A 144179-nucleotide genomic window follows, 5' to 3' on the forward strand; every position below is an offset into this window, starting at 1 on the left:
AAAAGAAGTCATGATGAAGGATGACCTCCTTCCGTCTGCACCTCATTCGCTTTTTCCTGATATATTTTGTGATTCTTCCATTTCTGATTTTTCTTGTGAAATTCATACTCGGATGTTTCCACATCCAATCATTCACAGGACACACGGGATGTCAGTCTATCATTTGATTGTGGAGAGGACAAATCTTTCTTTTTGAATCCACCAAATCTTCATATTTTCTTTTTGGAAATTCAGAGGGTGAAAAATTATGTTTCTCATCAACCCCTTTGTATGATTCGTCAGATCATGAGGATGTCAATGCATATCTTGAACTTTCTGATCGTGGTTGTCATGATCTCTTCACTCACTCATTTGATCATGATGTTGATTCACTTAATGATGATATTTCTAAGCCACGTGTCTTTGATGATATACCTGCTGATGAAGGGGAAACCCCTCAAGTTGTCAAGACACTTCATCCCAAGCTGATGGTTATGTCAGGTTCTCGCAACCTTGAGGACAGTTGAACTTCTAATCAGAAATATGTTCAAACACCTCAGGCTCCTCATCACTCTCTTGTTTGCATTAAAAATCAATCTAGTCTATGGATTTCACATCCGCCACCAGAATCTCATGATCCTATCGCTCATGCATTGGAGGAGTCATACGTAGTAAGTCATGTTGTTAAGTGAAAGTTTTCTTCTTTTTGCATGTTTTCTCATTTTTCAAGATCAAAAGAGTGTGCATGTTTGTCATTTGTGCATAGTGTGATGCAACACCATGGTATGTCTACAGAGTGTTTGTCTTGTGCTTTTACTCTTTTCTTTTATGCGGACACATTTAAACTTCGAGCGTGTTGGTTTTCATTGTTTTATCTTTATTTCTTGCTGGCTTTCCCTAATATCTTTGTTGTCAACCATGCCTTCACTTACATGGCCAACCAATGCATCAAAGGCTGCATTGGAAATATCACTTCAAGTAAGAAGGCCCATGCACTCTTTAAGTTAGGAGTAGGAGTAGTGTTTCCTTTCTTGTTTTAGTTTGCTTTCATTTTTTGCTTCACTTGTTTTTATTTCGTTTTACTTTTGTCCTTTGCTTGCTTGTTTGTTTTCCTGTTATGCACCTGTAGGATTAGTTTCGCATGAAATTTTCTTTGGCTCTTGAGACAAGTAGGGTGAAATACTAGAGGACTTATACAACTATCAAAATTTGGTTATCTGTCTATCCCCTCTCTTTATGAAGATCTTGTGTTATTTCATTTGATGATACCCTGATGGAAAATAAGTTCTGTTCAAAGTCAGTCCTGGTGAAAACACAATGCTTGCACTTTTAACTAGTACTGCCTACTCTAATCAGTTTTCTATATTCAGTTAACCCTTGTCAACTCAGTCAAGTAGAGTAAGGTGAGGGGGAAAACCTTAACAAGTATGTTAGATGTATATATAACATCCTTCTCTGAAGGGACAACCTCTTTTGCTCTCAATAAGTCTGGATCCCTCTTCCGCCTCATGAAATAAATAAGTGCCTATGCACAGTTCTCTAGAAAATGAAAAATGCAAAAATAAAATAAAGGCGAAAGAATAGAAAGGCTTCTTGTATAGAAAGGTGAAGCAAGTAACTCTGTCGGGGTACTATCTGGGCTCGTTAGCAACACAACAATGCTTGTGTTCCTGAAGTGACTCCATCGGGGTACTGTCTAGGCCCGCTGGAAGTGGAGCAACACCAGAGATGAAATTTATACTTTGACAATTTATATTACTTGCGAATTAATATACCCCACATCCTAAATCGAAACAACTCAGTTGGCTTGGCTTGGTATGTGTGCTGACCGATCAAGAGAATGGCAAGGACTATATCTTTAACTCAAGCTAGTGATGGAACCATGATTGTCAAAGAATCAAACAATACTTTCAGAGGAGTTAGACTAGCTTTACCTGAGACAAGGTCCATATAGAATGCTAAAGTTCTACTAGTGTGTCACTAATGTTGTAGCAGCTACAACCACCCTCCAAAATTTTTCCTTGGCTTCGTTTTGGAGCCTCCCTACTAAAATCTCAACAGCTTGTCTTACACTGCCCAAGTACTTATGCTTTCATCAAGTTTATCTTTTTCTTTATAGCTTGTGTTTACCTACTTGCTTTGTTGATTAACCACAAGCTGACCTCCCCGTGACTTGGTTGCAATCTGGTTCTTACACTGCCTTGGCAATCTGCGTAGTCCTAGAGGGAAAGCAACCTTGCTCTCAGGAAATGTGCAGTTCAATTTAGCAGTGAGCTTCGATTCCAGAACTGTGCAGACCTAGCTGGCAGCTTATCTTCAGCCAGGAAACTACGCAGAACATGAGAGGCATCCAAAGCCACTTATCCCAGGAATTGCGTAGAAGCATTCCCTTAGTTGTTGTTCGATGCATGTACCAACAAGTTGCCATGTTCCCCCCAGAACTATACAATTTCTCCATGCATGCATGGCATCCCTTCCTGAAAAGGAAAAAAGAGAAAAGTGAAAAAGAATCCCTAAAAAATAGGGATATAATATTAGTAGTGGGAGTTACACTTGAGTTAATTTTAGAAATTAACGCCACTTGTCAATTTTTCCTAGATTTTTGGCCTTCATTTTATAAACCCTAAATCGATCAAATCAATTTAATGGACACCACCAGAGCTCATTCACACATTTGATCTTGGAGCTCTGGCATTCTCGAGGACATCTAGGAACCTTCGGCATAGTTGGCACAACTTTTGTAGGTAAGTTTTACTTTCCTTGTCTTTTGCAGCTTTTTCTGTCGCTTTAGTTTCCTTGGCTTGTGTGAGTGTTGGTTTGCCCTATTTTATTGAATGACTATTGACGTTTTGGTTTTTTTAGCTTGTAGAAGTGTTTTTTTAAGTTTTGCATTGCCTTTCCTAAGCGTCGAATGCATAACCCAGTTTTTTCACTAACAGTCGTTGTTGCGGCGACTCTCCCCACAAGCTTCATTGTTCTTTTGTTTGGCTGATTCTTGCATTTTTTTTATTGCACGCATCACCATTCATTCATATATACACCATCCTTTTCTCATGCACTCAGATATTCTCATTTTCAAGTTTCCCTTGGGCAGATCTCGACTGCCTTGGCCTGAATCTAGTTCTTCCTGGCATGCACTACGCATTTCTAGATCTCAAGGCTCTGCCTTGGCTCCAAGAATTGCACAGAGGCTGCTAGTGACTGGCTCCAACTACGCACTCCAGTTCTAGGAGACAATCCCAGAATCTTTCCACTAGGATTGTGCAATGTGCAGTCCCAGTCAGCATCAAAGTCAGGCCAAACTATGCATTGTGCAGTTCTAGTCACCAGCAAGTCACACTCGACTATGCATTGAGCATTTCTAGTCATCATCACCTCTCACTAGTAATTGGGACTGCACAATGTGTAGATCCAACTGACAGCCTCTCACCTCTAGAAGTCATACTTGTGCAATCTTGCGCAGAAGTTGCCCAATTTGTTGCATGATTGGTTCTTGAAGTGATTTTTTATTTTAAGTTGACATTTTCATGTCATGAGTGTCCAGACTATCTCCATGTACAATAGTTGTTGAGAAGCTTCTCAGTAGTACAAGTGACATGGTTTCCAAGAGAGCTGGATTAAAGGATACTATAGAGAGAAGCACTAGAGATGTAGTTGAACAGGTGTCAATGAACTTTCCATTCTATGCAGACACATAGTTGTTCATAGAGAATGACATAAAGAATACATGGCATGAAATAAAGGACATATCTACAAGTAGTTGAACATCTAGAAGATCAACAGGTCTATGTCAACATCCACAAGTCAGGCTTGTACAAGGTTTCATGCAGGTACCCCACATTCCCATGTGCGGACATCATTCACTAGATTGTCTCACATGCCGATCTTGAGACGATGACATTGAGTAGTGCCAGTGGAACATAACTTGCTACCTTCAAGATGGAAAACTATCATCAGATGTATCACTTACCATAGTCGATGAACCGCGTGGATTCACTCTTCTATACTCCCAACAGTAATGTGAACACTAGAGACATCATGAAGCATTGGATAAAAGAGTCATCAAAGTTTAGGTCAACACCCAATCAGGTCTACAAGACTAAGTCACTCAGGAAGGCCTACCAACTCTTGATCATCTTTGCATGCCACTTGTATGGTCAAGAGAGCACAGAGACATTTCCATAGAGTTGGGTGGTTATGTTGGATCAGTTAGAAAATGAAGGAAGGCCATTCAACTTGTCAAACATGTTCTCTCTTCAGCTAAAATTGCATGTGTCTAATGCATGGAATCCTCCTAAGGATGATCAAGCGAGATCCTATATGTTTTTGTACCTGCTTGATGCAATCTGTGTCCAACAACAATTTCATGGCATGGGTTGGACACGGACACCATCATATGATGATGTGAACATCTATTGCAAGTTTCTCTCTAAGTGCAGCTATTGATGAGTCATGGTGAGGCTATCTGACCACTTCATCACCCCGGTTCACAAGATGATATTCAAACAGGATTCACCTTGCATGTCCCAAGAAGTTATGCAAGAATTACTTAACAATGCAGATTGGTATGCATCACCCAGTGGCACCTTCATCAAGATGTTTAGCGGAGAGAATCCTATGCATGTGCTACCAAGGTTTGTGACGGATAAGTTGGTCATGCAAGAGGTTATGTATCACATCTCCATAGGGTTATTAGCAAGACTTCACAGGAGGAAGAAGGCACCATGGCCTGCTCTTCCTTTGCGAATTGGATTGTACGAGATACAAAGCTTGAAGGATGCGGATGCCGAAGTCGAGGACTTGAAGAAGTTTGATTTTAGAACTAAAGAGTTTCAATCCATATGATACCCACTACATATGCAAGAACCATTGTGTGAAGGTGTATTATCCATGGAACCACGAGGCATGTAATTGGCTAGAGGAAGACCCTTGGAGGTATTGCTACAACTCCTCTAGGCTTAATGAATTGGTCAACATGGCTATAGAATGGAAAGCATATTTGCAGGCAACAGTACCACAGGAAGCAGCAAAAATTATAGTAGTGAGCAAAAAACCAGTATAGGACAAAGGCAAGAGGAATATTGTTGAGAACCCAGAGGATGAGAAAAGCTACAAGTTCAAAGATGATCATCTTGTTGAAAAAGTAGCTTTTGAAATAGAAGCGAAGAGGTGATAGCACGAAAGGAGAGTAGAATGGAGGAAGAGAGAGAAGCAAAGGTTGGAGGATGCAGAGAGAAATTTGCAGGAAACATAAAAGAATTTGAAAGAAGAGCAAGAGATAAGGAGGAGAGAAAGGGAAGAGAAGCAGGAACAGGAACAAGAGGAAAGGAAAGGTGCAATGACAGAGAAAAATATGCCTATACAGGTTGAGGAGTCATAGTAGCCAGCATATGAAGAAGAGGGTGAGTAGGTGCAGGTTCGAGAACATGCTCAACAGATTGAGCATATGGTTGAAGCAACAAACATGGAGTTGGAACAGGAGCCACAAGACCAAGATATTGACCTCATGCCGAGAACATCTAAAGTTGCACCTCAGTCTCCGCCACCTCTAGAATTAGAACCAATCCCGAGCGAGCAAGGAGATTTTGTTCTCCTGCATGATGATCTGGTGATGGATGTGTACAATCTGTATTTTAATGAGTCACAGCAAAGGATTGTACGGGCATGAAGAAAGAAACTCCTGGATGATCATGCATCACCTACACATATAGAGGAAAGGGTGATTGTGTCAGATGTTAGAAGACATATAACTGCCATGGTCGATGCTTCTAAGGCTTATGCAGAAGCCACGAGTTCAATTGTCAAGTTCTTGTTAGCATAGAATGATCGGATGGCTAAGGACTTACAATAGGCCAGGCAGAGGACAAAACAGTCTGCATGATCATGTATGGCATAAATGAGAAAAGTGATACTTGTTGAAGTATCGACCCTTGAGACCACCATGCGAAATTGTATGACAGATTTGTCACCGTGCACAAGGAAGTTGTCCATCTATATGGTTTTCAACAGTAGTGCATGAATATTATACAAACTTTCAAAGGCATTCACGCTGCTATTACGCATGTATATGAATGGACAATGAGGTACAAGGGAGCCACGCTTTACTTGTAGAAGATAATGAAGCCACAGGCAGAGCTAGACAAAGCACGAATTCAGATGTTGATCTAAAATTATGAGTAGCTCCCTCCGCTCATCACCAGCATTGAGGCTTCTTATGCACGGTTGATCAAGAGTCTGGATGGCATAGTGAGGACACACCGAATCCCTTCTATCATATCCCTCACTCAAGTCATGAAAAAGAACCAAGTCCTGCTGGAGGTCGACAAGTACATAGAGAAGTTGATGTGAGAGGCCACCAGCGATGACTTGCAGCTGAGCACAGAAAACATGCAGAAGTACATCGGTGGTCCAGCCACACTCAGGACAATGTTGTGCATGCTTCAAGATGAGATGGACAGAGGTTCCATAACCATATACCTCAGAGCCATGGAGGCAAGAGTCTATTTCGAGAAAGACATCACCAAATAGTATGGGGACACAATAGCGCAGTACCAAGCTTGGTATCAGTTCATCACCGAAGACCATCAAGAGGATGTTGTCGAGTTGGTCTTTCCCTAAGACCCCAAGTGATGATGTTTGTCTTGTTAGGCTGACTCAATCCTATTTTGTCCCACATTGGTATATGTGGAAATTGTATGATTATTTGTAAATATATTGTAAGTGAAATTCCAAGTGTCATTAATGGAATGTGAACAGTCACTATGTAATGTGAAGTTTCATGAGGGTAGTCAAAGAGTCAAAGGAGAATGTAAAGGGTCACCCCACCCTTTTATATATATATAGCCTCACAATTCATAGTACAGGCTTTTGGGAGCCAAGATTTTGTCTAGGCATTGCTTAGAGAAGGCTTGGAGAGTATTTTGACGAGCCTTGGATTCTTCACAGCGTAGAGCGAGCACATCTCTTTGGTGGAGCAGGTAGTGTTGACTGTAATGTTCCACTATTGGGGCTAGTAGTTGTCAATGATATGTGTATGGACGGAACTTTCACTTAATAATATAACTGAGCCAACATGTTTTCATGCAAATGTTGTTATTGTAGTTCGAATATGTTGATTACTTTACAATCATATGTTATTTAACTTACGCATTTGTGTATGAACTGTTTTTTATGCAATTGTATGAATCTTGTTGGAGACGTGTTGTTGGATTAACCCATCACTTTGGATTGTGGACTATTCTACTTCCAGCTTATGATGTCATTATGCTCATGTGTTCCTTTCAGGTTTCATACTATTACAGACTTCTAAGGGACACACTTCATTTTCCCCGCTGTGTGTTAGAACCCCCATGCATCTCAATTGACTCACTGCAAGGTCACACACTTGATTGCGACAAAGTTATCATACTTACATATGCATGTTACAGTGGTCAAGCACTACTTTACTACCCACTGCTGGGACTCCTACTCCAAACGGACTGAAGTCTAGTTGGGACTTCTTACTGAGGAGATCCCCTAACATGTTGGTGGGTCATGCACGTCAATAGGTCTCAATCAGGGACCGGGGGAGCAGAGGAAGAAGAAGAAGGACATGTTGAAGTTCAAGTGCTTCAGATGTGGTGAGATTGGTCACTATGTACCAAGTGTCATCTCAGGAAGAAGGACAAGTAGGAAAAGTAGGACCAGCAAGAAGCTTTTGCAGAGATTGATAGGATTTCCTCCAGACTGGAGGAAGACTTCGCCATGTTTGTCAATATACCTCTAGTAGTGAGGTGGGGTGACTTAGTGTTGTAGGCCTAGAGTGATACAAATGGGAAGGATCCTTGAGGAGTCCACCTCATGGATCAATACCTTGCTACAAAGGCCCATAGTATTAAGTATCAGGGTGGATTAGTTGAAGTTGATGCAGTCGGTCTCGAGTGCAGTGTAGAGTTGGTAGCAATGTAGTTGGCATAGTGCAGAGTTGGCAGTTTTGTAGATGGCATAGTGCAAAGTTAGCAGTAGTGAAAATTATTCAGTGACAGTGCAGATGCTAGTAGCATTCAGAGACTCAGGAGACAGATGCATCATATTGATCATAGTTGATTTAGTATTATGGATGCTTTTCAGTTACATATGTTGCAGTTGAAACAACAGCAGATGAGAAGACCTTCAAAAAGGCTTTCTTTGATATGATAGAGATGGTAAAGGTCCTCTATGGAGAGAGGAATACTAGGTTGCAAGGGGAAAGTTGCAAATCTCCCAAAGGAGAAAGCTCTTCGGGAAGAGGTAATGGAAAAGGAGGTAATGGAAATGGAGACAAACCTCCACCCTCTCCACCTTCTTCTTCATCTTATTCTTCACAAGCATCTTCACCCTCTTCCACTAACACAACCCTTCCTCATACTCATCATCATACTTCAAAAGGAACTGGTAAATCACCTTTTTTAAAACTTGATGTTAAATTTGACCTGCCCATGTATAACGGTGAAGTGAATGCAGAGAAGCTTGATAATTGGATTCATCAGTTGGAGGTCTATTGCAGGATTCAAAACCTTCAAGAGGATGACATAAAGATTTAATTAGCTTCCCTGGGAATGGAGGGTGCAACACTAGTATGGTGGGAATCAAAGACCCAAGAGGAGATTAAAAAACACATAAGATCTAAATTTCTTGGAATGATTTCATTGTTGCAATCAAAATGCAATTATACCCTCTATTTTATGCAAAAATCCATCATGAATTGGTAGAACTTTACACAGCTTAAAGGTCAAAATGTGCAAGGTTACACCCAAGAATTCAGAAAAAGGTCTTTGATGTTATGTGTAGATTTGAAATCACACGACACATTGCCTAAGTACATAGGGGGTTTACACAATTACCTTAAGCATACTATCTTAATGTTTAATCCCAATAATCTAGATGATGTGTGTGTGCAAGCCACTCATCTTGAGGCAAGAGGGAAAAACACTCCAGAAGAAGGTAGTAAAAATCCATTTAAGGGTAAAGAGAAAGAAAAGGGTTTCAAGGGAAATAAAAATTCATCCATTAAAAAGGAAGGAGAGAAAACAATATGTAAATATTGTTCCAGAGAGGGTCACGATGACGCTGATTGTTGGAAGCGTCATCCCAAAATGAAACCAAAGAAATTCAACAACAAAGGAAAAGAAAAGATAGTTTTTGTCATTCGAGAGGATTTGGGGTCCGATTTGGGTGATGAAACTAAAATTACAGCAATGGGTATAAAAGGAAAAGAATCCATTGCTAGCACTAGTATATCAAATTGTCACACTAGCACTCCAAATGAAGAAACAAGGATTGAATTATTTCATGTCACAGTAATCTCAAAACATACAAAAATCGACACACTTTTTGACAGTGGGTCTCAAGCTAATTTGATATATGATGACTTAATCAAGAAACTTAACCTTGAAACCATTTTACATCCCAAGCCATATCCATTGGGTTGGATATGCAAGGACACAAACTTACAGGTTACAAGAAAATGTATTCTTCAGTTTGCAATCACAACAAACTTCATTGACGAAGTTGAATTAGATGTTATATCGCTTGATATATCAGGAATTGTTTTGGGTAGTACTTACCTCTATGATAGAAAAGCAATCTTTTATCATCATGAAAATAAGTACCACTTGTTTAGGGATGGTGTGGAGTATATTGTGAGAGCTCATCGCAAGAAACTAAATATTTCATTAGTTAATGCAGGGAAAATGAAAATACTAGTGAATTCAAGCAAGAATTTAGTGCTTCTTATGATCAAACCCAATGTTGATGTTGATTACGAAGCGTTTGATGGTTGTAATTCAAATTTGAAAACTGATTTGGTTGATGTTTTTAACCATGATGATGAGGTGTTTTAGAAAGTAAAAGGATCTCCTTCCAAGAGGAGAATCCAACATGAAACACCATTGCATCAAAAGTGTCTTCTTCCTAACATTGGCATGCATCGGATGTTAAGAGGGGAAAGTGCAGAAATAACAAAGAAAATCCAAGGAATGTTGAACAAAAGGATCATTCGGCCTTCTCCTTTACCATGTGGTGCACCTCTTGTTTTGGCACCCAAGAATAATGGTAAGCATTTCATTGAAAGGGATTCAAGAAGTGGTTTTCATCAAAGTAGAGTTGTTGAAGGAGACATATGGAAGATGAAATTCAAAACCAAGCAAGGTTTGTTTGAATGTCTTGTTATGCTTTTTGGTATGTGCCATGCTCCTACTACTTTCATGCATATGAAGCAAGATGTATTGCAGCCATTTCTAGACATGATATTCTACTTGGATGACATTTTCAATTTCAGAAAATTTCATTGTGAACATGTCATGTATGAGAAAGAAATACTTGATGTCTTATGTCAAGAACATTTGTATTGAATATGTCAAAGTATATGTTGGATAAAACTTCTTTGATGTACTTGGGCCATGATATTGGAGAAGATGAGCCGAAGTTAGACTTTTCCAAGATTGATGCCATTATGGATTGGTCAATGCTCAAAATAGTCATTTGGATAGAGGTTTTTTGGGAGCAACCCAATGTTGGAGGAAAGATTTTGTTAATTTTTCTTCTATTGGAGCTCATTTACATTCTTTGGTAGTTGTGAAAAATGTCTTCAAGTGGGGAGGCAAACAACAAGAGGAATTTGATGCTTTAAGACAAAAGATCAGTTCACCCTTTATACTTGTTCTTCTAGACTTGAAAAATTCATTTAAGTTTCAGGTTGACGTATGCGACTATGCCGTGCGCGCAATCTTTATGCAATGTGGTAAGCTCATTTCTTTTCATTTAGAATTTTTCAATGGTGAAGTGTTTAGGTTGCAGTGGCAAAGGAACTTCCATTGGATGGGTTTTCTTTTACTATTCCACTCGGTCAAAAGGTATAAGAAAGGTATAAGCGAAAATTTTGTTGATGTACTTTCTAGGCCTATAGTTTGTATAACTACTTTTTTCAAGCATCATGTTGTTTTACATGAAAATTATGTTCAGAAAAATACATACTTTCAAGATGTATATTCAAGCTTGAGTCAAAGGAATCTTGTAGAGGAATTTGTTTACCATTTGCATCATAATATATTTTATTATCTTGGTAAGAAGCATGTTGCTACTGATGGTGACATGGACAAAGCCAAATAGTTCATTGAACGAATCCAAATAGTACATCAAACAGTGCAAGATCAGCTTGAAAAGGGAAAAGGCAATTACAAAGTAAGGAACGACAAGCATCGTGTAGATCACAAGTTCCAAGTCAGTGATAATTGGATCGAGATTGGAAAGGTGAGGGAATTGTACCCTCACCTGTTGTACAACTGAAAGTGATCTTTTGGGGTCCAAAAGGCTTCCATTGGGAGGAGTTATCAGGTGCTCAAAATTATGCTCAAAAATAAAAGTTGTCAGAATGGTGTGGAACCTAAATGAACTTGTAGTGCTCATCATCCTGAATCTAGCGCAACTCGTTTCGCATGAAATGAACATCGCATGGCTTCAGAAACGCGTTCTGTTCACTTTGGCAAACAGGTAATTTTTTTGAAAAAAAAATGGATAGCACTACTAATCTGAGCAGGATCTTAGCACAACAATCTAATATTATAAATCAAATCAATAGGCAAAGAGGGTCATTTCAGAATCTTTGATTTGTAACATCCTTCTTTAATTTAGAAAAAGAGACATCAAACAAAATCGTACCTCAATCAGTGGAAATATATTAACATAAACCTTTATTTAGCACCTTGAGTTTTTGGAGAAATTATGAGCTTAACCTTTGACGATTTTATTACAATTTCAACATTAGAGATCTATGATTTTTTTACTGAACTAGCAGAATTTTGTTGCCTAATCATTTCATTTAACCTACATGTAGCCTTGAGTTGCTCATTTTCTCTAACAAGTTGTTCAATTTGGGCATTTGACCGAGACATTGTGAAATGGAACTGTTGGAGCCTGTAAAAAACATTTAGGCCTTTTGAAGGAACTTTGTCAACTTTACTATCCATTTCTGGTGGGGTATTGACATCATAAGGAAAACCACAATTGTTTGCAACTTCTGACTTAGCCCTTTTAGGTTGAGTGTCATCAAGATTAATAAAGATATGATTAGAAGGGAGGTTTTGTTTGTTTCGCTGATATCTAGAGAGCCTTTTGTTTAATATTTTATCTCTAATATGTGCATCATGCTCTTAGCTATACTGATTATCTACCCATTCACTTGTGGGTTCTAAGGGAGATGACTTCGATTGAGATTTCTTCGTAGAAAACCCTGTTTTACCGTGTTTCTTAGGTTTATTTTCATTCTCATGCATGAGGGAGTTTTCAACAGTATATTTTCTATGGCAAAAATATTTTGTATTGAGTTTAAAGCTCTATCATCCACTTAAAAAGATGGAATAACATTCTGACAAGACTCTAAGTGATTTAAATATGCAACATCGTGCACAAGTGAGAATGAAGTATTCTCATAGGGCATTCGAGAATCAATTTGACCAGAAGCGAGGGTTTTAACAAAACCATTTGCTTAAGAAATGTTTTCCAATCCTATCCCAATTTGTATAATTGATGCTTGACCAGAATGGAAATTAAACTATGGTAAATCAGAGACCGCTCAGAATTCATACCAACCCACAATTCAAAAGAGTTCCACACCTTCCTCATAATCCTCAAGCAAGTTTGTGCCCACGGTCTTTGTTCGAGTAATTTGTGACATGTTTGGGAGATGGAAGAACCAAAAGGTCAAACCCATCAAAGATACATATGGCCATATGAAACCCTCAAAATCCTAATCAACACTCTTGATAGGGAATAACCGAGAAGATACTGACAAAGTCGAGAGAGATCAAATAGGGGAAAATCCCTAATCGTTTGTCTCAAGACATGAATAATGATGAGAAATCATTGCAGAGTACCATGAGGACAAGCCTAAACATGACTACCATTAGATCAAGGCAGATGGAGGCAATCTAGATTGTAAGTCCATTTGACAATTTATCACAATGATATTATAGACCTACCCTGCCTACGAATGATTAAGTCGAGGATAGAGAATTTTCCATGTGGATTATCCCAAGACTAAGGACATAGACTTAGGTTTCAAACTTATACCATGGTAAAAATACCTGAGTGGATAAATAGAGTATCAACATTATATTAGCAACCAATAACCATGATTTACCAATGATGTTATACATAAGGATGGTTTAAATATAAATGCATTTGAATTAAACATAGTTCCTGAGTATTAAAATAATTAAATAAGCTTTGAAGTTAAGGTTGCTACAGAATTTCATATTCTGTAGTGGCCTTTTCTTTGCAAATATTCAAATACAAAATTATAATTATATCCTTTCGGTTGCTATTTTCAATGTCATGAAATTTGTCAAGGGTCACTTGAGCTCCATGCAAAGAAACATAGGTGAGTGAAACAATCATCAAAGAAAAGATATAAAGAATAAACTCCACAACTTTAGAAACTAAAGGTGAGCATGAACACTATACATATATAAAATTGATCCAAACCAAATCTAGAAAGTATAAGAGGATACAGGTAAGAGAGGGGCTCATGTCATCAAGGAATGAATGAGAGGGGAGGTAGTTGGACTACCAACATGATCCAAGTACATATTTGGTACCGAACACAACAAGGCCAAGGTGCCAAACCCCAACAACCTCCAACCAAAACGCTGACATCCCCCATCATCTCCACACCCAAGTAATGCACCCTGTTCTATGCACTTCCAGTCCCTCCGACTACGCCACTACCTCCAAGGTGACTAAGTCGACTGGTTAGGGATGTCCAAAGCATTGTGGCTCTATGAGTTCTTGTTTCCCTCAAGGGTCTCCACGGACTCTTTGGGCCTGTTAGAGTCGGTCTTTACATCCCTCTGTCAAAGATCATTTCGCTTATTGCATTTCATTTTTAGGTGTCCCTCTCGATTCACTCAGTTACATTCCGTTAGGGACATGCCATTACCTAACGGAAAGGCCTTGTCGTTTATCCCCCTCATGCCTTATCCTGCTGGCTCAGGTCTGTTCATCAAATCAATTTTAAGATTATTTACAGTCATAGAAGGTATTTTGGTCAAAAAGAGTCATTTCAGTTTCTAGGTCCACAGTTTGGTCTCCAGAATGTTAAATAATGCCTGCAGGCCATGAGGATGTCTTCAATAAGTTTTCATTTCAAGATTTTCATCATTAATAATACTCAAGGATGTTTCTTCTTCAAAACTCTGTTTTGAATAAGAAATCGTCAAATTTGTTGTTTGTAATAAATATGTATTTTTAAAGTTTTCCGTCATGGAGTACTTCAAATGCAACCTCTGGTCATCCTTTGCCGAAGTCCAATGCCACTATCCCTGCAAAAGTAGCCTAGAGTTTCGTCATTCAGTCAAAGAATCAAGTGGAAATAAAATAGAGTTCATTGGAGAAGTGCCAAAGTCTACAGAATTAGAAAGAGGTTTGCCAAATGAAAAATCAAAATGCACTGATTTTTCCAAGTTCAAGCTCCATTTGCACGCAAGAGTCATCAAAGAAGCCGAAGGAAAGTATGGAAGAGCAAAACAAAGTCAGGAGGAGCGAATAATTTGTTAAAAGCCGAGACTGTGGCTGAAATTGCGGGCGTGGCGCACTGGACAACTGGCGCGGCGCACACAGCCTGTGCGGTGCATAGAGCCGCATTCCGCAGTGTAAAATTGTGCGTGCGCGGCGCACATAGCCTCCAAGCAGGATTGTGCCACTACTACATCAAAAAAAAAAAAACAAAACAAAACAAAAAGCAAAAAAAAAAACAAAAAAAAAGCAAAAAACAAAAAACAAAAAACAAAAACAAAAAACAAAAAAAAAAAAACAAAAAACAAAAACAAAAAACAAAAACCAAGCAAACAAACAAACAAAAACAAAAACAAAAAAAACAAACAAACAAACAAACAAAAACAAAAAAAAAAAAAAAAAAAAAACAAAAACAAAAAAAAAAAAAAAAACAAAAAACAAAAACAAAAAACCAAAAAAAACCAATCCAATTCTTTTGCTGCAGGTGCGTCATATCATTGTCTTTATTTGTGAAAGAGCACGCTTCGATGTTTCAACCCTTATGGTGAGGCAGAGACAGAAATCAAGCTTGCATATCCGTCTTGGCTAGAATCCTTCTTATCTTTCTCCTACAAGCCAATCATTTAGTCTAGCTCTACTTTACTACGATATATCTTGCTCTTGTTTTTATTCGATCACAAACCAGCTACCGAAAGAGAGATACTCAATCCGTTACCATGACTGATAGGATGATCAAACAAGGATGTGCAGCTACATGTTCCGCTTCTCCTGTTAGTTAGAGAGGAGCAGAGTCTTGTGGGTTCTTTTTCTTTCTTAACCATGAGAGTTAGTCAATGTTGGCTTCCTAGATTACGCAATTGACAACACGCATTCAATGGTAGGGAGTAACACCTTTTGTTTACAATTTTTCACGTAAATTCCAGAAATACTCATCGACTGGACCATACCAAGGTGTGAAGCGAAAGCTCCTTCTTTGCTTTTTTGATCTCATTGTGGAAGTCCCGTGCATAGATAGGCACCTTATCTATGCAATAATGATTTAACTCTTCAAACCAGTTTCGTGAAAGGTCAATCTACGCCATGGAAGTTTCATTGCTGAATGATTTGTCTGCTACCAACTACAGGTCTCGTGCGACTTCATATATAGAGGATGTTGTTGAGGCAATTGCTTTGGGTAATTCTCAGGCAGCTTTAGGTGTACAATCGTCTGGAATATACAATCGAAAGGCTTCAACTCCTGTTGTAATGCTGGCAGGCTCCATAAACAAGATTGGAAGGGGGATTCCGTAAAGGAAATTTTCGATCATCTCTTGATATACAAATCCGCTTTTAATAAAAAATGTCAGACAAATGCTGGAGGGGTTGATGAGGAAAACTACAGCTATCTCAGAGCATGGCCCAGGAGGTCCAAGGAGTGTCAGTTTTTATCTGGGATGGGATTGGCGAAATTCTGTTTCCCTTCATTAAAGGTTCATATGAATCTCAACGTGGATCAAGCAAATTCCCAAGTTGCATCGAAACTCTCAATCAACATAGAGTCGGATAGTTATATGGTGCTCTCTGTTGAATGGCTTCTTGAAAAATCCAAATTTGGTGGATTACAAATAATGGAATCATTTCGAATTATTAAAGCAGAAGCCAATTAAAATGAAGCATCTATAAGCTTGATCTCAAACCAAGCACCAAATCCGGAGATTTCATTGCAACTGTAAAAATTCACTAGGTATCAAGGCTGAGAATTTGCAATGGAGTGTTTTAATAAACAAATAAACAAACATCAATTAAGGGGATTCCATTGGAACGCAAGGGAAGATGAAAAGTCAAAGACCGAAAGCCAAAATTAAAGCGAAAATATCTACCACAGCCGAGAGATAGGAAAAGATTGCCTATGTTTGTCTTCAGTTACGAGATCTACGCTACAAGTGTTGCCTCGTCGTGGGTTATCAAACAGATTTCAAGTGTAATGCAACTCTTCCTTTTGAAGATTATTTGGCTTTTGTTCTCTATCTTTAGTTTTCAGTTCTTAAGCTGTTGTAACAACTCCTTTGTCTGTCGATCTACATTCTGACAAATTGGTCCTACTTATTGTGTTGTAAATCATTTGTAAAGGATTGGAGTTTCTGGGAGTAGTGTGGAGGAAAAACCCAGCGCTTTCACTGTACAGTTTGGCAGAGAATTAATGAAATGATGCAGCTCTGCTTTATGAGACTCATGTGGTGTGAGTTTAGCATATGTCTTTTCTTTCTGTTTCATATGTATTTTGTTATGTTTCACAGTTCATTCATAATCATTTCTAGTTGAATGATTTTAAGTAAGAAAGGTGGAATCCAGTTCACTGCTCTGCCTTGAGAAGGCATTCCTGCTTTGTGTTTCTTCTTCTGTCTGAAAAGGATTCATTATGTATGCCCTTTTCAGCTTCTCTACAGTCTTTCCACTCCATATTATTTCAGTTTGATTGCTAAATTTCCTGCCTATCTTGCCTCATGAAATACTATGTGTCTTTGAGTTAATTTCCCAGCTCATGCTGTCCTTTCAGCCCAAAAAATCTAGTCTTTCCATAAATTACCTCTTTCATATTTATTTACTAGCCTAACATCAGTACCCATTGGAGTCATCTCAGACCCCATTTTTTATGTTTACTAAGTGTGACCCGGAGAGAGCCCTCTCTTGTCCTCGTAGGGCTAGCTATGAGGCTAAGCGTGGTTTGATGTGGACCTAGAACCTTGTCTTTTCAGCCTGAGGCAAATCTAGGCTCTAACATAGTGGTGACCATACTGGGGAAGAAAATGGTTTGCTTGTTGATGTCATTTGTTTTGTAGACTACAGACGGAGCCTGAAGTTAGCCAAGTAGCCTTCGAAATGATTTTGCTTTGCATTAGCGCAAGTAGATAAACGTTGCTTCAGTCAATCTCCGGTCTAGCTTGTGAACGTGACACTTGACTTGTGAATTACCCCCAGTACATCAGATCGTTATAGACTTTGGGTGATGAGTCTAGAATTTGATAGGCTGAAATCATTCACCTGGCGACTCCATTCACTGAAAAACCCAGAAATCAATGCTTCATGGTGACTCCACTGCAGGAAGATCAGTAGCTTTAAGATTTTCAAGATGGAACGGGTTGCAAGAAGATACGCTCCCATGAGCCGAGATCACATTCCAGGTTTTCCAAATAAAATTCCTAAGGTAGATTGGCAAAAGAATTTGTTTATGTTTAAAGATGATGATAGGAAGGATGCTGCCTTACAACTGGTTAGATTTCACATACATATTCGCAAGTTGAAGGTTGATTTCCCTGAAGATTGCTTGATGAAGATATTCATGGCCACTCTGGAAGATGAAGCCCGATCTTAGTATGAAAGTTTGCCGCCTGCTTGTATTTATTGTTTGAAGGATTTTCATGCCATGTTCTTTGAAAGGTATAAAGAATATTATCCATCATTAAATCTAGTTTAGAACTGTTGTAAACATGTTTATAGTTTTATTGAAAATCTTGAAAAAGTTTATGACGATGATAACTTCATGGACGATGAGATCATGGAAGCTCTGTACGAAAATCCATTTCAGCAGCACACAGAACTCTTAGAGGATACTTATCAAGATCAGCAGGTTGAAGATTCCCATATGGCTGAAAATGATGAAACAAGAAGTTTTATTTCAGATCTGGTTGAAATAAAAGAGGATACGCAGGAAAATGATGTTCCAATCTTAGGAAATGATAATGATAAATCAGATCGAGAGACAGATTGTGATGAGGAAAAACATGTTGTTCTGAATCTCATAGAAGAGAATTGCATTGTGGAGGCTGCCTCAAATGAAGAAGACAGAGTTACAGACCTAAATGCTCTCATCTCATTAGAACAAAGCCTTCATAAAGAGGTAATCCAGTCAGTTCATGAACAACAAGATGAGATCTTCACTCTAGTAAGTGAAAAGGTTTCTCTGGATGAATTTAAGGTAGATGATAGAAATGTTAGTGTTGGGTTTCACGAAACATCTGAAGTTTCTTTTCTCATGATTGAGGAATGTCATGAGAAACATGAGAATTTGGCTATCATATCATATGAAAATGACCTACAATATATTCAGACTACAGAAGATCAGAGTATTCAGCACTGCCTTTCAGATTCTTTTTCATATGCCTCATGTTTTGAAATGTTTTTCCAAGAGGAGATCTGCTCATCTACTTGTTCAAAATTTTTTGAGAACCAGGAACATACTTTTACTGAAGTACATTATGAAGGAAGATCAGAATCAAAAGAAAAAGACACTTTGTTTCTTCAGCAGGAGGTAAATCTTCATGTTTTTCAGGACCCAATGGCAAATCTATTGTAGTCAGCAGTGAAGGTGATTATCGCAGTATTAAGTGATGAAGGAGATCGTGGTCAATTATGTTTTTGGATGCCCAATTACCAGTATCTATTGTTGACCAGGAGATTTGATCGGGAGAATCAATCAAGAAGGCATCTGCTTGATTGGTTACATTGGCATTTTGATATAGTTTGATTGTATATTGCCTTGTAAGAAACATAGGTGGTCATGTACTACCACCAAGCTTTAAGTTTTAAGTTCAGGTCTTAGTCATTTTGAGTTAGTTTGTTAAAGTCAAGTTTTTTCAGTCATTTCAGCAGTCATTTCAGTTAAAGTTGAGTTAGTTTGAGTCAAATTTTCAGTCAATAAATCAGTTAACAGTCTGGTTTTGATTTGGACTCCATAGCCCAATGGACGAAGGCACTGTCTGCTCTCCCAAAGATCTGCAGTTCTTGGCACCTCCAAGGAGCTGGAGCTACCATCCCCATTGGAGCCAATGTTAGAGTCAGTCTTTACATCCCTCCGTCAGAGATCATTTCGCTTATTGCATTTCATTTTTAGGTGTCCCGCTCGATTCACTCAGTTACATTCCGTTAGGGACATGCCATTACCTAACGGAAAGGCCTTGTCGTTTATCCCCCTCATGCCTTATCCTGCTGGCTCAGGTCTGTTCATCAAATTATTTACAGTCATAGAAGGTATTTTGGTCAAAAAGAGTCATTTCAGTTTCTAGGTCCAGGGTTTGGTCTCCATAATGTTAAATAATGCCCGCAGGCCATGAGGATGTCTTCAATAAGTTTTCATTTCAAGATTTTCATCATTAATAATACTCAAGGATGTTTCTTCTTCAAAACTTTGTTTTGAAGAAGAAATCATCAAATTTGTTGTTTGTAATAAATATGTATTTTTAAAGTTTTCCGTCATGGAGTACTTCAAATGCAGCCTCTGGTCATCCTTTGCCGAAGTCCAATGCCGCTATCCCTGCAAAAGTGGCCCAGAGTTTTGTCATTCAGTCAAAGAATCAAGTGGAAATAAATAGAGTTCATTGGAGAAGTGCCAAAGTCTACAGAATTAGAAAGAGGTTTGCCAAATGAAAAATTAAAATGCATTGATCTTTCCAAGTTCAAGCTCCATTTGCATGCAAGAGTCATCAAAGAAGCCGAAGGAAAGTATGGAAGAGCAAAACAAAGTCAGGAGGAGCGAAGAATTTGTTAAAAGTCGAGACTGTGGATGAAATTGAGGGCACGACGCACTGGACAACTGGCGCGGTGCATAGAGCCGCATTCCGCAGTGTAAAATTGTGCATGCGCAGCGCATACAGCCTGCGCGACGCACTGGGTGTGCGCGCGGCGCACATAGCCTCCAAGCAGGAATGTGCCACTACTACATCAAAAAAAAAAAAATCCAATTCTTTTGTTGCAGGTGCGTCATATCATTATCTTTATTTGTGAAGGAGCATGCTTCGATGTTTCAACCCTTACGGTGAGGCAGAGACAGAAATCAAGCTTGCATATCCGTCTTGGCTAGAATCCTTCTTATCTTTCTCCTACAAGCCAATCATTCAACCTAGCTCTACTTTACTACGATATATCTTGTTCTTGTTTTATTCGATCACAAACCAGCTACAAAAAGAGAGATACTCAATCCGTTACCATGATTGATAGGATGAACAAGCAAGGATGTGCAGCTACATGTTCCGCTTCTCCTGCTAGTTAGAGAGGAGCAGAGTCTTGTGGGTTCTTTTTCTTTCTTAACCATGAGAGTCAGTCAATGTTGGTTTCCTCGATTACACAATTGACCACACGCATTCAACGGTAGGGAGTAACACCTTCTGTTTACAATTTTTCACGTAAATTCCAGAAATACTCATCGACTGGACCATACCAAGGCGTGAAGCGAAAGCTCCTTCTTTTCTTTTCTGATCTCATTGTGGAAGTCTCGTGCAGAGATAGGCACCTTATCTATGCAATAACGATCTAACACTTCAAACCAGATTCGTGAAAGGTCAATCTACGCCATGGAAGTTTCATTGCTGAATGATTTGTCTGCTACCAACTACAAGTCTCGTGCGACTTCACATATAGAGGATGTTGTTGAGGCAGTTGGTTTGGGTAATTCTCAGGCAGCTTCAGGTGTACAATCGTCTGGAATATACAATCGAAAGTCTTCAACTCCTGTTGTAATGCTAGCAGGCTCCATAAACAAGATTGGAAGGGGGATTCCGTAAAGGAAATTTTGGATCATCTCTTGATATACAAATCCACTTTTAATAAAAAATGTCAGACAAATGTTGGAGGGGTTGATGAGGAAAATTACAGCTATCTCAGAGCATGGCCCAGGAGGTCCAAGGAGTGACAGTTTTTATCTGGGATGGGATTGGCGGAATTCCATTTCCCTTCATTAAAGGTTCATACGAATCTCAACGTGGATCAAGCAAATTCCCAAGTTGCATCGAAACTCTCAATCAACATAGAGTCGGATAGTTATATGGTGCTCTCTGTTGAATGGCTTCTTGAAAAATCCAAATTCGGTGGATTACAAATAATGGAATCATTTCGAATTATTAAAGCAGAAGCCAATTAAAATGAAGCATCTATAAGCTTGATCTCAAACCAAGCACCAGATCTGGAGATTTCATTGCAACTGTAACAATTCACCAGGCATCAAGGTTGAGAATATGCAATGGAGTGTTTTAATAAACAAATAAACAAACATCAATTAAGGGGATTCTGATGGAACGCAAGGGAAGGTGAAAAGTCAAAGACCAAAAGCCAAAATTAAAGTGAAAATATCTACCACAGCAGAGAGATAGGAAAAGATTGCCTATGTTTGTCTTCAGTTACGAGATCTACGTTACAGGTGTTGCCTCCTCGTGGGTTATCATACAGATTTCAAGTGTAACGCAACTCTTCCTTTTGAAGATTATTTGGCTTTTGTTCTCTATCTTTAGTTTTCAGTTCTTGAGCTGTTGTAACAGCTCCTCTATCTGTCGATCTATATTCTGACAAATTGGTCCTATTTATTGTGTTGTAAATCATTTGTAAAGGATTGGAGTTTCTGGGAGTAGTGTGGAGGAAAAACCCAGCGCTTTCACTGTACAGTTTGGCAAAGAATTAATGAAATGATGCAGCACTAATTTATGAGACTCATGTGGTGTGAGTTTAGCATATGTATTTTCTTTTTGTTTCATATGTATTTTGTTATGTTTCACAGTTCATTCATAATCATTTCTAGTTGAATGCTTTTAAGTAAGAAAGGTGGAATCCAGTTCACTGCTCTGCCTTGGGAAGGCATTCCTGCTTTGTGTTTCTTCTTCTGTCTGAAAAGGATTCATTATGTATGCCCTTTTCATCTTTCTCTATAGTCTTTCCACTCCATATTATTTCAGTTTGATTGCTAAATTTCCTGCCTATCTTGCCTCATGAAATACTTTGTGTCTTTGAGTTAATTTCCCATCTCATGTTGTCCTTTCAGCCCAGAAAATCCAGTCTTTCCATAAATTACCTCTTTCATATTTATTTACTAGCCTAACATCAGTACCCATTAGAGTCATCTCAGACCCTATTGTTTATGTTTACTGAGTGTGACCCGGAGAGAGCCCTCTCCTGTCCTCGTAGGGCTAGCTACGAGGTTGAGCGTGGTTTGATGTGGACCTAGAACCTTGTCTTTTCAGCCTGAGGCAAATCTAGGCTCTAACAGGGCCCTCACACAGGGGCACTTGTCCTATTAACACCCCCCCCAACCCCCCACTTAACAAGGGAACCAACTTTCATAAGTAAGGTGTCCCTTTATTTATATTTTAATGATATATTATAATATTATAATATATTTTCATATCAATATAATTGTCCCATCATGGAGTCTCGACCCCCCACTTTCTTTTCTCAATCGACAATAAATAATATGTCTACTAGGCTTACTGGCCTTTTACCAAATAGGATCGTTGGCCCAATCACTCTAACACTCTCGCCTTAAAACTCATACATACTCTAGCCCACTAATCTAACATATTATACATACATAGGCACACAAGCCTCAATGGAACTCAACTCGCCAACCTAATAATGCAAGTTCTCATACCCAAATACACATGTACACCAACCTTGAAACGTATTTGTACACAAAGAGGTACAAAGACCTTCATAGAACTTGACTCACTTGCCTAGTTATCATATGCACAATTACATTTTCAATTTGGGGGTATAACCAGGGGTATTGCAATTTGTAATGATTATCAACATTATCTTGAATGAAACATTTTTTTATAAAGAACTGGAAATATTTGTATTATAAATCCATGCTTGGGAGCACAACCAACAACAAAATTGCAAAAAGGATTTGATTTTGTTAGGTCCCTATAATACTAGTATAGCCCCTTATTATTATTGTTGTGCATGTAGTTCCCATATTGCTATTATTATGCCCCATAGAAGCCCATTATTGCTATTATTATGCCCTTACATTATTATTGTTATGTAGGCACTGATTATATTGTGACTCCTTAGACTCCTATATATAAAAAGGAGGTTTTGTCATTTGAATCATCTAATAATTATTCATTTATGTAATGTAAGGGAGGTTTCCCCCTCGAAGAGGATATTTTTTAACTTGTTGATCTATCTTTTTGTGAGTTGGTTGCATAACATTTGGTATCAAAGCTACCAGCTGAAGATTCTCATCAAGTGGAAGAACTTACTCACTAAAGATTCCACATGGGAGGATGAGAATTTTATACAGAAGCATCCAGAACTACTCAAACGTTGAGGACAACACTCTTTTGAAGGAGAGGGGCATGTTAGGTCCTTATAATACTAGGATAACCCCTTATTTTTATTGTTGTAAGCATGTAGTCCCCATATTGCTATTATTGTGCCCCATAGAAGCCTGCTATTGTTATTATTATTCCCTTAATTATTGGTATGTATGCTCTGATTATATTGTGACCCACTAGACTCTTATATATTGAAAGGAGGTTTTGTCATTTGAATCATCCAATAATTGTTCATTTATGTAATGTAAAGGAGGTTTCCCCCTCGAGGAGGATATTTTTTAAGTCATTGATCTATCTTTTTGTGAGCTGGCTGCATAACAAATTTAGACTACTTCTATCATCCTTCTTATGCTTCCTAAATTAAAAAAGGAATTATGTCGAATTTACAATTATTCTAAAACATCTTGAGGTATATATCTTCCAAAAGGTCCTTAAGAGCCTACAACACTTAACTTGCATGTACCAATTGTCACTAAGTTTTATATACATCAACACTTTGAAATCCTTCATCTTCCTAAATAGGATTAGGTACATTTAGATCAAGAATTTCTAACACACTATGCGTGATAAAGTTATAATAAGAAATAAATTTGTATTGATTCTAACCTAGGCTACGCTAAAGATCATTAAGTTGTTGACGTAGGCTGACAATTTCATCATTTGTACTCCTAAATTGGGTGTTGTATTCTACAAGAATTTCCATCGTGGAGGTCAAACTGGAGACCATATGGTTGTGCCTTATTTGCAATCGAAGAATCTCAATCTCTAAATGATTGATCTCCTCTTCCCAATCTCTCTGCATTGCACCCACTATATGCTTCAAATTCACCATTTGTGATCCAATCTTCAAGCCATTGTTCTACCTTAGTCTAATCTCGAGACTCTCTTGTTCTCTAATGCCTCCCAACATTCCTCTATCCAACTATATCTCCCACAAAGCCACACCAATTTCTTCCTCAACCAAGTCTACAACCCACCATGAAAAACAACAAGAATTAATCCCCTTCTCAAAGTTTGAGGCGGGATTTTTCCTTAATTTCCCATCTCTTCACTTGCTAAGATAGATTCTAAAAATGAAACTATCCCATAGCCAACTAATTAAACTAATTAATAGATGCCTGCACATATTTTTCAAAGTGTTACTGTAAATCTACACTTGCTATGAACTTCCTTAGCACAACTCTCAGTGATCCATATGGTATCAAAATCACAACTAATAGCCACCAAGAGCTTCATTCCTACAACTAATATCAACTTCTTCCATGGGAGCTAGAACCAACTATTGGATGGGAATATCATACACCCTGTTTCGTTGCTCTTCCACCATTGAAGGGGGTGTGACATCTCAAAAGAAACATAAATAATTATTATCTAGATTACAGGAAGGGAAGGCTCGTGCCAATCCCAACCTTGCCTCACCATAATTCCTATCCACATCACCTGTTTTGTAAACATAACTAGTTGTACCTTCCCATAACTCCAACCCCATGTAGAGTAATGGTCCTCGTACGAAATATATTGTACTTCCCTTAACACTTATGCTTGCCACAATTCGCTAAACATGAACATCAATTTCCTTTACAACCCAAATATTATGCCACCATTCATGAGTATTAGGGGTAAGATAAAACCTGCTCATTAACGAGCAAGGTTCCTAGCTCCTTCTCGGTTCCATTGTTTACCATTTGATCAACATGTTGGTTGTTATGCCTCAATACATGAAACATGGAGAATTCTATAGTTTGATAAAGAAGAAGCTTAGCTCTTTGGATAATGGAGTTTAATGATACATCCACTGAGATGGTTCCCTTATGAAGATGGTGGATAATATTCTTAGAATCCCCCACAATAATTAATTTTTTGATATTAAGAGCCCTTGATTGAATTATACCTTGTAAGTGTCTATAAGTTATAGCTTGATTATTCGTGGGCCTGTGGCTATTCCCAAACTCCATTCTTGGCAGATTTCAACTTGTCCTGCGGGGTGTATGATCAGACACCCCCTCCTCCCCAAATCTTGTATGAAACATTACAAAAAGAAATGGGTTTGAATCTCGAAAATTGGGTAGGATTGTATAATTTTGGGGCAAGATCTAAAAGGGTAGAATTTTTTACTTCTCTAATTTTGAAGGTTTTGTGGACAAATTATAACATTCTTATTAAATCAGATTTAATACTATGCTACCAATCCCTATAAAATTGTATTGTGAAACCATCTAGCCCAAACACCTTGTGTGTTTTAAGTTCCTAAATTACCTTCATAATCTCATCCTCCCTAATTTCTTGAGTTGGATTTGCATTCTCCTCTTGAGTAATTGATAAGGGATATTTTGCAGCATTTATGCTAACTCACATGGTTCAACACTACCTTTTTTATAAATGCATGTCAACAAAATGGGTGAATGTCCCCCCTTGATATCTTAGAGAGAATGAATGATTGAATTGGTGCTTGCTCTAGTTTCTTTTATGTTATTTTTCAAAAGCCCAACGCGTGCTTGCTTATGGAAAAGTTGTGTTTCTATATCGTATTGCCAACCACATGCTTCCAAATTTTAAACACCAATTGGCTACTTTTGTCTGAAGGGATTTTTGGTAGTTGTGCAATGTCTCTTTTTCTTCCTTTAAAAGAGAGTGAGTGCCTTGCTTAGATTACAGATGAAATTGAATCCACTCCAAGGCTACTTTTGTCTCAAAAACTTCTTTATTTGGAGATGGGGAGGAGGTCTTCACCCATTCATTGACCACTTGCTTTGCAACCCTCAACTTTTGTTCCTAGATGTAGAATAAAGACCCCACAATCCAAGTGCTTCAAGTTCTAACTATGACATTCATTGTTGATTTTTCCCTCAACTGAAGAGGGCGAAGTTTGAAAGGTATGGGACCAAATTTGGGAGATCTTTAATTAGGAGAGAATTAGGCATATGGTATGAAGTAGACCACGAAATGATTTCATGAGAGACCGAGACTAAAGAGTTAGGAAATGTATTATTGGATTAAGAAGTGATCAAGTTGAGCCACTATATGGCCAAAGCCAACTCTTTTGTTTGTCCATGTGAATCTTCCATTGCTTGATTTTACATCTATTGGGTCCCTTGGTGAGATTATATCCTCTATCTTTTCCAAAAATGGGTCCCTAACTTCGGTTCCTCCCAAAAATTTCATTTTTGGTTATTGATAGTATTGAAATCACCTATTATGATGCTTCCTTGCCAATAATTTGTTTCCTTTGCAACATCATATGTTTCCCAATAGTTTATTTCTTCTAATGAAAAACAATAATCAAACCATAGGATAGATGGTGAAAGAGATGAAATAGTTTTTTTTCCAAGAACCCAATATTTATTGAACATGGTTCGATGATAAAGATGAGTGGTGACTAGGGTTTCTGTAGTTTCCTGATCTATGTAAAATCATGGAGATTCAAAGGAGAAATATGTTCAAGGAATGGCAACTCAGGCCTGAATTTCATATAGTGCTATACTAAAAGTTGAATATGCTCTTTCAGTTGTTCAAGAAGTTTTGGCCCATAATATTGTTGTGGATAAAGAAGAGTTTGATGATGAAAAATATTTCTCAAATAAAGGGTTAGTACGTAGATTTAATGGGTTTTGGTCGCGTTTGTATGATCTACACAAGTGGATCTCTGAGTCATGGAAACCCTTATTATCGAAGGATTTGACAATTTATCCTCTGGCTTGGGGTTTATTTGTTGTTGGTTTTGATAATGTCAAGGACAAGTAGAATTTTTTTGATGTTGGGCCCTAGTTTTGGGGCAGCAGTGCCATTTTTTGCAACCTTGGACTCCCACTTTTGATCTAGTATCGACATTTATTTCCTCAACTCCTATCTGGGTTAGGCTTCTGAATCTTCCTTTGAATTTTTAGAATCTCTCAACTCTATCCTCGATTGGAAATGCGGTAGGGAAGTTTTATGGTTCCAGTACAATAGGTAAAATGTATTATAAAACTACTTATGCACGAATTTGTGTGGAGATGGATTTTATTAAGGGTTTTCATTCTGGAATTAATTTTTCGGCTCCATAGTATGTGTGGACTCAGAAGATCGATTAAGAAAATGTATCTTTTCGCTGTGAGCATGCTATGAAACTAGACACATACTTAAAAACTGCCCAAAGCATTTGCAGAACAATAATGCCCATAAAAAATAACTAAATATCTATATGGTGGGAGGGAGATCAGTACAAGCATTACACTGTATATAAGACAAAATAATATCTGGATGATGGAGAAACAAAGGAAATTCAGGAAGAAAATATTGATAAAGGGAATTCTTCGAAGAAATTGAGAATTGATCAGGAAGAAGTGGATGGGGACTTGTCAGATTCAACAACAGTGAAAGAATAACAAATTCCAGTGAAAGATGATCATCCCCCTAAAACCCCGAGCAAAATTACTGAAAAAGACATATCTTAAGCAGATCAGGCTGACAAGGAAGATATGGAAAATAAAAGGGTTCATGAATCAAAGGATTAAGTGGACGTAGCAAAAACTGAAGATATGGAAAATAACAAGGTTCATGCATCAAAGGATTCACTAGATGCAACATAAAATGCACATTGGATTAAAGTGGGGAAGAAAAAGAAAAATATTTCGCCAAGAAAAACCAGAAGTTAGTATAAATTAAATTAGCATACAATGGAGTGTAAATGTATATTGGTTTTAGGAGTTTTTTGTAAAATCTTTTGTTGGAAAGGGTTAAACTTTTTTGTTTCATGGGGTAATCATTTGAGGGTTTGGATTGAGCCTTTGTGCGTAATTTAAAACCAAGAAGGAATATTGGCACTATTGAAGGAATATAAAAATTATGGGTTGGATCCCAACTCTCCTTTTTAATAAAATTCACATACACATTTCTTTGAAAAAAAAATAGTTTATTTCTTCTACATAATTTGAAGGCATGTAGATGTTTACGAAGTTATAAACTTCCCTTATATGTTGATAAACCAACCTTGTTAAGATCTAGTGTTGAGAGTAATGACTAAACGCGAGACAAAGTAGATAGTTATTCCAAAGTGTGTAATTGCCTCCTAACGCTCCTCTTGCACTAATTGCCATAACTTCACTGTAATTTACATATGTTTAGGTCATCCTTAGACCCAAGGTTTGTTTGTTGGAGTAGGAAGACCATTGGTTTTTCAATTTTGACTAGATCCTCCATTGATCCAACTTTACTTCTATTGCCTAGTCACCTACTTCTACTACCTAGTCACCTACAATTCAAGGAAACAACATTCATCATCTACTTATAAGTTTGCTTGAAGCCCCTAGTGGAGGGTAGCCATGGCATTTTCTTATTAGCTGAAGGATATAATATTTACAATCATTAACATGTCCAAGACATCACATCATGATAATTACTTATCCATGCCAAAATTAAAAGAATAATTAGTGTGAATAATTACATAATTAATTAGGGGACCAAAATGGGGACATGACACCGTTAACATGAAGAGATTAGATTATATACTTTAGATGGTAAAATATCTCAATCAATGAGTGTTGAAGTACTCATTGGAGGAGAACAAATGGAATCAATGGAACGACTTACCATTTGAGATTAGTGTGAAAATTGTTTTGAATGGAGAGGTAAACCTAATACGCAATAATAATAATAAAGTAGTAAAAAGTATTTTTGACATCACAACTAAGCTTGAAAATTTCAATATGATTGCATTGTTGATGGGTTATTTTTTCAAATAGATGATGTCTTGAAACAATGACACACATTACTAGCTTATTGAGCTTCACATGCTTGCAATGCATTATATGCGATTCTAATACGCCCATGTAACACATGAATGTTTTTTTGGTTGTTAATCATTTCCTTTGATGGTTACACTCACTATATGATTATGCATAACAAGTTGCATGCTTGTGTAGTTAAAGCATGATACATTAATTTATGTTGCTTTCATTTTGTTTTCACCTCTTGTTTCTATTTTCTTATTTGAACGGAGTAGCTTTACAATTGTTTTTTGCTTTGATTTCTTGGTTAGTTTTAATATCCCGTAATCTTGTTTTCTAATTTGGTTTATTATTTATAGATTCCACAACCTTTGTTCATTAGTAACTACATTTACCTTGCAAAAATGAAGATTCATAGCTTATTCGTTTATTTGTACTCCTAATCTTGTTTCATGCAACTCCTTTACCCATAATTATGGAAGATAAGAAACAATAATTGATAAGAAGATGTGAAGTGATGCAAGGTAATTAGAATAAATAATAGCCAAGTGGGGAGTTGGGAGAGAAATTTAGTGGCTCATCTAATTGGGTAAGAAAGGAGGAAGGAAACAACATTGAAGAAATAGGAAAGGATTAGAAAGAAAAAAGGAGCCCAAGAAAGGGGATGGAAATAATGATAAGGGAAAAAATTAAAAAGGGGGAATTTAGATGAAATGGATGAGAAAAAAAATAAGGGAAGGTAGATTTAAATGAGGGGACATGAGATAAATAACAAGAAAGAAAAAATGAGGGGTGAGGGGGTAGGTAAGGAGAGGAAAGGAAACCATAAGGAAAGTAAACAAGATGGGAAAATAAATGGGGAAAAATAGTGCAAGGAGATGGAGGAAATGAAAGAAAGAGGCAAATTAATGTTGTGAGGGATTGTTACAAGTGTGATTTAGGAAAAATTGATCATTGCTTACTTACTAAAACCAAAGAACATATTTTTGATACTAATCATTCTCGTATCAAAAAATCTACCATAGTTGAACGCTCCCTCTCCACCAAAAAACAAATTTGCTTTGAGAAAACCAATAAAGACCCCGACTATACTACACACTTAATATAAGAAGCCATTAAAATATAAAAGCACTCAAACAACATTAATAAAGAATGTGGTTTTTGTAACACCCTCCTCCCACATCTACCCAAGTAACCGACCAACTCCAGTAAACATGTGACAGAGTTACTATGATATGATTGAACTCCCTATGTATCAATTACGGACGTGGAACTAATGGAACACAGCCGACCTGACCTTCTACACATGCAACAGAACCACCAAGAGCCATCCAACCCATCCAGGTGACCATCCCCTAAGACAAGTTGACATTTTGTTGCATTAGAGGCTCAGTCACTCCCTTGACATGGGCATGCATGCAACTAGGAACCTCCAGTCGCTCCCACAGCAAGGGATGCTTGCAACTGGGGACTTTTCCAGGTAGTTATGTGCCAGTGACTCCGAATTCTGTGCCACTTTTTCAGGGCCAAGACTCATGCCATTGCTCAGAACTCCATGAAACTTCCATAAATGAAAAGTAACATCAAAACAATGATACAAATGCAAATACTTGAACAAGGACTTGACTAGACCCTACTAGCCATGACATACATTTCATTAGACATGTCACAAATATGCATTCTACAGGTTTAAACAACATATTTGAGCATTGGTGTCTCACACTTATTTGAGAATCACCAAGAAGCATTGTTGCCTCATCGCCATAACCGTGTTACCATATATTTATTGTACATTCAGTGATTAACCAAAACATGATTAGATCCATACATTCACTGTCATAAAACTCACTCGTAACCACCATATAACCAATATAAATATCTAGGAAATAACAACCATATAAGTCACATATAAACAAGTATATTTATCCATAAAATACCAATGTGGAAGAGCTCTTACCGATGATTACATAAGTTGACTAGGTATGGGACTTCCACGAACCACCCAATCATAGACTAGGATGAACCAAATCTTTCTTTCAGCAAGTCACCTCGTGCCATATTCCAAGCATGAATGTGGGATCTCATAAAACAAATCAATAAAAACCAAATCAGGGCTTCCAGAGGCCAAACCACCTCAACCCTCAACCAGTGATTCCACCTCACGTTCAGAGATCACTAACCATCACCAAGTTGGTCTCTGCCCAAGTTGTCTAGGGCTCCAAAGCATTTGTTCCAACTAGGGTTTCCAAGACCAATAACTCAACCCACAATTGTCGTCGAGCTTCCAGAGCGTTTGTCCAACCAGGGCTTCTAGGACTAGTAAATCAACCCATCAAGGGCTTCCAAAGCATTTGTCTAACCAAGGCTTCTAGGACTAGTAACTCAACCCAAGTTTTTACAGGGCTTCCAGAGCGTTTGTCCAACCAAGGCTTCTAGGAACTAATAACTCAACCCACAGCCAAAGGCACAATAAAACCAACCAGAAAACAAAAGTAAAACCCACAACGCCATGGCTATCCAAGAAATGGCAAGGCTATGCACAATCCAAGAAATCCTCCATGCCAATGACAGATCATGAACAAATAACCACATGCATATGCCATGCATGACAAAACTAGCAAGGAAATCATACATGCAACTTGTTACTTGCAAGAAAAATCAGTTGTAGCTATTGATCCCGATGTCCTCTTGTGCTTTCATGCCTTTCCTTTGCCTTCTTTCTCCAAATCCCAAGTATTCCACACTCCTCCAAGAGTGCTCCAAGAAAACTCAAGTGTCCAAGAGTACAAGAGAGAGAGATAGAGAGAGAGAAATGAGAGCTTCAAAATTGAACTGATAAAAAAGCCATGAAGTGATCCTCAGAAGCCTTTTTATTAATGAGGCCTCTATTTTCTTCGTTTTCCATTATTTTTTCTTAATTTTCCTCCTCACATACAACCTATTACCTTTCACCTTCCTTTTCTCCTAATTTCCATTATTTTCATAAATAAATGTCATTTTTCCTTTCCAAAGCCTTAGCCATTGCCTTTGCCAATTTCCATATCCATTAATAAACCAAGTGAACACCCATACTAGGATGTTTTTCCCAACATTTAGCTTGGAATATGTGTCCCATGACTGAGGTATTATTTTACCTTTATTTTTTTTACATGGATTTTTTACTAGGGCTGTTACAAAACCCTCCCACTTGGCGGAACACCGTCCTCGATGTTCAATGACATCTACAACCAACAAGACTGCTGAAAGCAAAACATACTGCCCATGGAGCTTTATAACTTAGCTCGTTGCAGTATTTACAATGATCAACCTGCTGAGAAGCAAACCAACATGACAACCATAATGGCATGACACCCATATCGCTTATTGGAGCTTTATAACACAGCTCGTGGCGGTATTTACATCCATATACATATGTACATATACCAAAACATCATACCAAGCATATAACAAAGACATATATCAAGTACATTCACTCAATCAACGAATAGAGAAGGATACATAGCCCACATATGATCTGTCATCTCCCATGTAGCTTCATCAGGCCCAAAGTGCTTCCACTGCACTTTAACTTGCTCGATTACTCTGTTCCGGAGCATGAGCGTCTTTCTCTGCAATATACATTGAGGTTCAAGCTGGAATTCTCCTTCTAGCTCCATCTGCAATTAGTCAATCATGGAATTTCATTGTCAGAGGCAATACAAGTCGATAGGCTACTGGTCCAATCCTTTCAAGAATCTTGAAAGGTCCACAAAACCAAGGTGTCAGCTTGGCACGTGATCTAATCCGTAAGGATCTCTTCTTGAGCTTGATGCGCAAGTGCACTTGTTCCCCAACTTGAAACTCCTTTAACAACCTATTCCAATCTGCATAAATTTTATGTCTATCATGAGTTGCCTTTAGATTTCCTTGATTACCTGCATTTCCTATTCCATTTTTGCCAACATATATGGTCCTATCAATGCCCTGTTAACTAGATCACTCCATCTAATAGGAGTATTACAACTTTGAACATAGAGTGCCTTGAATAAACTCATCCTCAAAGACTCCTGATACCCATTGTTGTAAGCAAACTCTACCAATGGAAGATACTCTTCCCACTTTCGTTGTTGATGCATCACATACATCCTCAACATATCCTCCAATATCTTGTTGACCCTCTCTATTTGTCCATATGTCTGTGGATGATAAGTTGTGTTGAAGGCCAACTCTATACCCAAACATGTAAATAACTCTTTCCAGAACCTAGAAGTGAACTTAGCATCCTTGTCTTACACAATATTCTTCGGGACACCATGAAACCTCACTACATCTCTAATGAAAACTTGTGCTACATCGTTGGCTGAATAAGTAGACTTTACTAGAATGAAGTGTGCTACCTTTTTCAACTTGTCAACCACAACCATAATCAAGTCATGTTGTCTAGATGTCTTCGACAAACTTGTGATGAAGTCCATGCAAATGACCTCCCATTTCCCCTTTGGAATCGAGATCGGTTGTAGTAACCCACATGGATGCTTACACTCTGCCTTTACCTATTTACAATCCAAGCATCTCGCCATGAACTCTACCACTTCTTTCTTCAAGTTTGGCCAGTAGTAGAGCTTATTCACCGTTGTCAATGTCTTCTAATATCACGGGTGACCTGAACACGGTTTCGCATGAAACTGTCTCAAGATAAGCTTCTTGAGCTCACTGTCATCTGGCACATATATCTTGTCCCTAAATCTAACCAAGCCATCTGCTGTGAGATGATAGTCCACATCCTGTGTAGATGTACCTGCACATGCACCTGTACCTATACTCTATTGTAACATGTGCCTAAGCTCCATGTACCTGTTATCCTGCTAACCTGCTTGTAAGATCTGAGCCAATAAATTTGTCCCATAAGAACTCATAGATGCTATGTGGTTCACATGTATCCGCCTGCTAAGAGCATACACAACCTTGTTCTCTTTACCTTTAATGTACTTGATATCAAATTCAAACTCACTTATCGTGGCCAACCATTTAGCTTGCCTGGCGTTCAAATTCGGTTGGTCAAATAGATACATGAATCCACTGTGATTGCTCATCAGTACAAGTCTCCTGCCAAGAAGACAGTGCCTTCACATCTTTAATGCCTTAATGATCACTGCCTATTCAAGATCATGTGTCTGATATTTCTACTTGTGCTCATTCAATTTCTATGATTCATAGCATACTACTTGTCCTTCCTGCATAAGAACTCCACCAAGTCCTCTCTTACAAGCATCTATGCATACCACAAACTCTTTGGTCAGATATGCAATATTTAGACCTGGAGCATTTGTCAACAACTATTTCAATTGCTCAAAACTTGTTGCACATTCTTCTATCCATTCAAACTTCTTACCTTCTCGCTGCAATGACGTGATAAGATATGCAATGTGAGAGAAGTTCCTAATGAACCTCCTATAGTAACCTACTAACACCATAAATGATCTTACCTTGTCCACATTCCTAAGAGTTGCCCATTCCATGATAGCTCTTATCTTCTTTGGATCTACTATTATGCCTTCCTTGGAAACAACATTCTCCAAGTAATGTACCTTTGTCTGAAAGAAATTGCATTTGCTAAGCTTAGCATACAATTGATGCTCTCTTAGCAATCTCAACATTGTTGCTAAAAGTTCGGCATGCTCTTCCTCATTCTTAGAATATACCAATATTTCATCAATGAATACAATAACAAACTTGTCCAGATAAGGATGTGATACATTATTCATCAAACACATAAAAGTAGCTAGAAATTAGTCAAACCAAATGGAACTGCAACAAACTCATAATGTCTGTACCCAGTCTAGAAAGTTGTCATGTGAATGTCATCTTCTTTAATGCGTTCCTAATAATATCTTGATCTTAGATCAATCTTTGAGAACATTGCTGCTCCCTTCAATTGATCGAACAAATCATCAATCCTCGACAACATATACCTATACTTAATGGTCATCTTGTTCAACTACATATAATCATTGCACAACCTGAGAGCACCATCTGTATTCTTCACAAACAATAATGGTGTGCCCCATGGTGATACACGTGGCCTATTGTATCCCTTGTCAAGCATTTACTTTAACTGCAACTTTAGCTCTACCAACTTCGGGGTTCTCATCCTATATGGTGATTTTGATGTTGGTGTTTCCCTTGGTACCTACTCAATAGAAAATCCCATTTCCCTGTGAGGTGGCAACTCTGAAATCTCCGCGGAAATACATCCTGAAATTGCTGTAAAACCAAGTACCTTCTCAAAACATCTGCATCCTCAACTTCCTTACCTTTGTCGCTAGAAATATGTACCGCAAATAACACACACCCTTTCTTGCGCCTATGCTTCGTCTACATACTTGTCACCATTCTAACTAATGGTGCCTTCTTCTTACCCTGCATGACTCTTTGTTCTCCATTGTCATCCAAGCACTCACTAGGTCTGTCATAATAGTCCACCTTAGTCTTATGGAGATATAACCAGTCCGCACCCAAAAGCACGTTATATAAACCCAACAACAATACATTCAAATGTGTTGATGTAGACATATCATTCAACTCAAATGCACAAACTCTTACCTAATGATGAACTCGCTTCTTGGTATTGTTGGCGTTATGATGCATGTGTTGTCCTTGATGGCAAATCACTTGTATATGGTAACTAGATGAATCTATATGATAGAATGATGAAACACAGAGATATCAGAGGGAACAAAATGATGAACATAATAATGGTTAAAGGTTTGATACAAGAAGATTGTGTTAATGTTGTCCTTGGTAGACAACCTATTTGATGAATAGACTACTTGATAAAGATATAACCAGGATGTGATAAAATGCATGACAATTGTGTTTACAAATGTGACAAAATGCAGGGCAGTTCAGAGGAATCAGTTCATAAATGATATAATGATGACAAATCACATTGTAATAGGTACATTAAGAGGTAACAGAGTAATGGCACAAAAGAACATGATGATGGGACAAACGATTACAGATCAGAATCAAGCAAGTGAAGAAAAATAATGGTTTAAGTTATTTTAAGTTGTACACGCGGGTTCAACTAGTCTAAGTAGCGTATACAAGCGGGTTCACAAAACAAAAAGAGCATATATGTATGCACGCGCGTTCACAAGAGGAAAAGCACGCATGGGATGGAAAATCAAGGAAAATTAATATTAAAGAATACCAAGGACCCATACCATGGTATTAGCCCACAATATTGAGCGGAATAATGGATACTTGATCCCATAGAATACCACAGTTTCTAAAGGTTGTTTTGGTCTGAGGTATTGAAAAAGGATTTAACTATATAAGGAGGTGAAAATCAAAGTGTGAACGTGTGTAAGTAATGAATGTCTTATGAAGAGTTAGATCAAAAACAAATATGCATGTTATGGGTTTGTGATGCTTTGCTTGATCTGAACTAAGTATGCACCTGAGTGTTTGATGAGATCTAATGATGGATTAGGATCATAAGACTTGAAATTACTTATCATTGTATGATTTGATAGTGGATGGGCTAGATCCGATTGCTAACGCATGTTTTATCCTTTATATGTTATGATATGAGTATGTTTGAAGTCTGGAATAGCTGCGAAGTTATAAGTAAGTATTTGCATATATATACGTTGGTTCGCCTTGGTGAAGGTGCGTATACACACTGGTTCGACACTACCAAGTGGCGTATGTAGAAGAAAAACTTGTTGCTCAGAGATGACTAGTCTATCTAATCAATGCTGCTATTTTACTGTTGTTTGTCAATGATGTCTTCATAGATCTGAAAGTATAACTAATTGTATAAGAATATTGAGTCTGGTTGATTGATTGATTAAGTGAGAAAGGTGATCTTTGCTGCGATCTGTTTAGATCTCTGTAAATTGACAGTAGATCTTCAGAATATCACTGATTGGTACAATTTGTGGTTCAGAGGTTTTATGATTCAGTATTTTGAAAGGTATACGCAGGTTGGGTTAAAGGAAGTGGCATATACATGCAGGTTGACTACACTGAAGTAGCGTATACATTCTGACATATGATTTTTGAGATTGCAGTTGGTTCTGATTGTTGATGCAGTGTTCTGGGTTCATATATGTGTTCTAGTTATAGTGATCTGACTGTTCCAGTTGATTGGTTGAATTTTGATTAAGTATCGGTTGATTGGGTTTTGAGTAAATGGTGGATTCAGTTGTATTAGAGGTTTAGTGATTGTTTGATTCAGTTGTATCAAAAGTTTCAATGATTGGTTGATTCAGAAAGAGATGATTGGGTTTTAGTTATATCATAGATTTATGATTGGGTTTCACTGATTGGTTGTTGCAGTTGTATTCGATGAATGTATTGCAGAGGTGATTGATTTTGAGCTTCAATGTTACTAATGGGTCCAGTATGAAAATTTGATGAAAATGTGGCCTCATATTTTATTGTTTTGTACCAGAAGTATCCAGTCTAAAAATTTATGAAACGTGGTCCCTGGAGGATATTGAAGGTTGGAGCCTTCAGTGAGGAAGTTGAAGCTTCCCACCAGTAATGACTGGTGATTAGATCTGGGCGTTGGAGCTCTCTTCCAGTAGCAGCTAGAGAATGAGTGAATGTAGTATCCTTCTGTAAGTCTACGCCTACATACTAGTAAACATATCAGCCAATACAAGAGCTAGGGGGTTGTAGCTCCCTTCCAGTAGAAGCTGGAGAACGAGAGAAGGTTGTAGCCTTCTGCAGGTGGGTGTCTGCGTACTGGTATGAGTATGCACCAATACAAGATTTTAAATAGATTATTCTTTATATTAAAAACAAGGTAGAGACAATAGAAATGGGTGGTTTTTCTCCTGCATTGGGTTTCCACCTTAAATCTTGGTGTTCATGTGTGTTGCTTATCTGTGATGGTTTATTTATTACAACACATGGTTAATGTTTATCTAATGGTTAATAAAGTACTAATGCACTAGATGAAGATAAACATATGATGGATTAACTGAATTATAAGTTCACTGGATATACGCTAATTGGCTTAAGAATAGTCGCGTGCACACGTAAGTTTGATTCAATAAAGTCATGTATAGAAATATGAATATGAAATGTAAAAAATTATTGATTTGTAAATACTGATTCACCCCCCCCCCCCCCTGGTCGGTATTTTTCCCAACATGTACCTATAACCAATTATACTAACCAATATTCTGTATGCACTGCTTTATTCAAACCACACTTATCCGCTGGGTCAGGATTAACATAAATATAATTAGATCTAGGGTCAATCAAAATAGAAACAACTTGATCACAAATCTTACCATCCATCTCGATAATAGACACTTGGTGATCTGCCTACCTGTTATCCAATGTTGCATGGATATGAGGAACACTTTATCTAACACCCCCCATTGTCTACACTTCCTAAGCACTATAGATTTGCGGTCTACCACCTTGATGTTGTGGACAATCTCTCTCATGATGATCTTTGCCACAAGTCCAACATTGTATAGGCTTCCAACCTACATCCTTGTTCTACTCCTCAAACTGAAATCCTTGCCCTTTGTCAGATGCATTGAACTTCTTGTGTGGTGTTGCATTCTCTTTGTTACCTGTGTCCTGAGGCCTTGCTCACTTCTTATCCCATTTCCCTTTATTCCTTGCATTACCTTTCCAGTCCGGTTTAGTATGCTTTGATTGCTCATAACAATGCTTTAGCTTCCGGATGGCCTCCTCCAATGATCTAGGCTCATCAAACTCAATCTTGTCTTTGAATGTTATCGGCAACCCACTGATGAATCTCTAAATCTTGGCCTTCTCCTCCTTGAGGTAAGGCACATATCTCAACAACTCCAGAAATCTGCTAGTGTACTCCTCATCGGTCATAGATCCCATCTTTATCTCATAAAACTCTTTTTCCCTATCATCATAGTACCTCTCTGATAGATACTTCTTCCTAAATAGTCTCTCGAATTCACTCCAAGTCAACTCCTCCTCATAAATATCTTTAACGTTCTTTACATCTTCCCACCAGATATTTGCTTTACCTTTAAGACTGAATGTAACTATTATGGCCTTCATGTTCTCTGAGTAATCGTGCAATTTGAAGAACTTATTCATTCCAAGCAACCATGCTTTTGCATCCCATGTTTTCTTCATTTCCCCATCGAATGTAGGTGGCTTTGCTTTCTTGAACTCATCTGGAAAATATCCCCTATCACTCCTCCTATAAGGATGATAATGATGATGACCATGATACCTGTCAAAACCAGAACTAGAATAGTACATGTGTCCATCACCCCTCCAGTCTGGAGTATCCAAGAACCTGCCATCCCTGATGGTGTCATCTTTATCTAACCCATGCCCACTATGGGGTCTACTACCATAGGCCCCATTAGTCTTATCCTCCTGTCCATAGTTGATCCAAAGTGGTCCATGTCTCTGCAATTCTGGAAAACTTTGAAGAATTACTGCATTAACTTCTACTTGTTTCTCATGTGCTTGCATGATTCTATCACAATCTGCTTTGCAACTCCTTATTTCTTCCTTCAAACTCCTCAGTGTGTCTGCTAAGTCAGAAGAGTGCCCAACACCACGCTGCTCATCTGATTCGTAGGGAGAATCTTTGTAGTCTACCATCTTGCTAGTCATATTTGATCTCTTCTTCTTGCAAGGTATATCATGTCAGCTAAACCAAATCATAAACAAACCAGCGTACCTTAGTATAGTTTGGGGAGGATGTCTTGTTTGCAAGACCGACCAGATTATCACAATACATATATAAACATAATCAAATCAACATATAAGCATCTTTAAACCATTATCCAATTATCAATGCCTGACTATGATGACCACATACCATGACTTCATGCACAACGACCATCATCCAACCAATGTATGCATAATAACATATAGACACTGACACACATAACCAATGCATGGCTGACATACACTCACAACAAATACATTCAACAATGGTACCATCAACTTTCATATAGTGACACCACTACATTTGTGATCAATGCCATGCATACACAACAGGCACATAGACCACAAGCACAAGGACCTACCTGCAACCAACATGTACATACGACAACACCTTAATCCAAGGGAAACAAAAACCAGACATCACCCAAGGAGAAAGGAACCATGCTATGATACCACTCTGTAACAGTCTCCTCCCATATCTACCCCAGTAACTAGCCAACCGGGCTAAAAATGTGATGAAGAGTTACTATGATATGATTCAACTCCCTATGTATCAGTTAAGGAAGTGGAATCGACAGAACACAACAAACCTGACTTTATACACATGCAACAGAACCCCCAGGAGCCATCCAACCCATCCAGGTGACCAGCCCCTGAGACAAGTTGACATTTTGCTGCATTAAGCCTCAGTCGCTCCCTTGACATGGGCATGCATGCGAATGGCTATCTCTAGTCGCTCCCACAACAAGGCATGCTTGCGACTAGGGACTTTTCTAGGTAGTTCTGTGCCAGCGACTGGATTTTGTGCCACTTTTTTAGGGCCAGGACTCAAGCCACTGCCCAAAACTGCATGAAACTTCCAAAAATGAAAAGTAACATTAAAACAATGATACACATGTAAATACTTGAACAATGATTTTGACTGGACCCCTACTAGCCATGATAATCATTTCGTCAAACATGTCACAAATATGCATTCTATAGTTTTAAACAACAAATCTGAGCATAGGGGTCTCACACTTATCTGAGAATCACTAAGAAGCAATGTTGCCTCATCGCCATAATTGCATTACCATCTATTAAGTCATATATTCATTATACATTTAGTGATTAACCAAAACATGATGAGAGCCATACATTTTCACTATCATAAAGCTCACTCATAACCAACATATAACCAACAAAAATACCAAGGATATAACAACCATATAATCCACATATAAACAAGTATATTTACCCATAAAATACCAATGAGGAAGAGCTATTATCGATGGTTGCATAAGCCGACTAGGTGTGGGACTTCCACGAACCACCCGACCATAGAGTAGGCTAAACCAAATCTTTCTTCCAGCCAGACACGCCTGTGCTATATTCCAAGCATGAATGTGGGAATTCATAAAACAAATCAATCAAAATCAAACTATGGTTTCTAGAGGCCAAACCACCTCAACCCTCAACCAGTGATTCCACCTAATGGTCGAACATCACTAACCATCACTAGATTTGTCTCCACCTAAGTTGTTCAGGGCTTCAGAGCATTTGTTCCAACCAGGGCTTCCAGGACTAGTAACTCAACCCACAACTGTCACCAGGATTCCAGAGCGTTTGTCCAACCAAGGCGTCAAGGACTAGTAACTCAACCCACCAAGGACTTTTAGAGTGTTTTTCCAACCAAGGATTCTAGGACTAGTAACTCAACCCAAGTTGTTATAGGGCTTCCAGGAACTAATAACTCAACTCAGAGCCAAAGGCATAAGAAAACCAACCAGAAAACAAAAGTAAAACCCACAACACCATGGCTATCCAGGATATGGAAAGGCTAGGCAAAAACCACTATCAATCCAAGAAATCCTCCATGCCAATGGCAGATCATGACCAAGTAACCATATGCATATGCCATGCATGCTGAAACTAGCAAGGAAATCATACATGCAACTCGGTATCTACAAGAAAAATCTGCTATAGTTGTTGATTTCAGTGTCCTCTTGCACTAAATCCCAAGTGTGACACACTCCAAGAGTGCTACAAGAAAACTATAATTGTCCAAGAGTATGAGAGAGGAGAGAGAGAAATGAGAGCTCCAAAACTGAATAGATCAAAAAGCCATGCACTGATCCTCAAAAGCCTTTTTATTAATGAGGCCTCTATTTTCTTCATTGTCCATTATCTTTCCCTCATTTTCCTCCTCACATGCAACTTGTGACCCTTTCACCTTCCTTTTCTCCTAGTTTCCATTATTTCCATAAATAAAACCCAATAAATTCCATTTTGCCTTTCCAGAGCCTTAGTGATTGACTTTGCCAATTTCCATAGCCATTTATAAACCAAGTGAACACTTGCACTAAGATGTTTTGCCCAACATTCAGCTTGGAATATGTGTCCCATGAGAAAGGTCTTCTTTTACCTTTATTAATTTTTACATGGATTTTTGACGAGGGTTGTTACAGTTTCCCCCTTAGTCAATCATGGGCCCCTAGAATAAATCACACTTGTAACAATCCCTCACACCATGAATCTTTTTATTTTTATCGCTTTCTCCATATCCTCCTCATTCCTCATTTATTAAATCCCCATTTGTTTAGTTTCCTCTCAATTTTCTTTTCTCTATGTTCCCTCTACCTCCCCTCCCTACTTTCTCTCTTTTTATTCTTATTTCCCATCCCCATCCCTCCTTTTTATTTTCTTATTTTGTTTTCTTCCATCCCTTCATTTAATTCTATCTCTCCTTCCTTTTTCTTATCCTTTTCATTTTAATTTCCCATTTTTTCCCCTTGCAATTATTTCCTCCACCCTACCTCATATTTTATAGTGTGTATATTTGTTTAATATCATTTCCTCTTTCTTTAATCTCATTCCCTTCTTTCTTACCCATTTAGTTGACCCACTCAACTTCCTTCCCAACTTTCCCCTTAACTATTATTTATTCTAATTATCTTGCATCACTTCATATCTTTTTATCGATTATTATGTCTTATCTTCCTCGATGATGGGTACATGAGTTGCTCAAAATTATGGAATTTCAATAATTCCAAATGCATAGCATAAATCCAAAAAATATAAAGGAATAATTCCTACAATCACAAAAGCTTGAACAAATTAATTCATAGTTTATCCTAAACCTAAATCTAAAAAAGACTCATTACTTACAACTTCAAAGGAAAATGGTGGCTAACAAGCAAATTGAATCTTCCAAAGTAGCTTGAGCTCTAAGTGATTCCTATATTTGATTTACAAAGTGAGATGACCTACTTGGAGAAAATCCATTTACTCACTAAATAAGTTGGTCTTTGTGAAAGGAAAGAGTAAAAAAAATAAGGCCACAAATTTAAAGAGAACGTCCCAAACATATGAGCATGCAAGCTTAAAATCCATCCATAAGGAAATCAACCCCATCTAGATTGGAAAGGTATGCTTCTCCTCACTGGTCATTAATTTACATGCAATGTTTTCAAATAGATGGCAAGAAAAGGAAGTTAAGGTAAAGCAAGGTAACTTAGGTAACCTCTATCAGGGCTATGGATGCCTAATTAGTAGTAGAGCAAGGTCTTTGATGCCAAGGTGATTCCAAGAGGGTTATAGATACTCACGAGAAGTGGAGCAACCCCCAAAGGAATGTATCTCATGCTTGATGAAATTTCAAATGTTGAAAATGCAACAAGAAAAATCCTGATTTAATTTTCCCTTGAATTAAATTAGGTGAAAAATTGTAATTCCACATCACATGACAACTTGTATGGGTTTACTAAGTTAATTTGACTTAGTTGGGTCAGTTAATTCGAGTTGAGGGTCTAACTTGAGTAATGTAGAGTGCCTCCTACTTTATAGGAGGTCTAGTTGAGTTTATTTTGAGTTGTAATTAATTAATTCAGTTTAACTGAGTTAAAGTCAGTTAAACTAGTTCCAATTGTTGGAGGAACTAGTAAGAGGTCTAGAAGTGGGGTGCAACTTCAGTGTTCAATGAGTTAACTGATAATTCAGCCATAAATAACTCATGCATGTGTGATCTATGAGTTACCCAATTGAGATTGGAGTTCAAGCGAAGTGTATTGTTAGTTGTATAATCATCCAAATTGTACAAGTGGTGCATGCAGTTAGAGGAAGGCCTATGATGTATAGCGTATTTGTGGATGAGGAATTTCCCTAATTAATATGGGCTAATTTCCAAGGAAACAACACAAGGAAATAGGGACTTAGGCAAGAAAAAAATTGGTTAAGTATTGGCCAAGGCTTGTCTAGGAAGCAGTGAGATAGCTAGAGATAGTGCAGAGGTTGTTCAGGCTTGAGAAAAGCATTGTAATCTTTTCATATTTTCTAACTAATGAAATATAGAGATAACAGGAGTTTTTAGATGTGACTTTCCCCATGAAATCATTGTGTAATGTGTTGATTGAATTCTTTCTTTTGTATGCTTCGTGATTTCAAAATTGTTAATTATTTATGTAGTTGGTAGAGTAGATTAAAGTCTATTGTTTTAATAAATTATAGTTAACAATTTGAATCTACAAGGAATTTCTACATTGTACTAGAGTTGGAATCACAATAGCAGAGAAGAATTCGAGTTTGTCTTTGCAGGTAAATTGAATCTGCGGGATCATTCTTCAGAGCCAGCAGGATGTCGTTCTATGGATTGAGACTCAAGTATGCCCTTGAGGGTAAATCGAATTATATTGATTGGAAGGACAAGATGGAGGCAGTGTTGGAAGACAACAAGCTGAAGGAATTCGTAGAAAATGATATTCCTAAGCCTCCAACAATCGATGTTCAAGATCTGGCATAGTGGAAGAAATGTGTAGCAAAGGTGAGGAGGATCATACTAGAAGGAGTTCGAGATCATATTGTCTCGACTCTCCATGGGAAGGGTACCCCATATGCAATGTGGCAGGCCTTGATAGACTTGTTTCAGAATAACAGTGACCATAGGAAGCTGGCACTGAAGGACATGCTTTAGAAAATCAAGATGGAGAAGGGCGACACAATACCACAGTACTTGAGCAGGTTCACCCAATGTCGAGATGAACTTGGGAGTGTTGGTATTACAATTTTTGGAGATGATATGGTAAGCCTAACACTTCTAGGCCTTTCCAAGAGTTTGCACAACTACCAAGATTCGGTAAATGGGAGGGAGAAGCTACCAACTTGGGAGCAATTGCAATCTGACTTGGTGCAAGAAGAGATAAGGCATAACACCGAAGATGGAACTTCATACAAGCATGATGATGAGGAGAACTATGCCTTGGATAGAAAGGCAAAGAAAGGGAAAGGGAAGGAATCCCAATCCAAAGAAGATTCTGGTCAAGCATGCAAGAAGAAGGACTTGTCCAAGATTAAATGTTTCACTGTCATGAGCTAGGACACTATGCCATGAAGTGTCTGCACAAGAAGGCTAAGAAGTAGCCCTCAGGAGGAGCGGCAGGTGAAGCTCTAGCTTCACAATTTGAGTTGGAATTCACCCTCATTGCATGCATGATGACAACGGTGATGGATAGTGTGTGGTATCTGGATAGTGGAGCCTTATTCCATATGACGAGCAACAAATAATTTTTCAGTGACTTGGAGGAGAAGGACCTCCAGATGCACATTGAGATGGTAGATGATGGAAGGTATAATGCAACTGGTATCAATATTGTTACTTTTCAGATGGATTTTGATTCTTCTCTCACATTAAAAGATGTCATGTATGTTCTGGGTCTGAAGAAGAATTTAGTTTCAGTTGTTATGTTGGAATACCATGTCTACGATGTGATATTTAGAAAAGGAAATACTTTCCTTCGTCACATAGCCACATGACAAGTGAAGTGGATCGGGGTTCGGGTGAAGAACCTTTACAAATTAGATGTAGAATATTGTGCAACATTGAGCACAAAAGAAAAGAAGGTGCAGAGTCGAGACATCAGTGAATTATGACATAAACAACTTGGCCATTTGCACCATGGAGCTTTGAAGATCATGCAACATATTTCTACAGGACTTCCCAAGTGTGCACTAGAGCAGTGAGATACATGCAAAGGGTGTACATTGGGGAAGTGCACCAAAGCCACCTTTCATGATAAGGAAAGTCGAGCGCAAGCAATCCTTCAAAGAGCTCACTCAAATGTGTGTGGACCATTCTCAACAGCCTCCACGACCAAGCACAAGTATTATGTGATACTTGTAGATGATTTCTCATGTAAGTGTAGTATTTTCTTCATGTAGAAGAAAGACTAGGCATTCTCCAATTTTTGTGAATTTAAAGCACTTGTTGAGAAGGACACTATCATGAAAGTGAAGGCTCTCAAGAGCGACAACAGTGGTGAATATGTGTTGAATGAGCTCAAGAAATTCTATGCATCAGAAGGCATTCAACGGGAGTTAATAACACCCCATAACCGACAACATAATGGGGTGACTGAGAGGAAGAACATAAGTATTGTGGGAGATACATAGGAGATGTTGCATGATCAGGGCCCATTGTTGCACTTGTGGGCTGAAGCATGCAACACAACTGTATATGTGCAAAACATGAGTCCTCATCAGATTCTCGTGATGAGGACACCAGAAGAAGCTTTTTTAGGGAAGAAACCTGATGTGTCACACTTTAGGATCTTTGGTTCATCAGTTTACTATCATGTTACCAAGGATGCAATGAAAAGGCTAGAGTCAACAACTAAGTTGGGCATATTTGTGGGGTACAATGATACACCTCAAAACTATCATATGTACATTCCATCTCACAAGATGACAATTGTTCGTAGAGATGTGAAGTTCGATGAAGAGAAGGCCATGATATGTTCCCTTGAGAGGGAGCTTATGTTACATGCAGGTGAGGAGCTTTTGGCTCCAAAGGAAGAACCTCATGATTTTGTGGAGTAGCCACAAGCAGAGGAGCAAAGAGTGGAAGCACCCACTCATGTAGAGACATCTAGAGATGGAAGGAAGCACAACAGAGAAGTTGACAGATAGATGCATGATGCTAGAGAGAATGTGGGAGCACCCGCATCATAGTGCAAGCAGAGGAGGTCACCATATTAATACACTTGCTACATGGCTTCGATGAGAGAAAGTGTAGAGACTGAGCCATCCTCATTCGAGGAAGAAATGCAGCAACCAGTATGGGTTGATGTCATGGTAGAGGAATATGATTCCATTATTAGGAATAGTGCTTGGGAAGTTGTCCCAAGACCAGAGAATAAGTCGTTGGTAGGTTCCAGGTGGATCTACAAGGTGAAACAAGCAACAGATGGAAGCATCGAGAAACACAAGGCCAAATTTGTGGCCAAGGGGTTCTCTCAGGTGGAGGGAATTGATTACGAGGAGACCTTTGCCCCAATAGCAAGGTACTGTTAAATCATATCTATTATAGCACTTTCAACGTAGATGGGATGGAAGATACATCAGATGGATGTGAAGACAACATTCCTCAATGGAGTGATTGAGGAAGAGGTTTACATTGAGTAGCCAGAAGGATTTGAGAACGTTGATAGAGAGTCGCATGTGTGCAAACTCAAGCGAGCATTGTATAGATTGAAACAAGCACCCCGTGCTTGGTATGCCAAGATCAACAATTATTTCACCAGGTTGGGCTTCACCAAAAGTGAAGAAGATGCAAACCTTTACCAGATCGTGGTTGAAGGTAAATTATTGATTATAGTATATATGTCAATTATTTAATTCTACATGTGATGAGAAGCTGGTCAAATCTTGCAAAGAGGATATTGTAAAAGAATTTGAGATGAAAGACATGGGGCTCATCCATTATTTCATTAGTATGGAAGTATGGCAAGGAGATGGGGAATTGTTTGTCTTTTAGGGCAAGTATGTCAACGAGATAATGAAGAGGTTCCACATGGAGAGCAACGAACCCATTGAGACTCCTCTGGTAGGGAATTTGAGGAAGGAAGATGCTACTTCAGGCGAAGTAGTAGAGGCTAGCATTACAACTAGCTTGTGGATTCAATTATATACTTGGTGAACACACGACTAGACATGTGTTTTGCAGTTAACCAACTTAGTCAAGCAATGGTTAAGCCAACCAAACTATATTGGAAGGCAGTTAAACATGTGTTGAGATACCTTAGAGGCACCACTCAATTTGGTCTTTGGTACAGATGGACAGAGGGAGTGAAGCTTCAAGGCTTCACAGATGCAGATTGGGCAGGGAGTCCATTGGAAAGCAAGAGCACATCAGGGGGGATCTTTAGTATTGGGTCAACAATAGTTTCCTAGTATAACAAGAAGCAAATATTAGTTGAACTTAGTTCAGCAGAAGCGTAGTACATGGCTGCTAGTCAAGCAGCTTGTGAGGCTATTTGGATGAGGAAGATCCTTATTGGGTTATTTGGTCAACAGATGGATCTAACAGTGATTTACTGTGACAATCAAAGTTGTATCAAACTCTATGAAAATCTAGTTTTTCATGATCGGTCCAAGAATATCGACATTAGTATCACCATCTCAGAGATTGTGTGCAAAGGCAAATCGTGTTGCTAGAGTACATTCCTATAGAGGAACATGATGTAGATATCTTGACTAAGGCACTGTCAAGAGGCAAATTCGAGTTCCATAGAGGCAGGATTGGGGTATCTGATAATCCCTTTCTTGTTGAGAGGGAGTGTTGAAAATGCAACAAGAAAAATCCTGATTTAATTTTCCCTTGAATTAAATTAGGAGAAAAATTGTAATTCCACGTTTCAAGACAACTTGTACGAGTTAACTAAGTTAATTTCACTTAGTTGGTTGAATTAATTCGAGTTGAGGGTCTAACTTGAGTCATGTAGAGTGTCTCCTACTTTATAGGAGCCCTGGTTGATTTTATTTTGAGTTGTAATTAATTAATTCAGTTTAGTTGAGTTAAAGTCAATTAAACTAGTTCCAATTGTTGGAGGAACAAGTAGGAGGTCTAGCAGTGGGGTGAAACTTCAGTTTTCAACCAGTAAACCGGTAATTCAGCCATAAATAACTCATCCATGTGTGCTCTATGAGTTACCCAATTGAGATTGAAGTTCAAGGGCAGTGTACTATCAGTTGTGTAATCATCCAAATTGTACAGGTGGTTCATGTAGTCAAAGGAAGGCCTATGATGTATTGCGTATTTGTGGACGAGGAATTTCCCTAATTAATAGGGATTAATTCCCAAGGAAACAACACAAGGAAATAGGGACTTGGGCAAGCATAAAATTGGTTAAGTATTGTCCAAGACTTGTCTAGGAAGCAACGAGACAGATAGAGATAGTGCAGAGGTTGCTCAGGCTTGAGCAAAGTATTGTAATATTCTCATATTTTCTGACTAATGCAATATACAGATAATAAGGGTTTTTAGCTATGGCTTTCCCCAGGAAATCAATGTGTAATGTGTCGAGAGAATTCTTTCTCTTATATGATTTGTGATTTCGCGATCGTTAATTGTTTCCGTAGTTGGCATAGTAGATTCAAGTATATTGTTTTTGTAAATTACAATTAGCAGTTTGAATCTACAAGGAATTTCTACATCAAACACCCTAATTCTCATTAGGCCTTATATCACAATTCCAACTTGATCATTGACACATGTCGAGGTCAATAAATTTCATAGATTTTTCTTTTTATTTTCTTTTGTGTGATATTATTGAATTTGACGAGATGGATTGCTCGCATTCATTTCTATAGTGAAGGAATTTTTGACAATATTGATTATATATCCTCCTTTGACATTTGTGAAAGGTAGGTGAAAATGCCCTCATATATATGTTGATATCTTGACAATTTGTATTAGAGATATTAGCATACAACTAATATGCCTTCTTTTGTTGACCCCTCAACTCTTCCCAAACCATAGCCAATGGGGACCCCCTTGTATTTTTCTTTACACTAATATTTATCTCACCTATTCATTGTGGATTAAGATTGTGGTGTGTGTCATTATTTATTGCGAATGGAATTCCCATGATCACTCTTCTCATTTGGTTTAAATATTTGAGTGCTTGCCTATGATGATTGCATGAATCACCTTCAATGAGGGATTGTAACGCCCTCATCCCACATCTATCCAAGTAGACCATCTGGGGTAAATATATGACGAGAGGCCACTATAATGGGATTCAACCTCCTAGGCGACCTTAAGGAAATGGAATCGATGGAACACACCACACATACATTCCACATCAGCAACATAACTCTCAGGAGCCATCCCAACCACTCAGGTAGTCATCCTTGGAGACCAACTGAAGTTTTAGACCATTAAATTCCTTAAAGCTCCCTTGATATGGACAAGGGTGCGTATGGGAGGCTCCAGATGCTCCCACAACATGGGTATGCAAGCGTTTGGGGACTTTTCTCCTCAGACCTATGCCTACGACTCCGAAATTTGTGCCACTTTTTTCAGGCCCAGAGCCTAGGTCACTGCCCAGAACTCAATGACGGGTTCATAAATGAATTTACACAACAAAATAATGATACATTTACAAAAACATTGACAACAACTATATTGGACCCCTACTAGCCATGACAGGAATTTCGTCAAACATGTCACAAATATGTAATCTACAGGTTTAAACAACAGATCTGAGCATAAGGATCTCATACTTATCTGAGAATCGCTATGAAGCATTGTTCCCTTACATCATTAGCTGCATTATCATCTATTAGGTCATAGATACATTGTTCATTCATTTACAAATCAAAACATGAGGAGAGCCACACATCATCATTGTCATAATAGATGCTTATAACTAGCATCGTAACAACAAAAATATCAAGAATACATCAACCATATGATCCACATATAAACCAATACATTTACACATAAGATGTCAAGGAAAGAACCTCTTATTAATGAATGTAAAAGCCAACTTGGAATGGGGCTACCACGTTCCACCCGACCATAGATTGGCTGAGCCCTTTCTCTCTTCAGCCAATCACCCCTGTGCCATATTCCAAGCATGCATGTGGGGCTCCAACCAAAAGAACCAACTAGGGAATTTTGAGGCTAAACCACCTCACCCTCGTCAATAGAAACCAAGCTTTACCGCAATCCACACCAGATCACTAAGCCAAAACAATAAACATGTAATAACAGGGTTTACCATGATATCCACCAGATCACTAGGCCAAAACAAGCATGGATGCCACCGAAATTCTCCACCTAAACCATGAGGAATTTTCCTGTCTCCTAGTCTCTCAGGCTTTACCGCAATCCACACCGAATCATTAGGCCCTAAACTGTGACTCCACTCTCCAGGCTTTATCGTACATCCCATCCCAGGATTACTAGGCTTGATGGAGAGCACCCACCTCTACGATTTACGCAACCCATAGTCTGTTTCATGGGTTACTAGGCCATGTGTTCTTTTATTCAGATATCCACCTCACTCAGCTTTGAATCCATTCGATAATCTAGCTCAACCAAAACATGAGAACCCCATCACATCATGGATATTCGGAAATGACGAGGCTAGGCTAAAAACATTGTCACACCTGGCAAAACCCATGCCATGATAGCAAATAACTACATGAAATACCATGCATGCCAAAAGTAGCAAGGAAATCACACATGTAAATCGATACCTACAAAGAATCTTGTTGAAGTTGCTTGATCCTACTCTTCCTTGCTTGATCTTTGCTTCCTCTTTGCCTCCTTTGCCTTTCTTGATCCAATGCCAAAGTGCTCCAAGAAAAATCTAAGTGTACAAGAGTGAGAGAGAGAGAGAATAATGAGAGAGCTCCAAAACTGAATTGACAAAAGGTACCCATTGATCCTCAGAAGCCTTTTTATCAATCAGGCCTCTACTTTCTTCATTTTCCTCCTCACATGCAACATGTGACCTTTCACCTCCCTTTTCTCCTAATTTCCATTATTTTCATAAATAAATGCACGAAAAATGCCATTTTGCATTTTCAAAAGCCTTAGCCATTGCCTTTGCCAATTTACTTAGGCATAATAAACCAATGAACACGCACACTAGGAAGCCTTGCCCAACATTTAGCTTGGAATAAGTGTCCCATCAACAATGGTTATTATTTTGCCTTTATTAACTTGTATTACATAGAATTTTCACTAGGGTTGTTACACGAATCTTCAAGGAAGTCCTCGGGAACATGATTTTTAAATTGGCTTTTGTTTCATTGATTGCTTCATCTTATTTATTTGATTGAAAGACATGAGTGAGCAACCATTGGGCATGAAATTGCAATGTATACATAATATGTTAGTGATATCAACTCAAGATGTCACTGTAAGAATTGATTATAACATTTATTGGGCTTAATATTTTTATGTGGTGATTAGCACATATAAGCATTGCGTGAGATTATTTATCCCCACTAATATTAAGTACATAAGGTGTCCACCATTGTTTAATGCAATGGTTATTGGAACATATCAATCGATGCTTGTGTGATGTGTTAAAGTAATAACTAGATTAGTTAATTGTTCAAATGACATCTATTGAACATAATGCATTTATGGCTTCATCATAAGATCTATTAGCAAGAATTAAATGTCAAGATTAAGGAAAGATAAGCAACAAAAGGAGATGACTTATGATTTCATTGGAACATGGACCTTTATAAAATCAAAACTTTGGAACAAAGAACCCATTTAAGAAAAAGAGTTTATGGTTTGCCAAACATTTCTACAATAGACGAAAGAAGATGAAAATGTATGGCATCATTGCAACTAAATAAACTTATTGATATGATGCATAATGCATCTTAAACATATTTTTTTAGTAGTAACCATAGAAAGTTGCATTAGCAAAATTTGTTCTCTGGGCACATCATTTTACAATAAAAAATAGAAGAGTTGATCTTCTCTAAATTGTCCATATATAACTTGGGCCTATCAGCTCTTCTATATTAATTTCCACTTACATACATCCAAAATATTCTGTAAGTATAGTATTCATAGAAGATTCCTAGAGTTTTACAACATTTAATAGCCATTCCCAAAAATGAAGGTTGGAAAATAGACTAATCATTTGAAATTATAATGTTTTCTGCTCTTGCATAATTCAATTATGGAACTATAAGTGTTATAGGTTGTGCTGAGTTGGATGTAGAGGCTATGAATTGGTCTTCTTATCCTCCTTCCTGATGGGTGATTTGAATTGAGGCCATATGGGAGTAAATTCTGATGACGACCTCTCCTAAACCTTGATTCCAACTCTTATGAGTAGATAATATCTCCAAAATCACATCCATTTGGGGCAATAGTCGATCTAATTTTATGTGGAGAGAAGCAAGCTTTGTTACATTTGATGTATCCTTACTATCAATTTGTTTTCCTGAGAATTTGTCTTGCCATTTTTTGTTTTCCATCTTGATAGTTGTTGCAACCTTGGAGATTAGTTAACTATTGGGGAAAATCATGAAGGATTTGGTACTCGGCACAAATATGGAGGGAGATGTATAAACAGGGAGATTGGAGGGGTTGAATGGTATTTGTCGCCTTCAACAAATCCTGTGAAGCTATGGGCTATAAACCTTGAGCTGATTTTGGATGCTTGCTAAAACTTGTAATATAATGATTTTGCACATCCCTGGTCATCCACGAAAAAACAATGAGATCACCATCTTTTGACACAATGAGGGAAGTGGGCTAGTTCCAGAGCCATGGGAAGATCCCATCACGCACACGGGTTGGCACTAGAACTCCCATTTTAGAACTGTACCACTTCATCATGGTAGATTGTAGATGAGTGCAACGAGACTTGAAGAATTTTATGATGGGTCCACATCCTTTATCATCAACACTTGGAGGCCTCTAATGATTCAAGATGCACGTGGGAGGTAGTAAAAAGGATTTATGTTGGTATTTTGGCCCGTTAACTTTTAAATATGAAATAAATGCATAAGAAATAGAAACTAAATCACACAAAAAGAAACACAAAGAATTTATGTGGTAAAACCCTGATAGTGTGTCAAGGAAACCTCCACGGGGCAAGGGATTGGAATTCTTATTTCTCCAGGTCAAAATGACTCTCCAAAACATTACATCAAGCCTCTTGGGCAATCAACATTTTAATACAAAGACTATGTTACATAACTCCTTATAGTGATACAACTATCTTAATAGTAAAACTAGATTTACTCGGATAATTACATCATTAATTGTTTCCATTCTGTAACAGTCTCCACCTTAACAACAATTTTCCTAATCCCTTTCCCATTCCCATTCGTCATCTCTTCTGCAAGCCAAGAGAAGCCAAATACTATTGTAACTTCTCTACTAAAATTGGCTTCATGAACATATTTGCACGATTCTCCTGTGTATGGACCTTCTTCAGAGCTACTTTGTCGCCATCGATCATATGTCTTACAAAATGGTACCTTACATAAATGTGCTTAGTCTTGTTGTGATAAGATCGATTTATAGCCAATTGAATAACACTCTAATTGTTACGAAATACATTCACTTTCTCTTGCATCCTTCCAAGCTCATCAAGTAGACCTTTCAGCTAGATTGCATGTTTATAAGCACGTGAAGCAGCTATATACTTTACTTCAGTAGTGGATAAAGCAAGTGTTTCTTGAAGCTTTGACATGTAGCTAATTGCACCACCTGCAAGAGTAAAGACATATCCTGTAGTAGATCTCCTCTTGTCTAAATCACCTCTATAATCAATATCCACATATCCGTAGGCTGAATCTTCACAACCATTAAATATGATACAATGGTCACTTGTGCCTCTCAAATACCGAAGCACCCATTTCACTGCTCGCCAATATTATTCTCTTAGATTTTCCATGAACCTGTTGATAACTCCAATTGCATGTGTGCCTCTCAAATACTGAAGCACCCATTTCACTGCTCGCCAATGTTCTTCTCTTGGATTTTCCATGGACTCGTTAACAACTCCAATTGCATGTGAAATGTCAAGTCTTGTAGATACCATCGCATACATTAAGTTGCCTATCACATTTGCATATGGTACACGAGACATATACTTATTTTCTTCACTAGTTCTAGGAATAAAACCTAAAGAAATCTTAAAATGGGAAGCTAAAGGAACAGTAACAGGTTTCACATTGTCCATACCAAACTTTGCAAGTACTTTCTCCACGTACTTATGTTGTGATAACCAGAGCTTTCCATTTTTCCTGTCTATGTATATCTACATGCCTAAGATATGTTTTGTTGCTCCAAGATCCTTCATATCAAATGTCCTAGAAAGCTGAGCCTTTAACTTGTTGATTTCTTCCATGCTTTTGCTTGCAATAAGCATATCATCAACATACAAAACCAAGAAAATGAATATGCCATTGAAACTTTTAAAGTATACACAATGATCATACTCACTTCTAGTGTAGTTTTGGCTCACCATGAAGGAGTCAAATTTCTTGTACCACTGCTTCGAAGACTGCCTCAGGCCATACAATGATTTCGTGAGCTTGCAAACTAATATTTTGTTGCGACCTTGTACAAAACCTTCAGGTTGTTCCATATATATCTCTTGATCCAAATATCCATGAAGAAAGGTTGTTTTAACATCTAATTATTTTAACTCAATATCAAGTAAGCCAGTTAGTGCTAACACAATACAAATAGAAACACGTTTTACGACTGGTGAAAAGATCTCATGAAAGTCAATACCTTCAACTTGAGAATACCCTTTTGCTACCAGTCTCACCTTATATCTTTCAATACTTTCATCAACATTTCACTTCGATTTGAAGACCCATTTGCATCCAACAACACTTCTCCCTTTAGGAAGTTCTACAAGATCCCAGGTTTTGTTCTTGGCTAAAGAATCCATTTCTTCATCCATAGCCTTCTTCCATTTTTCATTATTTTCATCATCCATTGCTTCTTGATAACAAGAAGGTTCCCATCTTCAGTAATCAATGCAATAGATGAAGCAAAATCTTCATACCTTTTGGGTGTTCTTCTTTCCCTTATAGACCTCCTTAGAGTGACTGGTTGTTGAATTGGTTCAAGAACTTTTATAGTTTCCTTTGCATCTTCTTCACCTTTTTTCTTCAGAAGTCACTAATTCCTTTCGACTTTCCGAAGAAGGTTGAGTCTCCAACTGAATTTGTTGATTTGGTGATACCTGTTCCTGTTCAACTTTTTCAACATCTGATTTTAGAAGAGAAGATTCATCAAATGTTACATCTCTACTAATGATTATCTTACACGAAGAAGGATCCCACAACTTGTATCCTTTCATCGCATAGTCATACACAACAAAGATATAACGTTTTGCTTTTGGGTCTAACTTAGAATGTTGATTCTTTGGAATAAGAGCATAGACATCACAACAAAAAAATCTTAAATGTGAATAATCACAAGACTGAACCGATCAAACTTCTTCAGGAATTTTACAATTAATGGCAACTGAAGGTGATCTGTTTACCAAATAACAACCAATAGATACTGCTTCTGCCCACAACTCCTTTTGTAGGTTAGAATTGATGATCATGCTTCTGGCTCTCTCCATAAGAGTCTAATTCATACATTCAACAACGCCATTTTTCTGAGGAGTATAGACAACAATTTTATGTCTAACAATCCCTTCATCCTTGCAATATTGTTCAAATTCTAAGGAAGTAAATTCACCGCCATTGTTAGTTCTTAAACATTTAATTGATTTGTCTATTTTCTTTTCAACCATAGCTTTAAACTGTTTAAAGACATTAAATACATCAACTTTTATTTTTAACATATAGACCCATACTTTTATGGAGTAATCATCAATAAATGTTACGAAGTAAGATGCACCTCCATAAGATACTATAGGAGATGGTCCCCAAAGATCATAATGAATATAGTCCAAAATTCCTTTACTATTATGACTTCCGGTTTTAAATTTTTGTTTACATTGTTTTCCATATACATAATGTTTGCAAAATCCAAACTCAATGATTTCAAATTAGGAAGTAATTTGCGATTCATCAATACTTGAAGGCCCTTTTCGCTTATGTGGCCCAGTCGCTGGTGCCATAGGCGAGTCTCTTCTTTTGTCTTCTTATATACAATTATTGTCTCACTAACTTGAGTACTTCCTTTGATCCTGTAAAGGTTTTTGATTGTCCCTACCTTCATAACAACCAAAGCGCCCTTTGAAATTTTCAACACTCTACCTTGACTTGTAAACTTGTAACCTTCCGAGTCCAATACTCCCAAAGAAATCAAATTCCTTCTCAACTCAGGTACATGTCTAACATTAGTCAATGTTCTAACTATATCATCGTACATTTTAATTACGATGTTTCCCATCCCAACAATTTGACAAGATACATTATTACCCATAAACACAAAACTACCATTCACAATATGATAAGCCTGAACCAATTTATGTGCTTACTCATGTGATGAGAAGCACCAGAATCTAACAACCAATTTTCATAATGCTGAGAAACATTGCAAACAGACATAGCTTCATCTACCATACCTAATTCAACAAATAAAACTTCATCAATCATACCTGACTCAACTTGATTTGATTCCTTCTTTGGGTTTTCAACAGACTCCTTTCTTTTCCAACAATATTTCTTGAGATACCCTATTTTGTTGCAATACCAACATTTGACTTTACACTTCTTGACTTTTGATTTTGATCTGGAAGAACTTCTTACTTTTTCCCTTCTTTCCTTGGACCGACCGCTGGCTATCATGGCTTCTAGCGCGAAAGTTTCAATGCTAGACTTCCTTCGTAATTCTTTAGATAAAGCTCCCACAACATAATCAAATTCTAAAGATTCGATTGTGCTCAAACTGATAGAAGTCACAAAGTGATCCCAAGACTCAGGCAAGGAACACAACAAGGTAATAACTTTATCTTCTTCTTCAAATTTAACATTTGTATATGACAACTGGCAAATAATTGTATTAAATACATTTACGTGTTCTGCAATTTTAGTACCCTCCTTCATCGAGAGGCTATACAACTGGCTCTTCAAATAGATTAAGTTGGTTAAATATTTGGTCATATACAGTGTTTCCAATTTTCCACACAAACCCGTCGCTGAGGTTTCTTCAACAATGTTGAAGAGAACTACATCCACAAGGCACAATCTAATGGTACTAAGAGCTCGAGCATCCAAATCCTCCCAATCCAAATCTGTCATACCAACATATTCTTTTCTAATCCCATCTAAAGCTTTGTGCAACCCTTGTTGCACTAGCAAATCCTGTACCTTCAGTTTCCACAAAGCAAAATTGTTCTTAACGGTGAACTTCTCCACCTCAAATTTAACATCAGCTAATTTAACCATTTCTTCCTACACGAGCTCTTTCAAAAAATTTATTAAAGATAAAATTTTGTTGAGTCCTCCAACTAGGGTTTTCTATTTTTAATTTTGCCTTCAACTAGGGTTTTTTCTGAATTTATTTCTTTTGGTTTCTTTCACTAGGGTTTCTTTTTTTAATTGCAGATTCCACAAAAAAAAACTTCAAACCCCCTACTCTAATTTTCTTTGAGGAAACCCAAAAATTCAACAATTTTCTGAGACAAATTTTCAGAACCTTACTTTTCTTTTCTTAGAAAAAACCCAACAATAATGTTCAACTCTTCAAAATTTTATTTACTTTCAAAAAATAATTCTTCAACAAACAAATTTTTCTGTTGCCAAAAAACAAAATTTACCCTTGCATGCTATTGCTTCTACAGGTCACTCCTTCGCGACTCAACAAAGCAGACGACTCCTAGTCAACAATACGACTCCTTGTAGTCAACAAACAATGACTTTCCCCTAGTCAACAATACACAACTTTCTTTGCCAGCTTAACGATTTCTAAAAGTTTGCCCCCAGGTAACAATACACTGCTTTCTTTGGTGGCTTAACGATTTCCAGAAGTTTTCTCCTAGTTAACAATACACGACTTTCTCTGGTGGCTTAACGATTTCCAGAAGTTTGCTCCTAGTCAACAATACACAACTTTCTTTGGCAGCTTATCGATTTCCAAAAGTTTGCTCCCAGTCAACAATATCTTCTCTTTATTAGAGCGATTACTTTCATTTATGTGTTGGACTGCTCCTCGAACAACGACTTTATTTTATACTCATTGACGACTTCAAATAAGGGTCCCTTGTTTCAGTCTGTCACTTAACAATTTCTAGAAATACGACTTTGCTTTGCTCTAGATAGCGTCGACTACTCCTCTTACATGCTATAGAATTTAACGACGGCAGCTCTGGTAAGAGTAATACTTCAACAAATTGTGTGGAGCGGGTGGTAAGCAAACAAATTTTAATCTCACGACCCTCACAACCAAGCTCTGATACCACTTGTTGGTATTTCAGCCTGTTAACTTTTAAATATGAAAGAAATGCACAAGAAATAGAAACTGAATCACACAGCAAGAAACACAAAGAATTTACGTGGTAAAACCCTAACAATGTGTCAAGGAAACCTCCACAGTGCAAGGGATTGGAATTCTTATTGCTCCAGGTCAAAATGACTCTCCAAAACATTACATCAAGCCTCTCAAGCAATCAACATTTTAATACAAATACTTTGTTACATAACTCCCAATAGTTACACAACTGTCTTAACTGGTAAAACTAGATTTACTCAAATAATTACATCATTAATTGTTGTCATTCTTTAACAATTTAATCTTGTTTATGTGCATGGGCTTAATTTAGGAGATTGGAACCTCTTGCACGGTTCCATTCACCATCAAAGTTCTCGAGGATAAAAGAATTACATGTTTGGCTAACAAATTTGCCAAAGAGTTGAGGCCTCTAAGGATATGCTTGCTTTGGTTGTTATTGCATGATGGACACGTAGATCATAATATTTCGGTATATGGAGTTTAGTTTGATATCAACTAAGGCTAGGCTAAGGTTGAGGTGTCTAATAATATTGTTAGAATCTCCCACAATGATGAGTGATTTGACAAAAAGAGAATTGACAAGGGTTAGTCCTTGAATAAAATAATATAACTTAGCTTGGTTATTAGAGACTAGGCCAAGTCCCAAGAATAAATTGCTTCTTTTGGGTCACCAAAACAATATAAAACCCACACCTCTCACCCCATAAACATATTATTAGTATTTCTAGTTCATGATTGAACAAAAAAGGTAGAGAAAAGAAGCTCAAGATGTATGACATTATTACAACTAAATAAACTTGTTAGTTATATGATGCATAATGTAATTTAAAAAATAAGTTAATATTATCGCCAAAAAATGTAATTTAAAGACAAATAAATTTTGATATGATTATCACCAAAAAAACATACTTCAAAAAAATTATTATTATATCCAGTTAACGATAGACTTGCATGATACAATTATCTTCTTCGAATTAAATTTTCCAACATAGTTGGGGTGAGGTGAATTTATTATTCACCTAAATAGCATGAATGTTAAATATTGTATTGAAAGGGTAAGCGCATGGGTAAAGGAGATGCAATACGAACTCAACATAAGTGAGTTCATAGTCTTTTGCTTATAAAATCTATCAACAAAAACCCTTGGCACACTTACATGGAGGGCCTTATATATCCATTTCTTTACTCATCATCGATTCTTTTTCGTCTTTCATCATCTGTGCCAGTGCTCGCGGATTGTCTACACTGGTGCGTGTTTTCAGGTTTTTATATGTTAGGTTTCGGATTATATTCGCAGACACAATATACTCTCAAGTTTGTCTGATATGGCAATATAAATGTTTTTTTAATTTTCTTTACCCTCTGATATACAGACAATTATTAACTTTCAGGAGTTTTTCTTCTATGTTGGAATTTGATATTGTGGTTAATTAGGATACCGAGTTGATTACTTGCAATATTTCTTGTTTTGGGCTTCCGCGGTTCTTCAGAATTGAAGAGCGCTTAGGGTTTGTTATTTATTGCAGAAGTCCGATAAGGAACATAATACATTGCAAGCAAGATGAGGCCGATTTTGATGAAGGGCCACGAGAGGCCTCTGACGTTTCTCAAGTATAACAGGGATGGGGACTTGCTGTTTTCTTGTGCGAAGGATCACACGCCCACCGTCTGGTATGGACACAACGGGGAGCGCCTTGGGACCTATCGAGGACACAACGGTGCTGTCTGGTGCTGTGATGTCTCAAGTAAGTACTCTCACAATCTCATTATTTCCAGTTCTTTTAGTCTCGTGGCTTTGTATGGTTGTGGGTATGAAAACATCGAGATTGGCACCTCCAGCTTTTTCGACATTTTTGTGCCCATAACAGATAAGGGTTGGAATATAGATCCGTGCTAGTTATTAACAACTTAAGACGAGGAAAAAACATATATAAACAATAGGTCAGCCTGATATTATACGCAGATGAGAGATGTTGATGGAACCCCCCTACCCGGTCTGTAGATCGTCTCTTCTGCTGCTATTATTAATACCGTGTTTTAGGTTTTGTTAGGTGAGGTGTTCGTATGTTTTTTTGTTGTTCTAAATACTTTTGAACACATTTTGTACTCTTTTGTTTGTTTCATTTTTAAGATTTTGTTTTTTTCTATCCAGGGTTAACGCTTGCTTTGAAGGGTCAGTTTGAGGTGCTCAACATCTCCACTTTGGGGGTTGAATATAATAAATTAGAAAGACTAGAATACAGTAGATGAGATCAGTACACAATGGAATTCTAATATGGGTTGTGGCATAAAATGAGTATAATCTTCTTAAGTTTGCATGTTGTCATTACAATTAAAGATACAACTGCTACAAGGCTGTGTATGGACTGGTTTTGAAGTTTTCTGGACTCTGATACATATGTGCATTGTGAACCACAATAGCAAGATTCGGCCGCATTGGCTTTTGTTGTGCGGTTGTTCGGTGAATTTTCCGTATAGTGTGCAGATATGGTACGGAAACACATTGTCGATAGCCGTTGACAATATATCTCATGTCTTTGATACCTGCCAACCCATAGACCCCCCAAAAGTATCAAAACCCCAAAATATCAATTAAAAAAAAACCCTAAAAAAGCCGATAGATACAAACTAAATAGACAAATTTTGAAGGCCAAAAGTACCAAAACCCCAAAATATCAATTAAAAAAACAACCCTAAAAAAGCCGATAGATACAAACTAAATAGACAAATTTCGAAGGACTGAATTATTTTTCTCAATTATTGAGTGTGCTTGACGTTGAAATTTCAAATTCTTCTAAAATGTGGAACAATATGTTTTTTTTTGGTATATATGAGATATATTCCTCTGTATTGGATCCATAGTAGAATTTTTAGTTACATATAACCTGTTCCTAATACTCTTTGAATTTGTATTCATATTCGAATCTCTCTACTATGGTGTGATTCATTGGGTTTTAAAGCTTTTCAACAATAGTTGCATGGGTCTTTTATGTCCTCAACTAGTGCCTGCAACTGCTGTACTAGCATCCCAATGATCATCTCCTTTCAAAGGAAAATCAGGGTACGCCTGTAGCCGTAGTTAAAAAGTTCTCATCCTCATTGTATTGTACTAGTACCAATGTCTGCTCCAAGTATTACTTATGCAGCATAGCTTTAAGATGAAGTTCTGACTTGCTGATGCTTTTGCATCTAATGGGTCAATTTAATTATTTAATTTCTTTCGCCCTTTTAAAGCCAAACTTAATAGTGAATGAATTCAATGGCATATCAGATCAAGCTAGTTCATCACATCAAATGATATACAAAATTATTTGGCTACATTGGGAAAGTATTGTCTGCAATCTTGGTTTTGTTTTGATTGTGTTATCTTCTAGATGTTTCTGGCTATTGAGGTGATAATAGTTTTTAATTTTGTTCTAATTCTTTTTGCTTATAAGCAATATGAGTCAATTATTCTTGTTTTTCTTCATCAATTTTATTGGATTTCCTGATTGGACACAATCTTTCTGCCTATGTTACACAATGTTTTTTGTTTTATCTGTTTTAGTTTTTAGCTTATGGGGCCTGTTTAAATTCTGGCAGTCTTTCATTTGTTCTTCAGTTGTCGAGTTTGAAAGATAATTTGTTGGCAGGTTGTATTTGATGAATTCTTCATAAAATGCCATTTACCTCTTGATAAAAGTCGCAATGGTGGGTTCTCTTTATCAACTGTAACTGTAGCAAAAACTTGTAATATAGGGCACATTAACTCATTCTGTTATTCGTCTTTTCATTTTTTCGGCAATTTTTTGTTTTTGAAATAGTAGTATAGCTAAATGATGGCCACTCTAGCCAAGCAGTAGGCAAGTTTCCTTTGAATGATTTAGTTCTTATATTATGTTTTTTTTCCAAATATATTCATGTGTGCTTTGAATAGATTTTTGTTAGCTCCCAGAGAATTTCTCCCACTGGCAAATCTTATCATGGAAAGTGTCTGTAAGACAGGCCTTCACCTAAACCAATAATTCCTATATGTGCTAGCTGCTTGTTGGAGCAGACATACTATCTTTTTTATTCTTTTGGGTTAGTAGAAATTAGAATTATGCTGATTAGTGTTAGTGATAAAATATTGCTCTTGCTGCTCTTTAGAGCAGAAGTGTTGCCACTGATCATTATCCTTGTGAGGAGATATACTTGGTTGAACCACAGTACCTTAAAATGAGTATATTTATTATATTCCTGCGAATGGATCTTGTCTTAATTTCAGTTCACTTCTTGAGAAAATTAACAACCCTTCTATCCCTTTGGAGAGTCTGAAATCGGTCTCTAAAAGCTTCTCCTGTTTCAATGTTTGAGTAGGAGATTCCTTCTTTCATGTGCAAATAATAAAACAACATGCGTGTGATCAGCTGTGTGCCTTTAAAGCACAGCTGCCTCCCTTTGAGCACTTTGATGATACCCAACTCTGAATTTGTTGTCCTTAAAATCCTTCAGAACCACAACTCTGTAATTTTGTTGCAGGTGCCATGCCAGTGGAGTGTGTATGGGGGTGTGATTTTAGCTGTGATCTTGTTTGCAAACTTGAAACTCTTCAGCAAATATCAGGAAGCAGAGCATAATAATATTCAGTTTGTCTGGCTTTACCAATTTGATGAAATTTTTGTCATGAGATTGTGAACTTTTTTTGTGTGTAAATGGTCAACATGTTTAATTATTCCGAAAGTTATTGCATGGTAAATTTGAACTCCCATTCTGCATATATGATTGGGAATATATATTTTTGGCCTATGGCTAAACCTTTGAAGATGTCAAAAGCCTAGGAATGGAAAACCCAAGGGATATATTTTTTGTAAATTTATATTCTAGATCTCAGCTTAAAAACATAGTTGCATGGGTAATTCTGCCCCCCAAGGCTGTACTTGTATCTGCTGTATCTGCATCTTGATGACATCCTCCTTTATAAATAAAACTTGATGTACCCCATTACTTGCAGTTCCAAATGTTTTCATCCTTGTAGTATCTGTACACATAACTGTACCCATGCAACATTAATAGTGTCAATGGTTTTATGTAGCCTTGTGCCCTCTTAATAATTTTGGATTTTGTTTAGTTTTTATCTATTGTAGATGAATGCTTGAATTCTCTTGATTCAAAGCTTTTGGAATATTGAAACTAAACAATATTTTTGCTCATGCTTGATGTAGGGGACTCTACACGTTTAATAACCAGCAGTGCAGATCAGACTGCCAAGTTATGGAACGTGGAGACGGGAACTCAACTATTTTCTTTTAACTTTGAATCCCCAGCTAGAGCGGTGGACCTTGCCGTAGGGGATAAGCTTGTTGTAATAACCACAGATCCATTTATGGAGTTGCCTTCAGCAATTCATATTAAACGTATTGAGAAGGATCTGTCAAAGCGTAAGTAAAAAAATGTCTCCTATTTTGTTCGTTTAGCTTATGTAATATCTTTCTTCATGACTGGCAGAATGCTTTTATGGATACTCTTTGTGAATGCCTTTCATGTTTGGCATTGAATAAGTCGTGTTAGTTTGATGAGGTTATTTGGCAATTGTTGCTTTCATGCATGCCTATCTACCATCTAGCATTGTTGTTATTCTTCTTCCCTTCCTTCTCTCTCTGCTAGAATTTATGTTTTTGTTTAAAATGTTTTTTTTAATGGAAAATGTCCTTGTGGAAACCCTCCAGACCCTTCCTGACATTACTTGAATGGTGCCTGGTCCCTGGGGTAAATGCCAACGGAGTTTATGTTACCCAGACAGACTACAGACTTTAACCCATGACCTCTAAGTGATCTCTGCCTTGTAACTTGTCAGCCCAAAGCAATTGAGTTAACTGATTGAGCCTTTTGGTGACTTACCTAAAAGACAGTGCTCCTAGGATTAAGGAAAAGACGGGTTATAACAAATTTGATTCTGATTGGAGACTGCCCAGAAGAGTGGTTTGGAAGCTCAATTTTGATCAGGATTCTGGCCTCTAAAAACAATCTGTGATCTCCATCTTAAAACTGGTCAGTTCAAACCAATTGAGCAACATCAGGCTAAAACTAAAAGACAATACCTGCTAAGAAGGAAAAAGATGGATTATAAAAAGTTTGATTGTGATTGGAGAACCCAGACTAGTGGTTTGGAGCCCAATTTTTGTTGGGGTCTCAAAAAAATAAATAAATCTGCGGAGCTACTGCTTTGGAGGCAGACTAGACAAGATCAGATTATTAATGTCCAACAAATGACCAAAACAATAGGTGAAAGGGACTAGGAAGTCAAATGGTGATGCCCAGCTGCAGGAGTGCCAATGGTCTATTTTTTTATTTTGTAAACCTGGGAGAGGGTTCTATTAACCTGCCAAAGGCCAAGGGCCTCATCAAAGGGAATAAGACCAAGTGTTAGACAGTGTCCTTCAAGACTGGAGCTAGAGGGAGGGGCTCAGTGATCCGCATGAGTCATGACATTAAGGAGACCTGATAATTGGGCCTTGGTTAAGGATATGACAGAAATACTAAATTTCTTCAAAAAATTAATATCAGCAATGCTAAATGGGGTGCAAATAAAGATGTTAATTAGTTGGCAATTCTAGTCCTTAAACTTTCAGTAGGTGAAACTAATTCTCGGCATTCTGATTTTATGCCTGACAGAATAAGGAGTAACAGGACTCTTATGTAATATTCTAAACAGACGTAAAATAATGAAGAAAGTGACTAATCAAAGTGATGGTATGAGTTTGACTTGTAAGAGTAGATGGCATGTTGATCGACTTGAAGCAGAGCAATGGGAATTAGGGAGAAACTTTGAAATTGTTTTGGGGTTTCAAAATGTTTGGAAGACATAAGGATAGGAGTTTAAGAAGAAGATAATGAATACGAGAATCAAGAAGACGACAATTTTGAGTGGGTGAAAGTCCTGATATTAACACACTTTAGAAGAATATCACTCTTTCTCTAGAGTGAGTCTTGAGTCAACTGAGACCTTGGCAGTTTTTGGTATCTTGATTTGCAAATGAATTGAAAGTGCTTCCAATGCAAGTATGCTAACATCCGAAAGGAGAAGGAGCTGTCTAAGATGTCTGAAACTTAAAATGCGCATGTGGAAGGTATGGTTGAGGAGTTGAGCAATGGAAAACTTTAGCAGGACTTTCATCCCTTGAAAGACCTGTCATGTTTGAGAATTGAGATAGGGCAGTTGAAGGAATTGACCCCACACGATGGGGCGTGGAGAACACCGTATCTTTAAACATGACATGATGCTGCCCAACTCGTGTAGGTCATTCAAGTTAATGTATGAGACTGCACTTGATCATGAGCATGGTGCTGAAACAGAAGGGTTCAAAAATCACTAGCTGTCATGGTCCATGGATCTACCTGAGTTTGTTTATGTAGTGTTGATGATATACTTAGATGATATCTGATATACAGCATCTTACTAGGTTGTTTATATAAATTTGCAAACTATCTGGATTTATAATTGATTTGTGGGAACGAATATAGATTAGAAATATGCGAGCTTTTGTCCTCTCAGAAGGAAATGATAAGTTTGGAGATCAGCCAACAATTAAATCAGAGAGTGGATATGGAAGCTAGCTTTTTTGTATCATATGTAAAAGTTTGGATTTTTTCCCACCAAATTAAAGTTTAAAATCATAAGGGAATGGGGTTTTCACATATGTACTCATTTATTTTTGTGTCAACATTTTTGTCATTCTTTCTTGGATTAGTTTCTTAGCTTTTAATGGTTTGTTTCTTTGATCTCTTACTATCGAGGTTAATTTGGTTTTAGGAGCTGTTTCTGTGTCCCCACTGTGTGTCATGCAGATTGTACTATTTTAGCCTCATTGACCTACCTTTTGTGGTCATTTGTTGGACATTAATAAAATTGCGTTATCTTATCTTTATCATACCTTTTCCATAAGAAATCAGCACACTTATCTACAAACCTTTCGGTGCCAATAATAGGTCAAATCTGACTTGGATTTTCCAAAAGACACTATAAATATGAATAATTTCAAAATAATATTCACTTAAAATTGTTCCTCAATGCAAGCTTGTATTGCAAACCTATGGGCATTTGAAGTTAAAATATTGGTATAAAATTAAAACATTTATCCAAAAGAACCACAAAAATGCATCAATCTGCGCTTCAGGTATGGCATGTCTCCTGTGGGCTTTGGTGGCAGGCTCAAAGCAAGAAGGTCAAATTTGCGATCAGAAAATCAACTTTTAGGACCTGCTGGCCTCTTGTAGGTGTTCAAGGACCTCTTAACACTTGTTCACACTGGCTGAGGGAACCCAAGGACACCCTAAAACTTATATTACACTTATCTGTCATGGATCAACATAAATTGTGCTGCTTGACCTGCAATAAACACAACTTTATGACACAAACCAGAAGATCAGTTGTATTTGTTGCAGTCTCCACCAGAAAACAGATCTTTGGATTCCAAAAATTCAAAAGAGGATATTTACATTTCTTTTCTAGTTGAATATGAATGCCATTTTAGAACTCACAAAAGTTTTAAAAGTTACCTCCAAAATAAAGGGTTTTGGGTCAAAATTAGCTCCCAATTTGTCTAACTGGCTAAATTTGGAAAAAATTTCATCATTAAGAGAGGCCTCAGAGGCATTTGTACTATTGGATACCCCAAGCATTACTGGTTTGACCATGAAAACCCTCATACAAGAGAAGTCACCTTTCAATCTTTCTTGAAGACAACCCACAAGCTGCTCCTACTAGAGCAATTTCTCCATAGAAGCTTTGGAAACTGAGATCAGGGCTAAAGAGTGAGCCTCCTTATTTTTGATACATTGTAGAACTTATGCACAAAGGATCTTAATGATCATTTATTCACTCCACTGTCACATGACGAATTAGCAAGGCAATCAACCTAAACAAATAGAAGTAATACTTGCACAAGATTAGATGATGGTGCCTATGCTTCAAGATATATTATAAATCCCAAAATAATATTTATACAATACAATATTGATGTGAATATTGCATAATCTCTCAAATTTTTATTGTACAAATAAGTCAAATGATTCCTCTATTTATAGTATATGCACAATTTAACTTTTAGAGGCACACACTAAACTATATTAAAATATGTGGCTTCGCATAACTAAATTCTGAAAATACAACCATGAGTTCTAAAGTGAATCTATCTTATGAAGTCCATTGAATCCATGTAGCTCCCATGACCACCAAGTGTACCTTTTCAAATTCCTGAATTATCTTAATTATTTACTGGTAATCTGCTTCATTTCATATGCTATTCCAACTTCCATGGCCACTGTAAACATATCTTCTGTTAAATGTCTTTTGGGCGAGTCTCTCAATAGCATCTTAAAATCTCATTTCGAAACTGCTGCCTATTTCTTTCCAAGGAAAACTTCACGGAAAAACCATTGACTCTTTTTTTTTGTCCAAGGAAAATCTCATGCAGAAGCCTGAGGGATACTATCCCTACAGTCATGGATTGCATGCCTAGTGAATACATATGCATAAGGGAATTTTTATAGGGCTCCTGCTAGATGTGGAACTAGCCATATGCCTAACAACATTTGTGACAGTTGGTTGAACTTAGTGTTATCAGGACTATACTCGTAGGAGGCATTCCACAGTGGAATCATGCTTCAAGGGGAGTGTCCAGGGAGCACTCTTGGAAATTTGATCTGGGCCCTTTTGGCATGCTCCTTGCCACTGCCCTGGGTATGACCCATCCTTGGATGCTATCAGATCCAAGAACTATGAACTCTAGGTGCTTCCGTCCATGCTCTCGATGCTCCCTCCCAACCCCCCCAGTGCCCATGCCTCATTCCCTCCTGTGCTACCATGAACATGAAGAAAAATGTCTTATTTAAATTTGTGTTTTGGATCTTTTGGTCTTCATACTTAGGTTAAATTATCGTTTTAGAACTTATACAGGTGACCTATTTTGTAAACATAACACTTTGGTCATGTTGCATATTGGTTGATAGCCTGTTTCATTCATAAATCATGGGTCTATTTCCTATTACTTGGTCTAAGAATTTGTATGTTTGTAATTGATTGGTGGTTGATGCTTGAATTATAAGTCATTAATCTACCATGGATGACATTTCTAATTTCATAATAATGTAGCAAGATGTCTTCTTTAGATGATAGGTATAGGGAGCACAGCTCCTGTGCTCTCCTCCGAGGCATTTCCATCTAGGGATATTTTGTTTTTATCTCTTAAATGCTTGGTGGTTGCTGTAAATATACAGCTCTTCTGGTAGCACTTCTTTCTTTCCTAGTCTGGAGAAACATCTTGAATTAGATCCGACTTTGGTTCTTATAGGAGTGGTTGTTGTGGTCCCACAATGTATTGATACATTTGTACTTGGCAGTCCCATTGACCTTTTTGTGGTCATTCATTCAACATTAATAGAATTATCCTTTCTTGTCTACAAGCAGCATAGATATGTATATTTTCATATCTTTTGCAACTAATTTGGCATTCTGCATTTTTTAATATAAATGCATTATAACATATAAAAATATACTATATAAAAAATTCTTCCACTCTCTGGGGTAGTTTTTGGAAATGGTGCTCCCGACACTCGTCTTCTTGTAATATCCCTTACAGTATAATTGTCCTTAGGGTTAGAAAAAACACGTAACAAGTTTTGTATTCCAACTAGCCTCACAATATACTTCAATTTGACAATCAGAGGCAATATCGAAATGCAATAAGATAGAATAATTATGTATTCAACATTTCATTCCCATGAAACCAATTCAACAGTACAATAATAGTTTAAATCCCCAGTCCTCCAAATGCAATTGAAATTCACAACAAAGGTTATCACATCAACCAAACCCTACTGCTCAAATACCCTAACTCTGACCTTGCATCTATCTTCAGTACTTGTACCTCCAACTGCGTTTGGTGCCACAGGCTTGTTCTGTTGCCCTGGTGATGTCTGTACAGCCCCTCCGTGGTCTATGGATGCTATGGTGGTCCTTGATTGTGCCCTCTGCTGCTGTTCCAGATGCTTGCCGCTGCCTGAACTTGTCGTGAGGCTGTTGCTCGTACCAACCAGGGCCTCTGCTGTCTCCAAAAATCCACTTCGCTGCCAAAGGGAATTTATAACGGACCTCTACTAGCCCAGGGATATACTCTGCTGCTTGAGCAATGTCTTTGGTTCCTCAGTGCTCAGGATTAGACACTAAAGCTGCTGTCCAGTTCTCAGGGGATGCTGCTGTCTCTGCAGGGACTTAGGAGGTGGTTTGCTGCTTCCTGGAGTTGGTCTGCAGCCCTAATTTGGGCCTTACCACGGAATAGCCACCTGTTGTCAAGATAAGGGCTTCGCTGCCCTAGTATTGCCTCATCCAGAAGTAACACCACAGAATGTTCTATACTTTGATCAGATTAGGGCCCCTTGCCTGAGAATGGTCTCAGCCACAACTTAAAGATGCAGAATGGTTAATCCCCTTTTTAGATGAGGGCTTGCTGCCCTAGAATGGCCTCAACCAGGCTCTATGAGGGATCTGCTAGCCCAGATAGAGTTCTGTTGCTCATTCATTGCTCCAAAAACCCCAGACTGCTTTGCTTCCTTGGAAAGAAGCGTCAGACTGCCTCGCTGCTCTAGCTCAATAGCCTATTAGCCACAGAAGCCTTAGAATGGATGAAGATGTCACAGAATGTCTCCTCCAGCCAATTAGCCCACAGAAATCGCCTTGCTTGCCAAAACCAGATGAAAAATGCCTCAGAAATTTTGCCAAACAGATTAGAGGAAGAGAGGGGATTGGCTAGGGTGGAATCTTTCACCACCAAAACCAATCAGAAGAAAAAGGGATCTTAAAACCTTCAGAACCTCAGCTCACATAACAGAAATATCCATTCAACCATGACGAGAAGAATGATTCTCCTCTCTGTTATTTATAGATTCCCTTTGTGGTCTTTTTTCCTAAATTTAATTTGAGGGGCTATTTTCCCTTCACTTTGCCCCAATTTTGGCTTCTTCCACAAGTTTTCCTCCAATTACCCAATGTACCCAATGTTGTCCCCAAAAACATTGAATAATGGGTTTCCCGTTTTATAATTGACTATAGCCTACAGTGTTGGATAGGCTACTTTGTCTTCCCTTGGGCAATTAATTAGTAGGGGACATTACACTTCTGATTTGACAACCTTGGGTTGATCTAATCCCTTGGGCTTTTTTCGAAGAAAAGTCTTGCAGGAAACCCAATGGATGTTGTCTGACTTTCATGGATGGCATCCCTAGTAAACCTGTCATGTATGCCTCACTGAGGGGGATTCAAACCTCACACTAACTGTCATGGAAGTAGTGAAATACCGAGCAACATTGGTGACCGCTAACAATCGATTGAGTTAACCCCTTGGGCTAGGCAGACTAACTATTATCACTCAACAGTTATGTTTGACATTAGGAAGCTTCTTAAGAAGACTGTTTCCGCTGACACCTCTGTCAGGAAGGGACCTAACATATGATAAGTTTTCTAGGAAGCCCAATGATATGAAAGTAATAAGTAAATTAATAAGAAATTTGGTATCTTCACACTGATCAGTGTAAGTTTGTTGAAATTTCATCTTTATCTTGCTTAAACACTTGGATTCAAAATGGAAACACACATTGAGAAATGTACTTGCTAACGTGTTTATGTTCTATCTCATAATTATCACTTTGATTTTGTATTTTATAGAGACTGCTGATTCTGTACTTACAATAACCGGGATCAAAGGAAGGATAAACAGAGCTGTTTGGGGCCCCCTAAATAGTACAATAATCAGTGGTGGAGAAGATTCTGTTGTTCGTATTTGGGACTCAGAGGTATGTGAACTTTTCTATATTTATATAAGGCATTCTTGATGTTAGGGAAAATCACTGTAGATGTGGTTTTGACTGTCGTCCTCCTTTAAGTAGTAGTCTAATTGCTTCAAATCAATTCATAATTGAGTTTAAATCTTATTTTGATAGTTAGTACTCTGTAAATCTTACAGAATTGCATTTCTAATCAACTACTAGTTGGCTTACCTTACGTGAGCAGTTCAATCTTTTCTTCAAGTGTTGCATCCTGTATCCACAAAACATTATGCTTACCAAGGTTTTAGCTTATCATCTTGTGAATATGCTGTGGATGGTGTAAAACCTATGACTGCTATTATCCAACTTTCAATCTGTAACTTCTTTTCTCATGGACCTTATCTGTTATTTCTAAGGTGGTATTCTTTTGTTAGTTATTGACTGAAACCTTTTCCGGTATACCCTTGCAGAGACATCTCTTCATAACAAAGAGCTACTAGAAACTCTTTTTAAAAGCAACAACACGGTATGCATCTAATAGCATACTGAATATATCAAAAATGGCCTTTGTTGTCCATAAATTCCAAATTACATTAAAATGCAAGATTATCTTGTTAGCTTCAGACCAAATGACATTTGACAAAATTCTATCTTCTGGACTCATAAAAATTCATTAGCTTCTTGATGCACAATTAGAGTATACTTGCAGGTTTGCATATCTAAGCTGAATGGCTATGCATCAAGCTACTTAGATCTATTCAAGGATAAAACCTTCTTTGGTTGTGGGACAAGATATCACACACATTTGCACAGATATGGCAAAGATAGAAGTAGAAATTGAATGATAGAATGGTATATCAATGGATGAAAAAATGGTACATGGATGTGATGGTTAGTAGCCATGATGTTACTAGCATTATATCATCCTTGGGAAGCAGTTTGTTACTTCACTTTCTCCTGTACATGTTGATACATTAAATGATTTGGACCCCAGGAAAATCTGGGGAACAACAACAAACGTGAAAAAGCTTGAGATTATGTTAGAAGCAGTTTATGTAATAGACTAAATCACATGACATGGGGATATGAGGTATGTGGTAATGTGGTACATAGATCTGCTGAAACAGGATATGTAGGATACACAAATAATATATGTTCAAAAATATAGAAATGAAATATAGAAGCAGAAATGTAATTGTTTGAACATCTAGAAGAACTACATTGAATGATCAAATGTTGAGTGATTTACCACCTCAAACATGCCTTTATAAGACATTTAGTGCCCTGAATCTCTAAATTTGTGTTTTAGTGTGTTGTTTTAGCACCCCATGTGTACCTGCATGTGTGACATGCATGGGATACATATGTTACAAGTCACGTAGCCCCCACATTTTGGATAGGTTGGACCTACATATCTTGGGTATCCATGTTTCTGACAGGTGGATACGGGATCTGCAGTGGGTGTAGGATGTATCCTGCTTATGAGGCAATAGAACAAAACTAAACAGAGATTTGCGCAACAGAAGATAGGGAACTTAAATTATTTACTGACTAATATTTTATTACTAATTAAATATAAAGACCTCCTAGAAGAGGTGTATTGAGTATAAGTTGACCAGTGTTGAAAATATCGGTATCGGCAAAATATCGGCGAGGGTCCTGAAAACATCTTATTGACAATATCGGCGAAAATATTGGAAAACATAAAAAATGCATAATATATTCTTTTTTTTATTATTTTATTTTATTTATTTATTTATTTTGTTTAATTTCAGGATTTTAAACATATAAAGCAATAACAACATGAAATAAACACATTGGCACATAAATATGAAGAAAGCACTGATATATATGATGTAGTGGATGTAAAATAAAAATGATACATCAAAGGCGATACCAAATCCTGTTGATCCTTGATAATTGTCCAATCAAGGACTCAAATGTGGAGAACCAATACAAAATAACATCACATATATAAAAGTATCTCATCATCATGAGTTATATGTAGCAAAACAAATAAAACTAGCAGCTAACTATCTGAGATCAATGCCCTCTCCCCCTTTTATGAGAAAATAGGATGAGTTGTTTGCCAGGCTTGCCCCTAGCAGTAGAAGGCCTTGACGTTGCACCTAATGTCAAATAATGACCGCCGGGTATGGCGCTGTGCTCTTCTATATCTATAGCAGATGGTGCTGATGCTGATGTTGATGCTCCCATAGTCTCCTCCTCCTTCTCTTCCTCTTGCTCCTCCTTCTCCCCCGAGTCCTATTCCTCTTGCTGCCCCTGTTCTAATGGTTCCTCTAACCATGCAGGTGACTCCTCCAAGATGGGCACCTTAGACTCCACCCTCCACTGAGACAATACATCAATATTGTCTAAGGAAATGGCATCTGGATCCATTGGTGTTTCTATTTGCTTCACTCGAAGTCGGAGATTGTAATGCACATACACTAAATCATTGAGGCGTGAGAATTCCAACTTGTAAGAGTGTCAAAAAAACTAATGAGTCTTGACTCTTGACATTTGAGGGTCATAAAATAAAATTACAATAAATGTAATTGCTCGACTGAAGGCTGAAGCTCAAATTTATACTTGTTGCGCTTTTTTGAGTGTATTTTCTCAAATACACTCCAATTGCGCTCACACTTTAAAGAGCTACATGTTGACTCAGGATTTTTATGGCCAATTTCTACAAATTTGGTGCACCATAGCTTCGCCACCAAATATCTACAACAAAATAAAGAATTAAAAAAGTTAAAAACTTAAAACATAATTAAACTTTCAAATAAAACATAATTGAATTTTAAAAATCTAGAATTATAAATTAGTAAATTCTAAATTGAAAATTCTAATGAGTCATGACTTGTCACTTACATGGCATGAAGAGGGTCCTTTCCCTAATAATATCATCAAAGCCAATTAGGCCAACACAATCCCAATAAAATTGTATCTCGCAATTTATTTTGCTAAGAAGCTCATGATTATGTACCATCCTATGAATATAGGAATGGAGCCCTTCCATCGCCTCGCCATTAAAATCAAAGCCACATTTGTATGAAAATGAGGGGTTGAGGAAGAGTGTTGCTGCATGAATGGGTCGATGAAGCATCCCTGTCCATGGACTATCAATCGCATCCCATAACATCATTTGCCTATTAAGCCCATCATAACTCTTGCTTGCATAATAAGCACGAATGGCCTCCTTGACCCTATCCATGGCCTCATACAAATAAGCCATTGCAGGCTTCTCCCCATCTACCAATCTCAGAACCTTTACTATAGGTTCACTAATTGAGCATACTTCTTCTACTCCCTGCTAAAATGTGTCAGTGTACACCATTTTTGCAATGGCTCTCCCATCATGTCTTCTGTTGTATCTACAATCACACCATTCATCAGAAACAAACATTTGCTTCAACTCAAACTGGCTTCAAAGCAATAAAGTTGGTGGCAAAACATGTGATTACAAGATGCAACAACTCCTTGTTTCTATTGTATCTCCTCATGAGGCACAATACATCAATATTGTCTAAGGAAATGGCATGTGGATCCATTGGTGTTTCTATTTGCTTCACTCGAAGTCGGAGATTGTAATGCACATACACTAAATCATTGAGGCGTGAGAATTCCAACTTGTAAGAGTGTCAAAAAAACTAATGAGGCTTGACTCTTGACATTTGAGGGTCATAAAATAAAATTACAATAAATGTAATTGCTCGACTGAAGGCTGAAGCTCAAATTTATACTTGTTGCGCTTTTTTGAGTGTATTTTCTCAAATACACTCCAATTGCGCTCACACTTTAAAGAGCTACATGTTGACTCAGGATTTTTATGGCCAATTTCTACAAATTTGGTGCACCATAGCTTCGCCACCAAATATCTACAACAAAATAAAGAATTAAAAAGTTAAAAACTTAAAACATAATTAAACTTTCAAATAAAACATAATTGAATTTTAAAAATCTAGAATTATAAATTAGTAAATTCTAAATTGAAAATTCTAATGAGTCATGACTTGTCACTTACGTGGCATGAAGAGGGTCCTTTCCCTAATAATATCATCAAAGCCAATTAGGCCAACACAATCCCAATAAAATTGTATCTCGCAATTTATTTTGCTAAGAAGCTCATGATTATGTACCATCCTATGAATATAGGAATGGAGCCCTTCCATCGCCTCGCCATTAAAATCAAAGCCACATTTGTATGAAAATGAGGGGTTGAGGAAGAGTGTTGCTGCATGAATGGGTCGATGAAGCATCCCTGTCCATGGACTATCAATCGCATCCCATAACATCATTTGCCTATTAAGCCCATCATAACTCTTGCTTGCATAATAAGCACGAATGGCCTCCTTGACCCTATCCATGGCCTCATACAAATAAGCCATTGCAGGCTTCTCCCCATCTACCAATCTCAGAACCTTTACTATAGGTTCACTAATTGAGCATACTTCTTCTACTCCCTGCTAAAATGTGTCAGTGTACACCATTTTTGCAATGGCTCTCCCATCATGTCTTCTGTTGTATCTACAATCACACCATTCATCAGAAACAAACATTTGCTTCAACTCAAACTGGCTTCAAAGCAATAAAGTTGGTGGCAAAACATGTGATTACAAGATGCAACAACTCCTTGTTTCTATTGTATCTCCTCATGAGGCTAAGAACAAAAGCATCGTTATATATAAACTTCGGGATGCTCCTCCTAGCCATATCAGTCACCTCCTTGATTTAGGAGAGTTCCCCATATCCTCAAGCAACAAATCGATACAATGCTGCACATGGAGTCTAGAACAATGTGCGGTGCTTGTCCATAAGCATCCTGTCGACAGAGGCATAATGAACTGCATTATCTGTTATGACTTGCACCACATTCTGCACACCAATCTCCGAGATGAATCCATCTAAGAACTCACATATCAATGCTGCACCTTTTATATGTGCTGGTGCATCCACTGATTAAATAAACATAGTACCTTTAGGACAATGTACCAAGAAATTTAGAAGGGTCCTACCCTTCCTATCTGTCCAACCATTAGACATCACTGTGCATCCAGACACCTCCCATGTATGTTTCAACTCCGCCAATCTAGAGTTGCTTTCCTGCTTGAAGGATTGGCCCCCACAACTCCGCCAATCTAGAGTTGATGTCCTGCTTTTGTGCTTGAAGGATTGGCCCCCACAACTCCTCATATGTAGCACTTTTGTACCCTAGGTCCACAATAGCAATAGCGTCACACATTGGCTGCCAAAATGGATTGATGGTGATGTTGAGAGGTAAGTCGCTTCAAAAAAGACACCTCCCCATAACTCTCTGCTTCTTGCTTCTCCTTTTTCTAACAAATGATTTATGGAAGTTTGTGCTCCATGAATGATTCGTGGAACAAAAAAGGATGACCTCCCACACTTTAGTAACATTAGCACTAGCAGGTGACGCTGTGGAGCCCCTCCCACTACCCCCAACCTCAAAATCGGAAGAAGATATCCCAAAAGATTTACCTGAACATTCAACCTTGTTTTTTTCTGCTTCTTTCTTTCTGTCTTTTTCCTTATTGCTTGAATAGCTTTTTGTATAAGCTTCGCATTAGATTCCTTACAAAGCGCAACTTCATGTCTAGGGAGTCTAACCAGATGGTATTTCAATCACGTAACCCCTCTTGTCGACTTGTCCCCGCACAATTTGCATGTTATATATGCTCGATTTGTCCCACCATCAGGTTCCCCATACTCCCAAAATGGGTCCAAGGGCTTTGGCATATTTGTAGTGGATTAATTCAAACCTAGGACACCAAAAAAACAAAAAATTGGCACTAAACCCCCATACACAAAAAATAACAACGACCTCATTTAAAAAAAATTATTTTTTTACTACATTACTTGGAATGAAAAATGGCAGTAAGAGGGTGCATAAGAAATTAAAAAAAGAAAATTGAAGCTTGCTGTCCAAATATGGAGAAAACCCTTGCATTGGCTCATGGGCATGAAAATCATAGCAAATGGAGAAAAAAGAAGCAAAATGTTGATAGGCAAAGAGGCAAACAAACATAACCCTAAATCTATGAAAAAGATCTTTAACATAAGGGTTTTTAAGAACATACTTGTTAATGGAAGAAATGAAGTTTGTCTCATTGTTCATGAATGTTTGATCCACAAAAAATTTTTGGTTGATGATGATAATGGCTGTTTGATCCTCAAACCCTCCTTGAAAACCACCACAAAGCTCTTCCCTTTCTTTCTCCAAGACCAACAAAGCAAAATGACAAAAAAAACAACAAAAAACACTTTTATAGTTCGACTACCGCGTGCTCGACTATTTTTTCCATCGTTGCGCGATTTTTTGGCGATATTTTGAAAATATCGCGATATTTTCAAAACGGTAAATATCATGATATTTTCTCGGCGATATATTGTTTTGGGGAAAATATCGCAATATAGCGGTGATATTATCAACACCGAGTATAACTAAATGGTCATTTTTTATAAGAAAGCTACTAAAAGATCCAAATTCCATATAAAAATACAAAATGAATTTATAGAACAAGAAAGGCAGGGGAAACGGTTAATTTCTCTGTTGTAAGAAATTGTAGAAGAGGAGCCCATGCAACAGTTTGTTGATGTAGCACCTCTACATGCAGCATTGTGCAGTCAGAATAAGGTTGGAACCAGAATTTGGTTTTTCTGTGCAGGTCATGTGTGTGCACTTGACACAAGGTCTGAAATGCACTATATTTCTTTAATGTTCCACCGAGTTTCTGGGATAGGGAAACACGAGAGCGGGGATATGCACAAAGGGACGTATATAAGCAACCCCAAAATTTAGGGAAATTTCGGGGAAACAGGGGGGACGTCAAAGTCATAAAAATTATAAAATTATTAAAAATTTAATATATAAAAATAAAAAATAAAATCCCAACAATATGTCAATAACTAAGTTAGTAAATAGTAAATCTTTATAATTATGAAATGTAGATCTAAATATGATCATCATTTCGTATTAGACTATTATGAATCATAATTATCATTTGACATTTTTGCAATCATCAATGTAAAATTGTAAATCTAAAAGTAAATTACTAAATCGAATCCATCATTTGACATTATGCAATGTTCCATCTAAATTCATCATTTGGAAATGGGCATTAATATTATGCAAGGTACATCTAAATTAAATTAATCATTTGACAATTGAAATTACACAATGCACATCGAAAGTAAATTCATCATATGACAATGACATTATGCTTAAGCCTAAAATAGCCATAGAATACTAAACTAAAAGTAAACATAGAAAGTAGATAAATACTAGTAAATTTTTCAAAGAGTACTAAATAATAAATCGTCGCTCCAAGTCATAAAATGAAAATCGCAGCTCCAATCCGGCAACTCCAAGTCACAAAATAAAAATCACAGCTCCAATCGTCTTGTTAGGATATTCCGACACATAGGATATAGTTAAGTTCAACTTGGTCTAGTATAGAGTTAGGTTAGAGTTAGGTAAAGTGTGTTTCTTTACCGTTGTACATTTTGTAACTTACAATCCGACGGTCACGATATGTAGTGATCCGACGGTTCACTCTCACCTCGGTATTACCGACACTTGATCCGTGGCTTGACACCCGATTGGTCCATGAGTTCTATTTAAAGCGCATGGAGGGTCATTGTTCGGGTAATCCGTGCATGAGAGAAGCTTATGTAAATTTTCATTCTTTGATTAATAAATTGTCTGTACCCACGTTGGGACAGGCCGTGGACTGTTTCCCTCCTTGCACTCTGAGGGTTTTAACCACGTCAAAAATACTGGTGTATTGATTTGAGATCTGGTTGTGAGCGGTGTCCTCTTGGTATTCTTTCTGAGGAACTTACCCTGTAAATTCCTACATGGTATCAGAGCTATTTGAGGGCCGCGTCCGTTGGTGATCCAAATCTGAAGCCGGTAGAACTGCATGCGGCTGTCGTTTCCTAGATCTGCTGTTTCTGACTGCTTTCGGGCCGAGAGGACTGCTCTGTTGCGTTCGGAGCATCTGTTTCAGTGAGGAACCCCTTTCGTTTCACGCGAAAAGGTTTCCGGTAGCCCTAGCTGCGTCATTTTTCAGATCGGGAGGTATACAGTGTTTTTTTTGCAGTTTACTGTCATTTTCTCTCTGCTTATTTCGGTTTCGGTTTATTTAGCCTTTTTTTTTTTCCGGATCTATACCTTTCATTTCTGCGTATGCTCTTTGCCCTGCGACTCTGTGCGATCTGGGCAAATCAGAAACAGAAAGAAAGGATTTTTCTCATGCGTATGCTCTTTTCCCTGCACCTTAGTGTGATCTCGGAAAATCAGAAACATTGAGAAAAATATTTAGTTTTTCGGCTAAAAGCTAACTTTGAGATTTTTTTTTTAAATTTCTAGTTTTTTGGCTAAAGCTAACTTCGAGCCGTAAGGTTCGTTTTTCTTTGGATATTCGTGTTGGGTTTTGTGTTTTGTGTTTTGTAGGGGAAAAGAGTCTTCCCAAGGCAAGCACGCAAATCGAGGTCCCCCCCCCCCCCCTCTCTCTCTCTCTCTCTCTCTCTCTCAAATATTTTGTATAGATCAATTGGTTCAAAGACCTTTTAAGAGAGTAGAGGTCTTGGGTTCAAGTCTCCATTTTGTGGGGGCGGATTTTTTTCATTCCCGCACATTCGCGCACTTTGCCGGCAACGTCAACAATTTTTTTTCAAAAAGCCATAACTTCTTCATCCGGAAGCCTTTTTCAGAGCCGTTTTTTTTAAAACCGCCTATTTTTTCGAGATCTATCCATTGGACCACTTACTTTCAGCATCTTCAGCTTCAGTTGTTTTTCAAAAAATGGAAAGTCCATGCCAAGTCATTCTTGACAGCACTAACTACTTCCAATGGGTAGCCTACATGGGAGATTTACTTAGAAGTAAAGGTCTCTTCAGAATAGCCACAGACCAAGAGAAGAAACCCAAAGATGAAGACAAGGCCGAAAAATGGGAAAATCGACAAGATCAAGCACGTGGTTTGATAGGAATGTCTGTTTCTCCTGATCTTAGATTCCACATTGCAGAAATTGAAACTCCTCATGAAGCATTAGAAAAACTTGCTAAAGTTTTTGGGATTAAAAATGAAATTAGAGCCCATCAACTTGAGAATGAGTTGCTTACTTTGGATCCTAATAATTTTTCTTGCATTGAAGATTTCTTGTCCAAATTCAAGACCCTTAGATATCTCTTGGAAGGTGTTAAAGTTAAGAAAGAAGATGGTAACCTTATTTATTCCATCCTTACTAAGTTGGGACCAGCCTACTCTGTATTTGTTTCCACTTTCCATTCTACCAGGGAAGCTTTCATTTGTCAAGGCAAAGACTACAAGCCCCCTTCCTTTGACTCCTTTTGTGATTCCTTAATAAGAGAACAAGAAAAACTCTTACACCTTGGTCTTCTTAATCTTGGAAACTCTTCCTCGAAAGCGTTAGCCGCCCAGCAGCAACCAAATTCAAAGAATCCTAAGAAGTCTTATCCTCAAAGGAATGGTCCTAAACCAACTCAGCCTCAAGATGAAAGATCATTTCAGCAATATGACAAGACCAATAAAAACAAATGGAAGAAGACTGACAGACATTGTAACTTTTGTAATCGAGATGGCCACTTAGAATCTAAATGCTTTAAGAAGATGGAAGCCTTGGAAGCCGCAATGAAGAAACATAACATCCATCTGGAGCCTACTTCAACTTCAACTTCCGGAACGGCATTTTCTGCATGTCATCGTCAATCATCTCAGTCTGGTTATGCATTAAATGTATCTTCTTCTTCTTCTCATTCTCATGAGTGGCTCATTGATTCTGGAGCCTCTTGTCACATGGCCAAAAACCAAGCCATGTTTTCTTCTTTAAATGATTGTAACACCAAAAATATATATGTTGGTGATGATAGATCTCTTAATGTTGTAGGGACTGGAACTGTTCATCTAGACAATGGTCAGTTCAATGATGTATTATGTGTTCCAAACTTATCCTGCAACCTTCTATCTGTCTATCAGATAACTCATTCAGGTGAAGGTAAAATTGTTGAATTTTCACCTCATGATGTTGTAATCAAGGATCTAAAAGATCCTAAACAGATTCTAGCTACTGGTCTTGCTGATGATTCCAAAAGGTTGTATAAGTTTCACAACTTTGGGTCATCCCATCTTCCCTCAGTATTTGTTGCTCATAATGATGAAGTGAGCAAACTTTGGCATGAGCGGTTTGGTCACTTAAACTATCGCTCCCTTCAGCATCTATGTAAAGAAAACATGGTGACAGGTCTTCCTATGGTATCTTGCAAAGATGGTGTTTGTTCCGGATGTGTACTCGGAAAACATCATCGGGACAGTTTTGACAAACGTGCCTCTTGGCACGCCTCAGCCCCTTTACAGCTTGTGCACAGTGATTTATGTGGTCCTCTTCCTGTTGCTTCATTCTCTGGCTGCAAGTACTTCTTAACTTTCATTGATGATTTCTCCAGACGCACTTGGGTATACTTCTTAAAACTCAAGAGCGAAGTATTTACCACCTTTTTGGCCTTCAAAGCATTCGTTGAAAAACAATCTGGACATCAAATTCTTAAGCTAAGAACTGATAATGGTGGAGAATATGTTAAAAATGCATTCATCAACTTTTGCACCGAAAATGGAATTCAAATGCAACATACTGTTCCATACACTCCACAACAAAATGGTGTAGCTGAAAGGAAAAATCGCACCTTAAAGGAAATGGCTAATTGTATGCTGCAATCTAAAGGACTCAGTCTTAGTTTTTGGGCCGAAGCAATTAATTGTGCAAATTATATAATCAATCGCACTCCTACTAAGGTTCTAGAGAATATCACTCCAGAAGAAGCTTGGAGTTCCATTAAACCAGATGTAAGTCACTTTCGTGTGTTTGGAAGTGAAGCATGGGCCCATATTCCAGATGAAAAGCATAAAGCCTTAGAACCTAAGAGTGAGAAATGTACTTTTGTTGGATATTCTGAAGATGTAAAAGGCTATAGACTTATTCCATTTAAGTCCAAAAATGTTATCATTAGAAGAGATGTAAAATTTGATGAAAATAAATCGGCCTGCGAGCCTAGTCCGGCGGATGTGCCACCTCTTCCTATCTCTTCTATCTTTGAAAACATTTCTTCTTCTGATGAAAGCAAGGATGATAATCCTTCCCCACCTTCTCAGGATCCTCAACTTCCAAGATGGGTCCGTGCTACTCGGGATGCAGCAGGTGATCTTGCCGGTGATCCTACAGATCAGCGACGTACACGTTCTCAGTTTGAAAGAGCCTCTTCTTTACTGGCTCAAGCTCCAGTAAATCATGATCCTGACACTTTTGCAGAAGCTTCAGGCCATCCACATTGGGAAACAGCTATGAATGAAGAATATCATTCATTGATGACAAATGATACATGGGATCTTGTTCCTCTACCAAAGGGACGCAAACTTGTTAGATGCAAATGGGTTTACAGAACCAAGTATGGACCAGATGGGAAAGTTGATAAACATAAAGCTCGTCTAGTTGCTAAGGGCTTTTCACAGGTTGAAGGCATTGACTACACTGAAACCTTCTCTCCAGTTGCCAAAATGAACTCTATCCGCCTTGTTCTTTCCCTTGCTGCCTCTTTAAAATGGGAAGTCCATCAAATGGATGTTAAATCTGCCTTCTTGCATGGGGACTTGCAGGAAGAAATCTATATGGAACAACCCATTGGCTTCATACAAACAGACTCCAGCCTCGTTTGTCGACTTAAGAAATCCCTTTATGGCCTCAAGCAAGCTCCTCGAGCTTGGTATGCCAAAATGGATAGCTTTCTTTTAGAATCTGGCTTTTCTAGGTGTCATTCTGACAATACTGTCTACACCAAGAAAGTGGGCAACTCTCTCATCATCCTTGTTCTTTATGTTGATGATCTTATTCTTACTGGTAGTGATCCCAACCTTATAAACCATGTGAAGTCCAGCCTTAAAAAGAAATTTGAAATGACAGACTTAGGACACTTACACTATTTTCTCGGTCTTCAAGTCTTGCAATCCCAAGAGGGTATTTTCCTTTCCCAGTCCAAGTATGCTTGTGATATTCTTCGTCATTTTCACATGGAAGACTGTAAGCCAGCCCCTTCTCCCTTTCAGTCTGGAGTCAAACTTTCAGTCTCTTGTACTTCTCCTGAAGTTGATGCTACCTTATACCGTCAACTTGTCGGAAAACTCTTGTATTTAACCCATACTCGTCCTGATCTTTCCTTTGCTGTTGGCCTTGTTGCTCGTTTTATGCAAAACCCCCGTGAAAGTCATTGGAAAGCAGCTAAAAGAATACTTCGTTATGTTCGAGGTACAGTACAGTTTGGGATTCATTACAGTGCCAAAGCAGCTCCTCTGTTAGTTGGTTTCACTGATTCTGATTGGGCTGGTGACCTTGATGATCGGAAGTCTACTGCCGGTTATGTCTTCACTCTTGGTTCAGGACCTATTACATGGGCTTGTAAGAAACAGGCTGCCATTTCTCTTTCATCAGCAGAAGCAGAGTATCGTGGTGCCGTGGAAGCTAGTAAGGAAGCCTTGTGGCTTCGTCAGATCCTATCAGAGTTTGGCTTTGAGCAGCAGCATCCAACCACACTTTGGTGTGATAATCAAAGTGCCATTCAGCTATGCAAAGATCCAGTCCAGCATCAGCGCAGCAAACACATTGAACTACACATGCACTTCATCAGAAAGCTCATTCATGACCATGTTCTTGAAGTGCAATATTGTCCAACAGATGATCAGGTTGCAGACATCTTCACAAAGGCTCTCACAGAGGCGAAGTTCACTAAACTTCGATATATGCTTGGAGTTCAGGAAGTTGTCACTAAGGGGGGATAGGCTCTAGTGCCTCCTTCCTTCTCCTATTGTGTCATATTTGTAAATCCTTCAATCCTATCCCAAGTTGTTCTTAAGGGGGGATGTTAGGATATTCCGACACATAGGATATAGTTAAGTTCAACTTGGTCTAGTATAGAGTTAGGTTAGAGTTAGGTAAAGTGTGTTTCTTTACCGTTGTACATTTTGTAACTTACAATCCGACGGTCACGATATGTAGTGATCCGACGGTTCACTCTCACCTCGGTATTACCGACACTTGATCCGTGGCTTGACACCCGATTGGTCCATGAGTTCTATTTAAAGCGCATGGAGGGTCATTGTTCGGGTAATCCGTGCATGAGAGAAGCTTATGTAAATTTTCATTCTTTGATTAATAAATTGTCTGTACCCACGTTGGGACAGGCCGTGGACTGTTTCCCTCCTTGCACTCTGAGGGTTTTAACCACGTCAAAAATACTGGTGTATTGATTTGAGATCTGGTTGTGAGCGGTGTCCTCTTGGTATTCTTTCTGAGGAACTTACCCTGTAAATTCCTACACGTCTCAAGCCCTCGGTCGATGGTAAATTTGAATCACAACATATTGCAGATGGAAATTGTTGAGCGGCGACAACAGGGAAATCTCAGATGATGAGGTAAAATGTCGAGCAACAGTAGAAGGAATATGTCTGGCGACAAGGTAAAATCATAGGTTTAATGTGAAGTGAATGAGAAATATGAATGATTATGTCTTGAAGTTTTGACTTATCCTTTAGTTTTTATTTTCATTTTCTTTTTAATTATATTAAAATTTATAATTTTTGAACTTTTTATGTTTTTAATCGTTATTAGCAAAAAAATTTGGGGGGATGCTTTTCGTCACTAGAAAAAAGTCCCCCCGGAGTTTCCCCCAAAAAAGGGATGTGGGAAACGTTTCCCCCAAAAAAAGGGATGTGGGGAAACGTTTCCCTAGGAGTTTCCCCATCCTGGGAGCGTGGGGGAGCGAGGAAGCGCATCCCCACCCTGGGGGGCGTGTCCTTGTGGAACACTGATTGCTTCTGGTGTGATCAGGTCATTGTCACAATGCTTCTCAACATTGTTGAAATGTTACTTTTTGTGTTCACTATCCTTTAGAAGAGTTTGCAGTGTCTTCCTTCTGCATTAGGAATTTGATTTGCACCCTTGCTTGGATCATTGAATGTGTCATTTCTAGGTAGTTCATGTGTCTTATTAACAACCATAATTTAATATTTGATGGTAATCTGCCAAATTTTAGGTTCATTGTAATTCATATGCTTTCTAAGAAACATGGTGGAATTTAGATGATCCAATGCATCACCAATCTAGGCATGTAGTGTAGCCCATATGCTGATTACTTATGTAATCTGTTGCTGCAGTTGCCAACTTTGTAGCTTAAAAGTATTACATAAGAGGCTCGCTGTGATTCCTTTAAGAAACATGTTGGAATTGAGATGATAACACAGTGTAGTATGTAAAGTTATTGAGGAGCATTCCACTAGGTTTTTGGGATGTGTTGAGACCCCCAAAATTTCAAGAGATCAGTGTCCCCAACGTAGGGAACCCTACCCCAAATGTTAAACATATAAAAGCATCGCACATTTTGTGTGTCAATTTTTGGATCTAAACTGTGTGCAGATTTAGAGTCGTCCAATGTTTTGGGTGGACTCACCACCCATCAACATGGACAAAAGCAAACCATAGTGGATTGGAAAAGAGTGTCAGGAGGGTTATAAAGAATATGAGAGGTGTCGACAATAATAATATGAATGTTAATATTAATGTTCAATTGAAAAATATAAAGAATATGAGAGGTGCCGACAATAGTAATATGAGTGTTAATCTTAATGTTCAAGTGAAAAATATAAATATCAACTGATAGAGATTTTTGACTTAGAGATTATAAATTAATCATAAAGTAAAATATATTTACGGTTTAAGACCAAACAATAGAAAGAAAATTGAAAGTTGAATTATTAAAATAATAAAGTTAATAAACATTTAAAACAAAGATTAATTAAAAGGAATTTTTGACCTAGAGGTTTTAAATTATTAATAAAATAAAAGTATTTGACGATTAATGTTGACCAAGTCCATCCATATTGACCCTACTTATAACTTGGTTAGCTTTGATGTCGTCTCCCTCTTCACAAAAATACTCGTTCTTGAAACGTTAGAACTGATCTTAGAAAGCTAGTTGACTCTGAAACCCCATGACTTACTAAAATTTGTTTAACCTCTACTTTCTTATCCTTTAGAGGTACTTGCTATGAACAGGTTGAAGGCACGATGATGGGATCTTCTTTGTCTCTTGTTGTTGCATATATATTTATGGAGCATTTCGAGACTATGGCCCTTAATTGGTGACACTATGGCCCTTAATTGGTGACATCACAAACCAAAATGTTGGTATCGGTTTGTCAATGATACTTTTGTGGTTTGGCCACATGAGCTTCTTGCTTTCTAGGTTTACCTGAATCACCTCAATAGCCTCTCTTTGCATATCCAATTCACTATGGAATTAGAAGTGTGCTCCTCCCTTCCCCTTCTGGATGTCCTTGTCATCTGGCTGTTTGATGGCTCCCTTTCCTTCTAGGTGTATTGAGAAAACTCACCTAGATTGGTACCTCCATGCAAACTCTCTCATCACCTGGCTCATAAGTCTGTGGTCTTAAAGGCCTTTTCAATAATGTGCCTAGATTTTTTGATACTCAATTTTTATCCATAGAAAGAGCTCACTTCACCTCATCCCAAATAAATAAGCCTGTAGATTTGCTTGTTTGCATCATCCCAAAGACCCTTTGCCCCCTCCAAAGGCCCTCCTATCCCTTTCGTATATAAAAGGAACCACTAATAACATGTATAAATTCTTAGCCAAATAAAACATAAAAGCCTTATTCAAACCTTTTAAAACCCTAACACAATTATTAAGGTCTCCTAAAGATAAGATGGATCAGATGCTTAGTCTTGGAGTTTACCTAATTCCTTGTTCGTGTGGCAAGTCTTATATTGGCCAAACTGGTAGTTCTTAAAAGTTTGCGACACTATGCAGGCACTAAATAATTTAACTTCTCCTTGCGTTTGTATTGGACCCTTGGTTTCAACGGGAAATAGGATGATTGTTAAATTTGGACAACTAGGTCCAAACTCCATGTTCTGATGCTCAGGTTAAGAGGCTAATATTTTTGTTGGATTCCTCTTTCTGAGAGGTGTAAAATCCATATAAAATTAGTCTTAATCCAATGAGCAGAACTTATATTTTGAATTTATTATTCTTAATAAATTATATGTGCAAAGGTCAGCCAGTTTTGTAATGTAGGCTCACATGCCCAACAGATGTGTCACACACCCTCATTGATGGATATATATATACAAGAAAAGTTGGAGAGAATTTGACACAAAAACAACTCACATCTTCCTCTCTCATCCTAAAAAGTACGAGCTACCTGGATCAGCCACACGTGGGAAGGACGAAGAGGATTTTTCTGCTGCTAGGGTTTCTGCTGCTAGGGTTTCGCAGAAGTTTGACCAGCGTTGACTTTGGTCAACGCTTGGTCCAAACAAGCTGAAAACTTGTGGGAGGTTCGATTTTTGAAGGCCATACTACCTGGCACAAAAATCGAGGTCAAAGGGTTGACCGTTTTGCTGCTGCGTTGACTTTTAGCTTGCTGCCCCTGCGTTGACTTTTCAGGACAACGTTGACTTTTGTAGAATTGACTTGGGTTGACTCATCTACTGGTTGGAGGGTTGTTGTGACACATGCTGGGCTGGCTGACCAAAGGAGACTTTGCTGGTTGAAGCATCCCGTTGACCGCCGAAACAAACACATACATTTTTCTTGTTTCTGATTTGTCTTCTGTAAGATCTGCTTATATGTTCTATCTGCATTTTGCTTATCTACTTGTATGATTGCTGTGAGAAAAGTGAAATTGCTCTTAGCATAGAACATCTACAAAACTTTACATGGTATCAGAGCTGAGGTGAAGACAAACTCTATCTATAGCAATCATCATCGAAGGAAATGGATTCCTCTAAGCTTGAATTCAGGGAGAATGACAAGCTGACTGGAAGTGATGACTTCCATGCCTGGAAGATGTTATTAGATCTCAAATTAGAAGATCATGATCTCCTAGATCATGTGACAGGGAAGATTCAAGAACCTCCATCAAATGCCTCTGCTGCTGTTAAACACAAATATAAGAAGGGAGAAATCAGAGCAAAACTGCTGATCAGGGAATCCATAAATAAGAGTCTGGTTGCCTACATAGCTGAACTAGGCACATCCAAGGAGATGTATGACAAACTGATACTTATGTTCCGAGTAAACAATGTGAACCAAGTGCTATTCCTCAAGAACAAGTTGAAGAATATGAAGAAGGGCCGAGACGAGTCTATTCAAACTTTCTTTATGAAGTTGACCGAAACCAGGAACAATCTGCTAGCTATTGGGGAGACAATAACTGATCGTGAGATGGTTCTCACCGCACTTGGAGGACTTCCATATGAATGGCAAGTATTCACAACTACCATTCTCAACAATAATACCATCCCTAACTTTGATGAGCTTCTGTCTAGATGTATGCAAGAAGAAACAAGGATGAAGGAATTTGATAATGAAAGAAATGCTGCCTATGTTTCTCATTCCCGAAAGAAGAACTCTGGTGGTTCCAAGGACAAAGGAAGGACTAAGACTCAAAAGAAGAAGGGTAAATGTTTCACCTGCCATAGGACTGGACACTATGCTAGAGAATGCCCCTTCCAGAAGAATTCTCCCGATAGTGACGACAACAACAACAACCGAAGGAATGGGAATCAAAGAAATGACAAATCCAAAGGAAAGAGGAAGGCTCACTTTGAAGGAAACCATCCACCTTCTAAAAGGACCAGAAATACCAGGTATGAGGAGTCTAATGTTGTTGATAAAAGAAATGAGTATATTCTAATATCTGCTCTCTCAGCTGCATCTCCGCCCGACACTATGGATGTCTGGCTAATCGATAGTGGTGCCTCAAGACACATCACCGGATTCAAGGAAGCACTTTCTGACATGGTTGAAAGGGATACTAATCTAGAAATTACCCTTGGGGATAATGCCACTTATCCTGTGAAAGGGACCGGGACTGTGACCCTCCACTTGTCTCAAGGACAAGTCCTCCATCTACAAGATGTACTCTATGTACCCAAATTGAAGAAGAACCTTGTGTCTGTATCTGCCATGGAAGACAAAGGATTCAATGTAACTTTCTCTGATGGAAAGGTACTCATGTGGAAGAAGAGCTTCAAGGAAGCTATCTCAATTGGTTTTAGAGTTGGTACACTCTACCAGGTTGGAGGGAGTCCGTTGGGAGCTATGACTTGTGATACTATCCGTCAAACCGAACTATGGCACCGAAGATTTGGACACCTTCATTACAAGGCTCTTCCCGAAGCAAGGAAGGTGGTGACAGGGATGCCTGATTTTGGAAATAATCATAAAGGTGTATGTAAGGGCTGTGCTGAAGGAAAACATACAAGGGGACCTTTCCCCTCAAGTGTCACAAAGACATCTGAGATATTGCAACTGGTCCATTCTGATCTTTCCGGTATGTTGCCTGTAACATCCCTGGGGGGATGTTCTTACTATATGACATTTACTGATGACTTCTCTCGCAAAACCTGGATATACTTCTTGAAGAAGAAGGATGAGGCTTTCATGTGGTTCCGTACCTTCAAAGCCTTGGTGGAAAATATGACCGGAAAGAAGATCAAGATTTTGAGGACTGACAATGGCACTGAATATGAGTCAAATGAGTTCAAAGACTTTTGCAGAGAAGTTGGCATTAAGAGGGAGACTACCACTGCATATACTCCTGAGCAGAATGGTGTTGCTGAACGCAAGAATAGGACTATTGTGGAAGCTGCCCGTGCCATGCTATGTGACCAGGGTCTTCCAAAGTTTCTGTGGGGAGAAGCTGCAAATACTGCTGTGTACATTCAAAACCGATGCCCTCATTCCGCTTTGGACTCCAAAACTCCCGAAGAGGTTTTCTCTGGTAAGAAACCTGATGTCTCACATTTTAGAATTTTTGGATGTCCTGTCTATTTTCATGTGCCGAAAGAAAAGAGAAGTAAGCTGGACGCTACTGGGAAGAAAGGAATGTTTGTGGGCTACAGTGAGACTTCTAAGGCATATAGAGTCTATGTACCTGGTCAAAGGGAAGTAGAGATAAGCCATGATGTCACTTTTGACGAAGATGCTTCCCTGAAGAAAGTAGTAGATCTTCCTAGATCTGAAGAAAACCATGAAGAAAGACCTGGAAATCTGGAAGAACCCCAGGATGAGACTATGCCTGATGTTGAAGAGCCAATGGACCCTATTGATCCTTCCCCTTCTCTAGGAAAGAGGCCATCATGGCTCAGGGACACCCTCGAAGATGCTGAGGGTCATGCTGCCCCAAGGGGAACATTCCGAGAAAGCAAGAAGCCGTGTAGATACCAAGGGTATCTAGCTGCCATGAGTACTATTATACAATCTGAACCTGGATCTTTTGAAGAAGCCATCAAGCATCAAGTCTGGAAGGATGCTATGCATGAAGAATATGAGGCTATTATGAAGAATGATGTCTGGGATGTGGTCCCGAGACCGAAGGACAAATCTGTTGTCACCGCTAAATGGCTCTACAAGATTAAACATGGATCTGATGGGAGTGCTGAAAAGTTTAAGGCAAGATTTGTTGCCCGTGGCTTCTCTCAAAAGGAAGGAATTGACTATGACGATATATTTGCACCTGTGGCTCGATATACCACCATCCGATCCATCATAGCCCTTGCTGCTACGCAAGGATGGAGTCTTCATCAGATGGATGTCAAGACTGCTTTTCTGCATGGTGCAATAAAGGAAGAGGTGTATGTAGAACAACCTCTGGGATTTGAAGTTCAAGATCGAGACACTTATGTCTGCAGGTTGAAGAAAGCCCTCTATGGGTTAAAGCAAGCACCCAGAGCTTGGTATGAGAGGATGGATAGTTACTTGATGAAGCTGGGCTTCACTCGAAGCAATGCTGATCCAAATCTTTACTTTAAGGTTGAGGAAGGAAAGCCTCTCATTCTAGTGCTGTATGTGGACGACCTCTTCCTGACAGGTGATGACCCTCTCATTCATCAATGTAAGAGGGAGCTTGCTGCTGAGTTCGAGATGAAAGACCTAGGACTGATGCACTATTTCCTAGGCCTGGAGGTCTGGCAGAGACCTGGAGAGATTTTCCTTTCTCAAGGAAAGTATATTGTGAAGCTTCTGGAAAGATTTGGGATGGTGGACTGTAAGTCCGTGTCGACACCAATGGAACTCAACTTTAAGAAGTTGAGTGGCAGCGCTGCAGGGCCTATCTTGGCCAATCCTACTGAGTATCGTCAACTCATAGGAGCTTTGATGTTCTTAGTGAACACCCGTCCGGACATATGTTTTGCAGTGAATACTTTGAGTCAACAGATGGTTGAGCCTCATCATTTTCACTGGGTTGGTGCCAAGAATCTTTTGAGATATCTTCGGGGCACGATAAACCATGGGCTGAGATACACTGCCGGGAGTGTGATACTCCGGGGATATACTGATGTCGATTGGGCTGGCAGTGTGGTGGATCGTAAGAGCACATCTGGATGCTGTTTCAATCTTGGTTCTGCTTCGATCTCATGGATGAGCAGGAAGCAGAAGTCGGTGGCTTTGAGCACCGCGGAGGCCGAATACATTGCTGCTAGTATGGCCTGTTGTGAAGCAGTTTGGTTGAGGAAGCTCTTTAGTGAGCTGTTCCAACATGTGCTAGATACCACTGTAATACTCTGTGATAATCAGAGTGGGATTCGTATGACTGAGAATCCTGTGTTCCACGACCGATCCAAGCATATTGATATTAGGTACCACTTTATCCGGGATATGGTACAGCGAGGCGCCGTAAGGCTCGATCATATAGGAACTGATGAGCAGGTCGCGGATATTCTCACTAAGCCCCTGGGGAAGGTCAAGTTCCTAACCTTCCGTGAGAGTCTTGGTGTCGTGGAAAGACCCTATGATGTGGGTCCTGTTGGACAATGAGCTCTGGGAGCTCTGGGGGGCTTTGGGGATAGCTTCTCGGAGCTATAAGCACTCATAATGCTTCTGCCCCACCCTTGTGATTATTGAGCTGGTTCGCCACTCATTTAATCTGTGCCCCGTATGCATCCTACCCATTGAGTTCAGGGCTCATGGGAAGTCCCTCTCATTTGGCCAATGAGGTGTGAAAAAGCTAGAGACTATTAGCAAAGACTGATGGACGCATCAGAGATTGCCGTACTCTCTATCTAGGATGGCATGGTCCAACCACTTGATCTGGGATCAAGATTTGTGAGGTCTGGGACCTCTGGACTGATTATGTCAGTCGGGGAATGATGTCTTTGTGACTGACCCACTTCTGTTCTGAAATAAAGAAGCCAACAAAGCAAGTTTCGGCGGGATGACTCACGATGTTAATTGCACTAATAGATGGAGTTCTCCCTAGTTGAGAGGGAGTGTTAAATTTGGACAACTAGGTCCAAAATCCATGTTCTGATGCTCAGGTTAAGAGGCTAATATTTTTGTTGGATTCCTCTTTCTGAGAGGTGTAAAATCCATATAAAAATAGTCTTAATCCAATGAGCAGAACTTATATTTTGAATTTATTATTCTTAATAAATTATATGTGCAAAGGTCAGCCAGTTTTGTAATGTAGGCTCACATGCACAACAGATGTGTCACACACCCTCATTGATTGATATATATATACAGGAAAAGTTGGAGAGAATTTGACACAAAAACAACTCACATCTTCCTCTCTCATCCTAAAAAGTACGAGCTACTTGGATCAGCCACACGTGGGAAGGACGAAGAGGATTTTTCTGCTGCTAGGGTTTCTGCTGCTAGGGTTTCGCAGAAGTTTGACCAGCGTTGACTTTGGTCAACGCTTGGTCCAAACAAGCTGAAAACTTGTGGGAGGTTCGATTTTTGAAGGCCATACTACCTGGCACAAAAATCGAGGTCAAAGGGTTGACCGTTTTGCTGCTGCGTTGACTTTTAGCTTGCTGCCCCTGCGTTGACTTTTCAGGACAGCGTTGACTTTTGTAGAACTGACTTGGGTTGACTCATCTACTGGTTGGAGGGTTGTTGTGACACATGCTGGGCTGGTTGACCAAAGGAGACTTTGCTGGTTGAAGCATCCTGTTGACCGCCGAAACAAACACATACATTTTTCTTGTTTCTGATTTGTCTTCTGTAAGATCTGCTTATATGTTCTATCTGCATTTTGCTTATCTACTTGTATGATTGCTGTGAGAAAAGTGAAATTGCTCTTAGCATAGAACATCTACAAAACTTTACAATGATGATAGTAAGCACACTCATTTAGGGCTTCACACTTTCAAATCACTAACAAAATCTATGCCACGGGGAGAAATGAAAGTTTGGCAAATGGGAACTTGACGTCAGACGAAATTGAATTTCATGGTTGGGCCAATATAAGACTTGCCACACAAATAGAGAAATAGGTAAACTCTAGGACCAAGCATTGGATCCATCTTATCTTTAGGAGACTTGGATAATTGCTTTAGGGTTTTGAAAGTTTTGTATGAGGTTTTTATGGTCTATTTGGCTAAGAATTTATAAATGTTATCAATGGTTCCTTTTATAAACAGAAGGGATAGGAGGGCCTTGGGAGGGGGTAAAGGGACTTTGGGATAGTGCAAATAAGTAGATCTACAAGCTTTATTTATTTGGGATGAGGAATAACCGTTCTTTATAATGGCTTTGGTGAGGTGAGCTCTTTCTATGGATAAAAATTGAGGATAAAAAATTCTAAGCTCTCTATTGAAGAGGGTCTTTAAGACGGTAGACTTTTGTGCCAGGTGATGAGAGAGTTTGCATGGAGGTACCATTCTAGGTGAGTTTTCTTGATACACCTAGAAGGAAAGGGAGCCATCAAACAACCAGGTGACAAGGACATCTAGAAGTTGAAGGGAGGAGCGCACTTCTAATTCCATGGTAAATTGGATATGCAAAGAGAGACTATTGAGGTGATTAAGGTAATTCTTGAGGGTAGGAAGCCCATGTGGCAAACCATGAAATTATCATTGACAAATAGATACCAACATTTGGTTTGTGATGCCACGAATTATGGTCCATAGTCTCGAAATGCTACATAAAGATATTTACGACAACAAGAGAGAGAATATCCAATTGCCATTCCTTGAGCATGTTCATAGCATGTACACCTTTGAAGGAAAAAAAGTAGAGGCTAAACAAATTTTAATGAGATTTAGGGTTTCGGAGTCAACTAGCTTCGAGACCAGTTCTAAGGTTTTAGGAACGGGCATTTTTGTGAAGAGGGAGATGACATCAAAGCTAACCTAGTTGTCGTTACGGTCAAGATGGATGGAATTGTCAAGACCAATTGTTAAATACTTTTATTTTATTAATAAGTTAAAACCTCTAGGTCAAAGATTCCTGTTAATTAATCTTTCTTTAAATGTTTATTGTTTTTAATAATTCAACTTTCAATTATCTTTCTATTGTTTGGTCAATGGTTACACTGCAAATGTTTCTATTTTATTAATAATTTATAATCTCTAGGTCAAAATTCTCTATCAATTCATATTTATATTTCTTGAATTTAACGTAAATATTAACGTTCATATTACTGTTGCTGACGCCTCTCATATTCTTTATAACCCTCCTGGTACTCTTTTCCAATCTGCTATGGTTTGCTTCTGTCCTTGATGATGGGTGGTGGGTCCACTCGAATTGTTGGACGACTCTAATTCTGCACAGTTTGGATCCAAAAATTGACATACAACATGATGACAAGCTGTGGAAACATACACACAGATCACACTTTTTTACAATTAAAGCAGCAACCTCCATGACCCAAAGAACCGTTGTATTTGTCATTTTAAAATCATCAACGTCCAAATAAAAATGAAACATAATTATATATTATATAACTATACAAATCATCATTTAAACATTAAAGAATCAAGCCACTAGTCATAAGAAAAGAGATGGAACAAGGTCCAAGCCACTAGTCATATGAAAAAAAAGGAACAAGGTTCAAGCCTCTAGTCATAAGAAAAAAATGGAACAAGGCTGAAACCACTAGTCCAAGGCTGCTTGGGAACGTAAGTGGGAATGGAGAGCAACATTTCTAAAAGCTCTCGGGTTGGGAGAGAAATTTATATAATGTATACTTTTATATATTTGATGCATATATGTCAACAAAAGTATGTATAATGATGGATTAGTGATAAAAAACCATAAAAACATGGATTAAACCATATAATGATATGTATAATGATGGATTAGTGATAAAAAACCATAAAAACATGGATTAAACCATATAACATCATTCTTCTAGTAGTTATAATCTTCATCAACCACAGGTCCACAAATTACAAGTTTTCATTTATATAACATTTAAGGGTGCACATAACCAAAATAGCATCGAGAGAAATCCATCTCTGAACCGAAAATACATCAACAAATAGGCTCTAGATGGCCTCTAGCATTAAAAAAAATCACGCTACAATAAATACATACATATCATCAAAATTATTGCCTATCTTGGGGTCTTTGTCATTAATATCACCCTGTAATGATGTTTTAGAAGGAAAACCTAGTCTATATTAACTCTTGTAGATGATTACATGGTGCAAAATCCAAAATTATCCTTTATAGATGAGGTTGCACGTCAAAGATTCCAAAATCAATATTTATACATGAGACTATACATCCAAATCAGCCTTTATATGTGGCTATATGTGCTGAAAATTAAATGAAACAGGAGCTATATGTGCGTGGATTTATTAGAGATGAATTTTAGTGGTAGATTAAATATTTTTTGGCCAATAGAAGAGCCCCACACCCTTTTTGGGTGCTTGAGTCAGTTTGTAGAAGCAAAAAAATTGCAGAAATGGGGCAGATACAGGCGTTTCGGCCACGTTTCAGTGGCATTTTGATGTTTCAGGGAGTTTTGGGTACGAGTATGCCAACTTGGGGGCCATTGCCCACAACATAGGTAGAAAATATCTGTTGTCCCCACTTTTTTGCCTTTGAAAGCTTATAACTAAATTAAACTATATTTTAGGACGTGTCACCATAGGCGTCTGATAGTACCCCCGAGCACTGAAAACATCACACTTGTGCATGGTATGTCCATAGTTAAGTCACTACATGCTAGGGGTGTATAGGGATGGCAAGGATTGTCCCCAGTTCTAGGGAGCACGGGGAGTGTTTGGGACACATCCCTATGGAACCACTGCTCTTGGGCCAAATTCACATTTTTTGATCAATCCACAAAATTTTCAACCATGATCTTCAGGGCTTCAACACAAAGTCGACTGAATGCCCCGAAGGGATGCATTGCATAGAGGGTACTTTTTCAGTTTGGGTGCCAGTTCTAAGGGGTAACTGTTTGGCCAAATCACTTAAGAATTGCACTCAGCCTCATCTCTTTGAAGCTCATGTCAGTCTTGTGGGGCAAACCACAGTGAGAATGGAACCGTGGTGGATGGTTTAATCCTACATCGACCCCACCAGTGGCTGGGGGGTAACTGTTTAGTCAAATCATCCAATAATTGCACCCAGGCTCATCCCTTTGAAAACCACAGCGAGACTGGAACCGTGGTAGATGGTTTAATACTAGATCGATATCAGTGTAGGTGCCAGGTCTGGGGGGTAACTGTTTGGCCAAATCATCCAAGAATTGCACCGAGCCTTATCCCATTGAAACTGATGTCATTCCTGTGGGGCAAACCAAAATGAGATTGGAACCGTGGTGGATGGTTCAATGCTGCATCAACCTCAACAGTGAATCAATGTTATATTGTTAATTTTCTTTTCATGTATTTTTTCCATAGAAATGCCATATTTGTTCCTTGCAATAATATTGGCTATCATATAGATGCTAGGGTTGGTTATTAGTGTTATTTTAGTCTGTTTGAACTTTGAAACATGGCAAAAATAATGTTCTGTTTGATTTTGCCTGCAGGAATGTTTTGTTTACGCAACTTCCTGTTATGTTTGATCTAGAGTCTGCGTTTGTCTGAAAATATTAGACAAATGTCTTACTAGGCTTGTAAGCTTTGAATCATTTAAATACTATGTTACAGGTGCATTTTAGTCTATGTGCTCTTTCTTACTTTTCTAGCATTGATCTCAGACAGGAAAGCTGCTCAGGGAAAGTGACAAGGAAACAGGCCATCAGAAAGCTATAACATCTTTGTGCAAGTCTGCAGATGGATCCCACTTCCTCACAGGGTCCCTAGATAAATCAGCCAGGGTACAGAATTTGAGTACATAATTTCATTTCCTCGGACGAACTTTTACTGCCCTATTTGAGTAACTGCTGCCACACTTTTTGATACTTGGTTGATTTCTAACCTTCTCATCTGAATGTTAATAGCTATGGGATATCAGGACTTTAACTCTTATTAAGACGTATGTCACAGAGCGCCCTGTAAATGCAGTTGCAATTTCTCCACTACTTGACCATGTATGATTCCTCTCCTTGCCAATATACTCTAGTTATCTATTACTATGTGTATATGTGTCTAGGTTGGCAAGGTATAAATCTCACTGCTCTATAGTTTGTGGTATAAATTGTTGTTTCCAGTTGAGTTGGCAATGTTATGTTGCAGTGTAGGCTTGTCTCAGAATCTGGAAAATGGTTTTACTTCTATGGCAGGTTGTGATAGGTGGAGGTCAGGAAGCATCTCATGTGACTACTACTGATCGTCGTGCAGGAAAATTTGAAGCAAAATTCTTTCATAAGGTATCCTTATTGATGCATCCCTTGTTTAGATAGAAATGGTTTATTATTGCAATTATGGTGTTATTAGTACTTAACTTCGACAAATAAATGTATTCGTATGAAGCTATTGTTACTTGCAGAATCCATTCTCCAAGCATTCTTCCTTCTCTTGCCCCTTCCACATAGCAACAAGTATTCTTACCCATTGTTCAAATCATTCTTGTGGGAGGCTACTTTGTTTAACTAGATGGTGACTTTAGTTGATTATATATCGTGTTTAGCTTTTTGGTGCTCCAAGTCCCCCAAGATTTGCAGGGGGGAACATACACCTAAGAAATTCATCCATGAATTAGGTTGTGACCTTTGAGATTGTAGTTATAGCTGTGCTTGTGAATAAGTAAGGTTATACCTTTCATTTAAACTCAAATCAATAGTAAGGTTATACCTTTCGTTTAAACTCAAATCAATTGTAAGGTTATACCTTTCGTTTAAACTCAAGTCAATTGTAAGGTTATACCTTTCATTTAAACTCAAATCAATAGTGGGGCCACATAGCAATTTTCCTTGACCAGGTAGGTTACTGTCATTATAATTGTTTTGGATTTAATCGAGTTTTTAAAATAGAAAAAATAATCCTGGTAGTCCTGTTTGATTAAGTAGAAATTGATTTTTTGGACAATTTTCACCAACTATCTTTATATGCATTTGTATTTGCACTAATTTTTTTTTGTTATTTTTTATTTCCATTGTCTATTTGTTTGGGCTTTTCCTCTTGCACTCTCACGTGTCTACACAGTGGTTCTACTTTTGGGTCTTTTTGACCAGTTTTGTGGTCATTTGTTGGATATTAATAAACTGATCTTATCATATCTTGTCTACCATGATTAAACAACGCATCTTTTTAAGCAAGTCCTAGTTCTTTGCCTTAAAAGTCCTAAAGCTGTGTTGTAGAGCTTCAATTTGGCTTAGAAGCATTTTTGGCAGATCAATCTAGCCTGTCAAGGTTATTCAATTCTGACATATCTCATAGATGATTGTTCAATTTAGTGAAACAACTGTTAGTAATAAGAACTTTAAAACTTAAAAATTTTAATCTGGTGTGTTATTTTAATTTCTAGCTATAAATCCCTCAGCATATCTGATGCTTAAAGCACTATTTATTGTGATGTCACTAAAAACTGTTTGCTTAGAATGACAGCTTGGATTAGCACATCTGAAGTCTGGCTCATTAGACTAACTCAACTGAGTCTAGGAATCTGAAGTTTGCTTTCTCTTGGTGAATGGCTTTAACAGATGTTGCCATTTGATGAATTAAGTCGATAGGAATCATTGGGCAGGATATATGTTTCAATTGGTTGGCACCATTGAGCATCTTATTCTCCGTCTAGGTTTCAATCTTATAATCCCACAATTACCATCTCAAGAGATGTGGGAGTTTTTTGTGGAATTGCTAAAATGCTGAAAACACTGCTAAGTGCACTGAAAGCTGGTAAACACTGCAATTTCTAGCTTCTCTGTGTGCTCCAACGAGTCTGTTTCCATCACCAAATCACCTGATATGGGAATTCCACTTTCTTTAACAGATGTTGCCATTTGGTCTTATTCTCCGTCTAGGTTTCAATCTTATAATCCCACAATTGCCATCTCAAGATATGTGGGAGGTTTTTGTGGATATGCTAAAATGCTGAAAACACTTCTAAGTGCACTGAAAGCTGGTAAACACTGCAATTTCTAGCTTCTCTGTGTGCTCCAGTGAGTCTAGTTCCATCACCAAACCACCTGAAATGGGATTTCCACTTTAATTTTAAATTTTAATATTTAAGTTAATGACACTGAAATACAAGTAGAGGTAAAGGCCAACATTAACATTACATTGCTTAAACTATAAGTTAAATACAATTCTAAAAAGAAGGTTGGCTGGATGAGATGACTGGGCCGAAGGAGGTCGAGTGGCTGATTTACTAGGTTGAAGGAGGTTGAGTGGCTGACAATGTGTTAAACTAGATTAAAAATATTGTTATCTTTTTGCTTTGTATATTTATAGGGGGATTAAGAAATCTGACATTATATTTTTTGGCAGATTCTTGAAGAAGAAATTGGCGGTGTTAAAGGACACTTTGGACCTATAAATGCACTGGCATTTAATCCTGATGGAAGGAGGTAACCATTCTTTAATTTCTGTTATTTTTCCACTCCTGGATTTGTCCTTTGTTTTAGTTATGTCTCCTTTTCTAGTGATGTTTGGTAAAATTTCATACAGCCTCTGGGCTTTTACTTAGGTAGTTGTAACGAACAAGGTTTGTACTCTGCAATAATCTTCAGAACACTTGGTACATGAAGACATCCATTGAGGATAAGAAACATATATATTACATAGTGTATAAAGTAATTGATATGAGATGTGTGTGTCTGCAATGAACAAAGTTCATATACTTCAACGGTATGCTCTGATACCAATGTAACGAACATGGTTCATATATGTAGCAAAGAACTTCACAAGATATGAAATATAAGAATATCCATTATAGGATAATAATTATATATAATGTTTGAATACAAAAGATATATGTTTTGATTACCATTGAGGGTCCCGTATATATAGCTAGGCAGGTACCCTTCCACGAACGAACATGTCAATTGAGACATGCCTTTTCAATACTAATTATTACTTAATTAATCATTACTTATTATTATTATTATTTATGTTATTTGTATTATTTATATATATATTTTATTCATTACATTGAATAAAATATTATTATTATTTATATTATTCATTGTGTGTTAAAAGTCCAAATGAAAGAGAAGTACTTTTTTAAAGTTTAAAAGAAAGAAAAAACTACTTTAGTTAAAAAAAAGTGGAAGAGGGTTTCAAATGTGGTACATTATTACATTTTTGTTGAGAAATCAATGCTAGTAGAATTAGGGTTAGATTTCTCTTTCTTGATAATTACTTGCGAATTATGTTGGCTTCTTTTACTTTTTTGTTATATTATCTTTCATCAAGCAATTACCAAATTATGCATGAAGATCACAAAAACACAAGGCATAAGATGTAGGCACTTTGCTGGGGCAAAACCCCAATCTAGGGGGAAATCCAATGATTTTTTTTTCCTTAAATAGTTTTTCTTGAGACTCTTCAACCTAGACATAGACCTCCTCACTCCAAGCCAACCTTTCCTTCTTCCATTCAACCTTCCCTTCTTCGATCCAACCTTCGACCGAGTAACAACAACACTTCGACCCCAACAACTTTGACTTGGCATCTTCCGGCATCAACAGGCAACAACAATAACTTTGACTTTGACAAGGAGACTTTGATCTCCTAAATTAGCCCATACGAGAGAGAGAGAGAGAGAGAGAGAGATCCCAAAACTTTGATTATGTCCTTCTTTCCTTCTTGACCAAACTTGCACTCCTTTTAGCCTTCTTCTTCACCTTCGCACTTTTCCCAGCTCTTTCTTGGATATCGAACTTGTGTGAGAGAATGAGACCAAATGAATTTGATCTGCTTCAATATATAGGCTTTTGGTGAGGTCGAATTGCTCAGTTGAGGCCGACTTGGTGCGGAGGTTACATAATTCATCTTTGACTCAAAAATAATTATTTTTACATCGTTTGAAAGCCTAAGAAGGGTCTCATAAAATATACAATGACTCTAATGACTCTTTATTAATCCTAGGAGTCCACAATGGGGACTTTGACTGATAAAATGATGACCCAAGCATGAAACCCATGCTTTAATAAGTCATTGTAACAATAATAAAAGTTCTTTTGACAAATACGTTTTATGAAGACCGAACCTAGTTACATTTTTCAACACTCCCTCTTAACTAGGGAGGTGTTCATAAGGAAGATCTCAAACTATATGAAATATGAAGAGTTTAGGCACTGCAATGTCATGGACTAGATTCTAGACTAGGGCAATCTATCCAAGGTCTCTCGACAGTTTAGGCACTGCAATGCCACGGACTAGATTCCTGACCAAGGCAATCTATCCGGGTGGGACTAAAATGGACTAAAGCTTTCAGACTCTCTAGGTACCATCAGGGTTACTTGCTAACCATCGACCTAGGGATCTAGGTGCATATTCGAGGTCATAGCTCCATGACCAATGCCATCCTCCCTACTTCGGGAACTAGACACCAACACATAGTGTTAGCTAGATGTCCTCCCAGGCAATGTGCTTCACACACAAGGCCTCAACAAATCTCTTCCAAACTTTTATCATTATCAACAAGATCAACAATATCAACTAAACCAAGCATGCTTCTAAGATATTCAAACTTCTTATTAGGAAGAGACTTTGTTAGGTACATCAACTACTTGATCGTCTGTCGAGACATACTGTAGCTTTACGATCCCATCCTGCACCAAGTTCCTAATATAGTGGAACTTATTATTAATATGCTTCGTCCTAGCATGAAACACGGGATCTCTAAACATCTTGATACAACTTTGATTATCACAATTAATCACAGTAGGATCCAGAGGCTTCTCGAACAAATCTGTCAAAAGCTTCCTCAACCATACAACCTCCTTTCCTACTTCACATGCAGCCATGTACTCTCCTTCAACACTACTCAAAGCAACAAGATCTTGCTTTCTACTCGTTTATGAGATCATGGCAAATCCCAAGCATCCACCGGTAGTGCTTCTTTCATCGGTTTCACTACCACCCCAATCAGAATTTGTGAAGCCAATCAACTTGACTTCCTTGCTATTGTACTTTAGGCAGTGATGTATCGTGCCACAAAGATATCTCAATATATGCTTGGTAGCTATCCAATGATCATGACGAGGCTCCAACTGAAACTGACTAAGAATGTTCACAACAAAGCATATATCCGACCTAATATTTACCAAATGTTGAAGAATCTAGGGCATCTAGGTTATGATGAGATTCTTTTGACGATGATAACTATTTGTGAAGAACTTCTACTTTTCTTATTAGCACAATATTCTCTTATTATTATTAGTGTGTGTTCTCTTTCTTCATCAAACAGTGACCAAAACAAAAGAGACAAGAACACAAGAACACTTACTTTTTTCTCTTGATGATGAACCTTAGTCGTAGGTTTGAAACGTTGATTTAAATATCTTCTTGAATGGGCTTGATCTGGAAAATTAATTACAACTAACATATTGGCTCTCAGCCAGAGCAAAAACCTCTCTCTCCTAGAGAGGAAAACCCTTCTGCAAATTTCTTTTATTGAAGCCTTAATTGACAAATTCCAAACCCTAGACCCTTGACCATTAGATCCTCCAAGCACAAGACACAATCTCTCTTTTTGCAACTTCCTTTTGTTCTTCAATCAAAGCCCCCTTCTACACTACACGCTGATCTCTTCCTTTGCACTTTTTTCGGCAACTGGCAGCACAACTGCAGAAACCCTAGGTCTCTTTTAGAGACCTCTACTATGGAGTACTTCTTCTTTTCTCTTCCTCGCTTGGCAATCTTCCTTTTGCTTGATGCTTAGGCTAGAAGATGGGGTTCTTCTTGAATGATATTTCTCAGTTAGACGCTGATCCTCTAACCCTATTGCAGATCTGAATCTTCCCCGCACTTGTGGCTGATATAGACTTGTATTTGACCCTTTTTCTTGCTCCCTTCCTTCGCTTAAGGTGGGACCCACTTCGCTTGATATGGAGGCCTCTTTGGAGCCTCTTTTCCACCCAAACAAAACTCTTCTTATGCTGCTACACTTGTAGATCTGATATGATAGCAGACAAACCCTTTCTCCTTCGCACGTGTGGCAGAGATTAGACCCAAAACAACCCTCCTAAACTCGTTTTCTACTTCTTCTTCTTTGCTGCCCTAGAAGCACCTTTCTGCTCTTTTTTCGCACCTCTTTCTCGACTCCCTTCTTTGCTGATTTCAGAGATCATTTGATGATACATTTGTGAGGTCGAGCTGCCCTATATATAGGAGTTTGTCCCTCTTATTTGGGCTGACTTGAGCTAGTGAGGCCGACTTGTCTTTAAGTGCACAATAATTCATTTTTGAGCCGACTTTGGAGAGGAGACTTGCCTTTGCTTTTGAGGATCACCTTAGACATCTTTCTTTGACATACTTACATAGGTTTACATAGTGTAACATGCCCACATGGGTCTTCAACTATTACATTGACTCTTTGACTTTCCTAGAAGCACTTAAACATGTGCTTGACCTATGCAATGAGCAAGAAACTCATTTTTACAATTGACAAAAATAATAATTCTTTTCTTTTACAAGTACAAAGATCAAAATTACATCTATGAAGACTGAACCTAGTTACACTTACTTCAACACTCCCTCTTAACTAGTTAGGTATTCATAAATTACTTTACAAGGTGTTTAGACATTTTCAATCTGAAGAATTCACATAAGAGAAATTGTTAATTTTAGGTATGTTCTACGCTTAGAACAATTTATTTCAATTTTCATAGTTAGCTCAATATCTTTTCCAGATTAGCAATCACATCAGCATTAAAGTAAACTACAGATAGAACATAAGCATAAATCGCAGAAGACAAGCCAAGACAAGAAGACACAAGATGTTAATCAATGAATGAATTGAATTGATATTCCATGAGAAAATGAAGCTCAATAAATAGTAGAGAGATATTTATAAAAATAGAAACAGTAAGTTTCTATTAGGAAATAGAAACAACAAGTTTCTTCTAAGAAACTGCTAATACGATAAAATAGAAATAGCTAATAAGATCACAGATGATCTTATCCGAATGAACATTAAACACTAAATAGCATTATTCTAATAGATGTGGCGCTAGCTTGGGACAAACCCCAATGTGGGGAAACCCTTGATCAATTCTTCTTATATGTTCTTCAATAGTTCAACAGAGAGAGAGAGAGAGAGAGAGAGAGAGAGAGAGTACATTTACAATTGAAGTCAACACTTTGACTTATCTAGATGAGAGCATAGATCATCTCTAAGAAGATGATACATGAGATTAGTTGAAGACATGTTGTTTCAACTGATTCTCCAAGGCGACTCCTTCACCTATCATCGTGCTGCATCTCGTCATCATGCTGCACCCATCATCACAACGTTGCATCTCATCATGCTTCATTAATCATGACGGTACCCATCACTGTACTACATCATGTGCAATTGCTGCACCATGTTGCCATACTGACCTATGTGTTTGTTGCACCTAGCTAGCTTGTTGTCCGAGCATGCCTGTTGTCTCTAGCATGCTTGCTGTCCCTGGCATGCTAGTTGTACTCGCTGCATCAAGTATCATGTTGCTGTCCCAATGTGTTATACTAGCAACACTATGAACTTGCTATATCATACTGTTGTACCTCACCATTGTGTTGCCCCTCATTATTCTATGATACACTTCATTGTTGTACCCATCATGCTGCAACATCCATCAACACGCTGCTGCAATATATATGTTGCTTGCAACATCATGCTGCTTCAATGTATCATCAAAGTCACCACTGTTTTCTCCATCCAAGTGACTGTATTATTATCAACACAGTCCTAACATATGTTGCCTTGCTGGACAGACTTCAACGTATACACTTCAACACTCTTCTCCATGTCATACAAGTTGCTTTCAGAACTTCCTCCATGGCTATGATTGGGGCATGCTTGAATAGTCTTCATTTATATCACCTGGAGGACTGCAGTTAGGGCAGCATAAAGCTTCTCCATAGGGCTGCGTATAGGGCTCTCCATAGAGCTGCGTATAAGGCAGCGTAGGGCTCTCCATAGAGTTGCGTATAGGGCAACGTAGGGCTCTCCAATAGAGGTGTGTATAGGGCAGCGTAGGGCTCTTCATAGCGCTATGTATAGGCCAGCATAGGGCTCTCCAATAGAGCTGTGTATAGGGCAATGTAGGGCTTCTCTTTTAGACCAACAATTAGATCTCTCCTTGCTGCGTTATGTAGGCTTCCTTCATTGCGTTAAAATCTCCTCCATGATAGCGTTAGGATCTAGGGCATCCTCTAGGGCAGCGTATCCTCTTTAGATCTCTCCTCCCACCAAAACCCAAAGACAAGTGGAGAGGAAGAGATCACCAAGAGGATGTGTGTCCAAATGACTTTCAAGGCACCTCTATTTATACTAAAACGTTGAGCACAAGTGGGGTTTATTTGGTTGCTGGCCAACCTTGACGAATTGTCCCATAACACAAATAAATTCATATCTCCATGAATACTTATCGGAATCGAATGATCTTTAGATCAATCCTACACCTCTCGATGAGAGGGATCCAAGAAAAATATCAGCTGCTATTAATAAGATGACCCACATGGAGTTTGGTCCTAGTTACCAATTTTAACACTCCCTCTCAACTAGGGAGAACTCCATCCGCTGATCCATATGTCCGATTGTACTATCTCTGCCATCAGTTCCCTGCACTGCTTTGCTCTGCTCTGCTTTGCCATGAACCAGAAGAAGTGATCGAGAATGTCTCATACCATTCTCTACTGACCCGAAGTCAGTTTCATCTGAAGAGAGTGTGTCATATTACTCTTATTGACCCGAAGTCAGTTTTATTGATCCGAGATCAATATCACAAGAGAGTGTCCCAAACCACTCGTACTGATCCCAGATCAATGGAGGTCATGCTAGCATAAGGAGTACGGTAAATACAACAATGCGTCCATCGATAGTACTACTATGGTCCCTAACCCCATTTCCATGCTCATTGATCAGATGAGAGGTACTTCCCATGAGTCCCAGACTACATGGGTAGGATGCCTCGATAGGAGAACTAATTGTCCTGTCCCACAGGAGAACCAATCATCTCGTCCAACAGTCACCACAGGAGAACTAATCATCTTGGCCCATAGGAGAACGAATCATCTTGTCCAACAGTCACCATAGGAGAACTAATCATCCTGGCCCATAGGAGAACGAATCATCTTGTCCAACAGTTGCCACAAGAGAACTAATCATCTTGGACCACAAGAGAACTAATCATCATGTTCCCAAAGTTGTCACACGGTATCACAGGGGAAGGTTGAACCTTTCACCCTGTACATAGCGCACCACCAGGGGAGGGTGAGTCGCCTTGTGGTAGTATGTCGCTCTAGTAAGTACCCCAAGCCCCTAGAGCTCAATGAACGCAACATGCCTTATAAGAAGGTCTCTCAACGACTCCAAGTCGTTCGGGAAAGTCACAGATTTGACCTTTACCCGAGACCTTGACAAAATGTCTGTGACCTGTACATCAATCTCAATGCGATGGAGCCTCCTCGCTCATCGACTTACCATATCCTAGATAAGGTAGTATCTGATGTCTATTTGCTGGAGAATCATCGAATATGGGATTCCTCAACAATCGAATCCCCCCTGGTTGTCACAGAGGATCATGGTGGTATTCATCATATGTACAAACAACTCACTGAAGAGCTTCCTCAACCAGGCAACTTCATACGAGATCATACTCGTAGCTATGTATATGGTCTCGACGATGCTTATAGCAACTGACTTCTGCTTCCTGCTCATCCATGATATTGAAGCAGAACCCAAAGAGAACCACAACACTGAGAAGTGCTCTACTGATCCTCCACACTGCCTGCCCAGTCAACATTCGAATAATCGTGCAGCTTCATATTTCTGGCAGTGTATATCAATCCATGAGAGATTGTGCCTCGAAGATATCTTAGAAGATTCTTGGCACTAATCCAGTGAGGCTCAACCAAATATGAGCTCACCATGCTAATTGCAAAACATATATCCGGACGGAAGTTCACCAAGAACATCAATGCAAATGAGTTTATGAAACTAAACTCAGAGGCATTTCCCAAATCTAGTCTGGCATCACCACCATATAACTTCTGAAAGTTAAGATCCTCGAGGTAGTCATGCGCTTGCAGTTTACCATTCCACATCTGGAATCCAACTCCCTCTTACTTCTGCAAGTGAGAGAGTCTGCACTTGTCAGAAATAGGTCGTTCTTAGAAGGTGTCGGTATGAGAGGTCTATCATCCACAACCTTCAAACAATGATTTGGATCGACTTCACTCTTTAGTGAAATCTCAGCTTCATCTGGCAGCTATCAATCCTCTCATATCAAACACGGGGTGATTTGATACAAGCCATAGAGGGCTTTCTTCCACCTGCACACATGAGATTCCCGATCATGAATCTCAAACCTCCTCAAGTTGTTCCAAACCTGTGGACCTGCTACATGAGGGGAATGGTCCCCTTGTAAGATTTCCCTTCGATGCATCTTAGGCGTGTACCTTCATGCTTCTTTTGAATTCAGGTATCTCTATCATCATCTGACTCACAGACCTTCGATGCTATGTGTCAATTGACATGGTCTCGAATGGACCATCCTGCAAGTTGATACAAATTGCCAACCCTGAACCCATGAGTAAAAGCATCTTTGAAAATTTCATTTTCAAACACGTACCTTTCCATCGATGAATGCCACCCTGTAGTCTTTGACTTCCATTGCCGAAATGGGCACCAGGGTCTTCTTGCGATCAGGTACATAAAAGAGATTCTGTAAATGAATCGAGTTACGTTCATTCAATTGAGGGGTAATATTCCTTACACCCTTTCCAGGATAGGTGGCGTCGGTTCCAAGTATAATCCCACTATTGTTTCCATCTCTACTAAATTAGAGAGATCACCCTTCTATCTGATGAAGTGCCTTGAAGCACTACAATCAATAAGCCAGATTCCCACAGAATCTGAAGGAGAGGGCCAATACAAGATAACGCTTCTTTATCTTATCAGAAACAACATTTGATTCTTCATACCTAGGGTTCCTTGCTTTCTTTGAAGAGTCGGTCGTTTCCTTGATGACCTGCATTACCTGTCATTCCTCTGATCATTGAAGATGTCCCTGGAATGATTGTTATCATCATCAAGTGATGTGTCCCTACCATTCGGACTCTCCTTCGCAGAATGGCCGAACTTATTACAAGTAAGGCATCTGCCTTTCCTTTCACCTTGAGATTCGAACTTCCCATTGAAGTGATCTGTAGGTAGGCCATTAGAAGCTTTCGCTGCGATACTTTGATAATATTCTTTGCCTTGACTTCACCCTAGGTGAATTTGAAGAGGGATGAGGAATCCATTGATCCTTTTGCCCTTTCCCAACTGTCTTCGGTGATTTCTCTTTCACTCTTGCTTGGACATTGTCTTTACCTCAGCTCTAATACCATGTTAATTTTAGGTATATTCTACGCTTAGAGCAATTTATTTCAATTTTCATAGTTAGCTCAATACCTTTTCCAGATTAGCAATCACATCAGCATTAAAGTAAACTACAGATAGAACATAAACATAAATCGCAGAAGACAAGCCAAGACAAGAAGACACAAGATGTGGCACTAGCCAAGGACAAACCCCAGTGTGGGGAAACCCTTGATCAATTCTTCTTATATGTTCTTCAATAGTTCAACAGAGAGAGAGAGAGAGAGAGAGAGAGTACATTTATAACTGAAGTCAACACTTTGACTTATCTAGATGAGAGCTTAGATCATCTCTAAGACATGCTGCTTCAACTGATTCTCTAAGGTGACTCCTTCACCTATCATCGTGTTGTATCTCATCATTATGCTGCGCCTCACGTGTTGCACCATGCTACACCCATCATCACAATGCTGCATCTCATCATGCTTCATCAATCATGACGGTACCCATCACTGTACTGCATCATGTGTGTTTGCTGCACCATGTTGCCATACTGACCTATGTGGTTGCTGCACCTAGCTAGCTTGTTGTCCCGAGCATGCTTGTTGTCCCTAGCATGCTTGTTATCCCTGGCATGCTAGTTGTACTTGCTGCACTAAGTATCATGTTGCTGTCCCAATGTGTTATACTAGCAGCACTATGAACTTGTTATATCTTACTGCTGTACCTCACCGTTGTGCTACCCCTCATTATGCTATGATACACTTCATCGTTGTACCCATCATGCTGCAACATCCATCAACATGCTGCTGCAATATATATGTTGCTTGCAACATCATGCTGCTTCAATGTATCATCATTGTTTTCTCCATCCAAGTGACTGTATTATTATCAACACAGTCCTAACATACGCTGCCTTGCTGGACAAACTTCAATGTATACACTTTAGCGCTCTTCTCCATGTCATACAAGCCGCTTTCAAACCTTCCTTCCTCCATGGCTGTGACTGGGGCATGCTTGAATAGTCTTCATTTATATCACCTAGAGGACTGCAGTTAGGGCAACATAAAGCTTCTCCATAGGGCTGCGTATAGGGCAGCGTAGCTCTCTCCATAGAGCTGCCTATAGGGCAGCGTAGGGCTCTCCAATAAAGGTGTGTATAGAGCAGCATAGGGCTCTCCATAGAGCTGTGTATAGGGCAGCACATGGCTCTCTAATAGAGCTGTGTATAGGCCAGCATAGGGCTCTCCAATAGAGCTGTATATAGGCCAGCATAGGGCTCTCCAATAGAGCTGTATATAGGCCAGCATAGGGCTCTCCAATAGAGTTGTGTATAGGGCAGCGTAGGGCTCTCAAATAGCGCTGTGTATAGGGTAGTGTAGGGCTTCTCTTTTAGACCATCAATTGGATCTCTCCCTGATGCGTTAAAATCTCCTCCATGATAGCATTAGGATCTAGGGCATCCTCTAGGGCAGCGTATCCTCTTTAGATCTCTCCTCCCACCAAAACCCAAAGACAAGTGGAGAGGAAGAGATCACCAAGAGGATGTGTGTCCAAATGACTTTCAAGGCACCTCTATTTATACTAAAACATGAAGCACAAGTGGGGTTTATTTGGTCGCTGGTCGACCTTGACGAATTGTCCCATAACACAAATAAATTCATATCTCCCTGAATACTTATCGTAATTGGAGGATCTTTAGATCAATCCTACACCTCTTGATGAGAGGGATCCAAGAAAAATATTAGTTGCCATTAATAAGATGACCCACATGGAGTTTGGCCCTAGTTTCCAATTTTAACAGAAATCAAATTGGCAATTTATCTGTTATAGGATCATAGTAACCAACATTGTTTCCATAGCAAGTTCTTGACTGACAACTCTATATTTCATTAGATCAGAGCACAATGTTGGTGAGACCAATGACTATAGACACCTTCATTATTGTCTCTCAAGGTACATACCCACTCGAGTGTTCATGGAGTATGACCTTCTAGGACTATTCTTTTCTCGGGTTCCCAACCCGCAAAGAATATTGGTCCTCTTGCCTACTGTTGTCTTGGATGCCCTACACATCCTCAAAGAGCATCAGATGCTAGATGATTACCTAATTCTCCATTCTTTCTTCCTAAGTGAAGACAAAAATGTTGTGTTTATCTTTCCCTCTCAACTAGGGAAGATATGCCAATTCTTGTAAAGGAATGTACCCAAGTTCCCTCTGACCAGGGACTTGCCCAAGCTCCCTCTTAATTAGGGACTTGTCAGAGTTCCCTTTCAACTAGGGACTCTTCTTTTCATCAACAACTTATTTTTGTGGGTCCTTTAGCTGCTTGATCACTTTCTTTCCTTGATGTCATGAAATTCAGTCGAGCTTCTTCCTTGTAGGGCATCATCCATCGATCACTTTCCTTCTTGGTTTGTCATGTCATTCCTTTCTTCATGGAAAGTGGCCTTCTTGGTACATATATGGAACCTTCTTCATATGGCTACTTCTTTCTCATCATGCTTCTTTCAAGAATTTCCATCCATCACATGAATGCTAGTTGTAATTGCACTTACAACTCTTGTTCCAGTAGCCTCGCATGACCCCATCCAGATATTACTCAAGAAAAATCAAAATTTAACATTAATTCAAACAATACCTTTTGAGATCGCTGTTCATTATGACATCTATTGTTGGCTTGAATCATCAACATCTTGCATGTTTCACATCTCTAAGGCCTTTTCAGGTGTCAAGGATCCTTTGAACTTTTTCTTTCTTTGTCAGAATTCTTGTGCTTTCTCCCGGGAGATGTCTTAACAAATTTGTCGGATGTTGATTCCTAGTGTCCATGGTGTCCTTTTATCCCTGATCTCTTTTCCCATATGCTTCTTTATAGGCTTCCTAGTCAATCACCTCATACTCCATATGAGGTCATTTCTCATGTTGACTTTTATCAGTGTGTGAACCATGCCTTCGTGCATATTCTTAATGAAAGAGATCTACCCTATTCTTGACCATGCTTCTAGAGAAATTCCCCATGCTCATTAATACAAATGATGACATGACTTAACTGAAAAACATAGATGCATACATACCTCATCTTAGTTCTTTCCTTGATCACCTCAGCTTCCTTTGACAACTTCCTTGATTGAGATTACCTCAATCTCCTTTGCTTTCTTACATCTTTCTCTGCCTACATCCTTTCTTGAATCCCCATAGGTGGAATTCTCATCGAGACATTTGCCTTTTCTGAAAATCATGAACCTTCTATTGAAGATTCCACCGAAGGATTCTTATAGTCCTCATCCTGCAAATGCTCCTTCTTGTTGATGATAGAGGCCTTCTAAGATGATTCTTTCTATTCATGATCATTCCTTTATGCATAGATGAGGTCGTTCAATGGCTACTTCCTTTCTACCTAGAATACCTTTATCTGAGCTATTTTTGCACAATGCTCCTATATTCCTGAAGATGCCATTCTCATAAATCATGCATTCTATCCTACTGCTACATGTTCCTATGATACCCAAAACTTTAAAGAAGACTTATGTGAAGAAGTTGATCTCAGTCATAGTAGAGATCCAGAGGGGTTTCCTTCTTCTGCTTCTCTTCTTCTTTTACTTCTTTGGTGATGTGGGCTTCTTCTCGTTTCCTTTTATTATGGTCCTTCTTGAACTTAGGAAAATCCCTTTTATAGTGTCCATATTCTTGGCAGCAAAAGCATTGGACTTTGGACATATCCCTTTTATCCTTTCTCTGTGGACCAAACTTGCCAAATTTCCTTTTTCTCTTGGTCATAGCAGCAAATGCTTGCTCCTTTGACCCCACATCATCCTTGGCTTTGAGTCTAGTCTCCTCAATTTTGCATAGAGACCAAAGTTCATTCAGCGTGGTAGCTTCCTTCTTGGCATATATATTTGATGTGAAGTTGCCCCATTCCTCAGGTAATGCATTGAGCACTACAATAGTCATTTCTTTGTCTGACATAACTTCTCCTAGTTCTTGTAGAGACCTTCATGAAGTAGGGAGCTATTCCTTCTTCCTTGGATATCTTCATCAATTATAATTCATTATGTAATGATAATACTTCTCCAACTGTATTGACTGAGAATAGCTCTACTATTTAATCGTAGATTTCTTTAGATGTTTCAAGTTTTGAAACATAAGGAATGAGAGGGTCCTTGTGGATTCTATCAAAATCCTTTGAGCCCTTGTTTCGTCCTTATTATATTTTGCTAGGTCTTGAGTTTTATCCTTTGCAGGGACAATGGCATTCCCTTTGATGTAGTCCATAACTTCATTTTCTTTGACAAGTAGATCAATCCTTGTTTTCCATGCAAGAAAATTAGCGGTCCCAACCAATTTGTTGCTTTCCTTGCAAAAAGACATTTTGATATGTTCGGAAGAGGACATAAAAATACTTACTTGAGAGAGTTGTTGTGAAGAGATCTTGCTGCTTCCTTGAAGATTTGATGATTTGACTTCTTAGATCTTGGAGTTCTTCAAGATTCTTCCTTCAAGGTGCCTTGTGAGAGATCTGCTTGGTGATGAAAACTTCTCAGTATGTAGTTTTGGAGATCTTCATTGATGGGCCTTGATCTTGGGTGCCTTCCTTTGAAGATGAAGAATCTTTGATGGAGACTCTTCTTGGATGATCCTTCTTGTAGATGCCTTTAGATGGAAGGCTTTCTTCTTTCTTTGTTCCCAAGATGGTAGTCCTTCTTGATGAGAGGAAATAGTAATCCTTCTTGCCTTTGATGGATCTTGAACCCTTGCTTGTAGATCTAATGCTTCAATTTTTGTGTGCCCTTAATCCTGATGCTTCAATCTTTTATGTGTCCTTGAGATGCCCTTCCTTGATGTGTCACTTTAGCTTTGATACCATGTTGAAGAATCTAGGGCATCTAGGTTATGATGAGATTCTTCTAACGATGATAACTATTTGTGAAGAACTTTTACTTTTCTTATTAGCACAATCTTCTCTTATTATTATTAGTGTGTGTTCTCTTTCTTCATCAAACAATTACCAAAACAAAAGAGACAAGAACACAAGATATTGGCTCTCAGCCAAGGCAAAACCTCTCTCTCCTAGAGAGGAAAACCCTTCTGCAAATTTCTCTTATTGAAGCTTCAATTGACAAATGCCAAACCCTAGACCCTTGACTAGTGGATCCTCCAAGCAGAAGACATAGTCTCTCTTTTTGTAACTTCCTTTTGCTTTTCAATCAAAGCCTCCTTCTACACTGCATCCTAATCTCTTCCTTCGCACTTCTTTCGGCAACTGGTAGCACAACTGTAGAGACCCTAGGTATCTTTTAGAGACCTCTACTATGGAGTACTTCTTTTTCTCTTCCTCGCTTGGCAATCTTCCTTTTGCTTGATGCTTAGGCTAGAAGATGGGGTTCTTCTTGAATGATATTTCTGAGTTAGAGGCTGATCCTCTAACCCTATTGTAGATCTGAATTTTCCTCGCACGTGTGGCTGATATAGACTTGTATTTGACCCTTTTTCTTGCTCCCTTCCTTCGCTTAAGGTGGGACCCACTTCGCTTGAGATGGAGGCCTATTTGGAGCCTCTTTTCCACCCAAACAAAACTCTTCTTATGCTGCTGCACTTGCAGATTTGATATGACAACAGACAAACCCTTTCTCCTTCGCACGTGTGGCAGAGATTAGCCCCAAAACAACCCTCCCAAACTCGGTTTCTACTTCTTCTTTGCTGCCCTAGAAGCACCTTTCTGCTCCTTTTTCACACCTCTTTCTTGACTCTCTTCTTCGCTGATTTCAGAGATCACTTGATGATACATTTGTGAGGTTGAGCTGTCATATATATAGGAGTTTGTCCCCTCCTATTTGGGCCGACTTGTCTTTAAGTGCACAATAATTCATTTTTGAGCCGACTTTGGAGAGGAGACTTTTCTTTGCTTTGGAGGATCACCTTAGACATCTTTCTTTGACATAATTACATAGGTTTACATAGTGTAACATGCCCACATGGGTTTTCAACTATTACATCGACTCTTTGACTTTCCTAGAAGCACTTAAACATGTGCTTGACCTATGCAATGAGAAAGAAACTCATTTTTACAAATGAGAAAATTAATAATTCTTTTCTTTTACAAGTACAAAGATCAAAATTACATATATGAAGACCGAACCTAGTTACACTTTCTTCAACACCAGATACATCAGAGAATCCACCAACTGACGTTAGGAGGTAGGATCCATGAGACTTGAGTCTGATCTCCTCAACTTCTTTAGATTGGTGATCATAGGAGTGTCATGGGTTTGGAATCCATCATTCCAAATTCCTCAACAACTTGATATATCTCCCCAGAAGTTTGCCATACTTCTAGACCTAGGTACTAGTGCATCAATCCTAGATCCTTCATCTCAAAATTCGCTGCCAACACCTTCTTACATTTTGTATTTTTTTTCTCCACACTTGTAATGAATAGATCATCCACATACAATAGAATAATCACTGGCTCATTATTCACAACCTTGATGTAGAGATTTGGATCAACAGAACTCTTCACGAACCCAATTCTTAGAAGGTATGCATCCATTCTTGCATACCATGCCCTAGGAGCTTGCTTCAAACCATATAGGGCCTTCTTGAGTCTACAAACATGAGTATCTTTTCCCTTTACTTCAAAGCCTTTAGGTTGCTCAATGTATACTTCCTTATCGATGGTCCTATTCAAATATGCTGTCTTCACATCCATTTGATGGATATTCCATCCCATTGTAGCAACCAATAAAACCAAAGATCTAATGATAGTATACCTTGCAGTGGGTGCAAAGGTTTCTTCATAATCTATGCCTTCCTTTTGAGAGAAATCCCTTGCAACAAATTTGGCCTTGTATTTATCTATACTTCCATCAACAACATGTTTGATCTTGTAGATCCATTTTGAGGTGACAACCGATTTGTCACTAGGTCTAGGAATGATTTCCCAAACCCCATTCTTCATGATGGATTGATATTCTTCTTGCATAGCTTTCTTCCATACTTCTTGATGAGCAACTTCTTCAAATGTAGATCACTCGGCTTCAATTAGTCTTGTCATATATGCAATGTATCCAAAATATCTCTTAGACCTTTTGCTTTCTCTAAAGGTTCCTTTCGCAACTCCATGTCCTTCAATATCTTCAAGAGTAGCTTTTAACCAATTTGGCCACTTCTTTGCGTTCGGTATGACGACAGGTTGAATAGGCTCACTTGGTCCTTCTTCTTCTTCTTGAATTGTAGAAGGGTTGTTGGGTTGTACTTCTTTTTCTTCAAATATAGGTAGATCTTCGTCATCAGAATCAATAGGAATATCCTTTGATCTTTTGTAGGCTTGATTTTCATTAAATATAATGTCCCTTTTTACTTCGATGTGTCTCCCTTCCTTGATGTAGATTCCATATGCCATTTAGGAGAGACTATATCCAACGAAGATCCCTTTGATGCTTATAGAATCTAGCTTCTTTCGTTTGTCCTTTGGAATGTGGATGTAGGCAGGACTCCCAAAGATTCAGAGATGGTCCACACTTGGAATTTTCCCACGTGAATGCTTCCTTGGGTGTCATGTTTTCAAGAATTCTATGAGGACTTCTATTTTGAATATATACGACTGTCCTTGCTGCTTCTCCCCATATAAATTTTGGAAAGTCTTGATCAAGGAGCATTGTTCGTACACCTTCAATTGTCCTATTCTTTCTTTCGGTCACTCCATTTTGTTCAAGATAGTAGGGAACAATAAGCCCCCTTTTAATTCCCGCTTCTTTACAATATGCAATCAATTTTTTAGAAGTGTATTCCCCACCATTGTCAGAGCTAAAAGTCTTTATTTTCCTTTCGGTTAGGTTTTCCACTTCACATCTAAACTCCTCGAATTTCTCAAATACTTCATCCTTTTTCTTAAGAAGGTAGAGCCATGTATTTCTAGAGTGTGATCATCAATAAATTTTATATATTAAAGATGACCTCCAAGTGATTTGTCAGACATGTGGGCCCACACACATCAGAATGTATGAGGTCTAATATTTCTTTAGACCTTGTTTCATTATTTGAAAATGGTTTTCTAGTATGTTTTCCCAAAGAGCATCCCTTGCAAACTCCTTCACGATCTTCTTTGATATCGGGGATGCCATGAACTATATGTTTAAGAGTGGGAATGACCTTGTAGTGAAGATGACCATATATTTTATGCCATAGCTCAATGGGATTGATTTCCATATGAACTAGCACTTGAGGAGGTGGTGTAATGACTCTATACAAACTTCCTTCACGAACTCTAGTAACCCTAGCTTTATCAATACTTGAATCTTTTCCCCAAACCAAAACCTTTCCATCAACATCATGAGAAGATGGTCTTCCAATTTCACTGCATGAGAAGATGGTTCCTTTGATAGAGTTTGTAGTTGTTTACTTTCCCCTGTCATATCCCTTGATGCTCCAATGTCAATGATCCATGCATTATCATCATTAAGTGACCTTGTAAGTGCAGCTAAGAACCCTTAAATTTTGACCTTGTTGAATAAGTAGTAGACAATGTTCTTGATTCATTTTCCTGTAGAATTGAATCTCATTCTTATCATAGAGGGAGTAATCATTTCCTTCAAGCCAACGAAGTGATCTTCAATATTCTACGACCTTAGCTCTAATACCATGTTGAGAAATCAATGTTAGTAGAATTAGGGTTAGATTTCTCTTTCTTGATAATTACTTGTGAATTATGTTGGCGTCTTTTACTTATTTGTTATATTATCTTTCATCAAGTAATTACCAAATTATGCATGAATATCACAACAAAACATAAGACACAAGATGTAGGCAATCTGCCAGGGAAAACCCTATCTAGGGGAAAATTTAGTGAAAATCTCTTCCTTCAATAGTTTTTCTTGAGACTCTTCAACTTAGACACAAACCTCCTCCACACCAAGCCAACCTTTCCGTCTTCGATCCAACCTTCAACCTAGTAGCAACAACACTTCAACACGCAACAACTTCGACTTGACAACTTTTGGCATCAACACGCAACAACTTCAACTTTGACAAGGAGATTTCGATCTCCTAAATCAACCCACACGAGAGAGAGAGAGAGAGAGATCCCAAAACTTTGATTTTGTCCTTCCCTTCTTGACCAAACTGACACTCCTTCTAGCCTTCTTCACATTCGCTCTTTTTCCAGCTCTTTATTGGATATCGAACTTGTGTGAGAGAGTGAAACCAAATGTATTCGATCTGCTTCAATATATAGGCTCTTGGTGACGTCGAATTGCTCAATTGAGACCAACTTGGTGTGGAGGTTACATAATTCATCTTTGACTAAAAAATAATTCTTTTTACATCATTCGAAAGCCTAAGAAGGGTCTCATAAAATATACAATGACTCGAATGACTATTTATTAATCTTAGGAGTCCACAATGGGGACTTTGACTAATAAAATGATGATCCAAGCATGAAACCAATGCTTGAATAAGTGTCATTGTAACAATAATAAAAATGCTTTTGAAAAATACATTTTATGAATACTGAACCTAGTTACATTTTTCAACATTTTAAAAGATATTTTATATTTTAAAAGAGGATCTTATAAAAAAGAGGGTTACCTTTAATCCCAAGTTCATTTCGAATGACCAAAATGGGTAATTCGAAGGTGAATGAAGGAACCATGGATTCAATACATAATAATTCTATGTTTTGGACCAAATGTCCGTTTTGTAAAACATACATTGAATATCCGTGGTTTCATAAAAATTGCGAATTATGTTGTCCAACATGTGGAAAATTATTTAACGCGGAAGAATGCCAAGATAATGAACTGATGAAAATGATAGAATTAGAGGAAAAACTTTCAAAATTGAAACAAAAATTAACGAAAATTTTATGTTTAAGGGACCATAGCCAAAAATTACTTGCGAAGGTCAAGAAGTCCAAGGAAAGAAAGAAAAAATTAGAAGAAGAAAGAGAATGTGTCGGGAAGAAATTCATCGAGAATCTATCAGAGAAAGAGGAAGAAAATTTGTGCTTAAAAGAGCTTAATCAAAGATTATTGAGCAAATCCGAGTTTTAAAAGATGAGAAGGATATTAAGGATAAAGTTAACAATTCAAAAAACAAAGAACTTTTACATCTAAGGAATCATAAGAAGACTTCATGCAAATAAAAAACTTAAAAATGACAAGATGTCGCAAAATGACAAGTTAGAAAAACTTACTCAAGAAGAAGTACCGAATTCTCTAGTCATAACAGTCCAAGTTGAAGAAGATAAATGACGAACACTGATCCAGTGAATATTACAACTCAAGAAGAGGATAAACCTAATCAAAACCTTAAATAAAAAAAACTTAAAAATGACAAGAAGTCGCTAAATGACAAGTTAGAAAGACTTACTCAAGAAGAAGCACTGAATTCTCCAATGGTAACAATCCAAGTTGAAGATAAAGGAACAAATGCCGATCCAGTCAATATCACAACTCAAGAAGAGGATAAACCAGTTGAAGTGAAAATGTAATCAGAAGTTGCAGTGCAAGCAACGGAAATTTCAAGTGAATATTTCACAATTAATCAAGTGAGCGCTGTACTTGAAAGAACTCAGATACCTTCAATAAACCAAGAAATCACCGCAAACATATTAAGGGAAGATTAAATCACAAGAACTCTTTGTCTACACCTAAATCATAAAAGCAGACTTCACAACCACTCTGCAAATTCATATCATTCAAACAAGAGACAAGTGAGTTATGTTCCAAAGAATAATGTTGTTACGACAATCCAGTCTTATGATAACAATCCATCACAAGTTTCTAGTAACCACAGGATATTGCAGAAGATTAATTTAGGATGGTTAGATCCTTTCTCAGTGCGACAATTTTGTTTATCACTCAGAAGATCTTATCATCATGTATCAACAAAGATGACAATTTGAAGAACTCTGAAAGATGCGAAAAAATTAAAACACAGAAACAGATGACATGCCTTGTCAAGTAATAAGCTTTGAGGACAAAAAGAAGACATTGTTATGAATAAAAAATATATAAAAATAATACCAATAATATAAATAATAATAATAATAATAATAATGAATAATGATTAATTAAGTAATAATTAGTATTGAAGAGGGATGTCTCAATGGACATGGCCATTCGTGGAAGGGTACTTGCCTAGCTATATATACGGGACCCTCAGTTGTAATCAAATCATCTCATTTGTATTCAAATATTTTTATATACAATTACCTGCCCTACAATGGATATGGATGTCTTTGTCTTCCAAGTGTTTTGAAGATTATTGCGAAATACAAACTTTGTTCGTTACAATAGGTTTCCATATATTTCCAATTTCTATGCAAAATACAAGAACATACCTTGTATCCTGCCTCTCTCTCTCTCTCACACACACATTAGTTAATTTGTTGTGCCCAGCTATTTTATTATCTGTTATTTTCTTTCTAATTGTTAGTTTTCCTTGCAGTTCATTTTTATACATGGTTTTCATAATTAACCAAGCAAAATTTTCTTTCATCTTGACAAAAATTTGCAGCTTTGCGAGTGGTGGAGAGGACGGTTATGTAAGATTGCATCATTTTGATCCTGATTACTTTCACATCAAGATGTAATTTGGTACTTTGGAAAGAAGGTTTGGTCTGTAGCGTTTCTCATTACATGATGGATTGCCAGGAATTCACAAAAAATATCACACAATTGGTGTCTTGACTATGTAAGATTTTCGAGAAGTAGGAAATTTTAGGAGGTTTTAACAAATTTTGGGGAGGCTTAATTGATTTTTCAGACAGAATTGTTTGTATCTTGTTGGGAATCATTACTATTTATATACTTCAGCTGAGCTGGGTCGTGGTACAAACATTTTACATCCTATAACAAAATATAGTGTCATAAGTTTACACCAGGTAACAACTCTATATCCAAAGCTGCATTTAAATTGTCCCTGCCCTTCTGTGGAAGCTTAATTAATTTCTACAATATTCTTGATAAATAACTATTCTCGCTTTCATTACTCAATATATTTTCACGAGGAACTTTGAACATGTTTAGGGTTCAACTTGATGTGTTCTCGTTGAAGTGATAGTGTTTTGTAGAATAAAATTTTGGACTGTGTTTTGTGCTATGACGGTACCTGCCTTGTTATCCGCTTGAGATTTGATGCTATAACGCAATGTTTATTTTTAAATCCTGGTAATCCTGAAGCAGCATAGTTACCATATGCGTGTACGGATATGTATGGCTAATCCTGAATTTGAAAAACAAAGTGCAGCTGAAATATGGGAGCATACATCCGAAGTACGTTCGAAGATGTGGCCAACGGACATCCGAAATAGGAACAAAGTACGGCTGAATACTAATGAATTTGAATGAAATACCTCCAGATATGATCACTAAATGTCCTCAAATGTGCTTTGTGAGAGCAGAATTCAAAATATTTTTCAGTTTCAAGACACTTTTATTGTCTCCGAGTCTAACAAGTCCACAAATTTGTCCTGCTAGAAATTTTTAAAAATTAAATTTGGGTTACAGTTGTCAAATTTCAAAAGATTTCGGGTGCCCGGGGAAAATATGATTCAAACAGCCTTTGGTTTGGATTCTTTTGGTAAAAAGTAACTAGATTTCTGAAAAAAAAAAGAAGAAGAAGCTACATGGGCAAATTTATAGTCTCGTTAGACAACACCTTTTATTTTTAATTTGCGAACTCTGCCTTGGCTGGCAGACTAAATTGACTATAATTGGTACTCTGTTTTTCCTTTCCAATGTTGTTATGTTTCCAGCCTGCAGCCTTTAGGTAAGAATGAAAGTACTGATACCTTACCAGCCCTAATCAGCATATAGTCCATGAAAAGCCCCAATCAACCAGATTTAGTGCAGATTGAATATTTTACAAGTGGGGTTTGAACCTGGTTGTGGAGAATAACTTCTCCAGCCCAAATCAGCATATAGTCCATGAAAAGCCCCAATCAACCAGATTTAGTGCAGAATGAATATTTTACAAGGGAGTTGTTTTTAAAGAGACTTTTTGGAAGTTTTTCCGGTCAAAATCCGGCGGCCAAGTTTGATAGCTAATTTCTTCACAATGAAAGCGTCCCAGGGGTTTTCAGGGTGCTGAGTCCAAATATGCAGTTAAAAAACCATTTTAAATAATACAAATCAAGATTTAACGTCAATTTTTTCCGCCGGATTCCGTCACCGGAATCTCCAAAAAATCGCACTAAAGACAACTCCTTTTACAAGTGAGATTTGAACCTGGTTGTGGAGAATAACTTCTCCACTTTACCCAGTTGACAAATTTAGTTTCCAAGGTCGCTGGAAAGTCAGTATGCATTGAGAAATCTTACTATTTGTCCTTTCTCACATTTTCAAATTTTTGTATTTCAGTAAAGATGTATTGGATGGTCGTCAATGGTGCATCATTTCTGTAAAGTTTTTTATTTAATTTTTTCTGTTTTATCTGTGGCTTAGTCTTAGTCTATTTATTAGTTGATAAATAGTAATTGAAATATTTTTTCGAAATCTTACTATTTGTCCTTTCTCACATTTTCAAATTTTTGTATTTCAGTAAAGATGTATTGGATGGTCGTCAATGGTGCATCATTTCTGTAAAGTTTTTTATTTAATTTTTTCTGTTTTATCTGTGGCTTAGTCTTAGTCTATTTATTAGTTGATAAATAGTAATTGAAATATTTTTTCTCACATTTTCAAATTTTTGTATTTCAGTGAAGACGTATTGGATGGTCGTCAAATTTTTGTATTTAAGTAAAGATGTATTGGATGGTCGTGAATGGTGCATCATTTCTGTAAAGTTTTTTATTTAATTTTTTCTGTTTTATCTGTGGCTTAGTCTTAGTCTATTTATTAGTTGATAAATAGTAATTGAAATATTTTTTCTCACATTTTCAAATTTTTGTATTTCAGTAAAGACGTATTGGATGGTCGTCAATGGTGCATCAATTTTGTGAAGTTTTTTATTTAATTTTTTTTTGTTTTATGTGTGGCTTAGTCTTAGTCTATTTATTATTTGATAAATAGTAATTGAAATATCTTTTTTGTTTTCTGGTTCATGCGGTTGAATTATTTTTTGGTGTGGGTGTTACAAGTTACTATTCAAACAAGGTCGGTTGTTGCTGTTCTTTGCAGTTTAGTTTAATTATTGAATTTTGAAGAAGTATAAATTAATTTTTACATTTAAAGAAGGCTAAATATGAAAAATAATAGAGACATAATTTTATATTAATAGAAATTATAATTAAAATAGAAAGATAATTCATAATTGCATCCTCTCTGCGGAGAAGAGATGATAAGAGCTCTAGTTTAATTATTGAATTTTGAAAAAGTATAAATTAATTTTTACATTTAAACAAGGCTAAATATGAAAAATAATAGAGGCATAACTTTATATTAATAGAAATTATAATTAAACTAGAAAGATAATTCATAATTGCATCCTTTCTGCCTAGAGGAGATGATAAGAACTCTATTTGTCGATGATGTGTTTTTTTTTGAAATTTGAATTTTTTTCTTCTGTTTTTAATAAATTTAAATCAATATTTGTTTATTTTAATTTTATATTTTAAATCAATATTTGTTTCCTATTTTCATGAAAACCAATCTATAAATCTATAATGCGATAATAAATACATCACTCCTAAAGTACTCGTCAAATATACACGTTTTTGTTTAAACAAAAGTTAAAAATAATATTAAACCTATGTTTTATAAATAAATCATTTTATTTTGTTAAATTAATTATTTCGATTTACTTGCAAATATATATATATATATATATATATATATTTTAATAATGTATTTACTGCATATGGATAATAGTGATTAGCTTTATGCACTTCATAAAAGCATTAATAAAGACTATTTAACCAACATCAATATCAATCTCTGATTTTTTTCACCTACACATATATCACTTGTATCTAAATACAAATTCCCTGACTTTATATATTTATGGGATTCCAAGAAAAACCATCATTTCATAAAATTCACCTTGTACTGTGCAAAAATTTTGTTGCATTTACTTGGGTTTTGTTCCATGTGGTTGGTTATTATATCTCTGGATTGGATCCTTGTGGTGGTTATTAATACAACCCTCAAATATTTGCATATGGTTGAGTATAATGCCACACAGAAACTCCAAATGGTAAAACGCCCCCGCTACGGATCTACGGAATGTGTGAGCTGGAGTCAATCATACGAGCTCATGCAGATGGAGGAGCTTGTTGGTATAAGCTAATAATTAGTAATCAATAAGACGATTCTAATTAACCAATCAGAAGCTAAAATAAAAAAATAGAATATATATATATATATCAACATTACAATTGGATGTTGAATTTTTGGTCAAATAAGGATGTTGAATTTTTGGTCAAATAAGAAGTAATTAAAGGTACATATATATTGAATGTGTTATATGTGGCTAACGACAATGATAATAAGTACAATTGTATTGATTTGATTTTTTGGTTCTCCAAACGATTAGATATATTCATATTGATATATAATCATAATTTTAAATTGCTAAATGCCAAATATATAGAGAAATCCGTCGTCTTTGATTTATATGCGATCATTGTATGAGGAGTTTTTCAATTGAGATTAGCTTTGTCTATATGCCACACTTTCACGATATAGCTCTTTGTTTTCTTTTCTGATGCTTTTTTGGGGTCATTAGTTACAATGTGTTGTACAAAGTGTGCATTGATTTGATTTTTTGGTTCTCCAAACAATTAGATATATTCATATTGGTATACAATCACAATTTTAAATTTGCTAAATGCCAAATAATTAGAGAAATCCGTCATCTTTGATTTGTATGCGATCATTGTATGAGGAGTTTTTCAATTGAGATTAGCTGTCTATATGCCACACTTTCACGATATAGCTCTTTGTTTTCTTTTTCTTTTTTGATGCTTTTTTGGGGTCATCGGTTACAATGTGTTTATTAAATTCCTTCTGCACTTATTATTAACCAGTTTTCCTTAAAGTCTCATCTATTGCAATTAATTTATTGGTGTTTCATTTCATCCTTCGTATTCATTTATTAGTATGCTTCATCATTGCACTTATTTATTGATGTTTTCTTCATTCCTCCATTGGTGTTCTTTCTTCAACCATTCATTATTTCCTTGCATTTGTTCATTGACGTTCTCTTCATCCCTCCAATTCTTTTCATCCCTTTACCATTTATTTTGATATCCATTAGTATACCATTTTATTCAATGCTAGTATCTTCATTTTCAAGGCTCATTTTTTTTTGTAGTTTATAAATGTTAATTTTTCAAATCTCCCTATCCCATTTAGTTCGAGGCATGGTGGATATTATTCTCTTGTATATTATTATCTTTTTTTTTACGTGTTATTGAATTCTTTTTTATCTTTTTCCCCTTTTGTTTTTTTTGTTTTGTTTTCTGTTGTTGTTCATGGATATTGGATATTGGTGGCCGCTATGTCCACAAAAACTATTCGGGCAGATCCACCAAAAGGGATCACCTCCCGCCGGCTCATTAGCAGAGCCTAACACCAAGAGCATCAAGGAGAATTGACCCTGCAACCTAGCAAAGGTGCATTAATGACGAGAACTTAACCAAGAGATATCCCTAAGGGCTCCCATGTTATTGGATTCTTAGTTTAAGGTGGTGTTGAATTTTTAGTGGTATTGTGGATATTATCAAGTGTTTATATTCTCTTTTTTGTTTGCTATCAAGTTTTGATATATATATATATATATATATATATATGAACTTAAATTTTTGTGTTTAATTAATTAATTAAGTTTTACTATTTGAACTTTTACCTAAATATCTTCTTTAGGTTCGATAAAAAATCATGTTCTTTTATTAGATCTAGATTATTGTTTCTAGTGTGGCTCCGAAAATAAAAGAATAATTTTTCTTTTCTTCATGAGATCCAAGTCTTTATTTTCTTTCATGAAATCTAAAACTGTGCAAATACTTACAGTTGGCAAACTCTAAAATAAATATGTTTTTGGTGTATATTTGCCCAATAGGGTTATGATGTGTTGGGCCTTTGAAGTTGAAAATGTAAGTTAACATATATAAAAAATAAAAAAATAAAAGTAAAAAACACTTGTATGTCTTGACTATTTGATATTATGGTCAAGCAAAGTAATTCATTGGTGGGAAATATGCACATGATGGGGATGGTGGAGAGGAGAATTTTTAAAAAATGATGTTAAGATATAATTTTTTTAATGTATATAATGATTGATACATGTCAACGAGGACTTGCTGAGGTGGTTGAAAGAATGATTGTTTGTTTAGGTAAGCAATATTTGTGTTTTTCATTTATAAATTTGATCATAAAATCATACTATGATTTACTATTGGGGAAACTATATTGTGACAAAACTGAAGTATTTTAGCATCCAAAAATTAACAAAATTTGTAAATATCAAAATTACATCAAGTTTTTCTTGAGGAATATAGCCTACCACTGTAACTATGAACTGAAATTTAGAAGAGCAACATAGAAAATGAGTATAAGTAAAGTAAACAAAAGCCATCTCATCCAATTTTCGGGGAGTTCAATTTTTCTATTGCAATTGGTTCTTTGTTGCTTCCTAGGGCGCAACGTGGGTTTGGAGAAAGACCTAAATGAGTTTCAATGTGCTACAAACATCTATTCGAACCACACACAAAGCATTGAAGTTCATCAAGCATAAGGAGGATCTCATCCTTGGCTTTGTTACAGTGTAACATATTCCGCGCCTATAACATCTTTGGGTGCCAATAGATATCAATCATGTACTAAAGTTGACTAAAATGACCAAGAGTGTGGCCAACATTAGGAACCCAATCAAAGATTTCACTTACCATAGTATCATTTAAGAAACCATGTTCACTTGCAATTTCCCTTTCGTCCTCGACAACTTCATCCTGGATGGATTGGGGCATATGAGAGCAAAGAGCCTCATAGAGGATTCCACCCTTTGTTGGAATATGGATCTACCTTGATCCCTATAATAGGTGGCACCATGTTGGCTTTGAGCACATTGACTTGGCATTATAGCCACTGACTTGTGAACCAAACAAAGCTCAAGATGCAAGGGGTCAAGGTAGGAGACAAAAGTGGGAGGTTGAGAAACAAGAACAAAGAATGAAGCCATGAGGGATCAAGAGAGTGGGGAACAAGGAGAGTGCTAGAGTGGTTGGTGGATTTACGACCAAAAATGGATTGTGAAGAGGTAAGAATTTAAGGCAGGTAGCGGAAGCGGGAGGTCGTGAATGGAGAATAGAGAGTGAGGGTAGCGAAGCTAGTTGGAGATGACTATAGGACAAAGAGATGGGTTCGAGAGAGGAATGAGGAGAGAGCTAGAGTGGCCAGGGAAAGGAGAAAGCTTTGTAGCTAGAAACAAAAAGTGAAGAAGCAAGAGTAGACAGGACTAGAAAAGAATAAACTTACCCAATGAACATGTTGACCAAAGACCAGAGAGAAAAGCTTGCTTCACTAGGAAACAATCGAACAAAACCAAAAAGCATGGAGATAGAGTGAATGTAACCATCTTGGTGCCCATTCCTTGTAATAAATGTGTAATGTGGGTGCTGAGGGACATGAGTGGTTATAAAACCTTTCGAAAGTGAGACTTGTGCCATGAAATGACCCTTGGAGCATGTAGAGTCTCACACTTGCATTTGACAGTGCATCTCACTTCGCTCAGAACAAATGATCAACATGAGAAGAAGGGGACGTAGTGAGTTCGTTAACAATGTTTGTAGCCTACCACTCTTTGAAATAATTGTTGTATTAATTCTTAGATGAAATGTCATTAAACTAGACCCATTGTCTTGTTCAACTTGTGTTATTCTTGTGTGCGAACATTGATCTTGAATCTGAGACACGATGGATAGTTGATGACTTTGGGGGGCACGTGGCCACATCCGTTGAACAAAACCAACAAGCATGGAGATAGAGAGAATGTAACCATCTTGGTGCCCATTCCTTGTAACAAATGTGCAATGTGGGTGCTGAGGGACATGTGTGGTTGTAGAACCTTTAAAAAGTGAGACTTGTGCCATGAAATACCTTTGGAGCATGTAGAGTCTCACACTTGCATTGACAATGCATCCCACTTCGCTGAGAACAAATGATCAACATGAGAAGGAGAGGTAGTGAGTTCATTAACAATGCTTGTAGCCTACCACTCTTTGAAATAATTGTTGTATTAATTCTTACATGAAATGCCATTAAACTAGACCCATTGTCTTGTTCAACTTGCATTATTCTTGTGTGTGAACATTGACCTCGAATCAGATACATGATGGATAGTTAATGACTTTGGGGGGCACGTGGCCACATGCATTGACATTAATGTTTTGTGGGATGGTGACCATGCACCCCCACAACTGGCTTCTTTCTAGCACCCCATTCAGGGTGGAAGGAATGATTGTTATCCTTTCTACCCAAATTCGTTTGTTGCAAGTGAAATGTTGAGCTCCCAATGGGTATATTGTTATGATGGTTTTAAACGCTATGTTGGTAAATCCCGAACTTATGACAAATCCCACTTACCTTGGTTCCATCCTTAGAATGTGGTGAAGCACTGATAGGTTTCATGGGGATATATGTTCCATAATAAAAAATGTAAATTTTGATTCATAGATTCATAGATTGATTCAATAAGATGTGGGTGATCTACCATTTAAAAAACGTTCAAGGGATCTCTTAGCTTTGAAACTTATAGAAATGTTTTTTCAAACATATTATAATCTTAGGTGGACACTAAATAAAGCTCTTAAATAATAATTAAAATAAAAATGTAATAAATAATACATAATAGCGACTAGTAATGACAATATTAATGGAGCTTGGTTGACTTAAAAAATGGAGGGACATTGCCACCTGCATAAATGATTACACATTTTATGGACATGTTCATCTTTATTGTCTTTGTTATTATTCATAATATAATGAATATGAGCAAACATGTTAACCTTCCCAATCCTGATAGCCTTAGATATAATCAATGTATAAGCACACACTCCTTATCCAATTCACCTTTTAACCTTGATCCTTTCACACACTATGACTTTATAGACTATGATTGTGACCATTATGTTCTAATACACTCTATATAACCCTTGTGATCTATACACTCATATTTCAAGTACACAAATTGCTTGATATTGATTATATAAGCCATATTTGATTTGTTGATCTAGTAATCCATTAACTAATAACCCCCTATTATGTATTGACCTATATAGACTATTGTCAAATGTTAGTTAACATTGATCTTTTGTCAAACTTACCCACTCATGATCCACCAACTAATCCATTAACCACATAATCCCCTATGGTCCATCCACTTATTAATCCCAATGAGCATTATTAACCATATGAAATGCCAATGACCATGGTTACCTTGACTATATGAATTGTTTAGACCACATTCTCTATGCACACAGTTTCTGCATTCACTACCACTATTAATGATGGTTGCTTAGACTATATATACTATGTAAAACATATTCGATAAGTACACTAACATCGTGCTCACATATCCACTAATCATAATCACATGAGTTATTAATTCTATCAATGTCAAACCTTTTAACCCATGACCTCATTAACTTATCAATTTTGTACACTCTCGACCATATTGAGTAGTGTTGGCCATTTTTTCCTTTCACTGATCACTATTCCTTGGGGTTGACCATGGCTTATATAGTAACACACTCACCCATAGCTCCCTGCTCCATATTGACCTTTTTTTTGTGGAATTTTTTTGAGTACCTTGTTAATGCCACACGAATATCTACAAACAATAATTTTCTCACATGTACATATCCTATGACCTTCAAAATTGAACATGTGATCTTCAAGGAGAAAATACATGTTCTCAACCATTAGGTCCACTCATGTTGTACAAACCTAGATTGACCTATGTTCACTAGTATGAATTAGTAATTTATTGTGGTTTCTATCAGAACTAGCCACTTACCATTGGCCCACCAACTAGCTCATACGAAGGCCTTGGAGATAGTAATGTGTAGATAACCGATTCAACTCTACAAATATGTCATGATGAAGAGCAATATCACGATGAACTCATGAAGGGCCACTAAATCAAAGTATGGGAACAAGCAAGTACAACTAAGCATCCATGTGATAAGTGTTATGAAGGATAGACAAGGTGACAAAAGAGTAGCTAGATGACAAAAAGGACCTGATATATATCAAGAAGGCCACTTTCCACGAAGGGAGAAATGACATGACAAACTGGGGGGGAAAGTGATCGATGGCCGGTACCCTACCAAGAATAAGTTCAAACAAAGGCTTCATGACATCGAAGGAAGAAGGAGATCAAGCGGCTGAAGGACCCATGAAGAAGACGTTGTTGATGAATGGACAAGTCCCTAGCTAAGAGGGAGTTCTAACAAGTTCCCAACTACAAAGGAGCTTGGGGAAGTTCCTTGTCAGAGGAAACTTGGGCATGTCTTCCCCAATCAAGGGGAAGAGATAGACACAACATTCTTGTCTTCACTTGGCAAGAAATAACGGGAGGATTGGGCAATCATTTGGCATCTGATGCTCTTTGAGTATGTGTAGGGCACCCAAGGGAAGAGTAGGCAAGAGGAGCGATATTCTCTGAGGGCTGGGAACCCAAGAAAAGAATTGTCCTAGAAGGTCATACTCAGGGAACACCTGGGTGGGTATGTACCTTTAGAGACAATGACCCAGGTGTTTATAAGCCATTAGCCTTGCCAAAATTGTGCTCTGATCTTATGAGAGATAAAGCTGTTAGTCAAGGCCTTGCTATGAACAATGTTGGCTAATATGATGCTATAATAGATGGGTTGCCAATCCGGTTTCTCTTATGTGAATTATTCAAGATTGAAAAATAGCCAAACACCTTGTAATGATTTATGAATACCTCCCTAGTTAAGAGGGGGTGTTGAAGAAAGTGTAACTCGGTTCGATCTTCATAAATGTACTTTTGGTATTTGTATTTATTCAAGAAAATAAAAAAAATAATATATATATATATATATATATATATATATATATATATATATATATATATATATATATCATTGAGTTTCTTGCTCATTGAAATAGGCCTAGCACATGTTAAAGTGTTATAAAGAGTCAAAATAAAATGTTGAAGACCTAAGGGCATGTCACCCCAGGTATATTTATGTATTAGAGTCAAAGATATTCCTACCCTTGTGCCTTCGTTCGGGTCGTGCGCCTGTTCAAACCCCAAATTTCCTTCGGGCGGGCCGGGTCATCCCGTGTCGTGCCATGTGTGGGGGTACGCAGGCACACTGGGCATGCCTAAAATGCTAACTCATGACCGCCCGTGTGCCTTCTTTGTTCGGGTCATGCACCCATGGAAACCCCAAATTTCGTTCAAGCGATTCGGGTCAGCTCGCCCAGGGCGGGTCGGGTCGTGCCGTGCCATGTGTGAGTACCTTGGCACACGTGGCCGTGCCAAAAATTCCAAGTCGTCACCACCCATGTGTCTTCTGCACATTTGTGCGGCCGGTTTGCCCAACACTCCCGCGGGCCTTCGTTCGGGTCGTGCACCCATGGAAACCCCAAATTTCGTTCGGGCCGTGCACACATGTAAACCCCAAATTCCATTCGGTCGGGTCGGGTTGTGTCGTGTGTGGGTGCCCGTGAAAATGCGTTCGAGCGAGTCGAGTCGGGTCGGGTCGTGCCGTGCCATGCGTGGGTGCTCGGGAACATGTGGCCAAGTAAAAAATGTTAGGGCGTGACCACCCGTGTGCCTCCTGCATGTTCGCGCGACTCATTTGCCTGACGCTCCGTCGTGCCTTCATTCGGGCGGGTCAGGTCGTGCCGTGCATGGGTGCTCGGGCATATGTGGCAGTGCCAAAAATGGTAAGTCATGACCCCCCGTGTGCCTTCTACACGTTCGTGTGGCCCGTTTTCCCGACGCTGCCTTGTGCCTTCGTTCAGGTCGCACACCCATGGATACCCCAAATTTCGTTTGGGTTGTGCATACAAGGAAACCCCAAATTTTGTTCGGGTCGGGTCGTTTCGTGTCGTGTGTGGGTGCCCGTGCAAACGCGTTCGGGCAGGTCGGGTCGACTTGCACAAGGCTGGTTGGGCTGTGTCGTGCCATGTGTGGGTGCTGGGGCACACGTGGCTGTGCCAAAAATGCTAAGTCGTGACCGCCCATGTGTCTTCTGCACGTACGTGTGGCCTGTTTTCCTGATGCTCCCTCGTGCATTCGTTCGGGTCGTGCGCCCACGGAAACCCCAAACTTTCGTTCGGGTCATGCGCCCATGGAAACCCCAAATTTCGTTCGGGCGGGTCGGGACATGTCGTGTGTGGGTGCCCATGCAAACGGGTCGAGTCGGGTCGGGTCGTGTCATGTCATGTGATGTGATGATGCCCAAGGCACACATGGCCATATAAAAAATGCTAAGTTGTGACTGGGAGTGGTCTTTGTGCACGATCGTGCTGCCCGTTTGCCTGAATCTCCCTTGTGACTTCGTTTTGGTCGTGTGTCGAAGCCCATGTAAACTCATTTGAGCGGGTCGTTTGCCGTGTAAACACTCATTCAAGTGGGTCGTTTGCCATGTAAACTCGTTCAGGCGGGTCGTTTGAGGGCGCTCGTGTAAAATTGTTCGGGTGGGTCGGGCGAGGTCGTCCGTGCAAAAATGTTCGGGCGGGTCAGGCGAGGGTGTCTGTGCAAACTCGTTCGGGCGGGTCATTCGGGCCGGTCGGGCGAGGGCATCCGTGCAAACCCGTTCGGGCGAGGGCGTCGGTGCAAACTCGTTCGGGCGGGTCGGGCGAGGGCATCCGTGCAAACCCGTTCGGGCGGGTCGGGCGAGGGCGTCCGTGCATACTCGTTCAGGCGAGTTGGGCAAAGGCGTTAGTGCAAACTCATTCGGGCAGGTAGGGAGAGGGCGTCCATGCAAACTCGTTCGGGCGGGTCGTTTGAGGGCGTCTATGTCAACTCGTTCGTGCGGGTTGTTCGGGAGAGCGCGCACCCGAGCGAACGAGCCCGTATCAAAAAAAGCTAAGTTGTGACCCGAGGTTGGTTTTGTGGACGTTCGTGCAGCTCGTTTGCCCGGCTCTCCCTTGTCGCTTCGTTTCGGTCGTTCGGGCACCCACGTAAATTCGTTCGGAAGGGTTGTTTGAGGGCGTCTGTGTGAACTCGTTCGGGCGAGGGCGCGCCCGAGCGAATGAGCCCGTATAAAAAAATGCTAAGTTGTGACCCGAGGTTGGCTTTGTGCACGTTTGTGAAGCTCATTTGCCCGGTTGTCCCTTGTCGCTTCGTTTCAGTCGTTCAGGCAGGTCGTTTGAGGGCACCCGTGTGAACTCGTTCGGGTGGGTCGTTCGGGCGAGGGCGCGCCCGGGCTAACGAGCCCGTATCAGAAAATGCTAAGTTGTGACCCGAGGTTGGCTTTGTGCACGTTCATGCAGTTCGTTTTCCCGACTCTCCCTTGTTGCTTCGTTTCGGTCGTTTGGGCGGGTCATTTTAGGGCGTTTGTGTGAACTCATTCGGGCGGGTCGTTCGGGCGACGACGCGCCTGGGTGAACGAGCACATATAAAAAAATGCTAAGTTGTGACCTGAGGTTGGCTTTATGCACGTTCGTGCAGCTCGTTTACCCAGCTCTCCCTTGTCGCTTCGTTTCAGTCATTAAGGTGCCCATGCAAAAGCGTTCGGGCGGGTCGTTTGAGGGCATCCGTGTGAACTCGTTCGAGCGGGTTGATTAGGCGAGGGCGCACCCAGGAGAACGAGCCCATATCAAAATATGCTAAGTTATGACCCGAGGTTGGATTTGTGCACGTTCGTGCAGCTTTTTTTCCCGGCTCTCCCTTGTCGCTTTGTTTCGATCGTTCGAGCGCCCATGCAAAATCGTTCGGGCAAGTCATTTGAGGGCATCTGTGTGAACTAGTTCGGGCGGGTCGTTCGGGCGAGGGCGCACCCGGGCAAACGAGCTCGTATAAAAAAATGCTAAGTTGTGACCCGAGGTTGGTTTTGTGCACGTTCGTGCAGCTCGTTTGCCTGGCTCTCCCTTGTCGCTTCGTTTCGGACATTCGGGCGGGTCGTTTGGGGGCACCTGTGTGAACTCGTTCGGGTGGGTCGTTCGGGCTGGCGACGAGACTGTATCAAAAAATGCTAAGTTGTGACCCAAGGTTGGCTTTGTCCACGTTCGTGCAGCTCGTTTTCCCGGCTCTCCCTTGTCACTTTGTTTCGGTCGTTCGGGCGCCCATGCAAAATCGTTCGGGCGGGTCGTTTCAGGGCATTCGTGTGAACTCGTTCGGGCGAGGGCGTGCCTGGGCGAATGAGCCCATATCAAAAAATGCTAAGTTGTGCCCGAGGTTGGATTTGTGCATGTTCATGCAGCTCATTTGCCCGGCTCTCCCTTGTCGCTTCGTTTCGGTCAATCGAGCGCCCATGCAAAATCGTTTGGGCGGGTCGTTTGAGGGCTTTCGTGTGAACTCGTTCGGGCGAGGGTGTGCCCGGGCGAACGAGCCCGTATCAAAAATGCTAAGTTGTGACCTGAGGTTGGCTTTGTGCACGTTCGTGCAACTCTTTTTCTCGGCTCTCCCTTGTTGCTTTGTTACGGTCATTCGGGCGCCCATGCAAAATCGTTCGGGCGGGTCATTTGTGGGCGTCCGTGTGAACTCATTCGGGCGGGTCGTCTGGGCGAGGGCGCGACCAGGCGAATGAGCCCGTATCAAAAAATGCTAAGTTGTAACCCAAGGTTGGCTTTGTGCATGTTCGTGCAGCTCGTTTGCCTGGCTCTCCCTTGTTGCTTCGTTTCTGTCGTTCGGGCGCCCATGCAAAATCATTCGGGCGGGTCGATTGAGGGCGTCTGTGTGAACTCGTTCGGGCGGGTTGTTTGAGGGCGTTCGTGTGAACTCGATCGGGCGGGTCGTTCACGTGAGGACGCGCCCGGGCGAACGAGCTCGTATCAAAAATGCTAAGTTGTGACCCGAGGTTGGCTTTGTGCATGTTCGTGCAGCTCGTTTTCCCGGCTCTGCCTTGTCGCTTCATTTCGGTCGTGTGGGCGCCCATGAAAATTCGTTCAGGCGAGTAGTTTGAGGGCGTTCGTGTGAACTCGTTCGGGCGGGTCGTTCGAGCGAGGGCACGACCGGGCAAATGAGCCCGCATCAAAAAATTCTAAGTTGTGACCCGAGGTTGGCTTTGTGCACATTTGTGTAGCTTGTTTGCCTGACTCTCCCTTGTCACTTTGTTTCAGTTGTTCGAGCGCCTAGGCAAAATCGTTTAGGCGGGTCGTTTGAGGGCATCGGTGTGAACTCGTGTGGGCGAGGGCGGGCCCAGGCGAACGAGCCCATATCAAAAAATGCTAAGTTGTGACCCGAGGTTGTCTTTGTGCAGGTTCGTGCAGCTCGTTTGCCCGGCTCTCCCTTGTCGCTTTGTTTCAGTCGTTTGGGCGAGTCGTTTGAGGGCGTCCATGTGAACTCATTCGGGTGGGTCATTCGGGCGAGGCCGCGCCTAGGCGAACGAGCACGTATCAAAAAATTCTAAGTTGTGACCCGAGGTTGGCTTTGTGCATGTTCGTGTAGCTCGTTTTCCCAGCTCTCCCTTGTCACTTTGTTTCAGTCGTTCAGGCAGCCATGCAAAATAGTTCGGGCAGGTCGTTTGAGGGCGTCCGTGTGAACTCGTTCAAGCAGGTCATTCGGGCGAGGGTGCGCCCGGGCGAACGAGCCCGTATCAAAAAATGCTAAGTTGTGACCTAATGTTGGCTTTGTGCACGTTCGTGCTGCTCGTTTTCCCGGCTCTCCCTTGTCGCTTCATTTCGGTCGTCCGGGCGCCCATGAAAAATCGTTTGGGCAGGTCGTTTGAGGGCATCCGTGTGAACTCGTTCGGGCTTGTCGTTTGGGCGAGGGCGCGCCCGGATGAACGAGCCCGTATCAAAAAATGCTAAGTTGTCACCCGAGGTTGGCTTTGTGCACGTTCGTGCAGCTCATTTGCCCGGCTCTCCCTTGTCGCTTCGTTTTGGTCGTTCGGGCGGATCATTTGAGGGCACCCGTGTGAACTCGTTCAGGCGGGTGACGAGCCCATATCAAAAAATGCCAAGTTGTGACCTGAGGTTGGCTTTGTCCACGTTCGTGCAGCTTGTTTTCCCGACTCTCCCTTGTCGCTTCGTTTCGGTCGTTCGGACGCCACAGGCAAAATCGTTCGGGTGGGTCGTTTGAGGGCGTCCATGTGAACTCGTTTGGGTGAGGGCACACCTGGGCGAACGAGCCCGTATCAAAATATTCTAAGTTGTGACCCGAGGTTGGCTTTGTGAACGTTCGTGCAGCTCATTTTCCCAGCTCTCCCTTGTTGCTTTGTTTCGGTCGTTCGGGTGCCCATGCAAAATCGTTCGGGCGGGTCGTTTGAGGGCTTTCGTGTGAACTCATTCGAGCGGGTCGTCTGGGCGAGGGCGCACCCGGGTGAATGAGACTGTATCAAAAAATGCTAAGTTGTGACCTGAGGTTAGCTTTGTGCACGTTCGTGCAGCTCGTTTGCCCGGCTCTCCCTTATCCCTTCGTTTCTATCGTTCGGGCGCCCATGCAAAATAATTCGGGCGGGTCGTTTGAGGGCGTCCGTGTGAACTCGTTCGGGCGGGTCGTTTGAGGGTGTCCGTGTGAACTCGATCGAGCGGGTCATTTGGGCGAGGGCTCACCGGGGCGAACGAGCCCGTATCAAAAATGCTAAGTTGTGACTCGAGGTTGGCTTTGTGCACGTTCGTGTAGCTCGTTTGCCCGACGCTCCCTTGTCGCTTCATTTCAGTCGTGTGGGTTCCCATGCAAATTCGTTCGAGCGGGTAGTTTGAGGGCGTCCGTGTGAACTCGTGCGGGCGGGTCATTCGGGCGAGGGCGCGACTGGGTGAACGAGCCCGTATCAAAAAATTCTAAGTTGTGACCCGAGGTTGGATTTGTGCACATTCGTGCAGCTCGTTTTCCCGACTCTCCCTTGTCGCTTCGTTTCGGTCGTTCAGGCGCCCATGCAAAATCGTTCAGGCGGGTCGTTTGAGGGCGTCCGTGTGAACTCGTTCGGGCAGGTCGTTCGGGCAAGGGCGGGCCCACGGGAACGAGCCCGTATCAAAAAATGCTAAGTTGTGACCCGAGGTTGGCTTTGTGCATGTTCGTGCAGCTTGTTTGCCCAGTTCTCCCATGTCGCTTCGTTTGAGTCGTTTGGGCGAGTCGTTTGAGGGCGTCCGTGTGAACTCGTTTAGGTGGGTCGTTCGGGGGAGGCCACGCGTGGACGAATGAGTACGTATCAAAAAATCCTAAGTTGTGACCCGAGGTTGGCTTTGTGCACGTTCGTGCAGCTCGTTTTCCTAGCTCTCCTTTGTCGCTTTGTTTCAGTCGTTCGGGCGCCCATGCAAAATAGTTCGGGCGAGTCGTTTGAGGGCATTCGTGTGAACTCGTTCGGGCAGGTCGTTCAGGCGAGGGTGCGCCCGGGCGAACGAGCCTGTATCAAAAAATGCTAAGTTGTGACCTGAGGTTGGTTTTGTGCACGTTCGTGCAGCTCGTTTTCCTGGCTCTCCCTTGTCGCTTCGTTTCGGTCGTGCGAGCGCCCATGCAAAATCGTTCGGGCAGGTCGTTTGAGGGCGTCCGTGTGAACTCGTTCGGGCGGGTCGTTCGGGTGAGGGTGCACCCGGACAAACGAGCCCGTATGAAAAAATGCTAAGTTGTGACCGGAGTTTGGCTTTGTGCACATTCGTGCAACTCGTTTTCCCGTCTCTCCCTTGTCGCTTCGTTTCGGTCGTTCGAGCGGGTCGTTTGAGGGCGCCCATGTGAACTCATTCGGGCGGGTCGTTCGGGGGAGGGCGCACCCAGGCGAACAAGCCCGTATCAAAAAATGCTAAGTTGTGACCCGTGGTTAGCTTTGTGAACGTTCATGCAGCTCGTTTGCCCGACTCTCCCTTGTCGCTTCATTTCGGTCATTCGGGCGGGTCGTTTGAGGGCGTCCGTGTGAACTCCTTCGGGCGGGTCGTTCGGACGAGGGCACGCCCAGGCAAACGAGGCCGTATCAAAAAATGATAAGTTTTGACCCGATGTTGGCTTGGTGTACATTCGTGCAGCACGTTTGCCCAGCTCTCACTTATCGCTTCGTTTCGGTCGTTCGGGCGCCCATGCAAAATCCTTCGGGTGGGTCATTTGAGGGTGTCTATGTGAACTCGTTCAAGTGAGGGCGCGCTCGGGCGAAAGAGCCCATATAAAAAATTATAAGTTGTGACCCGAGGTTGGCTTTGTGCACATTTGTGAAACTCGTTCTCCCGGCTCTCCCTTGTCACTTAGTTTCGGTCGTTCGGGCGGGTCATTTGAGGGCGTCCGTGTGAACTCGTTCGGGTGGGTCATTCGGGCGAGGGCGCACCCGGCTGAACGAGCCCGTATCAAAAAATGCTAAGTTGTGACCCAAAGTTGGCTTTGTGCACGTTCCTGCAGCTCGTTTTCCCGGCTCTCCCTTGTCGCTTCGTTTCGGTCATTCGGGCACCCATGCAAAATCGTTCGGACAGGTCGTTTGAGGGCTTCCGTGTGAACTCGTTCGGGCGGGTCGTTCGGGGGAGGGCACACCCAGGAGAACGATATCGTATCAAAAATGCTAAGTTGTGACCTGAGGTTGGCTTTGTGCACGTTCGCATAGCTTGTTTGCCCGACTCTCCCTTATCGCTTCGTTTCAGTCGCTCGGGCAGGTCGTTTGAGGGCACCCGTGTGAACTCGTTCGGGCAGGTTGTTCGGGGGAGGGCGTGCTCGAGCGAACAAGCCCATATCAAAAGATTCTAAGTTGTGACTCGAGGTTAGCTTTGTGCACATTTGTGCAGCTCGTTTTCCTGACTCTCCCTTGTCGCTTCTTTTCGGTCGTTCGGGCACCCATGGAAAATCGTTTGGGTGGGTCATTTGAGGGCGTCCGTGTGAACTCGTTCGGGTGAGGGTGCGCCTGGGTGAACAAGCGCATATCAAAAAAAGCTAAGTTGTGACCCGAGGTTGGCTTTTTGCACGTTCGTGCAGCTCGTTTGACCGGCTCTCCCTTGTCGCTTCGTTTCGGTCGTTCGGGCGCCCATGCAAAATCGTTCGGGCGGGTCATTTGAGGGCGCCCGTGTGAACTCGTTCGGGCGGGGGCGCACCTGGGCGAACGAGCCCGTATCAAAAAATGCTAAGTTGTGACCCGAGGTTTGCTTTGTGCACATTCGTGCGGCTCGTTTTCCCGGCTCTCCCTTGTCGCTTCGTTTCGGTCATTCGGGCAGGTCGTTTGAGGGCGTCCGTGTGAACTCATTCGGTTGGGTCGTTAGGGCGAGGGCGCGCTCGGTCGAATGAGCCCGTATCAAAAATTCTAAGTTGTCACCCGAGGTTGGTTTTGTACACGTTCGTGCAACTTGTTTGCACGACTCTCCCTTGTCACTTTCTTTCGGTTGTGTGGGCGCCCATGCAAAATCATTCGGGCAGGTTGTTTAGGGCGTCCGTGTGAACTCGTTTGGGCTAGGGCGCGCCCGGGCGAACGAGTCCGTATGAAAAATGCTAAGTTGTGACCCGAGGTTGGCTTTGTGCACATTCGTGCAGCTCGTTTTCCCGGCTCTCCCTTGTCACTTCGTTTCAGTAGTGCGGGCGCCCATGCGAATTCATTCGGGCGGGTCGTTTAAGGGCGTCCGTGTGAACTCATTCAAGTGGGTTGTTCAGGCGAGGGCGCGGCCGGGCGAATGAGCCCGTATCAAAAATGCTAAGTTGTGACCCGAGGTTGGCTTTGTGCACGTTCGTGCAGCTCGTTTGCCCTACTCTCCCTTGTCGTCGGCTTTGCCTTGTCGCTTCGTTTCAGTCATGCGGGCACCCATGCAAATTCGTTCGGGCGGGTCGTTTGAGGGCATCCGTGTCAAGTCGTTTGGGAGGGTCGCTCAGGCGAGGGCGCGCACGGGCCAATGAGCCCGTATCAAAAATGCTAAGTTGTGACCCGAGGCTGGCTTTGTGGACGTTCGTGCTGCTCTTTTGCCTGCCTCTCCCTTGTCGCTTCGTTTTCGTCGTGCGGGCGCCCATGCAAATTCCAGATGATACCAGCGACAAGTTTTCCTTCTGTGTGAAAGGTGGGTTGGTAATCAAGTTGCTTTTTCACATTTGCCTGAACGATGGCGTTGGGTCATTTGTAGGGTGGTCAATTTTCATCTTCTCTCCATCCCCACTCGGTAGCGCATGAGCGGTAATGTTGGCCATACTCGTCCTGCGAGGCATATGTGAACAATTCCCCTTCCACTCTCCAAGTTCTTGGAGCTGTATGGGCTATTGTGGTGTGGCTCCCTGGCTCGTCCTAGTCCCCTTGTGCCCCTCCAGATGATACCAGCGATAGGTTTTCTTTCCGTGTGAAAAGTGGGTTGGTAATCAAGTTGTGTTTTTGGGTTTGCCTGAAAGATGGCCATGGGTCATTTGTAGGGTGGCTGATCTTCATCTTCTCTCCATCCCCACTTGGTAGCGCATGAGCGGTAATGTTGGCCATGCTCGTCCTGGGAGGCATATGTGAACAATTCCCCTTCCGCTCTCCAAGTTCTTTGAGCTATATGGGCTGTTGTGTAGTGGCTCCCTGGCTCGTCCTGGTCCCCTCGTGCCCCTCTAGATGATACCAGCGACAGGGTTTCTTTCTGTGTGAAAGGTGGGTTGGTAATCGAGTTGTGTTTTCGTGTTTGCCTGAACGATGGCCTTGGGTCATTTGTAGGGTGGTCAATCTTCATCTTCTCTCCATCCCCACTTGGTAGCGCATGAGCGGTAATGTTGGCCATGGTCGTCTTGGGAGGCATATGTGAAAAATTCCCCTTCCACTCTCCAAGTTATTAGAGCTATATGGGCTGTTGTGGTGTGGCTCCCTGGCTCGTCCTGGTCCCCCTCGTGCCCCTCCAGATGATACCATCAACAGGTTTTCTTTTCGTGTGAAAGGTGGGTTGGTAATCAAGTTGTGTTTTCGGGTTTGTGTGAACGATGGCCTTGGGTCGTTTGTAGGGCGGCCGATTTTGATCTTCTCTCCATCCCCACTCGGTAGCGCATGAGTGGTAATGTTGGCCATGCTCGTCCTTAGAGGCATATGTGAACAATTCCCCTTCTGCTCTCCAAGTTCTTGGAGCTGTATGGGCTATTGTGGTGTGGCTCCCTAGCTCGTCTTGGTCCCCTCGTGCCCCTCTAGATGATACCAGCGACAGGTTTTCTTTCCGTGTGAAAGGTGGGTTGGTAATCGAGTTGTGTTTTCACGTTTGCCTGAATGATGGCCTTGGGTCATTTGTAGGGCGGCCGATTTTCATCTTCTCTCCATCCCCACTCGGTAGCGCATGAGCGGTAATGTTGGCCATGCTTGTCCTGGGAGGCATATGTGAACAATTCCCCTTCTTCTCTCCAAGTTCTTGGAGCTGTATGGGCTATTGTGGTGTGGCTCCCTGGCTCGTCCTGGTCCCCTCGTGCCCCTCCAGATGATACCAGCGACAGGTTTTCTTTCTGTGTGAAAGGTGGGTTGGTAATCGAGTTGTGTTTTCGCGTTTGCCTAAACGATGGCCTTGGGTCATTTGTAGGGTGGCCAATTTTCATCTTCTCCCCATCCCCATTTGGTAGCGCATGAGCGGTAATGTTGGCCATGCTCGTCCTGGGAGGCATATGTGAACAATTCCCCTTCTGCTCTCCAATTCCTTGGAGCTGTATGGGTTGTTGTGGTGTGGCTCCCTAGCTCGTCCTGGTCCCCTCGTGCCCCTCCAGATGATACCAGTGACAGGTTTTCTTTCCGTGTGAAAGGTGGGTTGGTAATCGAGTTGTGTTTTCGCGTTTGCCTGAATGATGGCCTTGGGTCATTTGTAGGGCGGCCGATTTTCATCTTCTCTCCATCCCCACTCAGTAGTGCATGAGCAGTAATGTTAGCCACGCTCGTCCTGGGAGGCATATGTGAACAATTCCCCTTCCGCTCTCCAGGTTCTTGGAGCTATATGGGCTATTGTGGTGTGGCTCCCTGGCTCGTCCTGGTCCCCCTCGTGCCCCTCCAGATGATACCAGCGACAGGTCTTCTTTCCGTGTGAAAGGTGGGTTGGTAATCGAGTTGTGTTTTTGCGTTTTGTTTGAATGATGGCCTTGGGTCGTTTGTAGGGTGGCCGATTATCATCTTCTCTCCATCCCCACTCGGTAGCGCATGAGAGGAAATGTTTCCCATGCTTGTCCCGGGAGGCATATGTGGACAATTGCTCTCTAAGTTCTTAGAGCTGTAGGGGCTGTTGTGGTTTGGCTCCCTGTCTCATATTGGTCCCCTTGTGCCCCTCCAGATGATACCAGCGACAGGTTTTCTTTTCGTGTGAAAGGTGGGTTGGTAATCGAGTTGTGTTTTTGTGTTTGCCTGAATGATGGCCTTGGATCGTTTTTACGGTGTCCGATTTTCATCATCTCTCCATCCCCACTCGGTAGCGCATGAGCGGTAATGTTGGCCATGCCCATCCCTCTTTCCCATCCCAAGATAAGAATGTTGAAAGTTTTCTCGGCGCTCCTTTGAGCCTTCGTTGTTGCGGTCCCAGATGGAAGACCAAAACTTCGTCGTGTCTATGTCGCTATCGTTTCCCTCGGTTGTTGCCAATAGAGAATTTTGATTGGATTGGGTAGCCATTTGTGGCTCCATTGAAATTGGCTCATCGTTATATTGTTCACCTCCTCCCTGTTTGGTGCGGAGGGTTTTGCTTTTCGTGTGAAAGGTGGGTTGGTAATTGAGTTGGTTTTTCTGGTTTACCTCAAGAATGGCTTTGGGTCGTTTGTAGGGTGTCCAATTTTCATCTTATCTCCATACCCACTCAGTAGTGCATGAGTGGTAATGTTGGCCATGCTTGTCTCAGGAGGCATATATGAACAATTCCCCTTCAGCTCCACGTTTTGGGAGTTGTATGGGTTGTTGTGGTGTGGCTCCTTTTGATGGCTAGCCTCTTCATTGTTCGGCTGTTTATGGTGGTGCTGGTGTCTTGTGCTTGTACTCTTTCCATGTTGGCATTGTCGGTTGAGATGCATACATTTAAGAGGGATGTGGAATGGTTTTGGTTGTAAACCACCTACCCTCCCTCTTGCTTGCTTTTTCCATCGGGCGATGTGAGGCACTATTCTCCTTATTGTAAAGTCAAGGGTTGGCATTCCTTTCAAAGTGCACATCATTCGTGGTTGCGTTGGCTTTGAGGTTTTGATAGATGTGTTGGCCCATATGTTTGATCGAGGGGTCGTCTTTTCCCTTGCATCTTGCGTGCGTGGCAGGCTTTTGTGGTTGGAAATGTTAAGTCACAACATTTATGGGCATTTGTTGTTTCAATTGTGTATGTGCTCCTGGTCCAATGGGGAGGAGACTTGCTATGTCGATTGTGGGGGCTATCTGGAAGAAGGATTTCGAGGTGGAACGCTTTGACCTCCCTCCTTTGAATGGAGGTGGTTGTAGGGGAAAAGTATTCATCGTCTAGTCGGTAAAGCTGTGGGAAATCTCCTAGGTTGCCTGTACG

The 144179-nt window shown here is 39.3% G+C and overlaps 1 protein-coding gene across 2 annotated transcripts; it reads left to right on the plus strand.

The window, feature by feature from the left end:
* The first annotated feature begins 60291 nt into the window (after nucleotides 1-60291).
* On the plus strand, nucleotides 60292-121637 carry LOC149265672 (eukaryotic translation initiation factor 3 subunit I-like). 2 transcript variants are annotated; one of them, XM_089429667.1, is made up of 9 exons: nucleotides 60292-60449; nucleotides 60728-60946; nucleotides 64385-64600; nucleotides 71881-72008; nucleotides 98044-98163; nucleotides 98287-98376; nucleotides 98569-98655; nucleotides 100715-100794; nucleotides 121264-121637. In XM_089429667.1, exons 2-9 carry the CDS (start codon nucleotides 60763-60765, stop codon nucleotides 121337-121339), a joined length of 981 nt encoding a protein of 326 aa, XP_089285793.1. In that variant the 5' UTR covers nucleotides 60292-60449; nucleotides 60728-60762; the 3' UTR covers nucleotides 121340-121637. The 2 variants fall into 2 exon arrangements, with proteins under 2 accessions (XP_089285793.1, XP_089285790.1); XM_089429664.1 differs by having other exon boundaries at nucleotides 60297-60449; nucleotides 60636-60946.
* The last annotated feature ends 22542 nt before the right edge of the window (nucleotides 121638-144179 follow it).

This window comes from Pinus tabuliformis, chromosome 6 (genome assembly GCF_031772625.1).
Source record: "Pinus tabuliformis cultivar Carrire ecotype Pingquan chromosome 6, CPIR1, whole genome shotgun sequence".
NCBI lineage: Eukaryota > Viridiplantae > Streptophyta > Pinopsida > Pinales > Pinaceae > Pinus > Pinus tabuliformis.

Coding starts and splice junctions, on each gene's coding strand:
- LOC149265672 (XM_089429667.1), top strand. CDS start 60,763: ATGAGGCCGATTTTGATGAAGGGCCACGAGAGGCCTCTGACGTTTCTC. Junction 60,947..64,384: donor CTGGTGCTGTGATGTCTCAA/GTAAGTACTCTC, acceptor TGCTTGATGTAG/GGGACTCTACACGTTTAATA. Junction 100,795..121,263: donor TTTAATCCTGATGGAAGGAG/GTAACCATTCTT, acceptor AAAAATTTGCAG/CTTTGCGAGTGGTGGAGAGG.